General features: G+C 32.3%; 6 protein-coding genes and 1 long non-coding RNA gene across 9 annotated transcripts; 5 read left to right on the forward strand and 2 right to left on the reverse strand.

Moving 5' to 3' along the window:
- Positions 1-295: 295 nt before the first annotated feature.
- LOC126844550 (fatty acid synthase-like) lies at positions 296-11907 on the forward strand. 3 transcript variants are annotated; one of them, XR_007686594.1, is made up of 34 exons: positions 296-380; positions 469-636; positions 717-1037; positions 1598-1786; positions 1933-2171; positions 2237-2470; positions 2590-2784; positions 3127-3261; positions 3618-3848; positions 3895-4102; positions 4176-4405; positions 4995-5299; positions 5388-5535; positions 5685-5786; positions 5848-5956; positions 6022-6447; positions 6508-6668; positions 6766-6942; positions 7040-7270; positions 7444-7637; positions 7703-7906; positions 7971-8043; positions 8103-8279; positions 8341-8520; positions 8589-8787; positions 8862-9054; positions 9134-9255; positions 9320-9428; positions 9511-9649; positions 9710-9992; positions 10088-10368; positions 10446-10673; positions 10774-11093; positions 11280-11397. XR_007686594.1 is itself a non-coding variant. In XM_050582830.1 (34 exons), exons 2-34 carry the CDS (start codon positions 498-500, stop codon positions 11779-11781), a joined length of 6570 nt encoding a protein of 2189 aa, XP_050438787.1. In that variant the 5' UTR covers positions 296-380; positions 469-497; the 3' UTR covers positions 11782-11907. The 3 variants fall into 3 exon arrangements, 2 of the variants coding, with proteins under 2 accessions (XP_050438787.1, XP_050438788.1); XM_050582830.1 differs by lacking the exon at positions 10774-11093 and adding an exon at positions 11602-11907 and having other exon boundaries at positions 11280-11507; XM_050582831.1 differs by lacking the exon at positions 10774-11093 and adding an exon at positions 11602-11907 and having other exon boundaries at positions 3913-4102; positions 11280-11507.
- A 1078-nt stretch (positions 11908-12985) lies between these two features.
- LOC126844551 (Bardet-Biedl syndrome 1 protein homolog) lies at positions 12986-20100 on the reverse strand. The gene is made up of 12 exons (XM_050582833.1): positions 20046-20100; positions 19651-19801; positions 19457-19556; positions 18641-18918; positions 17544-17681; positions 16898-17116; positions 16538-16790; positions 16082-16237; positions 15868-15983; positions 14361-14492; positions 13774-13921; positions 12986-13338 (listed from the first exon to the last, which is right to left on the reverse strand). Coding segments are annotated over exons 1-12 (1743 nt in total). The 5' UTR covers positions 20048-20100; the 3' UTR covers positions 12986-13288.
- Positions 20101-25954: 5854 nt separating this feature from the next.
- Positions 25955-29054, forward strand: LOC126844813 (uncharacterized). The gene is made up of 4 exons (XM_050583232.1): positions 25955-26292; positions 27715-27859; positions 28442-28619; positions 28789-29054. The coding sequence occupies exons 1-4, from the start codon at positions 25955-25957 to the stop codon at positions 28983-28985; spliced, it is 858 nt and encodes a 285-aa protein (XP_050439189.1). The 3' UTR covers positions 28986-29054.
- A 1692-nt stretch (positions 29055-30746) lies between these two features.
- Positions 30747-32674, reverse strand: LOC126844492 (cathepsin B-like cysteine proteinase 3). The gene is made up of 6 exons (XM_050582735.1): positions 32412-32674; positions 32013-32168; positions 31547-31741; positions 31340-31481; positions 31138-31260; positions 30747-31049 (listed from the first exon to the last, which is right to left on the reverse strand). The coding sequence occupies exons 1-6, from the start codon at positions 32517-32519 to the stop codon at positions 30853-30855; spliced, it is 921 nt and encodes a 306-aa protein (XP_050438692.1). The 5' UTR covers positions 32520-32674; the 3' UTR covers positions 30747-30852.
- Positions 32675-35262: 2588 nt separating this feature from the next.
- LOC126844470 (uncharacterized) lies at positions 35263-38294 on the forward strand. Its single transcript, XR_007686575.1, has 3 exons — positions 35263-35408; positions 36051-36195; positions 38011-38294. It is a non-coding gene; the product is annotated as an uncharacterized LOC126844470 (long non-coding RNA).
- An 11080-nt stretch (positions 38295-49374) lies between these two features.
- On the forward strand, positions 49375-64215 carry LOC126844471 (protein FAM3C-like). Its single transcript, XM_050582691.1, has 8 exons — positions 49375-49565; positions 55869-56017; positions 56085-56240; positions 58538-58688; positions 59190-59425; positions 60758-60913; positions 60999-61121; positions 63292-64215. The coding sequence occupies exons 1-8, from the start codon at positions 49516-49518 to the stop codon at positions 63354-63356; spliced, it is 1086 nt and encodes a 361-aa protein (XP_050438648.1). The 5' UTR covers positions 49375-49515; the 3' UTR covers positions 63357-64215.
- A 14527-nt stretch (positions 64216-78742) lies between these two features.
- Positions 78743-93480, forward strand: LOC126844636 (protein Wnt-1). Its single transcript, XM_050582953.1, has 4 exons — positions 78743-79098; positions 84184-84455; positions 88271-88563; positions 91729-93480. The coding sequence occupies exons 1-4, from the start codon at positions 78989-78991 to the stop codon at positions 92362-92364; spliced, it is 1311 nt and encodes a 436-aa protein (XP_050438910.1). The 5' UTR covers positions 78743-78988; the 3' UTR covers positions 92365-93480.
- Positions 93481-144179: the final 50699 nt, after the last annotated feature.

Here is a 144179-nt window from a genome sequence, read left to right on the forward strand (position 1 = left end):
AAATGATTTCAAAAAGAAAAACTAAAATGTTTTAATTATTTTAAGAGTAAAATAGTGTAGGGCGTTAAAAGAATCAACCGGCAAAAATTCGTCGCTTTCCGTTCTCAAAAATATAAATTATTTGTAACCACTATGTATATACATCCACGGTCCAAACGACCCATACATATTTGCATTATGAATAAGATGTTAATTTTGAAAATTTAATAGTCAAATAAAAGATTTGATTGTTTTTTTATGGGTCATGAAAGTACATATAATTATGCGAGGTTTAAACTAATTCGTTCAGTTAGTAGGTGAACGCTGTCACAGTATAATATATTGGATTCATATACTTAATGTTCAAGTGCATGTCAAGCTCATCAACATCCGTATAAACGGTAGGTATTGTAGTTTAATTTTAATTATTTAAATTTATTATTTGAAATAAGAGAAAACTCTTTGATATCCTCTATGTTTTGATTTTAGTCATTTAGATCAGTTAAGCTAAACAAAATATGAATTCGTTCAAAGACGAAGTTGTGATATCGGGCATAAGCGGAAAGTTTCCTGAGTGTAATGATGCAGACGAACTCAAATCTTTATTATTCAATAAAGTTAATGGTGTGACTGACGATACAAGAAGATGGATTCAGAGTAAACAAACAACTTTTTATTCTGATATCATTGATGTCTAACGATGATTTTTTTTAAATTAACTTATCTTAAAATTACAGAAAATAATCATATACCTACAGCAACTGGTAAAATTAACAATATTGATGCGTTTGATTCAATATTTTTCAAAGTTCATTCAAAACTTGGAGCCGTTATGGACCCTGCGGCAAGACTCTTAAGTGAGCGAGCGGTAGAAGCAATCATCGATGCAGGCATTAGTCCCAATGATTTAAGTGGAACGAACACGGCCGTATTTACGGGTTCATTTTTTAGTGAATGTGAATCTTCAATAACAAGAGAATATAAATCAACATTTTATATATTGGGAACTGCTAGAACAATGCAAGCCAATCGCATTTCATATACACTTAATTTAATAGGTAAGTAAAACAAATTATATGAAATGAAATTGATATTTGTAAATGGCTTTTTTATTCAAAAGAACAGTACAACTCGATTATACTTCGGTATGGAAAATTATTAAAATATTTTAAAGAATATAAAATGTCCAATACGTTAGCGTTTTCTTGATAATCAAAAAGCGTTTTGTAATATTTCATGAACTAAACCCTAGTTTTTACAAATATTTTTAAATAGGTATAAAACTTAGGGGAAATGCAGTTTAATTCCTAGTCGCTTTTTTCAAATTTTTATGTATTTTATTACGATGAAAATGATGGTGAAGTCAGATTTTGGCGGCCAGACTTACTTTTGAAGTTATAAGCAAAAAATTAATTTACTTCATTTAATTGATTAAATTAATTTGTGAAAATGCACTTTTTAAAATTTTTTTTTCTACAAAATATAAATTGATGTGATGATTTTGTTTTAATCGTATAAATAAAAATGCCTTAAGGCAATTAAAGAAAACTACATACAACTTCTGTTTACACATTTTTTTAATAAAAAAAATATTTAAAATTTAATATATAAATTGTAGGTCCAAGTTTTGCAATGGTGAGTGGATCCCAAAGCTTGATGCTGGCCAAACAAATGATCGAATGTGAGTATATCGACTCAGCAATTATTGGAGTATCCAATTTTAATTCTGAGTTTGTGGCGCATCAACAATTCGATAAGCTGACCAGTTTGACGAAAACAACCCAAACAAAATCGTTTAGCGCCGACGGTAAGATAAGATAAATGGATAGATATTTAGTGGAATCATATAATTATAAAAATAATACAATATTTTATATATTCTCGTCATCAGAATATCGTATTAATTAAATAGACATGGTTAATGTTAATGGACATGATAAATTCAATTTTTAGCTGATGGATACAATAGATCAGAAGCGTGTATTGTACTTTTACTGCAAAGAGCATCACAGGCAAAACGTTCGTATGGTACGATATTGAGTGCAAAAGCGATGCAGTTTGGCGATCACCAAGGACATATCACCAAACATTCTAAAGACAATTTAAAATCAACCATACTGAAAGCATACAAAGAAGCTAAAGTGGATCCATCTACTGTACATTTCATAGAAGCAAACGGGTGTGGGATCAAAGTAAAATAATGAACTCAATAAAATACACATGTTACGGTATTTAAATTATAAATTTACTATTAAAGGCTGAAGACGAACTAGAGCTTAACGTGATGGAAGAAATATTTTGTACCAACCAACGAAAGACACCGTTAAAAATAGGGTCTGTAAAAAGTAACATTGGTCATACCGAAGAAGCTAGCTTATTTGCATCGATCATCAAAGCCATTCTAACGTTTGAAAATGGTTACATACCGCCAAATATCAATTATTCGACACCAAATTTAAATATTAAATCTATAAGGAACGGAAAGATGCAAGTGAGCACTAATTATTCACTTATGACCTTTTTAAATAAAAATATTATTTGCAATAAACGGCCAATTACTTAATCAATAATTGTCGTGTAGAAATTTACTTCATTTATTTACCCTCACAGGTGGTTACACAGAAGACACATTTCAACGATGATATAATCGGAATAACTTCTTTTGGTTTTTCTAACGAGTTTAATCACGTTATACTTAAAAGAAATAATAAGATAAACCCGAATAAATCATCTGAAACTTTAATACCGAAATTAATTTTGGCTTCTGGAAGAACGTATGAAAATGCTGTAGACACCATAAAAAGGGTAAATTCTATATACAATCGATTTACATTGAAAAAATAAATATAGAACATATTATAATGTTCGATGTAAGTGCTATTTCTATTCTATCATATTTCTGCAAAGAAACCTCAATTACACTTTTAAAAACTCTTTTTGAGAACATCCAATGAAGAAGCTTAAATTTTCTGACAAGACATCAAAGTTAACAGTCGATAAATCTTGACAGACTAATTTTGTATATAAATGCCGGGTTTTCCAAATCGTTTGTTTTTTAAATTTATTTTTTCAAAGTTCAATTTGTCTCTCAAAGGATGACTAAAAATAACTAGATTATATACCTATTAATAAATAACATTTTTTTAGATATTTAAACATGGAAAAAACAACGAATATATTTCTCTAACACAAAACATTTTTTCAAAAATGATACCAAACCACTATCATAGAAGCTATGCTATTTATCCAAATTTGAATTCAGAAGAAATTGGAGATGCTTGGGTGAGAATTATAAAAAATGTGACATACTCTGTAATTAATAAACAGAAACCAAATGTTAAATACTATTGTTCATAGACTTTAAATAACTATAAAATGTATAATATATTAATGTCATATTCCTACGTTTCTATTGTATAATCATGATTATGTTCAAAGCATCTAACTAGCTTCACAATGATTTTAATTTGAAAACTCTAGTATTAAATCGATAGAAAATGATTTGTTTTTAAACATATCATCTAAAAACAAAGAACAATTTTAATAAGTATACATAATTTATCTAGCTATAATTTAAGACCACTTCATCTGATGAAGTTAGGAACATACAATACATGCAATATTTTATAATATTATAGGACGTTACATTAAAAAAACGACCAATTTGGTTTGTATTCTCCGGAATGGGTTCGCAATGGCCCGGGATGGGAGCAGATTTGATGCGCTTGCCAATATTTGCCGAATCTATTAGAAAAAGTGACGTTGTGTTGCGGTCAAAAGGGATAGATATCATTGATATAATAACAACAGTACAACCAAGTCTATTCGAAAATATACTTAACTCGTTTGTGGGAATAGCAGCAATACAAGTGCGTAGTAGTAATACGTACTGTTCTTGATTATGTATTACATTAGTATTATTCATATTTTCAGATAGCTTTAGTGAATGTATTGAATGCGTTGGAAATAGTGCCAGACGGTATCGTTGGGCATTCGGTTGGTGAACTGGGTTGTGCTTATGCAGATGGTTGTCTAACTGCCGAAGAAATGCTGTTGGCTGCATACGCACGTGGCGTTGCGTCTATAGAAACAGATTTAATACCAGGAATGATGGCCGCCATTGGTAATATGGAAATTCTTGTTGTATAAGTTAAAGAAGTATAAGTGAATACGAGCAAAAACTCATTTCGTTCTAGGTGTTGGTTATCAAGGTATAAAAAATAGATTGCCGGAAGATATTGACGTCGCTTGTCACAACAGTAAATCTAGTTGTACTATATCAGGTCCAGTTGAAAGCGTTAAAAATTTTGTCTCACACTTAACGTCTCAAGGTATTTTCGCTAAAACAGTGAATGTAGCAGGAATAGCATATCACAGCAGATACATAAAACCAGCATCTCCCGCTCTTCTGAAATATCTCAAAGAAGTATAACAAACTATTATATGGTGGGGCGGCGCCAAACGGAGCCCTCTTGTTCCCCTATCGAACGGTAATTTATCGTTGCCTACTCCTCTGAAACTACTCGATCAGTCTCAGTGAAACCTAAAATATATATTCTTTGTTATCTGAAGGGTACATAGTTCGATTTTCATTGAAACCAGTTACTTAGTTACGCATTGTAACAAATATTATGCAGGGTAAGTTTCAAATAGTTCCGGGGAAGTTGCTCCGAATGTTCGTTCGTATATGGCGTTTCGTATATATATATATATATATATATATATATATATACGTATAATTATTATTATCGAGAAGAAGGCGAAACACCGTGCTTGACAGAATGTAAACTGTACTCAAATTATTCATAATAGGGTTTGTCGCATAGTGTAAGAACCCCGAGTCAACGCGTCATTGATCAAGGGTGTCTGGAGTCTATTTGTATAATATAGTCAGTTGAAACAGTATGACTTTTGCAAGCCCAAGAAAATACCACCGCTTCGCCCCACTATTGACCACGGACTTAGTCCTAGTTTTGGTTGATATTTTATTAAACATTTTTTTTTTTAATGATCAGGTAATTAAAGAACCAAAGGATAGGTCTACTAAATGGATATGTAGTTCAATTCCAGAGTCTGAATGGAATTCGAATTTAGCCAAACAGTCTTCAGCTGAATATCACACAAATAATCTTTTAAGCAGTGTGTTATTTGAGGAAGCTACGCGGCACATACCCAACGACGCTGTTGTAATAGAAATCGCTCCACACGGTCTACTACAGGCAATTTTAAAACGTTCTTTACCAGAGACAGTGACTAACATACCGTTAACGAAAAATGTTTTCGGTCAATCTGTTCAATTTCTGCTAAAATCTATTGGAAAGTAAATAAAATAAAAAATCAATAATATTCATAAAAATTTTATTTTATTTTGCATAAGTGTTAAAAAAAACTTCAAATTGATTATTTAGAATGTACGTCAACGATATTAATCCAAATATCCAGGCACTTTACCCATCAGTTTATTACCCTGTAAGCCGTGGGACTCCATTTCTTCATACGATTAATTTGTGGGATCATTCATTTCAGTGGCCTAATATTTATAAGAATAGCATTGAGGTATTGATTATAGTGATATTACATGGTAGCAAACTTTATCATTGTAATTAAATTATATGTGAAATATGTATATTTTGTTTATAAAGTTAATCGAATTCTATGATAAAATGTGTTTAAAAAATACATTATAAACTTTGTTATAATAATAGTTAAATCGAAAGGCAGTGATACTATTGTCTTTGAATGACAATGCAAAACTAATTCAACATAAAATTAATGGACATTATGTTGTACCCGTTTCATTCTTCTTGGTGAGTACTCAAAGTTAGTAAATAATTATAATATTTTAACTTTTATACGTATTATATTTAGTTAAAAGTATGGGTAAAGTTCAGTGAAATACATATGAAAAACCCGTTTAATGATGCTATTACTTTCCAAAACATCAAAATTAAACAAAATATTGAAATCACACCAAACAGTAAGAGTTATTGAATTCGAGAACAATAAATAACATTTTATTAAAAAAAAAAATGAAACAAATAGTTACAGATTCGTTGGAAATAATAAATTATATGATCCAAAGCTCTGGGTTCTTTGAACTTAACTTGAACGGCGCAATTATACTGACAGGTCAAATAGAATTCACGGATAAAGAATGCATATCTTCTCAAACAATCTACCAATCAAATGAAAACTCTGAATGGTCAATATCGAAAAATGAAGTGTACGCCATGTTTGAGGAAAAAGGTTACCAGTTAGGAGAACATTTCAAGACAATTAGCAATGTAGAAATATTTAGAAATGAAATCCGTGCAAACATAAAATGGAATAACGATTGGCTACATTTTTTGGACTCCTTATTGAAAATATCACTGTTAGAAAAGCTGAATGCTTCCAACATTGAGACTCCAAATTCAATTCTAGAAATTTGGATTAATCCTACAATACTTGAGAATTGCAATGATGAGAGTAAGTTGATTGTATTTAACATTTAAGCAAACGGTATTTACTACAATTATATTATTTAAGGTATACCAACGTGTTACAACAAATTAACAAAAGAAATCGTTTGTGATGGAGTTAAAATAAGTAATGTAAAAAATAAGAAATTAGATACCTATAATCGAGAATCGTTTACCTTGAGATTAGAAAACATTACGTTTCATTTGTATAATCAGTGCATTAAACAGGTAATTTAATTTAATAAGATATATTAAAACATAAACAGTTTATATTAAATAATTAATATTATAAATTGTATTAATAATTATAATGTAAATTGTTTAGGATATCAACAATTGTATTAAAGACTGTGTAGAATTTTTGACTGAAATTTATAAATTCGATCAAAGTAATACACGTCACAAGGTAATTTTATCAGCTCCATATGAGTACGATGATCCATTTGTTAAGCTATGTAATGATGCTTTGAAACACATCTTGAACACCACCACAAACATTGATGTAATTACATATTAGTTGCTATAATATACAGTTGTACTTACTGACGTGGTATTTATATATTCTATATCATATTATGAATTTGTATGTATTGTCTTAGAACGTATTCATGAATTGGGAGGACTTGACAAAACTTTCGAATAATAAGGAATTAAGATCATACATAACAGTATCTAGTATTAATTATTTACAAGATTGTATTAAGGTTTTAGCTAATAGACCTAACTGTTATATAATTATCATATCAGCAAAGCGTATAGATGATGTTAAGGGGTGGATAATGATCAAAGAACAGAAATTTGACAAAAATTACGTAACATTAATAAAAAAGGTAATACTAATAATAATAAGTACAATCAATTATAATTACTTGAATACCTAAAAGGGTAATTATCACTAATTACAAATTATCAAAATATAATAACTTTACACATATTTTTGTCCAAATATCCATTAAGTTTATTTTTTTATTGTTTAGTAACAATCGTAATTACATTGTTTAAGGTCAACAGTTTGAGCGATGACAGTATTTTTTTAAAGACAAACACTGGCAAATTGGATTCAAAAATATGGGAACATATAACCAAGTGTAAATCAGATAAAGGAAAAATATATTTATTATCCACCTCTGTACCACCAGAAGGAATCAATGAATACGTACTGAAAATGTTTCAAACATTTAAGACCCAGAAACTTAGGTAAAAGAGTTTTCTCAAAATTAGAGAGTAAAAAATAGAAACTTAAAATATTTTCCCTTTTTTAGATTCGTTTTTATTTTGGATTCGGGGGCTCCGGAATTACACACAAACATAACCTTTTATGTAGAACAATTATGCAAAGACTTGATAATAAATACTTATAAAAACGGAGGATGGGGATCATATAAAAATGTATTTATCAAAAACATAAAAACGGATGATCGTTGTTCTCGTCAACTATTTCCCATTAGTCAAATTCCAATAAAAAAGTATATAACATGTATAAACATGCTTTCAAACATCGATAAATTTTAATAACTTTATTTTTCTTAGCACCAATGGCCTGACTATAAAATATCTCGGAATAAATCATAAAAATGTAGTCTTTGAGGACAACAATACGGAAGTATGTATTATTTTTAATAGTTGTATTGCTATATATTTGAGAACAAATTATTGTTGTAGAAGGACATTGGCCCACTCGAATACTCGGGTATTTCTAAAAATGGCAAAGCTGTGATGGGAATTCTGTCTTATAATAAAACAGAAAATATTCTAACAAAAGACAATCACTTGTCTTGGCCCGTACCACCAACTTGGTCGTTACAAGATGCCGTTACAGTGCCATTATCGTACGCCGTGGCAAGTAACTGGAATTTCGTAGTACAATGTCTGTATTCACATAATTGAATTCATATTTTAGGCGTATTATGTGTTTAATGTATTAAGTAAGCTGGTCAGATCAAAATCAGTATTAATTACTTCTAGTACACATCCCATTGCAATAGCAGCTATTTCGATTTGTTTATCTGAAGGATGCAATGTTTTCGTTATTGTTGAAAATAAACAGCAAGTTGACTACCTCTCCAGTGTCTTCCCTTTGGTAAGTCAAAAAGTCAAGACATACAACGTATTCATCTGAGAATGATAATTACAAATTTTTAATAACAGTTACGACGTTCAAATATAATTATAAATGAAAGCAACAATTTTGATATATACATAAAGATGATTACTAAATCTATAGGAATATTTCGAGTTTTTAATTTCTTAGAAGGTGACGGTCTACAAGCTTCAATACGTTCCGTTGCTGAGGAAGGATATTTCTTTCAGTTTTCTAAATCTGATATGATAAAACAGGAAAAATTGGGTAACTATTGTTGTTAATATAAAATAGTATTTCCTATTTAAATCAAATGTTAATTTAATTGTTTTTAATATTAGGAACAAGAATATTTTTAAATGAACTAGCATTTTATTTTATTACTTATGACATGCTTATGACAGCTTGCGATGAAGAAAAACTTATTGTTCAAAATGCATTTGCGAAAGGTCTCGACCAGGGCGTAATTCTATCACTAAATGGAAGCGTTGTAAATATGCCTTTGAACAGTGAAAAATTATTTGATAACTTGAAGTAATTAAATTTGCTGTTACTATTAATAATTTTATTAAATGTGTCAATTATTAAAAATCATAATTAAAAACCGAAATAGTTCTACATATCCGAAAAAACTCATTCTACCTTTAAACGACAACGATATAAAATCAGGTTTTATTGAGTGTGCGACAGGTGGTTTGTATCAATGTCAACTCGATCGAGTATATGTTGTTATAGGTACAGTAATACAATATGAACCACATGTTGTCATTGCATTAAACATTGTGTTGTATCTCAATAGGTAATACAAATGAATGGTTGGACGTAGCTGAATGGTTGGTTAACAGGGGAGCACGAAAAATCACAATAATGTTAAACAAATATGTATTGCCTCCGTCGGGGTGTAGAAGGTATCATAATACATCGTATCATTAAATCTAAAGTTCCTCTAAAGTATTGGTTCATATTTAAGGGTAACATTTTTATTTTTAGATTTAACCAACTTTTATCAAAGCACGTAGCAATACACATAGAGTCCAATATTTCAATAACGTCAAAAGAAGACGCTTTGAATTGGTTTAATCGTTTGACATCATCAAATCAATTTGGAGGAATATTCTTAATCGACCAAGTAAAATAGCCAACTAGTATAGAATTACACTGAATATCAATTGAAAATTGTATGTTATAGAATGACGCTGAAAAATTAAGTCAGTTTGGTTATGCTTTTGAGAGGTTGATCAATAAATCTAAATCAGCTATATTTGTATGTATTTCTTGTAAAAGTGAGCACGTATGTTCAGCACTAAAATCGAAACGATTGAACGCTTTGAATATGCAATGGAGTGCAATGGCAAAAAAACATCAGTTTATTCCGTCATTGTTGTCAACGTTGGATTCACTACTCATAAAAGTTCAAGACATCAGTTCCGAAACTTTTACATTTGTTAAAGAAAATACTGATCAGTTGGAAGGTAATAGTCGTCAATATTTAATTTTCCTTCAATTGACATTTAACTTCATCTTGAATTTATATCGTTTTAAAATGTACGTTATCCGTATTTTATAGGTGACTTAAATAATAGTAATAGTTTATGCGAAATGCCCGATTCCGTTGATGAGTTACTTGAATTTGTCAATAAATTGAACTACGAAGCAGACTTTATAGAAAAGCAGACCAAGAGCCCAAGATACTCGCAGGTTAAAGGAGTGGTGCCAGTGTTCATGATACCGGGGTTTAAATCAAAAGCTATTGAATTTTTGTATACAAAACTGTATTATCCTACATTTGAAGCACGGATTCCAAAACAAATTAGTTCAATTAACGACCTTGCTCAATCTCTCGTTACAGTAAATATATAACTATATCTTTACCAATATCTAACTCGAGTTTACAAACATCATTTAATGAGTCATTCTTTATTTAGAAATTGAAAAGAATTTGTAATCACAGTATGGTTTCATTGATCGGAGAATCATGGGGCGGAATCATTGCTTTGAAAATGGCTCAGATTTTAGAAGCTCAAGGAATATTAGTCTCCGTGTGTTTACTAGAAGGAGATCCAGATACTGTTTATGGATGGGCAAATGAGATCATTTCTAATCCACTTAATAAAGATATTCTAGAAAAAAAATATTTATTGCATTTGATTAAGGTATTAATTACATGTTTTATTCAGTTTTTAAAAACAAATAAATGTTCATTTGGTGTATACCATGTAGAATACCTTAAAATAATTAAATTTATTATTTTAGGCAATAATTTGAAATAAGTTATAATGGAAATCAAACAACAGATTTATCAGAAAACTATTTCCTACGTTTGTCATAAATCTCCATATGGTTTACTGTGAAAAATACCTAATGCTAGTGTAATTTTTTACTTTAGGCAATGATTTTGATATATGTATTTTATTTAAAACCCATAAATCAAATCATATAAATTGTAGGCCTGTTTGATCAAATTTTTATTTTCTTGGTAACATCAAGTTATTGTAACTTATTTATTGGGTAACAGAAGAATACCTACATCAAAACTAAATCTGTTAGCCTGGTATTGGCTTAAGACAATATAGGTAACTTCTGGTTATTTGTTAAAACAAAATACTTTTAATAAGCTTACAAAAAATATATAAAATAATCAGTAATACTATTGCATTAAAAACTGTGACTAAAAAGTTGATAAATTAAATTGCTTTATACAAGTCTAATACAGTCGATTATATAAGTCTAATCTAAAATGTATAAATAATTGCTTACAGACTAATGCCACATCACCATTGAATATTAATGATTATAAATCATATTTTTTGAACGAGCCACCATATAACAATGTTAAAGAAAACACAATTATAAAAGCACTAAATACAACATTGTCACTACTAAAAACATTAGTAAATTCAGAACCACTACCTTATAAATTGGAAGCAAGAGTACAAATATTTAAGTTTAACAGGCTATACAACTATGAATCATCAATCATTTATGAAGTAAGTTAAAAATTATATTTATAACTATTAAACAAATCACATATTTTACATTACTATTTATAAATATCTTAAAATATTTTGCTGTATTTTTTAGTACTGTAATTCTCCACCTGTCATAAAAATCATCAAAGAATCAGATTCATCAGGACTTCTTAACAATAAAATATTTTGCAGAGATATAAACGACAAAATGGGATTCATCCCAAACGTTGACGAGAAATTACCAGTCCTCGAAAGATATAATAAATTAAGTTTAAAAAATGATGAAATCTAATTTTATTATGATTTTTTTTTAGAACTCATGTTTTTTATTTGATCAAGTATTAATTTCACATTCATTTTGCCTTTTAAGCACTCTTGTTAACGTATACCGATTTGTTAAATTTCGTATTCCTAAATAAACCGGATTGTTACAATTTTAATTTATTTTTCTTCTTCTTCAGCTTTCTTCTCCTGAGTTCCATCAGTTTTGGATGTTGCATACCATAATAAATATATTTTATTAGTCAAGTGATATGCGAAATTTGATTTTAAGTATTTTTTTTTATTGACAAGTTAAAATACAACATATTATGCTATAATTTAAACATTGAAATAAACCATTAATGGCAAAAATAATTCTCTATAGCATATACGTACTTCGGCAGTAATGTTACCATCATCAGAGCATACAACAGACCATGACCAATTACGGGCAAAAACCTCCCTTTCTTTTGTACAGATTTATTTCCAAAAGTTATTATATGCAGTAATCCACATAAATTATGATATTAACAGTTTTTTGAATAAAAAATAATTATCTAGATGTTATCAACACGACGGTTTTTATAGAAGTAAAAATATTAAAATTTTAAATGAAAGTTAGAAAACATTTTAAATTTTATATAAGAAAATACTAAATTGTATTTGTTTACTAAGTTGTTGTTGATAATTTGAATACAATTGTAATGATTTTTTTTAGAAATAACCAACATAAATTCAAAACTTATTATTTACACATTAAAGTGATAAACCTAATTATCACAAAACTGACCTCACTATGTTCTGACCAAACTATTTTAAAAAAATAACTCTATATATTTGAGGTGATATTTTGTTGCTCGCTGCGCTATTGGTAATTTTGTTAGTACTGTTTTGGTTTTAAACCAGAGTTTTTACTTGAAAATTACAATTTCAATTGATATAGGTAAATTATTTTTCAAAACTACAGACTGATGTGATGCCTTACATAATTTAATCGCTGAACCGTGTAAAACATATTGATGTTCACAATAATTGTGTGTGTAAGACTTCTGTACACTAGATACACTGTATTTCCCTTGGTTTCCATATACAATTCTTGTTCTTACGGCCGGACCAAAATTGATGAACCATAATTTATTCTTTAAGCATAAATAAAAGGATCAGGTTACGTCAATTCATTTGACAACATAATTAAAAAGGTATAACAAATTAATTTACAATATATTGTCGTTGATATTAAAAAAAATTGTAATGTAATATAATAAAAATAACCGCTAAAACAATATGCACTTGATGTTAAATAGGTTCCAAGAGAACGACGGGAATTCGCTATGTCCATGACTTCACTGGCCGATTGCATTGGTATTACTATGGCTGGATTTGTCGCTATTTCAATGCACAGTGCAATTTTTCAATTTCCCGTTCGACCTCTTTGACGTCATTCCAAGGCTCATACTTATGGAAAAAAATTTATAATATTTATTTTCAAATGTAATTGTATTCGACTTGACGTCCGCACAGTTCAACGCTGACGGCTTTCACTGCAAACTATTGTTTATAATATCTTCATTGACGCTAAGCTGATTATCTAGGAATCAATAATATTGTATATTAACACGAGAGAAGTCGCCGTTTAACTTGGGATACACATATTTTTTTTATTATATTCAAAAATATTCGGCAACATGTTTTTTTTCTGGCGCATTTATGCAAAATAAATAACATTTTGACCACAGTGACTAGGTTGAATAAATGTTTTACTTGATTATTATTATAAAAGTGTTGTTAAAACACTGAAGCTAGAGTATTGTAAAATGAATGAAAATATTATTTGTATATTTTAATTTGTTAACCGCTTCTAACAACAATAAGTTCCCCTGTACTGGCAAATAGATCATACAGATTTGATGTCTCGACTTGAGGAGCAGTACCACTCTCCAATACGAGTTGGCCACATATTGGAATACTTATCCTTAGAGTTTTATTTTTTTTTGTATTGTAATACATTTTTGTCTTTACTCACAAACTGGCATGTTGAGTTTGGCTCGGTACAGTATGGTCGTCGACCGGTTTACTACAATGTCGATAGCTCGTTCTTCCGTGCCACCGTACGCGCAGCAAGTGATGAAAGTCTCGCAAGACACTTCCTTGTCCGGAATAATTACCGGCAACTAAAATTCAAATAAGTTTTAAACGAATTGTCACAAAATCATTTTTCTCAAGGGACCTTTACTTCATTTCTACGTTCTTGCCAGCGCACGCGCAATACAGTAAAATCACTGACACCAACAGCGACTTACTGATTCAGTTTACATGATTTATTCGAGTCCTATACTTTGCAAGTACTTGCTATAATATTACAGTCTAAACAGTATTTAATGGAACTTAAATGACTTATTCCAAGAGGCTTTAGAGTGGTCCACCAAACGTTTGACTTTTCAAGTAAAATAATAAACCACGATGACGCACATAAAATGTTAAATGTGCTTTAATTCGTACATTTCCTATTGACTATTAGCAATAAATTTAGAGTTGTATTGCACGTGTACTGGGCAAATATATCAATAACAAAAAAAAATTATAGTTATTTGTATCTTCTTTAGCACTTACTTTGCAGCAAGCAGTTTCGACAATATAAAACTGCGGGTTATACAAAAATGCTACGTCCACACCGTCGAGATACTTATCACCTAGATTTTTCAAATTGAAACGAATTTTGAAACGTGGTCCTAAACCTAAAAGCTAATCAAAATTGAATTAATAAGTTTGACGTAATTTAAAAAGAAACGAGTTCATACATATTTCAAAATGTATAGTTTACAAAACATAAAATAATAATAATTACAATATTAATTGTTCTCTTTCTACTTTTCTAGTGAAGTATAGCAAATGAATTATTCTCGTGCATTAATCCTCCGATGGATGGACGCAAGAGATTTGATGTATGTTTAATATCTTTAAAGTTAAAATAATTTTACCCTCAATTAAATTTTAGACTAACTTTTTTTATATGAATTCCCATCCTACATAATACGGTCAAGCTGCACCAATTGGTTATCGACTACCAGATATTTGCAATGAACTTGAACAATATAATTTCTTTTTTATTTTAATCTGGACTTACAGTTATTTTTTAACCACTGGACCGATTTCTATTATAGATCAGAAATCGTACCCAAAAGGTTCTTAATAAGGCCACAAATTTACTATTATCTTCTCAAAATCGAGTTGAATACCCTACAAATGTAAATTTTTGTCATCGAGATGTTCAAATTTACAATATTATTTTAAGGGTTTGTTTTAGAGGATTACTTTTAAAAGTCAAACAGCAACCAATCCGTTTATTGTAATACAATTTATGACTGGTTGATAACTAGGTTTTAATAATTACTTCTCTAGTTAGTATCACTTAATCTTTTGTACTCCCATAAGACCGTTTTTAAAAGTTAATTTCTAAATATACATTTTGAAAATTTGTTTTCCATATGAACACTAAAATGAATTTTGATCATTAAATATAATAAATAGTTCTTAAGTAAATATATTTTCTACCCTCCTGGACATAAAAAAATGTTTAATTGTAAATCTAATGTGACCTTATAACACACAATTTTCTTAAACATTTCAAGTCAAACTTTTTTTAGTAAATTGCTAGATTTTCAAGTGTGAATGAGTCAACTGGCATTTGGAAATATTTTTTTTATACTGTTATAACAGTATATAGGTATGAAAATATTATTTTAAGATTTAAAACATAAGTAGATGATCACTCATCACTCTGTAAATTATTTTTAATGGTGTTTTATATTTAAAATTGTACAAATTACGATTAACATTACAGTAAATTTCTCTTTGAAAACAACGACAAATTATAGTTGTGCAATTAAATACTATTTGTATAAGTGCAACAATTTTAAATTTATGTGATCCATTTTCCCACTCAATGGAATAATTCTATCACTTACAGATATAATAGTTTTACCTTAAGAACTACGACCTACGCAATTAAACTTGCTCCGTAACTTCTACACTAGGTTTTTTGGTTATGTGCAAATGTACAGGAGATAATTTTTGAGCGTAAACATTATAAATAAATAAATTATAGGTTTTTTTTTACTTGAACAGATGTGTGTAAGAACTGATTGGTAATTTTTTGTTTGATGGAGTTTATTCGTTCGCTTAGCAACTTGATTTGGAATTTTCGCCACGATTGTTGGGTTCGAACGTGCATTTCTGTACGAACAAGTTATCAAAATATTCTTAGCCGATAGATAAAATTATGTGCCAAATTTAGAAGGTAGAGATTTTGATCGAAATGTTGTAGCACTTACCGTTAAAACATTCTCTTTCGCGTAAAGTTTGTTCGATAAACACATTACTTCTTTTGGGTATGTTTAGAGTGATCGAAGGTCGCGCAATGACAGTCGTCCGGGGGCATAAGTCGAAAGTAGCAGTGCGCTTCAACAGCTTAACGTCCAATTTGCCTTCTGTCAGCCCAGTTAAAAAACAACAAAGTAGGTATATAAATTATCCATATCAGAAATAACTCACCCTCCCCCCTCCTCATCCCACCTGATGATTCCGAATAAGTGTTACCGATAGATCATAACAATAATTACCATACAATAGACAAAATAATATTACATAAACTTTAGTTAAAGATAATTTACGTTTTTTTTTGTTTTTATCGTGACTTAAACAAATATAATCATAATTACTAATCGTTGCCTAATTATTACTTTATTGGCTTTGGTTTTTCGTTTGACACCGTTAGCTTATGTACTTACTAGAGGAAATCATTAGCAACGCATTTTCTTCTTGGCCAAACTTGCCAAACGTAACGCAGTAAATCGGATCGGGCATCGTTATTTTGTGCACCACCGTCGATCCCGAGTACACCAGTATCGATCCCTTGATGTGCCCATCTACATTTGTCACTGTGCATGCCACTACCGTTAGTTCTAGGGACATGCTCTGCACGTACATATTCACCATGGCTGTCGGATCTCCCGGCAGTTCGACGTTCCATAACGATGCACACTGTATGATGTAAAAAATGTTTGTCAATAGTTTTATATTTTTGTTTGACCATTTTCGATTCGATTAAAGTACACGTTGGTTTATTCACATAAAGAGAGTGGTCTTACTTTCAATGTGTAACACTGGAGCAGGCCGTCGACTGTACAACACACGAACTTGTCCACCCGGAGTACCACGGCCACGATTGCATGAGTCATTTCCACTTTGTATCCGCTGGTCGAGGATTTTGAGAAAATGTACAGCCTACCCGTCCTGGTAGCCACTAGTATTTTGTAGTCAACGTCGTATAGCCCCACGGTAGCCAAGTACACGGTTTCACCTTGCAGCTGTACAACAAATGTAATAATAATGTTTTACCAAACCATTATAAGTAAATTCTAATAGGAACCACGCTGGAGGATCGCATTATAACCCGAGACCCAATGTCTATTGTCGACTTACTGTATAAGTTATAACCAAAAAAGATACGCCTGCATGCTATTAGAATAAGTGGTGGCCACAGCCGACAAACATCAATCACCTGTTTTTAATATTTTACACTTTGTAAGTGCAGTTTATCACGTGACTTAAATTTGTTTATAGTTAACTGTTTTCTGGATAGAGGATAGAGTGCATTTGATAAACTTCTAAGTGGCGTTGGCCCATGTTAGATATGATAAGTTCTATAAGTTTGTCGGATTACCATCTCACTAATAGTTGCGTACAACGCAGTTTCGAAAACCCTGTGTTAACGCGATGGTCTTGTATATTTACCTCGTATTTATCCGACAAAATCTTAAAGGACTCCGTATCCATTATAGTGATCTTGTCAGTGGTAGCTATCACGAGACAGCTGACTCCGTTCGGCTCGTTCGTTTTTCTTTTCAATTCGGCAATGCACGTAATGTTAGGCTACACAACATTAAACAGATTATCAATGGAAATTGGTATAACGGGTAGAGGAGGGGAGTAGCAAAATTTGATATTTGACTAGACCGTAAAATTGGGTAAACCGGATCTATAGCAACCTAGAAATTTAAAATAGCTAAAGTGCAATTTCCTCCCTTTTTTTTGGGGGGGGGGATTTTTTTTATAAACAAAAATTTGACTACATATTTTTAGAAAATCCGTATAATTTGTTATAGCCCTACTTTAGATCTGCTTAAAGTCAATATGATTTTAGCTTTCAGGTAATTTTAAAAGTCAAATAGCAACCTAAATTTTATTTATAAAATAAAAATATTAGTGATGCGTTACAGTTTAGTGATCGATGTTATAGCCAGTTAAATATGCATGCATAAATATTATTAACTAAAGATGATAACACTAATTATAATAAAATTATTGAAACTTGAATTACACTATTTACATATTTTTCGGGTTCTCCCACTTGAACAGATTGCCACTTGTCTGTCAACGTTTCGGAATACATGCACGTTCCATCCTCAGGGCTGTGCTTGTAACGTGTGTGCCTGTACACCCTGTACAGACTAAATACAAATTTGGCACACAAGTCAATCTGTTCAAGTGGGAGTAACCGAAAAATATGTAAATAGTGTTAACTAATTAGTAGTTATTTATTATTGTGTTTTTAACATCACTGAACTAAATGTTAAGGCTTAGAAATTAACAATATTTCCTTATATATTAACAAATGTTATTATTGACTTAACGTTAAGATAATTATTGTATTTACACCGTTGATTGTTTTTTCATTAATTTTTTATACTTGATTTTGAGGACTTTAAGGATTCATAATGATTCAATAGGTAATAAATGTATTATGCAATATGCCGAATAAAGTAGCTACTTAATAAATGCTCAAACAATCGCGCTATCGGTCTACAACATTTTATTTTATGTCAACTTACTTGTTTGACTAGTTTTTGATTTTTATATTTTTCAAAAAACACGTCCACTTCATATTCATCACAACACAATGCATGTTGTGACGTGGTCGATAGACTTGCAAAACCCACGGTATTGGCCAATACCCGCAAATTCTTCAGCAAATCGGCCGATTCTTTGGCTTCCCGCCATATCCTCTTCTCTACGTCATCATTGACAACCGTCGGCTGGACTGTGTACTTGTGATATGGCTTGCAGTTTCGGTAAAAGTATATTTCGTTTTTTATCACTACAGCTATACCTATAAAATCAATGTATGAGTATTATTTGAAGATATATAGGTACGTACAACTTACAACCAGTTAGGCGGAAAGAAGGTGTAAAAATTAAATTTGAGTTATAAAAAAAATACCACCTCTTCGGTTGGGTTAGGTTAGATTACGTTAATCTATTCGCACGTGTACCGATGGTTTTGAAATAATAATTATATTTTTATGAACGATAGCAAAACAAATCATCATATCGCTTACTAATTCCATATTGTCTACAACACAATCGGATGGTAATCTGCTTGTGAGCATAATCATAAGCTAGGTGTATGGTTCTTAAATCTTAGCGGTTGGACTAGAATCGTGGTATGCCCGTTTGGCGTTTCTATTATATTTAACAAGAGACACCAACAGATTAAACAAAATTCTGTTAAACACTCATTCGAATCGCAATAATAGTATGAACGTACAAATGGCTTTTGTCAAGTAAAAATATAGTACTAAAATTACCTAGAGTTGCTGTGGCTTTTGAAAATCACTATATTGTTAATAACATAATAGTACACTCACATGGTACATGGTGTTCACTGTAGTCTGTGTATACGACGATGATGGCCGATGGTTTGTCGTTCAAGAAGATCACGTGAGATTGATTAAGTCCCTTGAACACCTAAACACATAGCACATTCATGGGATGGACTTTAAAAAAATTAAAAAACAAACGATATAAGCTGGATATTAATAATCATTGTTGATGTTTATACTCTTAGCTGAGGGTTGGACGTGCCTGATCCGAAATCAACGACGGCGAACTTGTTATCGCGATCACCGTGGACGTCTACCAAAGCCGTGCAACAATTGAAAGTCTGCAAATTGATCGAAGGATTTATGTCCACATCGATCCACGTGGAATTCCTGTGACAATTTTACATTTTACACCAATTGTCTTTATTATAGAATTAGCGTTGAGATGGTCAAAGGATTCTGTATAAAACGGTCGTTTTGAACATGTTTTGAAGAATAAACAAATTTTTAATGTGTCATAAATATTTTGAAACGTTAAACAAATCGTTCTCGAGTTGAAAATTTAAAAAAAATGTTCGCCAACCATTGTTTTAGTTCTTTTTTTTTTTAATTTACATAGGCATGTTGTACTTACATTGCGTTATCGGTGTGTATTTCAACCGTTGTAGCCAATATTACTGTTGTCGGCATTCGACTGACACACAAAGGGCTCACTTGTTTCACCGCGTGTCTGTTGTACCGTCGGTCGCCAAGCAACGCGTTACACTGTGGTGGACACCGCACTTATCGTGTATAGTACAGTTTTTCAGCAGGGTGCAATTTCAAATGTCTTCAAAATCATTGGACATTTTTTTAAAACAATTTGTCGATGTCATAACAGTTCTTCAAAAGGGGAGAACTTCAAAGTTTTCATTTTTGTTACTTACTCACTGACTGACTGACTCACTCACTCATTATCAAAATTATAAAACACTTTCCGTATAGGTAGAAACGGGGAATTTAGCATAAAGTTAGGTTTTATAGTGTAACTAAAGAGAAAAATCTGAAAGTTGAAATTTTTTCAAAATTAATATCGCTTTAGGGAGTGTAGTTCTAAATATATGAAGTGGTGCGCATTAGCACGGGTTTTTGTTAATTAATCACAGATTCCCGCGTCGTCGAAACAAATATTTTCTTTTAAACAGTGTTACAATACGTTAATAAGTATTTGTTTTTAATTAATTTATAAATACTTATCAAACATAATGTTTTCGTAATTTTGTCGTTTATCGGGAGGGGGTCTAGACCTTGGCCCTTTTTCACTATTAGGTTTTTGTTGGAGACTTTATTTACAATGGTGTGTTTTTATTTTTTGTTTTTGTGTCTGGACCCATGATATCTTTTAAACTGCTGCACCGATTTCTTTGTGTAACAAATCTATAGATTAGATATCGTACCTAAAAGACACTTTATTGGGCCAAAAATTAAAAAAGTTTACCCCTTCTTCTTTAAATTCTAGAAAAACCTCCAAAATATTTTTAACTTAAAATTAAAACTCGTTTGAAGTCGTTTAAAAAAATCCAAAATTGTATGACATATTCTTTAAACATAGTTAAAGAACCAATAAACGATAATAAATCAAACAAATTTCTGAAGTCCTTTTCCCTAGAAGAGATGAACATTTTTCTTTATTTCTTTTTTTTAAGTAAAGTTATAGGATTTAGGTTTGAAAATTAGACCATAGGTATATCTAAAACAATACTATAACACACAACTTTTTCAAAAATCTATAGTCAAGTTATTTTATTAATAACAAAAAACCCAAAAAAGGGAAAAATTACACTTTGACCATAGTCAATTTTCAGGTTGCTATGTATGAGTGAATCAGCAGTTACCAGATAATGAAAATATTTTCATTATATTTATAATTAAAATATATGGGTAACGATGACAACATATTTTTTAGACAAACAATCAACCCTATTCGTATCCACTCTTATATTAAAAACAAATTTTGAAGCAAATGATTGTCATTAGGTAATAGGTACAATTAGGTATGATTTCTGATTTATAGAGTCGTTCCAAGAAAGAAATCGATTGAGCGATTTGAACAGTGCATGCTAGTTGCCTAACTGGGGTAATCGTTAAAATGATGTACTAGTTGCTTCCCAAGAATAACTGAATGCCCTCTGATGACCTTTATTTCTTCTTCTTATTATTATTATTATTGGAACATTTTGGGTTAAAATGTATTAGTTGCATCTTGTCCCAGGTAGTCGATAGTTTTCATCCAAATTGCCTCTAAACCATCTTTTTTTTAAATATAACAAAAGTATAAAAAATTATTTAAAAAAATAAAACAGTTAAGAGTTATACAAATCATGGTGTTTATAGCGCAAATGAGTATAAGTTAATTTACAAAAAAAGTCTTTAAAATATTCACTAAAATAAAAGTTATTTAATTTATCAGGTCTATGTGGGATACCCTGTACATGTTGCCATTGACGTTTCAAAAGTTGATATAAAAATAATTAGTTTGGAAGGGGGCTAAAAATATAAAAATGAGATATCGAGTGGCTCACGATAAAATATCACCCTGAATATAAATATATATAATTTCAAGTAGTGGAAGAGCTCTGTACTAATTCCAGTATGCATTTAGTGGTTTACAGTAAAATTGTAGACTACTGCATTGATAATATTGCATGAAAACGTTGCTATGTGCTAGTTCCTATGTGCTAACTTTATTTTCTTTTTACAAAACTAAAGTTTCTGTCATCCGTACAAACAACCGAAAACTTAGAAGAAAATATTTTACATTGCAAATAGTAAATGTCAAACTATACTATTACAAACAAAAAAGTGAGCACAGCCGACATTATGTGTTGTCTAAATTTCAGGTTTTGATACGCGATTTCTGTTTAAATCTACCATACTTTGGTGAATAATTTTAAAAGTATTGTTATTTTTTGTGTTAGTAACACGAAAAAAAAAATTATTAGTACGGATAGACTAGCGGATGGCAATACGTGCGGCAATATATTGTAATCTGTATATATATATATATATATATATATATATATATATATATATATATATATATGTGTAATAATGATTTAAAGGTAAAGTAGTATTTTACAAAATTGTACGTGGCAAGAGTGTTAGTCGTTTTGAGTATTTCATAGTAACAGGAGCAATAATTCTTTAAACGAGTTTTATCCAAAACAATACTTGGTAGATTTTAATAACCGCAGTAATAAATTAAAAACATGCAAGCTGGTCATCTATATTTTTTACCGGTTTACACTCTCGTTATGTTATTAGATTTGATAACAACAAATCCGGTCGGTACGATGAACGAGCTACTAACCCATTCCGGATGGCTTGACTTAGATGAGGATAATCACTTGGAGATTAAAGAGCGAAGTTTGGAAACGGGACAACGTTTTAATGTAAAAGATATGCAATATATGTCCTAACGGAAAAGTCGTAACCCAAGAAAATGTGGAATTCAAAATTCGACTAGCTCATCAGTTATTGAGCTGCAAGTATGCTCATCATGTTCTAAAGGTAACGCCTTGTCGAGTTAGCCATATGTGTCTGTCTTTTGCTGCTTCCTTTAGTTGTTGGTAGGATGCGCAGCCCATCTTTTCCTTTATATCATGGAAATAACTTGTTGGGACACATCATTGGCTATTTAGGTTAGGGATCTCTAATGCAGTAGTTTCCCTCTTGCTTGCTGCATCGCAGTTGGTGAGCCAGTACTTGAAGTATTTCCAAGCTGCCTCTACCATGTCCTTCCATTACCGTTATTTCTGCTACAGAAATCGCCAATGGTTGATAGTAACGTAGCTGCTTCCCTCCGTTACCTCCTTTTAATCGCCTCTTACGATAAGCAGGAGTTACTGTGGACCTATTCTAACCCCGGAACCACACAGGCAAGTATGCTAAAGTGTTCAAAAAGTACTGCGAAACCTTAAGAGATATTGGGACCTATTGCAAAAGTAGAGATAATCCATCACATAAGAAGGTATGTTTGGGTGATTTCATAGAGAAAGTCGTAGAAACAGATGCAATACTACTTCGTATGGAGGGCGCACTTTCTTGTTTGTACCAATTGAATCCACAAATATTGTACAATAAGGACATACCGACAATCCTGGTAGACTTCAAGACTTACTACACAGTTAAAAAAAAAAAAAATTGCTAACGCCCGTATGAATGATATGATTCTGGATATAGAAGAAAACATTTTGAATATTGAGCACCGCTTAAGCATATTCTTTGATAATTTTTGTTGCTCCGATCCAATCAGTGAAACGGTTCACGGCACTTCTGACACTATAAATAGTATCGCACAACCCGGCACACCTTTTCCAGCTATAATGTTAGCGTTTAAAAGAAGAGTAGATGAAATAATGGATGTGTTTATAGTGTCATTCGACAATTCCTTCGGCTTTAAATACGATTATAAATCGTCTACTACTCAAATAATATACGATCCAGTCACGATAAGAAAGGTTAATCAAATGAACGTACTTCTAGAGTATCCCCCCGTGGTCAGCATTTTATCCTCCATTGCTGTACATTGTCCTACCAGACCGTGAGTATATAGGAGTTGAACAAATAACTGAGACTAGTGCAAATGGAATGATAGTAACCAAAGAAAATGTAAATGTTAAAATTCATCATGTTCATATAGCTTTAAGCTGTAAGTATGTTTTAGTATTGAAGAAGTGCTGTGAATTTATAAGTGATGTGTGGTCTCATTGCCGACGTATAAATAATGTTGATGCTTCAAATGAATGCTGGGACAAATTCTGCATTGACATCAAACACAGCGATCGGTTAATTCGACGTATGCAAAGTGCTCTGTCGTTTTTATACGATGTATCACTATACATGGTGTATCACCAAGATATTTACAACATTTTAGATGATTACAAGGCTTATTACGACGTAGAACTTTTTGAAGGACAGCATGAGATACTTCACTTTGTAAAATCTTTGAATTACTGGTCATCGGTATGTACATACTTGGATGAAATCATACAACGCTTGGATGTATTCTATACAAGAAGTTGCTTTCCAGGACGTTTTATTAAGGTTAAGGAATCAATAAACACTAATGGTCACACAATAAATCGTATAGAAGAAGATTTAAAAAAAATAATAAACGATTATGTAGAATCATGTTACACTGCTCATGGGTTCATATTAGATTTGACATCAAACACTACCCGTATAATTGGATATTCAGAATAAACTACATGTATAGACATTTAATACTCTTTGATTAGTGTGGATTATTTTATAAATTGAAAAATGTTTGTTTTAAAATTCAATAATTTAACTGTTAAGCAATATAACATTAGTTTGGAAAGCTAATACAACATAGAAATATATTATTTTTCATTTTCATAAGTGGATTATGCTCTAAAAAATTATCATAAATATTTAAAAATTGTATAGTATTGTAAAACTATACATTAAATAATAATGTTTTTAAAAATACAGTATAAAATCATTAACAGTAAAAATGTAATTATATCCTGAGAATATGAGTGTAGATTTTTGTAAATCAACTGTAAATGACCAAAAACTAAAAATGTCTTTATTTCATGATTTATTGAAAAAATTAGAAGTAAAAAAATAGCTGAAAGGTTACACTTTAAATTTGCATAACAAAATATTTTTGTTAATTTAATATAATAGAGATTAAATTTTAAACTTTTTATCCAAATTATTTATTTTGTTGAAAATGCCTTTTAAGTAACATGTTAACTACCTTTTTTATAGTTTGTTATACAATATAAATAAATAATACACGTAAACTTGCATGTATATTTTTTTAATTTTTCAAAAAATGCAATAAACCTTAAGTTGCATTCTGACTGTTGTATAATGTTACGAGACTATAACTTGTTTTAATCATGTTTTTAATCAAACTGCATCGAATTATTTTAGAAATATGTAATTTAATTTGAATTTAAATAAATATGCAATAATTTTATTTGCAATTATAAACGTTATTTATGTGTATATATTATAGCATTAAAGCAGAGCAAATTTTCATTGTAGCATTGATTTGTGATTTTAATTATTCTCAGTAATAATATTAACCTAAGATCCTGTGACTTTTCCGACCCCACTATTGAATCGCAAAATCAAAAATTAAACATTTTTGAGGTGATATTCTGTTGCTCGCTACCCTACTGGGAAATTCGTTAGTACTGGTTTGCTTTTAAACCGTAGTTTTACTTGAAGAGTACAATATCTATAAAAAAAAATTACTTTTCAACACTGTATACAGACGATTCTAGAGAGTAGAGAACTACAGATAATAAGATAAAATAACTGGTTTTCACGTCGTGACGTATTACAGTGTATTAATATTATGTAATAACTTTATCATTATTCAACCTTTTTTTCTTGTGTGCGTTTAATTATTTTGTAAACACCGGCAATAGTAATAATAATAACAATATTGTAAATATACTTAAAGATAACAAGACCCATATTATAGGTGCGCCTGTGTGTGACGATTAATGTTGAAGCATTACTATGAAAACCGTCGTGGCCGTCAAGTTGGGCTTGTGCGCTTCCGCTTTCGGTGCGGCTACTGTGGCCGCCGCCTGCTTTGTAGCCGTCTGGTCGTACTGGTTTTTTGAATTTGATGCTGACTGCTCGGTACACGACTGCAAGTGCATACTTTATGGTACCAGTTTCGCCGGTGGCACATTTGTAGGCGGCGAGCAGTACCGGTGCCGGTATGTCTGGTGGTCGTTGGTCGCTTCCACTATATGCGCGGCTATCGCTTGCGCCTGTTACGGTTTAGCGCTTCTGTGCTCGACCGGAACTCGGCCATATGTCACAGCCCGTACTTCAGAAGATACCAAGAGGTCAGTATATTATCTTAAAATTGCAATATATGCGGTCCTTATCACGGTAGCGTACATGCAATTGTCTTTTAAGGGTTTATATCCAACAAAAAAAATTTCCTTTGGCTTTCTTATGTAATTGTTGCTTTTATGGCTGGACCAAAATTGATGAACCATAATTTTTTCTTCAAGCATAACATTTCTTGAAACGACACAGAAAAGAGACAGTTTTGTACTCAACATTTGTATTAAATATGAGTCTGACAAATTTAGTTTTCACACAGAATACGTAACTAAGTATATAATTATCAAATTTGACAAAAAGACATTTTTGAAAAAACGGTGACCTAAGTCGTTTTTGAAATTACCTATTCAATTTAATATATTCTAACTTTGTTGACTATTACACTGTGCTTGTTTTGGATTATACTGGCTTGAAAATAGTAATTACCGATTTGCACTGTTTTCTATATTCGTAATACAAAGTAATAAATCAATTACTACTTTATGTGCTTAATCTGGCTAAGGATCCTAATAGAATGCCGACACAAATATTACAGGTAGCTATATAAACGTGTTATTTATATAATTATTAAGATGGTTATATCTCCTCGGTACATTGTGTTGTAAAATAGCAACGCTATACCTATTGCGCATTTATTATTTATAGTTATGTCAATTTGTGTATGACAAACTTCTGTTATCTAATGAGTTACTTCAAATCAATAAGATATGATAATAAAACAAAACATTTATATTTTTAAGTATAAAATAGTGTCGATATTCAGATAGTGGCCCCATTCACTGATAAATTGGATTTTATATTGAATGTAGAGATCTATATTCAGTGAAAAAAACGGTAAAAAAACTTAGCGCCTTTAAGCTGTTGTCACGTCGATTTGTACGTGCCAACCCATTTTGTTTTAGCTATCTTGAAGAAATTTCGTAAATGGGCTACTAAGTAAGTACCAACATTACATTAAAGGACCCTTTTTCCTTTATAGGACCTAGGTTATCCGCGAAACTCAGCATATCACACTTGTTTCCACTGTTGCTAACAGGTATCATATTATGCCCCTCCTATAAGTAATAAGACTAACCTAAGAGGTGAGAGTTTTCTAATTTAGATTACGCACCGCTCTTTTATTCTCGCTCAACATTTGTTTATTCCTCTTCCGCTTTTTATTGGTCTTCCAATTTTAGCACTGGTGTCTCTAGTAACTTCACGTAATTAGTAATATCTCGAAATGATGACTTACTATCTTGCCATTTGGGTAACTTCCCGTGTGGTTAATATAGTATTTTTTTATAATAATATTCTCTTATTTCCTCCGAAATGTAGGTAGCGATATAATATAAAAATAATATTTGAAATGTTATCATAGTTGTTAAACCTGAACATTAGAAATTATTCAAATTTAATTATTATGTAAATCATGTTAGTTCTCAGGTATCGTCCGCGAAGATTTGCTTTATTATTTTTTGTGGTTTGATGGCACTCAATATGACTATTGCGTCCATTGTACTGACAAACGGCTACGTTGCGACATGTCAACAATACGTCTACCGAGTAAAAAGCTTTCTAATGGTAATTATAAAATCTATTCTAACATATCCTATCATAGTGGTAAAATTAGTTATCTTTTCGGCATTTTTTAATTACAATAATTTATTATTACTTTAACTTTATTGTATACTATTATACACCGATATTGTATGCAATAAGAACAAATAGTGGTATTTTTGTATTCAGTTCGTCCCACGAAGATATACACAATGTGAAGTTCTAGGGATATTATAATTTTAAGTTGAGGGTTGGGAGGGAATTGGTGATTCAGCAGATCATGTAAGACTAGTGCCACTGTAAGACACCCGTACCATGACCCTTTGTCTTTTCTATATCTTTTTTTCAGTGTGGTGTAAGAAAAAATTGAGACCTAACGTTCACGACTCTAACTGATCTATGTGGTACTAAATTTTTTTGTCGAGTATGTCACTGACTTTGACTATAAAATCGTAATATCCCTTGAACACATGAGTGTGATCAGTGAAAATACAGGATTGTGATTGATATGACTTTTATTATTTGGAATTAAAATAGTATAACACCCGTTGTATTTACTAGAGAGTTTTAGTATAAGAATGAATAGAATATTATTTTTTGTTTTAGCCGACTGGAAACATGGTGGAATTGGTATCAAGTAGAATGTCATGTGAAACTATTTACGATTTCTTGGACTATGTGCAGCCACCTTCTCACGAAGCGACAATTGAGCTTATAAATCAACACAGACCGAATCCCCGAAACTATATCATCAACACGTGGGTTTTATTGATGACGTCCATCGGTATGTCTTGGCTGAACGCTATTATTTGGACGGCTATGCCTATTTGTGTTTACATTTAATAAAGATATACGGTTGTTGTTTAATATTATTGAGACGCTATTATCTTATGAAACACACTTAGGTCAACGAATTGGTATTTCTTAACGAGTATATTATTTTGTTATCACAGTGCAACAATACAAATTTGAATTTCCTGTTATTATTTTGAACATTTTCAATTTCCATATGAAAATTATTGCTTCCACCACTTTTTATTCAAAAATTAAAAAACCGGGTGTTACATTGATTCTAATGGAAGTTGTCTTCGCTATCATATTATATCTCCGAATTAATAAATTACAAAAAAAAAATGAATTGTTGAAATAAGTTTAAATGATAATTGCTTCCACCACTTGAATATCGCTTGTCTAATCTCTATTTTCATAACCTCCTTGCTTAGACAAAAATGTATATATTATTTTTCTTTGTGTAAAATGACTTATTTACTTATCTGATAGTATAAATATTATACCTCTTTTCTTTTATTTTAAATAAACATGATTGATTACTTGAATACTAACTTATTTAGTTGCTTAATTGATATTTGATTGTTTGATAACTTGCTTGATTCACCTGTGCAATTGTACGATTGGCCCAATTATTACTTATAAACTATCCCACGTCTCGGGTATGTTGTTTATTTAGTGTGTACATTTTAAATGTACATTTTTATGTGATATGGAGCCATTTTGAGAGAAAGACTTCCTACAATCCGCATAGAGCTTTAATTTTTTATTACAAATACCAAAATAAACAAAATCCGGTTAAATTTTTTTATTGAATTAATAATATTAAAATTTTTATTACGACATATATAATTTGTATTTTGATAACCAAAGTCCTGAAGAGACTGTAGAAAGTCTCTCTTTCGGACAAGAATAATTGGCAAAATCCGGTGGTAACTGTACAATGCGTCAACACTTTTCCTGTAAGGCATATTTGTAGGCAGAAAAACGCACCGGTACCGAACGCCTAAATTTATTTTAGAGATCAGAGTTCAGACATAGCGTAAAAGGTTGTGTGAAAAATTAAGCTTAGTTTCCATAATGGATTTCATATAAAATAAAGGTAAAATTGTATTTCTTAAAAAAGAACCCTCGACATTCTTAGATTAATATAAAACAATTAAATGACAACATCTTTCATCATTCTATAAAAAATATTTATTTATATATGTATAATATACAAAATAATATTAAACCAACAATAGTTTTGTCATGGTGTCATTTTATAAACCAAATACATTTTTTCACTTCTTTGTTATCTTCTTCATTCAATTTATCTTTTTCAATGGACATCATCATAAAAGCTTCTAAATTATCCTGTATTATGAGTTTCTATTAGTTTCAATTAGTGTTTAGATGAACTTATAAGCTAAGTATAAATATATATATATATATATACTATTTACATACGATTTGCGCACATAGATATTTTATTATTTTACAACTACTGACTTTAACAATCCGTAAAACAAACAGTACATTTTAATAATATAAAAAACCTTGTGCGTACGATTGCAGACAATGACTACGTGTATTTAGAGATATGGCTATCGAGAGAAAATACCAAAAAAGGTAAATAAATATTTACAATTTTTATAATATTGTAAAATATGAGAACCAAACATATTTTCAAAAAAAAAAAACTACAAAATTGCTATTATTTTAAGGAAAAATAAGCGTCTTATCATTAATAAATCACCCTGTATATATATGTATATATAACATGCTTCACCCCGTGGGTTTCTGATAATCAGTGGACGTGTTGGTTCGTCTTGGCCTAAAATAAGGAACCTTGATTTTTAAAATTATTCCACCAATTTTAAAGTCACCGCCATTTTAACTAGTTTTAATGGACATTTATAAAATTGATAAAACTTTTTTTTATAGAGTGGGATACTCAAAACAAAATAAATTTTCATCATATTTCGAAGATTAGATTGATTGCTGAGCAACATTTTGCTGAAACACGTTCATGTTATGGGTCGCTAATGTAGGCGATACTTTAGAATAATCGAATTATAGATATTGAGTATTTGGAAAACATTAAACATTTAACCTAAACACGAGATGTTAAATAAAAAAATTAAACAAAATCTATTACCTATAATTTCTAAAATTAAAATTTGTTTTACATTTATATAGATTATGTAAATTGTATAATTATAACATTTATAATACACCAAAATATATCAAGCATATCCTGCTGTGATGCTTCCGAATAAATTACTCAATGTGTCTCTCTCCATTTTGAACAGTCCCTGTTCGGCCCAACGTTCACCCCAAGAATTTACCATCAGCCAGTAAGATTGTCTTCCTGTAATACCCCAGCCAATTATTTTCACCGAATGCCGTCCGATAAACTCGTTAGACTTTCTAACATAGACCCCTGAAAACAAAAAAAAATAGCATTAATACACAATAAGTCATGGCCGTACTAAAAAGTATTTTTAATGTTGAGTTGAAATTTGACGTACCAGAAATGTGATCAAACAAGTCTTTGTAGCCATCAAATACAGCTGCTACCGAACCGTTGGAATAAATCTCATTCATAATGGCGTTTTCGTTTTTGGGCGAAATTGTCTTATAACGTCCACGAGCTAATAAAATACAATACCGGTCAATTCTGTACATTGGATAGAAAACGGTTTAATGTGGTGTTATAGGTGTTAAACTTACTCCTGTACAAATCGCCGTCATAGCTCCTTCTATAGTAGGTATTTGTACAGTACCTATAGCACCATGGCGTGTCTGCAATGGTTTTATTACATTTCGGATAACCGGAAGATCCACAAGGTGCTATTTCATACGGTTGACACCCCTAAACATAATATTATCATAAAAGAACATTTTTATATATATAACGGCATTGTAAAAGCGTGTTACCTCGTATGATCTGTAGTCACCTCCAGTTACGGCACCGTTGTACCCGAGGAAATCCCAAGCATTATTGGTCTCTCCTCCTCTGCATCCGTCTCTTATAGCGCAAGTGAGTATGTGTTCAACCGATATGTTGACTGTCGTTTTACCTTTACTGGTAATACACAGTCTATCGCTAAAAGCTCCAGCAGCCGCAATAGCCTACGAAGACATATTTTGCAGCTATCGTGTATAGATGATATAAGTACGCTTATGTTTTGCATACAAAGGTTTTCTTGAATTTTGAAAAAAATATCCTTATTAAATAAATAAATGTGTTCCTATACGCTTAATATTCACATTAATTTGTTACTAAAATTAACTATTGAAATTCATTTTTAGTTGTTTGAATATCTCTCTATACGGCATATAAAAACTAAATACAATTGAAACCGCCACACTGGCATTTGACATTTGTTAATTTCAAACTTACCCAATCAGAATTGCAATTGGACTGAAATCGAACAGCGCCTATTGAACGACATCTCGGCCATTTTTTGCGTGCATCAAAATTTTTGGGTAGAAAAAAGTTATATTGTGCGACGGAATTTCCTTCAAACGTATTAAGATCGCTGAATAAACCTTCATCCTGAAATTTATTTTTTTCTTATAAATTCTTATCATAAATTACTGAAATTAATACATTAAAATACTAAACAGTCGTTATCCTATGTAATAGAATAGTTAATTTTATAAATCTGAGGTTTTCATTTGGCACATCTATTAACATTCTGCATTCAGTGGTTTTATGTCGTTATTGAGTAAAATGATTATATACTGGGTATTATCTGTTTAAACAATTATTAAATTAAACGCAAAAAAAAAAACTCACCTTATAAGAATTATTTTCTTTTACATCAACTGGATTTTGAATAATTAACGATTCAGAAAAATTAAGAGACAGTAACAAATAAAATCCTATGGCTATTGTAGTACTCATCGTGGCGTATAACGTGCGTAAAAATTAATTCTTACTTAAGTACAAGCAATTATTCAGAGGAAAAATAATTTTGAATGCGACATGTTTTAACAATATAATGTTATATAAGTTGCACGTTTATAATATTTTATACCGTAATATTTAAAGTGCTATGTTGTAGATAAGCGATTGTCCTGTAAAGATGACTACTAATGTTTTATCGTTTTTATTAAAATACATGTTATTGTTTCTCTAGTATTGTACCTACAAGTACCTCTTGATATTGTAACAAAAAAGCATTACGTTGGCAATTCGACCAGGTGACGACAGATATGTGTCATCCAAACATTATACTTGAAAACTTTTTTTTCATACTTCCATCAGATAGTCATTAATTATTTATAATAACTAATGATATCTTTTAAGAAACCTTATCATTGTCACATGGGTGTGATTTTTTCAATAACACTGCGTCTGCCTTAACTTGAGTTTAGTTTAAATATAGCGCTTATAATCTTTAGACGCCATTTGGACTAGGGACAGAAGGAGTAATTGAGGACATACCTACTTATCAGATATTTAAAATGTAATTAAACAATTTCCTGTTGACTCAAAACTATTATATGAATTAATGCTATGACGTGGTGATGTTTTTTTGACCAAATTTGGGTTTTAATTGATAATGTATTTTTATTTTTTACTCTGAATTTTGAAATGCGCTAGTATTTTATAATAAATGTCAAAGTGTGTAAACAACACACAGTTGGTAATATTTTTTTTGCGACTTATTTACCTTAAATTAGTATCGATTTAAAATAACATAAAAGTAACAATTATACACATGAAATACCCACCTAATTATGGTCTATGTACTTATATTTGCATTAGTGTATAAAAGACCTTGAAATATTGTGTGTAGTATTTTTATAGTTTTGTATCGATGCGAAAAACATACATGTAATAGCTCACATAAAATACTTCTCAATATCAATACACAACCATTTAAACAATTTTACAAAATTGGAATTTAACGCACAAAAATGTGTTGAAAAATAATTTGAAATTAAAATGCTTTTCAATTTAAATTAAAAAAATGTACTACTACTAAACAATTCTTTGTTTTTAGTTAAATTTTTTCGAAATGAAACAGTAAAATTCGAAATTTAACTTGTGACCTCCCCATTTTCGGTTAATAGATACTTTATACGGTTAATAGGACCTTTGTAGTAAAGGCCTTATTAGTTTAATAAAAAAACCTATTATTATTATTATAAAGTCATTATTTGAAAGCGGTAATTTACTAAACAACTTGGTTTAATAAAAACATATTTTTATTAAATCTTTATATTCTTGCAAAAAAAAAGCACTTTCTTTGAGCAAGCGTAATTGCTTCAGTTTTAAAGACCTTTTATTTTGAAATGTATATACACATCTATTATTTGTCTCCATTAAGAATACACCTCTGTTATATGGGAAATATACAATATCACGTCATCGTGATCAAATTAAAAAGTTTCAAAATAGTATTCTGCGATTTTTTTGTTTTAAAAGTAACTTATAAACCCCCCCCCCCTCTAATCTGACCATGAAAATATTCTTAATTATTTAAATTTGAAAACATTTAAAGACAGACAAAATCAATATTATATGTTATTCTTACCAAAACTACTAAAAATCCTATTTTGAATTACTTAATATTTATAAAATATTTAAGTGGCTTAAATAGCATTTTTTTTTAATTTGGATTTTCGAATTCCCATCACCAATTTTAACATACTTTAAAGTAATAATTATTTAAATTATTTAAGTGTATTTACCAACATTTTAATTTCTGGAGATTTTTTTATAATAGGGGTTATTTTAATTTAATTTAAATTTTTGTTTTATAAAACAACGTAAAAGTACAACCTCATATGGTTTTAAATCGAATTTAAATATCATAGTGAAGCAACTAACTTTTCTATACATTTCAAGAGACGCAATAAAGTAAAAAGCATTTTGACAAAGTGTAGTTCTGTGGTATTAAGTTTATCTAAGAATACAAAAATAAGCAGATATCTGCGAGTCAGAGACATCTGCGTATTTTTGGCCGAACAAAATGCATTCTAATTTTGATCATAATCTGAAACGAGCAAAACCTCAATAGCTTTCAACACAAATAAAGATCTTTCATGTATATGTTTTTTTAACTGGATACACAACCAAAATTTGCGACACGCTTTTGTGTTCGCTGTATGAATTTAGTTATTTAACAAATACCAAACCTCCAAGTTTCGTTTGAATAGATTTAATTATGAATATATTGTGTGTGAATAAATTTAAGGCTAGGTTAGATTATACAGTAGTTACAAAATTAATAATGTAAAATAAATTATGATAATATTTCTAAAGTGTCAAATGTTTTTGTTGATGAGTAGTGCATACAATGTACAATGCGCATAGGTATTGCTGATAGGCCAGTACATATATAGTTGTATTATCTTATCAATAATTTTAAAAAGCTTTTTTTAATATTATATGATTATGCCTTTTGTCTAAAATTATACAATTTCAACTTCAAGTTAACATGAAAATATGGCGGATCTGTATAATATATTATGCTGTTACAAGACGGTAAACGTATGTTAAATTTAAATATTTAATTAATATTTTGCAAAGTAGACAAAACAAATGTCAAGTTGTATACAAATAACAGATGTTGTTTTAATGCTAAAAAATAAATTGAATTGCGCGTTTACTATAAAAGCGACTACTAAAATGAATAACAGTTTTATTTGTCTACTATAATTACTTTGATAATAATAAGAACGTACGGGATACAAAATGACTTTAAAATATATTATTTTGTTATTTTTAATTTACTTTTTTCCAATGGCCTTAGCAGACGATTTGACTGGAAAGGAAATACTGGTAAGTACTACTAATTTTGAAATTGAATATAGTAAATAAATCTATATTAGTTGTATATCCAAAAGAGCTAACCTAAAATATATTTATTATTTTACTAAAATTTTCCTTATTATAAAGCAACGAAACCTTAGAACCATGTTGGTAAGTTGTTATAGGGCAATAAATAATAGATGGAACAAAAAAAATGTATTAAAAAATTTATATTTGCATTGTCGGACATTGTATTTCAACGAATTCTCGTTTAATATTATTTACGAATTGTCTATTTTGTCGGGAAATATGCGTAATGTTTTATCACATATGTTTTACTGAGATCCTAATGAGTCGTGGTATTCAGTAATGTATGTTAGAGGCAAAGTTTTCTTTGAAGTTAGGACACTTCCAGTAATTAAAAAAAAAAAAATTAGAAACTACCTTTTCGGGCAGTTACTGTTTGTTAAACGTTCATCCAGTTTCAAGAAGTAGAAGATTTAACATTATAATCAGGCTCCTTGTAATTAAACCTTAGACATCTTACGAACATTGTTCCAAAAAACCATCAGATGATAATAATAATAATGTATTCTATTTTGTACCAAAATTAATTTTATATAAATGTAAGTATAACTGATTATGAAAATTAAAAGTGTAAAAACGTTTCAGGCAACGCAACGATTTTTCAATTACATTACAGATCAAGTAAATGCTACGTCCTTTACCATTGATCAGTTAAAACAATTTATACCACAGCATTGGTGGGATATCTTAGATGAATATATGATCCCCAAAAACCCTTCTAAAGGAAAAAGTACATAACCATAATATTTTATTTTGTTATTAAATAGTATTAAGGGAATTACGTACGGCTTGTTTTTTTTACTATTTAGACCAAAAACCAAGACAAAATTTGGACTACTTAAGAGTTAAGATGGTCCGATTTCAATTCTGTAAAGATATACGAGTACTTGGGCAACTTTACTAGTTTATGTAGGAAATAAAACAATCCCATTTTAAATGGCACGTTCATCCTGTTTTTTTTTATTCGAATGATTTTTATTTTCTATTAAACTTTTAAAATTAACGGAAATTGAAAGCAAGGTGCAAATATTCAAACTGAAATAATGTTTTATGTATATATTAATATATTCTTTATTGAAATGTTCAACTACATACGAATTGAGTAATATTAAATATTAGTATTTAATAGTATGCATGCTTCATAAATCATAACATTAGCAATTTAATAATTTTAATATTTTTTCATACATTTTTCATAAAGGAAATTGCATGCGGTCTGTTTTTTTTTTACGTTCAAGCCAGACAAAATGTAGACTACTTAAAATATTCTGATTTCAATTTTGTAAATATATTCGAGTTCTTTGATAACTTAACTAGGTTTTGTAGAACACAGATTTTTTATATCATACTTAAGTAGCCAAAGAACTCGAATCTTTTTACAGAATTGAAATTGGACCATTTTATGCAGCTGAAATGTTGTCTGGATTTTTGGTCTAAAATAAACTAAAATGACTATTACTCATAGAACAAATTATTTTAATTAAATATAATACCTTTAAGCTTATACAAATTAACCAGTAAATAAATTGATATGGTCGAAATTTATGAAAACCAATTTTTTCTTAAATATACTAAACTCCTTAAAGACAGACCGCATACAATTCCCTTAAAAAAACATTTTGAACTGTATTACAAAATTAAGGAAATATTTTTTTCTGTGACATCGTTCGTTTAGCTGATAAAGTTTTACTAAAAATCTTTATTGTGTTGATAAAGATATATAAACATTAAAAAATTGTTTGAATGGAACCGTAAAAAGTGATTTCTTTAGGATCATAATGTAAGTTAGGTAAATATAAAATAAGAAGATACTTTTTGTTATTTATAGTAAAAAATATTTACACTTATTTATTTACCGAAAATATTATAAAACCTTCCCTTCTTAAGAGGAGGTGTTTATAATGTATTTTTGGTATTTAACTTCCCCCTAACTTTTTAAAATAAAACTGTGCTCTGTTCTCGACTGTTTATTTAATTAAATTTATAATTTAATATCATTAACCACATATTAACTGGGTCTTACTGAAAGAACTTGTGTAGAGGACTATTGTTATCTTAATTTTAGACAACTTTTGTAGTATCTAAAATACGTAGAATAAAAATAGTTATAGTAACAGCAACAACAAAAATAGTAACAATAATAACAACTTAAATATCATTAAGTAATTAGTATTGGAAATTTATAAATATAACGTTATTTTACGTTGACCGATTTACAATGACGTAGTCTTTTGCCTTCTAATTATTACCGTTATGTATTTTAATATCATTTACTGTACTCTATGCCTTTAAATGTTAAAATCTCAAGAACTATTTATTCAAAACAAATATGTAAATCACAGTATACACGTTAAAAGAAGCCATTCAAATAATATATTTAACTTAAGTCTATAAAATATTAGTATTAATTTAGTATAATACAATTTATACTTTGACGTATAAAGTCTATAAGTTTTAAATATTTCCTAATGTTTTAAAGTCTCCTACTAAGAACTAATTTATTATTTTTGATTTGTACTTTAATAACAATTGTTATCTACTCTAGAAGTTGGTATAGCCACAGTACATGGTCTGATGAAAAAATTGAAAAGTGCAGGAGTTGATTTTATGCCAGAAATTATTCGCCGTTCATCAACACACGCAGAAAGTAGTCAGAATCAGAATAAGTCCAAGGAAAAAAAAAAGTAAACGAGAAAGCCTTCCATACAAAACATTTTTAAATGTTAAATGTATACTCCAAATATTCAGAAAATATATTTAAAATATTCAAACAAAATGTAATAATATGAGATTGTAATTAAATAAATAAAACTAACAGTCATAGGATAACTAATTTTTTATTTTTTGTGAGTTGACAGAAATGTTATATTTTATTGATGGTTACCAAGGATATTTTTTTACTAATACGAAATAGACTTAATATTTAATGATCTAGCCGTATAATGTAGATGATTTCAGCCATAATATTTTTTAAATAAAGGCTATTAAAAAAATGTAGATGTCGACAGGCATTGTGTATCGCATGTTTGTAGATAATGGCTATGACATTGTAGCTCTTCAGTTATCATAATATGATTTAGTATTTTTAGTATAGAGTTAGTGAATAGAGCAACACTTAATGTTTTAACGCACTAAGCTGAGTCTATTTGAATATTAATTTATTTGTTTCTAATGTATCCTTATTACTTTCCAATGTAAAATAAAATTTTTTTTTTTTTTAAAACAACGTTAAGTAAAAGCGTTTTTTTTTTGTTGTGTAGTAGAGTAAGTAATTTCAGTAAAAGTAATTTTTTATTAAACTTAAAAAATAAGAAAAAAAATTAAAAACATTGATTTAATCCTAAGTTATAAGGCATAGGTACTCAACATTTTTCCTATCAATTTATATTAAATATTGCCTCTCTTTTGTCTCTTTGTAAACAGCGCTTTCTGTTTCGTTCAAAGCCTATACAACTGTAACTATTACTTTAAAGTAAGTCATATACTTTTTAAAAAATATATCCGCGTGTCTTTACCAGTATAGTATATACTATGCAAATCCCTATTGATGATCATTAAACGCTTTTATTTTCTTTAGTAGGGATCTTTATTCTTCATAAGAAATTAAAACAAATAAATTGATATTGTTTCATACTTGAAAGGCCACTATATATACGAGGTGGTAATATCGAATAGACTGAGTCGGCAGATATTTGATTCGGGGCAACAAGTTTTTTACCATATTATTTTGAAAATATATGAAAAAAGTAGTTAACAATTTATTTCACATTACATGTTAAATAAGTTTTACAATACAACTACTATTATAATAATTATCAAGTGAATGGTTTTTTTTTGTTTTATTTTTGGTTACTCGTAACGACCAACTCGTTACAATACACAAGTTTGTGTGGAAAATACATATATATACATATACATATACATGCACGTCCATACACAATACAATAAAATATAAAATATAAATAATAACTAAAAATTGTTAAGTGTTATAAATAAAATTTTAAATTGCTACCAAATACACGGTACACGTAAAACATGGCAGCCAGAAATATTGCGAAAAAAGAAAAACCAAACCCGTCTAAAGTAGACGACAGCCGTCTACTTAGCAGCATTGTTGCTGACGATTTCGACTTTTATCACCAACTAGCCAAGCTGATGATTCTAAGAAAGGGCAATACCGAAGGTGTGTACAATTTACCATAGCTCTTAAACCTTTTTTGGGGCGTACTTTTACGCTTTAGGAGTGCCTTTACATTTTTACATGCTTTTCTTTAGCTCACTAACACGTAAGTACTTGCGTTTGTACGGGTATTTTTCAAATATTGCAAAATTAATTTAACCCACTTCCCGATGTCGTATAGGGCTGAAACTTGGCACAAACACTCATCTTAGATGACAATACAATATTCTGTAATCATATTGGGACTCGGATATCCAAGTCGCCCTACACAGGGTCAAATGTGGGGGTCATTTCACTAAAATTTCATTTTTTTCCAAATCTTCCAAAATTAATTTAGTAATCTATTCAGCAATTATTTAATACCTTTAATAGGACTAAAAAGTAAAAAAATAAATAAATAAAAAAAACTTTTTTGAAAACATGCTTTTCTAAAAAAAAAAAAAAATAGTAAAAAGTGAACTAAAAAGTAAAAAAATAATTTTATTAACAATTTACCAATCAATTGTAGCATATTTTATTTAAAATGTCAATTACTTTGAAAACAACTGAAAATTAACTACAATTTTAAATAGTGTTAAACATCTTTAATTTTTGACTAAAAAGAAAAGAGTGGGCCCTATTCAACAAAGTCCAAATTCATTGAAATGTATGAGTCACACGCAAATATTAAACTAAATTTAAATTACAAAAGAACTTACAATATAAAACATTATTTGAAAAATTTATTAGGGACTTTGTTGAATAGGGCACACGCTTTTCTTTTTAGTCAAATATTAAGATGTTTAACATTATTTAAAATTATAGTTAATTTTCGGTTGTTTTCAAAGTATTTGTCATTTTAAATAAAATATGCTACAATTGATTGGTAAATTGTTCTTGTAATAAAATTATTTTTTTTTTTTAGTTCACTTTTACTATTTTTTTTTAAAATTATATGACTTAAACGTGTTAATTACAATTACAATTACAAATATACCATTTTGTTGTGATAACTGGTCACCGTAGACGTGCACAGGCATTTTATCAAGGCCGTGCTCTTAAAAAAAGGGCCTCAATAATAGGTTGACCAATAAAAAAAAAAAATGGTTAATCGCATACATTTTTCCCAAAACTCAGGGATTGAAAAAAAACAATTATTCGAATGATTTTTATTTTTCATTAAGGGAATTGCATGCGGTTTTTTTTTTTACGTTTTAGATCAATAAGCTAGACAAAATGTCGACTACTTAAAATAGACTGATTTCAATTTTGTAAAGATATTCGAGTTCTTTGCTAGGTAGGTTTTGTAGGAAACAGATTTTTGATTTTTTGCTTTTTATGTAAAAAAATTGGATTTTAGTATTGAAAAAATTGCAAATTAAATTTATTTAATAACAAGAAACTGACATTTATAAATAAAAATCGGCTTCCTATATAACATATTAAAGTAGCCAAAAAATTCGAATCTCTTCACAGAATTGATGTTAGACCGTCGTATGTAGTCGACATTTTGTCTGGTTTTTTGGTCTGAAATAAATCAAAATGGCTTTTACTCGTAGAAAAAAATTATTTAAATAAAAAATAATACCTTGAAGCTTATAAACATTAACCGGTAAATTAATTTCTAGTCTTATAGCTTAGTACTCCTGGCCACAATAAAAACAGTTATCCACATCCTAAGTATATATAAGAAATGTTGCTTGGTAAACTGTTAAGTATTATTAAGAAAAATATGATAGAACAATTTATACGTATTACATGTTGGGGTATAAAACTTTTATATATAAATGTATAATGTATATATATAATTTATAAGCGATTTTTAGCCAAATCCTAATTTAAAGTATAAATTATTAATAAGTACATATAAATTATATATAAATACAGTGATGAGTATTAGAATATAAAAAAAAAAAATAAATAAATGCGTTTTCCTTTGTTATGGTTTCTTTAACAATAGCTATAACTAGCAGTTTTTCCACGGTCCACCTATTGCCACAACATAATTTGTATCACACCATACAATTTAGAACAAGGAAAGGCTAGTCGATAGACGAAATGTCTTAACATTTACAGTTAAATAACATTCTTATCTATACGTTGAGAAAATGTTGGTGGATTTTCACAAGTGTTATTCTTGATCGGGTTTGCAGTGACGTCAAAGTACTCGACGTGGTTGAAAGCTCTAAAGGATCACAAACACATTGACACCAGACAAGCCTATGTGAAGCTGCTCGTAATGGGGCTGCAACACCCGGATTCGGTGTGCCCTTTCAACGAGTACCCGCCCGACGTGATCGATCCTCTGGACTGCGACTTGATGGATAAAGCCAAATCTATCATTCGATCCACTGATCCCGTCTGTAAGGGTGTCATCTTGAATCCGCCTGTCATGACGGTCGTTTCCGAGGACAGGTGCCAGTACGCGGCGTCTCAGGTCGTTCCTAAAGTAGGCATCCAATGTTACTTCGCCAGAGCCGACTATCCTCTAAGTGATTGGAATTTCTATTTGTCGTCGTCGAAACCGTCAAACCCAATGCACGCGGCCCCTTTGGACTGGGAACGGTCGTTGGCCGGTATATTCAAACAACCCGTTTCGTCCACGCCAGGGTAAACGTGTTTTTCGACAATACACATAAAAATACTAACATGTATTTATAATTTTATACACAAGTCCACTAGTCACAAATGGTCAGTTACTAAATGTTACTACTTAGTCTAATACAACTTTAAATTGTTTAAATACAAATTTAAATAGGACACACTATGTTTTGAAACTTGAGATTTATATACGACAATGAATGACCAGTGAACAACAATAAAATGTCAAAATATCCATTTCATACGACCTTTTGCAACTGGTGGACACAACTATATATAATATATGAAACGATAATCCGTATTACATAATTGTATATTAAATAACCTGAAAATGGTTGCAGGACCGCATTCAACAGCGATACGGCATCAAATATGTCGGCCGATACGAGACAAACCAAGTTGTTAGTAGCCGCGGTTTATCAATTATTTCTGATGTTTTAGCAACAAAAAAACAAACTATGCATTTATTTTTTTAGTACTCTAAAAGGGGCGACCGATGCGTGCAAAATACTCAACTTGCTTCAGGAGGGCATCGACGTGGGCGCAAACGCGTTCAAATGGTACGAGAAAAGCCTGTTGACGGGCGACACCATCGCCGGGTCGGAATTGTGTATCGATTGGTAAACGTTTTCATCTTAACACACACACACACATCTGAACATTCACATGTAACTATTATATAACTCTAATGGCACATGTCTTCCGAGATGAAGCAATATGTTAAAAGCGTGTGCGAAATTTATTCGGTTCGGCTTAACGTCGCATCAGACCGACAACCGACCATAAAACCCTAATGTAGAGGTTTTTTTTTTGGCCACTATCGTATACAGATGCATATCCTGAATACCTTGTGCTGGATCTGAATAGTTTTCTATAACATTCTTGATTTTCAAGTCACTTGTTGAGAAAGACTTAAATGCATTTTAAATTTACTGCAGGATGGTTCACGAACACGAGAAAACGCAATTGGAGATAGACGAAGAAATCGTAAACTCGTTTGACAAACTGTATCCGGGAAATTTCCGCTTAATAGCCAACCCGGATCTGTTGGAGGGAATATACCGGAAATTGCAGTGCGGCCGACAAAACTGTGGGTTCTATTTTTCTGTATTGTCGTGACCTAAAAAAAATTAATTCGCGTTTATTTGTTCCCTATTAAGTGAACTGGATGGACAACCAATGCAAGAAAAATGAACCGCTGCCTCCCAGACAGTGCGGAGGCAACGACCAAGGTCCAGTCAAGGTGAAATACTTTAATCAAGCCAGCGGAAATCATTCGGATACTGACCTGACGGAGGCTAATCAACACGGTAAATCGAGAGTGGATTTTTCAAAAATCAACGGCATGACAGAGTTTAAAGATTGTAACATATCTCCTGTAGATCCATTAGTACCACCGAGTGTCACGCTGACAGAAATGGACGAAGTCAATATGTTCGTTGATTCTATTTGCTCGTGACTTTCTAGTCACGTTCTAATTAACGTATTGTGGGATAACAATTATTATCATTGTTATTATTTTTTTAAAGTGGATTTATCAGCTCGGACCTACCACCGACGTTACCATCGTACGTGGAAGCAGCAAAGTGTTTCAGCGATGTGGCAAACAAGGCAGAAAGTACCATAAGAGAAGTAAATAACTGGTTAAAAGACAAAGAGGAACAGCGGCGGAAAAAATATAATCTATATTGAACAAAACTCGTGGTCAATATAAGTTTTTATATTGAAATTCGGTCGTTTTCATTTTCCATTGACAATGGCAGAATTATACAAGACATAGGCCCTAGTGTGACATATACTGCCCTAGTTCACTCTTAATTAACTATGCTTAAGATCCAGTGGCGAGGCATTGGTCTTTAGATCGGGGAGACATTGAAAAAAAATGGTGTTACGTGACTTGACAAGGGGACTGCGCCCCCTTGGACCCCTGTATATTTTATTTTATCTATACTGTAAAAGATAAATCTTCAAAAACTAATAAGCTAAATGGCGTAGGCATATTTGAAAACGGTACAACACGACAATCGATACGACGTAAATCGATAACGGATAACTGATACCGTCTACCAAAACAATAATTATATGAACGGCGGTCGGTGAGACATGTCTCATAGCGCAACGATAAACCCCCGCCGTTTTCCATTTCCCCCTGCATACCGCGCCCAGCAAAAGAGACAATTTTGAAATTGTCTCATTTATTTATTTTTATACTAAATTTGGATAGACCCGGCGGCCGGCAGCGCGACCGCCCGCTGATCCGCGTCCACAACTACTCTATTCTAAGAATACTATTACAAAAAAAATATACTTTTACATTAAAATTGGTTAAAACATTTGTATACACATAAAATAAAACCAAATTTTTTGTCCGTATTATAAGTGGGTAGACATTGTCTCTTTGTCTCCTATGACGCTTCGCCACTGTTAAGATCCACCAGAAACAATATGTGGCCGCCAATGCCCTCCACTCTCCTCACTGACGATCTTCATTATAATACAGATGAACATCAAACACCATACCGATGCACGTTTGGTTTGATAATTGCCAAAAATCAACAATGGTGCTGTTTGAGGCAATGTTAAATGAAAATATAGGTTATTTTTTTTAAGAACGCCATAAACATATATTATTCTCCTACACAGCTGTTGTTTTTGTATTTCAATATTTGTTGTTTTAACATTGGCATTTTTGCCAAAGTAAAACATGTGAAAATGGTACAAATTTAAAAACGAAAAATAGTATCTCTAGAATCGAGAACAATTTAACTGTGTACAACTTTTGATAAGTATTATAATATTATTAACACCAATTTACTATTGACATAGTGTTGAAAAAAATTACAGTAATGAAAACTACAGCAATGAAATCGATTAGTTTAAGTATTGTGTTTGTTTTAGTCAATTCGAATGTTATGCCATTAATTATGGAAAATAACGAACTAGATAAATATATTCAGGTAAATGACACATACGTACTTCTGATAGTTTGTATATACTACTATTTAATACACTCGTGTTAATTTATTTAAAAAATTATACAATTACATAACGTTAATTTTTTAAGATTTTTTACAGTAATAGAAAAAAGTTAGCATTAAGAGTAAATGTAGAGATAGTAACCTATTTTTATTAATGGGTTGATCGTTAAGTACGGAGTTAAATTTAAATAGGTCAGTGTTTCTATGTTTCTGAAATTAGTATAATTCAATACTATACTTCTTCTTATACATTATTTAACTCATGTAATAATATAATCAATTTTAAAATAATCAAATCATTTAAATTCGATGTTGATTTTAAATAATTACATTATAGAGAATTATATAATAGATTTACCAATAAAAAAATTGTAAAACATTGTAGATAAGCAATCGATGCTTAAAACTATATTTGACGTAGGTAAGCATTAAATTACATTTAAATCACTTCATAGCAATAAAATCATTCGGTTGAATACTTTTATTATTAACTGTAAATAATACAAATTTAAAGAATGTTGTACTTTAACAAATCCAAAACATTTGTTTTTTTTATTTAAGGGTGTCGACAATGTCGATAACTTATGGTATTCAAAACCCGCCCACGATGCGGTATTTGACAAGTCATTTGTATGTTCATTAAATAATTTTATAACGTTGGAAAAAGATAAAGTGGTGTTTTCCAATGAAGACGAAGATCTACTAACTAAAGAGTGTAATATAGAAGATGAATCTTGTTCGGTAAACAAAGCAAAATCTATAAAGAAAATCAATACTAAACTACAGGCGATTAAATGTGTCAACAGTGTGATTGTGGAAAGCCTATTTGTTATTTTTAATTTTATTTTGCTCATGAAGTTAGAAACCAAGGATCTTAATAAGGCCTTTTTAAAATATCAGAAGCTTGTGGCTCGTATGTTGTCTGTGATGTATGCCGGCAAAAGTTACGTTCCTCAATGGAATTTAACTATTTACATTAGGCTATTGGGATATATTGATATTATCAAAAATAATGGTGCAATTTTTCCCGACAACTCAAATCTCAAAGAGGACGTTAAAAATTATAGATGTAAGTGCCAACAATTTGATTACGTACCGTCCGACAAAAACGAACCTAATGCCCTCATCGAGTCGTTGTACAACAATAATGAACTGACAGAGTTGTACCAGCACGCTGAACGATTTAAATTGATAAATTTGACCCTGAGTCCACTATATTTGTACGACCATTGCTTGTTTATGAAATCCAATTGGAATAAAATAAACTGGAGGGAAACTCGTGAACTCTTAAAGGACGCTAAAACCAGTATATATAAACTGTATTTTGGGGGCAAATTGCCAAGACAATGGATGCTGATACCGCTAAGTCGTTTGGCCTACCACGAGGCTATCCTTAAAATCGTCTATGTCAGAATTTTACACTGCACTTGGTTGCATTTGATCACGTACCAGTACAACGTACTTTGCGGTGCAATGGAAGACAGCCTAACGAATTATTGGAATCTTCTTTTGGATCCATTGCACGAAGCCGTGTGGTTTGCAGCCATTGACGACAGTTTTTTTTCGTCATTGTTGCACACACTAAAGAGCACTGTCAAAACCAAAATCAGTGACAAACGTTTGTCCGAGTTGGTGAGGTCTAGCAGGAAACTACTCAAAGAATACTTGACATTACTTAAGGTAGACGACGTCGAAAATCGATTAAACAATGTGACTCTATTAGGTCTAGACCGAGAAGATGTAAAGCCGAATGATATAAGGGGCAACACTGAAGACCTGTCGTATTTCATTGATGCCCTGAAGGAAGTATTCCGTGGAATTGATACTGATAGTATCTTTTTAATTAAATTCTTGGTCCGAGCCAAAACCGATATTTCATTTTTCACTCCAAATTTTGTGTATCCGTGTTTTTCTGTGTGCCGTAATTAATGTTAAATATTAGCTTGTTAAATACACCTGGACGCATGATTTATACATTATTAAATATGAAATTAAAAATTGATGATCAGACTGAATCAACCAGTTCCGTTTTAAGTCAATTATTTAACTATTGAAAATAGATTACATGTAATACGATCACAATTATCATTGTTAATATAATGTCTTTATATTAAACTTCTAAACTTTAATTTTAAACAATATCATTTTAATTAAATAGTTTGAGTTTTGTATGTTATTTCATCATTGTGTGTGACATCATTATATTACCTATAATATTAAATATAAAGTAACTTATGGAAATCTAATTTTCATTTATCAAATACTAAAACTTGATCGTTAACGTTTACCTTTTATATTTTATTTGCAAATGCATTTATCATTATGTAACTTAACAGGCTATGAAGGTCTAACGCTGTCATCATGAAATGGTTTCTTGATGAATTCGCTATCCGACATAAATATGAGATAAGTAATTATTTAAGCAGTATATTTTTTACACATTATGTTATTTCATAGCATAATAATAAGTGGATGTCATGTGGGGGAGGTACGGTCTTATATAAATCAGCACAGCAAGAGAGTATTAAAGTGAGCTGCAGTGTCTATAGACTCGCATCGAAGCGTTTATTTTAAAGTAATATTATTACATTCAGTTATGGTAATTCTTGAAGACCTGTGAAATCACCGTCTCCACTATGCCCTAAACCCGCAGTACTGGATTTTTTATATTCTATGTGTGAACCATAAAAACACATTTTGTTTTATTTTCATATTAGCTTATCGCCTAGTTAAAAAGGTGTATACGTTTAAAAGTAAAATAAATACACAATTGTTTTTTGTTGGTTATTTTTTTTTTATGACATGTACGCCAAAGGTGTTCAACATATTGTTTACGAATTCTGAAGAACTTATTATTGTAATTGGGTCACAGCAGATATTCTTTTAGTATTTATTTTCAGACTTTAGCCATGTAGGTACTACACATAAAAAAGCGAAATATATGAAATAAATAACTATTTCTAGGAGTTTTAACAAATAATAGTAACAGTAATCCCCAATAAAAACCTAGCATTAAAAAAACCATTTACACTAGATTTACTAGAAAAAGTTTGATTATTAGGAGTAGTTAATATTGGTGTAGATCATAAACTCTGGAAAAACAACAATTCTTTTTTTCAACCATAATAGAACGCATAATACAACTATACTGGGTTTTGAACTTTAGCTTAAGTACAAATTGTTTGCAAATAACATATAAACATTTATAAATAATAAAACCGATGACTGAACACGTGACGATTATCAGACATAGTATGTCTAGAAGGTAGTATTCGTACCACGTGAGATTAAACGCTTTTGTCTTGAGATGTTGTGCACCATTATATCGTACAGTGTACACTGACCAGTAAGCGGCTGTTTTAGCAGGTGACATTGGGCGGTCTTTGAAACGCTTGGAAGTTAGTTTAGCGTTAGATGAGTACCTCATTGTAAGTTACAAAAGAACAAATTAAAAAAAAGAGTAATCATTTTCAATATGGCTAAAAACAAATTTCTTATTCGAAAAATATTTAAAGAGTAGGACGGGAGGTGAAGTGCGGTTGTGTAACGCGCGCAGGATGAAATAATTATACACTTCTTCCTCCCATCCTAAATTTTAAACTTAATTAACTAATTAAGTAATTATCCAAAACTGGTTATCGACCAGTCAGTTTGCTCAGTAATTTATTCATCATTTTACTAGCTAATTGAACATTATATACATTGCCATTTAAGTTTTATAAGTCGATAGAGCTCTAGCAAATACTAAAAAATTTAAATATTGTCTCATATTATAGTAATATAGTATAATCAAAAATATTTTCAAAAAGAAACACTAACAATTTGCAATGATTGTAAATACTTGATTACCTAAATTACCGAAATCGATGCGAAATTATTTTCTACTGCGTTTTAGTATTATATTTGTTTCACGAGTTTCGCTTGGCAATCGTTGACGGTTGCATTAAAAATCATAATTTTAATCAGTTTAAAGTTGTGCGGGCAAAGCAAACAAACAAATATTTAACGAGGGATTATTCGGGAAATGTGTTAATCCTGTGGCGAGCTCTGTTTGAAGTTCAAGGCGGGAAAATGCGAGCGCTCGTGGGCGACAAGTCGGGTGGTGGCCGTTCGGTAGGCCAAAATCAATACCACCGTTACCTACTTCGCAGAGCCTAGTACGCATACCGCATTCACATTGCACCGCCGTTCAAAGCTTTTATACCATTACTACTACTACTACTATCACTGCCAATTTCGGTTTTTGCTGATAACGTTTGCGCTTATCACGCTTTTGACTGTTCCGAACACATTCAACAGAGACACATGTACAATGCCGATGAAATTCTATTCCGCTTACAATGTCCGGTCGTCGATTAACAGGTAAGTTTTCTTGAACAACTGTATTGTAGATAGAAATTATTTACACGTCTTGCCGGCACTAGCAGTTGAAATCGTTCAGACGTACAATTGCAGTCTTGCAGTTGTGAGACGTAGTTCTAGAGGTGTGAGTGTACGAAAATGAAGACTCGGTAATTTTCAATAATTATAACATAATGGTGTTATAGATAACGACACAGTGGGATAATTGTTAATAAATGGGAAAAAATTGTATTACAATTTTGGTCTTACAATAATGGCGAAAATTAAATAATAGTTAACTATTTTCTTTATTTTAATTAAAATTTTATTTCTACATGTCAATGTATCACACAGTAAATTTAATCGCAATAATTTGTGAAAATAAAGCTACAAATTACCTACAATTCACCTAGCAATAATTAACCCATTTAACCTTATTATTGTAATTTGAAGGAAAAAAACTTGAGGCATATTTTGTTATGAAAAGAGTTTATTTAAAGCTATAAATATAACCAAAATTATTGTTTCTAACTAATAGTTATTAGTTTTGAAATTTAAATTATTTACTTAAATATTTAAGTTAAGTGTATAGAATTTTTTTTATATTACTGTTTAATATCAATTTGCGTGTAATACTTCACTCATTGCAGTTTTGCAGTGAAGTAAAATTTAAGAATCATACAAAATAAGTGAGAAAAAAATGTTAATTGTTTGGGAAAATATTAGAAAATAGTAATATGAATAAAACAATTCCAATTTTTTTTTATAAAAATAAAGTATGACCACAGTTTAAATAAACATAACTTCCTAGATAATCCAAAAACATACCATGTACCAAATGTTCTCAATTTTCAGTCAAATCAAATTTAATTTAAACATTTGTTTTATAGTCAAAAAGCAAATAATTACCTATTTTAGTTTTACTAAAATTGGTATAGTTCAAACACGTTGTAGATCTAAGTGTCAGTTGGGGTAATCATAAATTAATAGTGTAAGTGCAAATTCAATTTTTTAAAACAATAATTTTCAAATTAACCTGTATAATTAAAATTAAAAATTGTCAATTATTTTATTTTAAAAATCGAGTCAGTTATTGACAATTCTGAAATCAATAATCATACGGCACGTATCATAAAACATTTTGCTAATATACATTTTTTTTACTCCCTTGTTAAAATTAAAAAAATCACAATATAAATTATTTATTTTAGATTTTTATCATTCAATTATAATAAATTCCAAAGAGTATTAGTGTCCACTAAAAATATCCGTTGAAATAATATTCAGGTAAAAATATCAAAGAAAAATATCCCAAAAATATAGAATGAATGCCTTATGTAAAATAATTACTTTAGACATTATTATCATAAATGATATAATTTCCCTGGGCAGTTTTTTCTATTAGGGTTTTGATTCATATATATATATATATATATATATATACATATATATACAGAGTGTCACGTAAAGTTCTACCGAGCTTCAAATGAGACATTCAGGATGCTTTATGGGTACAATAAATGGTATTCATTTTTTTTTTAATTTTAAAATTATTTAAAATAGAACTCTCATCTCATGAAAAAATTGTCTTACGAAAAAAATAATGTCAAATTTGAAATCGGGAGAAAAAATCTTGTTGAATTGATATGTAACACGATTTTTTGGTATTTGGCCACATTTGCGTCCACCAAGTGGCCACTAAGTGGCCGGCATCTGATCGAAACCAACATACTATGGTAAGGGACACATCATTGTCAGTTAGATTTTTATTCTTAATTCAGAGTCGTTAGAATTATTTTATATTAAATTATGTGTCGCATGCCATATGTTGGTTTTAGTCAGATTCTGGCCACTGTGACCACTTGGCGGACGCAAATGTGGCCAGATACCAAAAAAAAAAAAAAAATATATATATATATATATTTAAAACCGCATTTCTGTAACTATATGTATAATAAAACATTTACGGGACTTCAGAGATTTAAGCTTTTTCGTACACTAATAATTATGGATATAATATTTTTACAAAGCATATTTTCGGACCTGGACTATAAGTTATATAGTAAATCAATAATATAAAAATTACTAATAACAATACTTATAGTTTTTTTTTGTTAGAAATCAAAATACGTATTATCAAACTTAATTGACAACCGAAAATGTAATACATTAATGTACTGAAATTGCATAACTAATGTGCCGTCTATTCGAAATTTAGCATTGCAATTTACAATAAAAAATTTGTTTTCTAAGTCTCTATTACCACGCTGTATTTTTACAGTATTAAAGAAATACAATATTTTATAAATACATATTTTATTATTGGTCAATTACAACTACTCGGGTTATATGTAAAGTTACATTCTGACTGGTCGATAACGTGTTACGAAAAATTATATTTTTAAATTAAATGTTATGTTTAAAATTAAAGACGAAAGGAAGGGTAAAGTGTAGTATTATGTTTACCTGCACTCTACAGCACTCACATTCTAAAGTTTAAACTTTGATAACATACAAAAATATTATATAAAATGTATCATCGATCAGCAAAAATATTGTAAAAATTATACATCTATAACAGGATGTAGATTGTATTTTTCAATTGTACATCTCATACGAAGAAAATAATTCAACTACAAATGTTTTAACATTTTTTTACTATTTTAAAATAAGAGAAAATTATATGTGGTTGGTTAAGCATAACAACTAAGACTAATGTATGCAATAACAACAATTTTATTACCTATTGATAACTACCACCCACCGTTAAATATTAGTTATAATTTTGATCCTAAACTTAAGGCTATGAATTTAACTGTATGTAAATATAATTTCAAACGCGCTGACTTTCCAGCTCTTTGTTCTCATTTGGCAATGGTGAATTGGCTTTACATTTTTAATGGTAAGGACGTAAATACAGCCACAACTATTTTTAATGACACTGTCTTAAGTGCCATGGATTTGTTCATTCCCAAATTTACTTCCTATCAAGGAGTAAATGCTTTCCCCCCTTGGTTCACTTCTGAATTAAGAAATATGATTCGCTATAAGAAAAAGTTACATTAACACTTTAAACAATCAGGTAATCCTTTAATCCTAGATCAATTTGTAAATGTCCGTCGTAGGTGCAAAATACTCTCCAAGCAATGTTATGATAATTATTTACTAAAAATCCAAAATAATCTAATTACCAATCCTCGTTCCTTCTGGAAATTTGTTAATAATAGGAAAAATCTAAATGTGTTGCCTGACACAGTGCGTTATGGAAACACTATTGCTGATAACACCCAAGATGCTTCTATCTTATTTGCCAATTACTTTTCTACGGTTTACTCAAACGATACAATGCCTGTCACTAGTGTTGACTTACGTAATTTACCAAACCAAGATTTACTAGACATATCTAATTTCGATATATCTTTAACTGAAGTTTTTGAGGGCATTATGTCTTTAAAAAATGACTTTGTCCCTGGCCCTGATAAGATTCCAACAATAGTTTTAAAAAATTGCGTTTATGTGTTAACAATACCAGTACACTACATATTTAATTTATCACTGAAGTCTGGTATTTTTCATTCATGTTGTAAAGTTAGCTACCTTACACCCATTTTTAAATCGGGCGACAAGGCCAATATTGTTAATTACAGGCCCATTTCTAAATTGAGTGCATTACCTAAACTTTTTGAAAAAATATTATACTCTAAGCTTTCTGTTAGGGTTAATCATATTATTTCTAGTCAGCAACATGGGTTTATGCCTGGTAAATCTACCTTAACTAATTTACTAGAATATTATTCTGATTTAAGTTCAATTGTTGAGAAAGGTGGCTAAGTTGACAGTATATACACTGATTTGAGTGATTAATAACTAAATTGAGTGTTTTAGGTATCAGGGACCCTTATTTATCCTGGTTAAAATCATATTTAACAGATCGAACTCAGCAAGTAAAATTAGCTTCAAAGGTATCCCACGTAATTAATGTTAGCTCAGGCGTACCTCAAGGGGGTCATTTATCACCCATTTTATTCTTATTGTTTGTTAATGAAATCCCGAATATTTTTAATCATTGTAAATGTCTAATGTTTGCGGATGACCTAAAAATGTACATGGAAATTACATCTGAGGCTGACTGTTCTAAACTCCAAGACGACTTAAATAAATTTGAAAACTGGTGTTTGAACAATGGTCTTTCAATGCAAAAAAATGTATGAAAATATCATTTTCCCGTTGCCGTAACCCTACTTCAGCCCAATACTTAATTAATAATCGAGTTTTACAAAATGTTAAACAGCTGAAAGACCTTGGTGTTTATTTTTCCTATGATTTATCATTTCATCAGCATATCCAAAATATAAAACTAAAAGCATTAAAAACATTAGGTTTCATTAGGAGAAATTGTTATAATTTTTCAAATTTAATGTGCATTAGAACCCTGTATATTTGTTTAGTTCGTATAATTTTAGAATATGCCTCCATATTGTGGAATCCAGTCCAAAGCGGACTTACTAATGACTTAGAACGTGTCCAAGACTGTTTTTTGCGAACAGTAAGCTTTAAATTTAATATGTAAACTGAACATAGAAATTCATCAATAAATCTGCATTTATTAAATCTCGATATGCTCGCATATAGACGTAAGTTAAATGATTTAATTTTTATACACAAGTTGCTTAATAATGTTATCGATAGTCCTGAACTCCTAAGTAAATTGTTATTCCATATTCCTTCCTACAACTCTCGCCTACCGTCCAACTTTTCATGTTAGTTTCCACCGCCAAAATTATAGTTTTTTCACTCCTATTAACCGCATTTGTATTACCTTTAATAACTTACCTCCCTCTTTTGATGTCTTTCATGACTCCCTTCTTGAATTAAAATTGGGTCTTACCCACAACTGATTTAGGCTCATTTATACTTAATCGTCTAATTTTTGTCATATTTATGTATTTTGTTTGTTATCGTTGTTATAAATATGTTTTTCTTTATTGATACTGTTTATAATTTATAATTATTAATCTGTGATCTACTTACTTGAATGTTACACTCTTGCCTTCGGGGCGTTAAATATATATTATTATTATTATTATTTATATTGTATTATCTATCTGGTACTTTTTATATTATTTAAAATCCAAAATGTTTGAATATAATATATTTTATGGGAAACCTGTATAAAAAAAACTTTGCTTTCACTAAAAAAGAAGGGAGCTTTGTTTCTTTGCATTAGTGTTTGTTTATTATATTTTGTGATAATTAAAAAGCTCTGTAGCTTTTGGGATCAAATACAATTATTCAAAAACCCGAAATTGTTTAAATTCGTCGAAAATAAATCATGGGTAATTGTGAAGTTGTGGTCAGGGTTAAATGTATTTATTCACCTTTAATGGATATAAAATGTTGAAATATATTGTTTATTTTGTAAAAATCTATAGTTTCTAAAGCATTTTAAAAATTCGGGTAAAAAATAATTTTATAAAGAAAACAATATTAAAACCATGAGTGCCTCGGCTAAGTAAGTTAGACCGCAAAACATACAGCTATGTAAGCTATTTTGTCTATGCCTTAACCACAATTATTGTTATATGTTTACATGTAAACTCGTTTATTAATGAATAAATAATATTTTGTATTTATTACGATAGTATTTTTTCTTACATAAACAATGTTAATTAAGAAAACCGCAATCGCTTGTATTTTTTGTTCAAATAATAGTGAATATATCTTAAATCGTCTTGAGTATTAGTTTTAAAATTTAATATTTTAATTAATAGGTGGTGTTCACCTAATTTGATAGATAATAAATTATAATATATTATGAATGTTATAAAAAAGTAATACTATGGGATGGAGGACACACCTATTTTGTACACACAACCATTGACAACCTATACGAGAATGGAATTCTTGCCGTTTAGGGAGAGATGAAGAAAATATATATGTTATGAAAAACCACTGTGGTTACTTGGTAATTTCTGACCATGGAAACACATATACACTTACCAAACTATTACTTACCATACTTACTACCAAGGGCGCACGCGGATGAAAATTCAGGGGAGGAGGACTGCCTATGATTTTGTTATAGATTTTACAAATTTGAGTTATTGGACATACATTTTTTAACTTGCGGAGAAGCTAGGGAGGTAATTGGCCCCCCTGTCCTTGCCTGTGGTCACCCTTGCTTACTACACTAACTATTATACTTTACAGTAGAACACCCCTAATTAATTTTTGTAAGATTTTGAATTTAAGACAATTTCGTGCGTTTCTCGTGTGCCAGATGAATTCACCTACTTAGAATTGTTTAATTTCTATACTTGCCAGGAGCTTGATCAAGGAGCACACGACAAATGATTCGATGGACGTGGACAAACGCGAAACGGCGAACGACGGTGTCGGCAGAGGTGAAGGCAAAATAAATGGCGGCGGCAGCGGTTGGAAGGCTGGCGATTCGGTCTGCTACATAATGTCGAGTAAGCCTATGCGACGGTTCGGTTTTTCATACTGGTTTCATGTTGCTGTATTGTTATTATCCGGTAGGTACGTCGTTCCGATACGTCATCTGCGTGATCATCGTGTTGGTCTTGGTCCTGTACAAAACCGTTTATATGAATTATTTATACTTGAAAAACGGTGTAAAATCGTCCACGCCGATTACAGACGTGAATTCGTGGAACGCAATCTACACGACGCAAGGTGAGTGCGAACGGAATCGATTTACCGGATAAACGCCTCTTACTTTTTCACACACTGTATCTAAAGTGTATCCGCACTAAGAGAGACTCCACTCTCTTACTCCGTTCGTTTTTTAACAAATCAATAACGTTTATACATATTGTGTACTTGTTGGATTAACCGAGTTTCCACGAGTCTTAAGAATTCATTTATCTTTTTTACCTAAACTAAAGAAAAAAACTTTGGAAAACTGACAACATTTTTTTTTTAACGACCAAAAATTTGTGTTGAAATACTTTAAACTCACGAGGACATTACTATTCGTACATATAATTGAATTTTTAAAGGTGTTAAATATATTGATATTTCCACCGAGAAGTCAATTATACGGAAAGTTACTGACTATTAGTAGTTAATGAAATTTTGAATATATTGCATTATGGTGGCGTATTTACAGGAAGTGATTGGGGTGATATATTATACCCAGATTTTTCTCGCGAAAAATGTATTTAATTAATATTATTGTAATAGTAGAAATATTACTGTTAACCTAGAAGTTTTGGACGAAATGTCACAAAAAATGTAACATTTTATTATATTTTATTTGACAATTAATAAATGTAAAGCAATCTATACTTTAATAAACTTTATTAATTACCAATATGTTTTGATAAAAAGTAAACTAACTTTAAATGTATTTCATCACATTGCATTTGAAAACAACAAAATATATAGGTAATTAAACAGACGATTTCTAGCGTTGCGTATTAAACAAAGATTTTAGAGTATACATTTTTTAATTCGGCTATAAGGACAAGACTAGGGGTAACATATTTTTTTTTATATCACCATCTAGAAGAACATTGTAAATACGCCACTGTAATATACCTATATTATTATTTGCTTAATTTGTGTATTTACATTTACGGGATAAATCCAAAATTGGCAATATATATAGTACAGTATTGTTAAAATTAATAACATAGTATAACTACAACTAAACAATAACTATATTAATTGAATTTAAAGTTGAAAAAGTTTATTTACACAAAAATAAAAACAAGAAAAGAGAATAACGATTAACAAGAAGAGATGGCGTCGGTGTTTGCAGTATTCATTATACAGTAAAGTGGGGAGTTTAGGAAATAGTTTGTAGAGGAATGGGGGTTAAGGAACTGAAAGGAAGAGCGAATAGAACGTATAGGGATTTTATAGTTTATTTGAGAAAAGAGGGTGGGGGAAACAAATTTTCCGCAAAAACACATAAAAGGAATGAAAAATTAAGTGCATGCCTACGATCGACCAAGGAAGGAAGGTTAAAAAAATATTAGACAGGAGAGTAATCGTGAGGAGACCAAGCGGGATGCAAAGACGAAATACTGAATTTCGTAAAAAGTTCATCTAGACTCGTTCAAGCATAGCTCTGGCCCCAGATGAAGCAGGATCTCAGAGGACAAAACTATATTCCAGAATGGGACGTACGAGAGCACAGTATAAGGTTTTGAGAGGGGAAGCAAGGCGAATCTCGAGAGACGTACGGCTTAACAACCTGGGGAGTTTAATTGCCTTGCAGCATATTTCCTCGATGTGCTTTAGGGGGCAAAGTATTCAGATGAGAGAATGCCCAAACCTCGAACCTAGTCACCAGCGGATGCAAGAGGAATGTCATAAATAGAGTAGGAGAAGACAATATGAGAACGACGACGGGAAAAGGTTATAGAAGAACACTATTGGAGATGTTAATAGAAAAGTCCAAGGGATAATAAACGGGTTGTAAGTTTTTGAGTTATTTCCGTTATATTTCTAAGTACGTTTTATGTGGGCAACAACAGCGGCTATATTATAAAATTACTTGACAAAACAATACACCTGGGAATAAAAAAAAAAAGAAAATCTACTGTTTGATTTTTGCATTCTGATAATTTTCGACGAGCAACAGTTGTCCGGCGCACGATATTTAATTATTTCATTATACAAAGTCGTACGAAATGCGTTTGAATAAAACAATAATTATTAGTCATCGTGTATGATATTATTTGACTATAGTGTTGTACCTCAACTGTTATAATTAAAACATCATAATACATATAATAATATTGTACTCGGTGTGCGTTGTAAAAAAAAGAGTTCACGTCCACGACGACGCGGACCACCTCTGACACCGGACACAATAGTGTTAACGAATAAAAACATGATGGATGACTGCAGGAGATTTACAAATTGTATTTAATAACAGCTCTATTGGCCGTCGACAGTTGCTGTCGGTTTTAATGATACTATCGTTGTGATTGTACGGGAAAATATTATTATTTACACAGGCAACGGCGGGGATAGGCCGCCGATCGAAGTCGTCGAAATCCTGCCCAACTGTGGACTGCAGACCATTTGCTCGGACAACGCTTTTCCGGTGCACATATATACCGGCAAGAACATGACGGATTTCCCGAAGCTGTGCATTATGGGCAAATAGTAAGTGCTAAGTTCGTATCATAATAAAGATTATGCTATAAATACCGTAGGCGGCCGTATAACTACGGATGGTATGATAATGAAATTAGCCAAGATATATTTTACTTAGATATACTTATGGCTTTACATTTTTATTGGTTTTGTTAGACTATTCTGTATACAACCCCCTCAGTTTCAGTATACTTCAGTTATCGTTAATTCACCTGTCTACTTAGTAAATACGAATTAGGGCGGGGGAGAGGCAATGGTCCTACTCTTGAATTAAAGTTTTATCTCCATTGGGCATTGTTAACTCTTCTTCTTTATGTTATCAACCCTGAGGCTGCTTTTGCAGTCTTCCATACTCTTATCACTCTTTGCTGTAAATGTTTAGTCACTTCATTCCTGTATAGCTTGTTAGTCCAGCGGTGGAAATCATTTGTAATACCTTATTGGAAAATCTTAATTTATTTCGAACGATATAGATTTAGATCGGATAATCCTTTTTTTTTAAATTTTTAGCGTTGTGTCGTTTAATCGAACCGTCGGCGGTCGAGGCATCAACATAGCGCTCGTCGAACCGACAACTTACACCATTGTGGTGGTGAAGAACTTTGACACATACGAGTACAGCAGCTCCAACATGGACGAATGGTTGTCAACAACGATGAAGGACGGATATGTGGCAATCTTTTTCACGTTCGACGAGGCGTCTAAGAAGTTGACGAAAAGCACCAGAAATGTGTTGTACGAAATAGGTAAGTTAATAGTAATATGTGTGCTAAACATGTCCGGAGTATGTATATGTCATGTATGTGGGTCGAGGAAAGCAGAATAGTTTAGAGAAATTATTGACAAAATAGTGTCTATTTTATACCTTTTAGAAAAAAAACATTATAACTATTAACTATTATAATGGTTGTTATCTCTGTGGCTAGTATGTTTAGATTTCATCAGCAATTACACATATTATATGATACAATAGAATCCTTTGATCGATTTTTTACACATATGTATTTATCTTGATCTATAAAAAAAGAAATATTTTATTTTACAAATTAAGTTCAACCATTAGTTCTCATGTAGGGTTGCATTGAATGAAGACCTAGGGGGGTGGCACCAACGAATCCTTAGTTGATTTACTATTTTATGTCAGTATATTATTGCTTAAGTGTTATTAAAATGTATAGATTTGCTTGAAAATATAAAAAAAATACATGGTACGTCAAATTGTTTTTCAGATAAATATATATTGGAATTTATGTAAGTATTACAGTTTGCTAGGACAGTCTCTTTGCAAGTTCCAACAACATTACTTCTAGTGTTAAATGTCAACTTTATTTCTAATAAAGTGACTTAAATCCGGAATATCAAAATACACATTTGCATTTGATTTTTTTATTTATTGATTTAGATAACCATTACTTTTTAACACAATTAAATAATATTTTTTAAAAATTAAAAATTTGGATTTACAAATAACTATATATTTGAATTTCAAATTCTAAAAGTCCAGATTTTCCTAATTATTTAGTTTGACAAAAATGTACATAATAATTATTTAATGAATTATATCAAGTGATCACCTTCAAAACTATAGTTAATTATAACAAATTATAATGTTATTTTTATTATATATTAGTTATATTTATTTATAAATATTGGCCAAGTTAGTGAAATATGAAGACAATTATTTTTAAGGTAATACCATTTTTATTTACCCGTGCTTTGATTAATTTTTTTCCGTTGTCGTATTTTGCTTTCACCTAACTAAAGTACTAACAAGTATTTAAATACAACAAGGTAATACACTGTATTCTCATATAAAATAATATTGTATTTAGTGTCATCCGACTTTGTTGTGATCTCATACCTAGTTAGATTATTGATAAGAATTTGTATGTCGATTCATGATTGAAATTAATTTTGTTTATTTTACTGTACAAGACACTGGTAAAACATTGACATCTTTCTAGTCTTTTTGCCTGCATGTTGTGAGACAACGAACGCCACGAAAGAATTGAGAGCTGTTATCTATAAAAATAGTTGATTGGTTTTGAAATTGTGTACTGATAGGTATGCGATTTTAGGGAGCGGTAAAATTCAAGATTTGACGTACAGATGTCAGTGGTACATGGTCACTCAAAAAGGTATTCGAGGTATAACACCGTACGAAAAAATCACTTATTCGCACAGAAACATGTGGGCGGAACCGCTGGACGACAAGCTTTGTGTTCCGTTTCAAAGTGAATACCATTTAAATAACAATATTAACGAAATACGAGCTCATAGTTAATAATAATATTATGCTTGTCAAATCGATTTCGTCAGTTACAGGAAATGCAGTAGTAGTCGATGACCTGACCAATGACCGTGAATCGTTGTTTCAGTTGTGCAACATGACTTCGCGATGGGCGACTACTGACGACCAGAGTATTTACTGCAACGAATCGAGTAAGTACAATATTATGTACAAGTGTGTGTATATGCAGCAAGCAATCGTACATGTTTAACTTGAGTCAGCATTTATACAGCGCTTTTACACGCTGCATAAAGAAGATAGGTTACGCTGGCACCCGCATGTTGGAAAATTTACTTCAATACCGGTACCAAAATTTGTAATTTAAATTGTGTATTATATTTGCAATCAAATTCTAACAATTTGTAACCCCCCCCCCCTTGGCTGATTTAATCTATTATCCGCGAGGCGGCTGTAATAGTGATTATTTTGTTTTTATCATCAGTGCACAAGTTTAATTTATTTATTTCATTAATTAACTTCGTGTCTACCGTAGGTCCCGTGACTCACTCGGTTTTGGGGTAATCAACCTAAAGATAGATTTTACTATTTTTATATAATACACATCACTAGTAACTGATTGATAGTTTTTCACTTTTGACAATATTTGTTATGATATTTAAATAATTTGGAGAAGTGGCCGATGGACCACTCGGTCACGGGCGGTCCGTTTGCTGGGTGAGCGATTGACCTATGAAAGGAGCCATCATTCCATCGTCTAGTAACCATCTCATCATGGAAGCGTTGGATCTTCATGGAATGTTAAACTCGCATGATGATTTAAATAATTTATAAAAAGGTGTCCTTTGAGAATACTGAAATATGGAAAATCACAAATGCTAGACTATAACTCATGAAATGAAGTGAATATACATTTTATAACAAACTGAAACAAAAATGTAAATACATAGGTAAAACAAAGTATCTATAAAAAGACAGAACTTACTAAATAAAATTTCTGTTCAACTAATACAGTAAATAATAACAGAGCCGGTGAGAACGAAAGTGGCGTAACTCAAAAATAGAAAAAAATCCGCAATACCGCTATGGCATATTAGTATACTCTAAAAGAGTCATTTAGTCAGTGGAGTAAGTCAAGTTGAACCTTTGTCCTCGAGAGAGCACCACCTAAAATATCGCTAGTTACCGTGTTTGAGTGAAATACAAAACGCAAACCCTTCTATATCTTAAAACAACTTAAATGTGACTTACGCCACTTTCATTTTCACCGACTCAACTAATAATCGTACATACCATGCAATTTTAGTATTTTCTTGAGTTAGACCAGATTTTAATATTTATAACTCAAAGAAGAACAACATAAAACCTGGTGCGGTACGATATTATGATAATATACAGTTATTTGATTATTGACAAGGACCATTCAGACTTAAAAATATGCAAATGATATCTGACTGTGATGGCCGAATAATAATACTTGATACTCAATATTTACTAACCCTATATAATATAAATATAATATTTCCCCATATTGCTAGGAGTAATATAATTTCTGTCTCGGCTTCTTTAAGTTTTTTCTCGAGTAGCTTAATTTTTTCCGCTTGTTGTTTTATTTGGCATTCCTTGGTACATCTTGTTGCTTCGACATTGAACTCCGTCCATGGTTCGTTGTCGGTCCTGTATTGTCTCATCGGTGCCTAACCGGCAACAGAAGTCGGACTCTTGAATATAGTCCAATCGATTTTCGCCGCCACGGTTGGCACTGATGATATCACCAAACCTTATAACTTATAAGTAAAAAAATAGGCCTTTTTGATTTTTTTTAAATGGCAACATATGTTTTTAATTACATACAATTATAGACAAAAATTAAAAAATATGTTAGCGGTTGAAATTTTTATTTTTATTTATCCGTTTATTAGCTATGACTTTGTGAAGATACTACATTTCCTCTTGTTAATTATCATACTTCTTCGATTTTCCAAAACCGGTAGAACATAACATTCATATTTATGTCCGCATTGTCCAATGTGCGATAACATTCTTACAACTAGGAAGTCACTATAAAATATTATCTATTCGTTATTAGGTATCGATCTTAAGTACATTTTCTAACCTACGGATGCCAGCGTAACCTATATTCGAGTATGAGACGTTCACACTCAACCACAACCATAACTTTAAACCTAACCTCAGTTGGCGTTTAGACATATTTTGTAAATATAGCTTTAACTTAAAATATAGCCAAGCGTTTTTATTTTTGGTGTTTATAGAAATTTAGAGCTTAAACGGTCTCGGATTTTAAATAAAATTTTGCTAGATTAAAATTTAAAATTACTTCTTTGAACTGTTGTGTGTTTGCAGATGACGGTGGACTTGCAAACGGCGTCTATCCAAGTGTTTCCAATTACGATTACCCTACTGTTTGATAAGCGACATTGGTGGACGCAAGATAATATGTAATACCGTCAACGATAGCAACATCACTTTAGACAATTGATGTCTTCTCCTAACGGACTATGTTTACTAAAAATCCAACCCTCTAGTTGTGGCACATAACCAAATAAAAAAAAAACTAGCGTGAACTGTGTGGTTTAGGCTCAAGACACAAGAGGTCTGTGCGTTATAGGACAAAAATGGTAAAGAATCAATGAAATACTTAAATAAAGTACTCGCTGTAGAATTATCATGAGTACTATGGATGGAACAATACCCGGATTTCTGAAGTATCCGGATATACAAATCCAAATTTGACATTTAGCCAATTATTATCCGGACTTTCGTGTTATATTTTCTTTTTAAATACAAATTGCATATTAAGAATACTGTTACAAAACGTGTATCTTACGTGTATTACTTGGTAATTACGTTTATTTTAAACAGTAATTTTAGCTTCGACACATAAGCTGAGGTGGTATTGTTTTTATTTTTTTATGTTGACCCACGATATCTTGAAAATCGCTTAACCGACATATTTATGTGACAACTCTATAAATAAAAAATCGTACCCGAAAGGTACTTTATTGGACCATAAATGTAAAAAGTTCACATACTCCCCTTTAAAATCGAGGATAGCGCAGAAACAATTTACATATTTTTCAACTTAAATAAGTTAAAACTTAATTACATTTTACAGTTAGCAATATAACCTAATAAAACATTTTAATTTGCAAAAAAATTACTAACGCCGACATTGTAGAAAATCATTTTTTAATTAAAATCAATATGTAGTGATTTTTGTAATATATTGGATGATATCAAATTTCAATTTCATTTTTTTTTGTTGAAACAACCAACAATTTTTACATTTATTTTCATTTAGGTAATTCCGTATAATTAAAAACTTCTATATCCAAAATTACAATTGTCAAATTTGTACATAAAAAACACAAAACAAATATTTAATTTACTATAAAATAATATAATATTGTTTTGTTCGTTCATGCAAATTTATTTATTACATACATTATCCAATATTGTCGATCGTTTTGAGAAAAATCACTTTTGTTCACCAATCCATAACAAGAAAGGAATGATTCCATTAATCCGTTCTGACTATATATGCTGTATAGGTGTATTACGATGATCTGGCAGTTTTACATATTATATATATATATCTGTACCTATGTATTTTCGTCGTCTTACGATTAACGACCAAACGGGAACGTCGCCTTCGTTTCGACCCTCTCGCGTTTTTATTATCATTATACAACTATACAAGTGTCCGGTATTGTTAGACTATGATATTACGGATTACCTATGTATAATAATATAATATACAGAGTAAGTCAGAAATGTAGATTTCCTGCGGGAACTCGTCCAGTCCGATTTCGCACGCACCGAATATAATGTATTTCACTATATCCAATATTATTCTGTATAATATCACAAAAACAGGATGTACACCGCGAATCCGGAGATAATCGGGGAAAAATGTGGCCGACGTACCCAGCAGTCTCAGTTGTATACAACACATTATGATTATTATGTTATATTAGATGATATCCACCGCGGCGGGCCACGACTGCCCGAAGCGACATTGTGCTCGACACTATAGAACCCCCTGCTACGGTCTTTTGCACCTTAAATTGCGGTCGCGAGTCTTTATTGCATTGCCAAGGATGTATAATATGCGTATTCCCATGTTAAAAAGCCTTAACCGCAGAGTCTTGGACATAGGAAGTAAAAAAAAATTTTTTTTAAAAATACATTTACATTTTTTTAAGTATAAAAAAACTCGCATAAACCTATCGTGTATTATTTGTTCGACCACCACGACCGTCAAAATGTGTCTCGAAACTGAATAAAAAATAATGCGTGCAGACACGGTAAAAAAAAATAAATAAAAAAATAGACAACAATGAAATAACACGTTTTGGCTACCTAAAAACGATACACTCAATAGGCGAAATAAAAATTTACTAATATCCTGTAATGCACCCGCACATAATACACTTTGTATATTGTTATAATATTATTATTATAAGGAGATATTATATAAGAGGATGCGCCTTGGAATTGTAAAACAGCTCGATTCATGTACACTGTATGTTATTATACAACGTATAATAATAATATCATATTATGATATAACATTCAGTACAAATACGTATTGATATCCTGTAAAAACATTGTAATTATCCATTATAATAATGGATAATTATCATGTTTTATTAACATAAGATTGCATATATTCAATAATGGCATTATTAAATATGCAATCTTATGTTATTAAAATTGTTCTATAAGTATAAATATATTATATATTTAATTATTTTTGTCGGTCGGTTTAGTGTCATTTACTAAAATGTATAGTATACATGATATAATAACAATTGATGATATTATATAATATGTATATACTATATAGGCACTAATTATAATATGTATGTAAGTTCTTAAGCTCTTGTATACCCTATATTTTGTTGATTAAACGAGTTTCATTTAAACGCGGTGTGTTTTATTTTACGCACAGACGTTTTAAGAAAAATACTTGTATCACAAACGCAAGTGGGGTTGAAGATTTAAAAAACTTTGTTTAATATTGTACTTGATACAGTCTTAAGTTACTGGATTGAGTGTAAAATAAATGAGCAATCAATATGCAGAGTTGAGTAATATGTGACCGCAAGAACAGTTGGATAATGAACGGAAATTAGGATAATAGCGAGATTAAAACATTGTTTGCAAAACTATTTGTTGATGTTGTTATTACATTTTTGAATAATTATTTTGTAGTTAGTTTTAAGCAGTTATTACAAGTTATTAATTGTGTTGTGCGAGTTGTAGACCCTGGATAATACAAATTTAAAGTTGAATTACGGGTGTACGATTTTTCTATGACACTTCCAGTTTTAAATTATACATTTATGGGAGATTAGAATCGTACATTGTTTTTTTTTAAAAGGCGTTTACAGGATACAAGAAGCAATGCAGTAATGTAGCTGTACGCCAATAATTTCTGACGGTAAACCAGCGTTATCCGTTTGGCGCTTAAAAGGTTTTCTACGGCACAACAATACAGGCTACTCATACGGTTTAATGGACATTAATAAAAAAATAAAAATGTATTTCTATTATGCTATTATTATCTTGCTTGCTTTTTTTCACTAAAAAGGGTTCGTATAATATTACCTGAAAGAATTCAAATGCGACTCATTTGCCCATTTACTAGTTACACAAGAGAGTTATAAAAACATACAATGTACACTTTTTAACACCCCTATGGCCATAGGTACTGCATTGTACATACGTGGGACGTTACACCTCGACCAGGTCATAATAATTAGTTGGCGGGATTGTGTACATAATACCTACTCACTTTAACTCCTTAGTGTTCACTTTGTATGTGCGTAAAGTCTCAAGACCTTTTAGTTTGCCCTATATTCTCCCTGGGAATTACTTCCTTCTCAACAGAAACATCTTTGTTCGACTACTGATGAGCGTATACCTATAAAAAGCAACACTCAAATGTAATGTTTCATATTCTATATAATGTATTAATAATTACACAGAAAAAATACTAGCTGGATCCACTCTAATTAGTGACACGATACATTTATAGTTTGAATAACTTAATACATAGTTAGGCCAACTAAATGTTTAGTTATTTCAACTTTAAATTAATCATGTCCTTATTTTAACCATTTTTATAGTAGATCCAGCAGTATACAATTATTATTTCCGTGTATATACAGGGTTATTTTAGCTCTATTTTCTCTATTTTACACACCTTTTAGCTGTTTATATGTCCAAATCGCGTACCTAACCCATGACCTAAATTATGTGTTAAAACTGTCATAAATAATTTTTAACATGATAATTTGTGGGATGCATTAACAAAGCCATGAGTACACTCTAAATAATTATTGTCCTTTCTAAATGGCGGTTTTTTTTTTGGTGATTATTTATTTTATTGTTATAGTTTTTTATTAAAGAACATTTAGGTTAACCATTTTAACGCGTCGACGACAAATTCTTGGACAAACCCGAAGCATTTGCCTTTTGTATTTTTATCAATGCACGTTACCGACTGCAGTTGACGGCCGGCGGTCGCCCGCAAAGCGATCGTCGGTACGATTTATATATTATTATTAAGTATATCGCTATGTAATTACTATTACGGTTACCGTTTTAAATTCAATTTTTCCCCATAAGCATTCCGGGCGCTTTTAATGAACACCTTTCGGCGGTGGCGACCACACCCTCGCACCGCAGACCGTCAGGGGTCTATAATATTATCAGCTATCCAATGTTTGTATGTGTGTGTGACCCACCGCCGTCGTGCTCAACGCGGCTAATAACTTAATATAATAATAATATTATATATATATATATATATATATATATATACAACAATACAGAACCTATAATAACAACAAGCGTGTAGGTATACTCGTGTAACATAGATGTCGGTCTTAGTGTACAGCTCTTATAATATGTGTGGAAACAAACGGCGTCGGGTCCGCGGCGCTTCCCCTTTACACGTCGAAAAAGGGAAAAACGGATAATTTTTATCAAAAAAAAAATCCCATTCGAGGACATCGGATAGATTTGTTCAAATTTTTTTTATTTTAGGAAAAGGTGGGAAAATATATAATAATAATAATAATAACGGCTAATAGCGCATCAGACACCTGCGCGCGCGCGCCTGTAAAATATAATATTGGGTGGCGCTGAATGCGTGTGGTCCGGCCCGATGGCGGCGGCGGCGGCGACCGACACTCGGTTGTGTTGTATACATGTATAATAATAATGATAATAATAATAGTAATAATATGTGAGCAAGAGGATCCCGCCGCTGTTGGCCCTCGAGCGCGTAACTAACACCCACACTTTATTACCGGGTCTTCAGGAAAAATAAGAGAAAAATAAGTATACAATATAATAATAATGCCGCCGCACGCGTTTGTACATGTGTGCTGTATACTGCATATTATATATATATATATATATATATATATATATATTAAACATACATAATTTACCTACCTATATATACCATATAATATGTACGGCTCGTGTGATGTGTACCGTATGCTAGAGACTATGATGATGATGATGATGATGACGTTCTAGCCTAAACGTTATAATATGTTTGTGTATTAATCTATTGTGTATAATATACAACGATTTTCTATTATAGATATCATTATAAAATTATTATAATATGTGGGTGCACCGTGTGATCCGTTTAACGCCAATTTTTCGGAAAAATAATAACTACAATTTTATAGTTTTTTTCAAAAACTTTTTTTTTATAGTATTGAACAATACTATAAATTTAGTACTTGCCAGAACGCTATAGACTTTCGAAATTATTAGTATATTTTAAATTAAGAATAATTTGCGAAATTTTTGACTAGTCGGTAACCACTGTTTGAATAATATAAAAATATAACTTCAGTCTGCCCTTTTTTTTGTCCTAAAATTTTAACTTTGAAAATAATTATTTAAAGTTGGTTATCGACTAGTGGACATTTTCAGAAAATTATTGTTCTTATAAAAACATAATTAATGTGAGTATCTGTTCTTATTTATATTTGAAAAAAGGACGTCGTGGCGCTCTGAGAAATACTAAAAAAGGTAAATATTTTGTAATTTTATAATATTGTCCAATGAAATACTAGATACAAATGATGCCAAAAATAAAGACTACCTACAATATTGTAATTATTTTTCGAAAAATTAGTATTTCACGTTAAAGGGATCACCCAGTATACAAACGCATACACATTACAATGTGTATTTAATAATGTGTACGCGACTAATGACACTGTGAAATCTAGAGGGTGAGTTGAAAGATAGGGAGCCAAGTTTAAATAAATAAAAAAAAATAACAATAACATTATTATTGTTGTTGGGTATGTGTTTTTGTTATCATTATTGTTATATATATATGTACCCGTAATGGCCAAGTGTGACGACGTTATTATTCTCACCAACTCTGGAGTTAAAAGATAAATTCTATACTAACAAATTATCTCCAGACTCCAGCCCAGCGATTAACTAAAAAAATTTATTTTATGACTACTATTTAGTATATTTTTTGTTAGTGAGTGTAATGTAATATCAAACAACAACCTGATCGTTATGCAAAGCTGAGCGGTCGTTTCTGGTCATTATTAGAACAAAATAAGAACAATATACTTCACACCATTAAATTATTTTCTTGTTAATTTCCTGGGTTTCCCTATACAATGGAACTAATTAACATGGATATTTTATTGTTAGAAAATATAAAAAAAAGGCTCTAAGTACACAGGACTGTCTCAAGGAAGACTTTGATGCGCACACTCCGTTTTATATCTTACACAAAATGTATTTACTTTGGTGGGTCAAAAGTCGAAAAAGTCAACTTTTCTCCACCAAAACCCGGAAACCCCAAAAAAAATTTGACCAAATTTTTTACTTTCAACTTTGAAGTGTTATATACTATGGCAAAAAAACAGTCGGGTCGAGTTAACATTTGTATACAATATTTATTAGGCATGCCCTTATTTACAAATAGCTTCAAATCTAAATTTTTCACTTTTTTTAAACTTTAAACGCAATTTTAAGACTTAAGAACTAAAAATTAGATTTAAGAAACGTCTGCTGTATACAAATAATTTATAAAAAAAAAATCTGTTCTCAACATTTGTTTTATGAAGAAAATCATATTCCGTACCATATGAAATATTTGTATCCTCTGAGGGAATCATTTAACAGTGATATTGATTGGCCAAATTAATTAGGAAAACTCGAGAATACACTGAAAAGTTACCACGTGTCTTATTGACAATCGGGTTATATAAGAGACCATTTTGTCATTTTGTATGACTCAATATAATTTTTATATTCTGTTTGAATTTCATATAAAATCGGGTATGGCTAAGACGGATATCGCGTCATCAAGTAACGCCAACCGGAATGTGAAAACACCGATGAAAAGTGGTGGTAGTATCTGTCACAGATCACCGCTGAAGCTACGACCACCGTTGTTACCAAGGTTCTCCGGCGGTGGACGTTACAACTTAAGGCCCAATTTTTACTATCGTTCGATTTTCGGTCACAAGTCTTGCTCGGAAAACTCCAAGTATAACTCAGATGCCGTTAGCGGACGTCCGGGGGATAGTAAGTTAGAAGAGAAGCGAAATAAGAGGGCAAAATTACAACTGCCGTCGAAACAATCAACGGTACGTCGACAGGATGCCGCTTGTTGTAGCAGTCAGTGCTGAACTACGGCAAGACGTTATCGAAACCGTAAAACATGTTTATGTTCAGTGCCTCTAATATACCATTCTGTAACGCGATTAAATAATAATAAAAAATATAAAGATAATCATTACTATTAATTATTACCGTTTCTGTACTCCGGTTACTGCAATAACCGTTGAAAAAGTCAACATCGCAAAAACGCTTTGGTGCGAACCTGTGAAAACTGGACCCCACTTTGGTCATTTCTTACTGTGCTTTGTTATTTACAGTTTACTATATACAGGTTACTGTATACAGATTTGAATCGAAGCTTTGAAAAGTGAACAACCCTTGAACGACTATGCTAATTTATAATTGAACTTGATTTATACTGCACAAGTTAAGACTGCACTAGTTTACACTATTCTTTCTTTGTACTGTACTGGTTAAGGCGGAAATTTGTTTACACTTTACAAGTATAAACTGTATTAGTTTGGAATGTACTGGATATGGCTGTACTTGGTTTGAACTGTAATAGTTTCGTCTGTACTGTGTTCTTACTATGTCTTACTATGCTGCTGATTCATACTGTTGATGTTTAGACTTTACTTAGGCAATTGCTTTAAATTATACTGTTTAAATAACCGTAAATAAATAGTAAAAAAAAACTTAATTGGTTCCAAGATGATATGGGTCATAAGAACATAGCTTAAATTTTATAAAATAAAAACAGTTTTTAAATTTTTTTTTATTTTTTAACCTCAAAAAAAGTTTTTGAAAAATTCAAAACAAAAAAATTGAAACCTTATTTTTCTGGTGTCAAAATAATTTCTCTATCACCAAACTTTTACCAGATGTTCTACTCACTTATAAGTAAGTGTTGCGTTCGGTCACATTTGTGTTGTGGGTCATTAAAGTAGGTACCCAGTTTTCAGCAATATACCCATGTTTGAAGCCATAAATTAATAGCAAAAAAAACCTTAATTGGTTCAAAGATGATATAAATCATAAGAACATAACTTAAATTTCATATAAACAAAATATTTGTTTTTAATTTTTTGACTTAAAAAAAAAATAAAAAATTTTCTAGGGTTAAAAAAAAATATAATTTTCTTAAAATATGGTTAAAGTACACTTAATTAGATTTTTAACTGTGCAGGTTTCATGTCTATATCACTATTGGCGGCTAAATTACAGAATCGGGAACATGAGGTGTATTTGGATAATTTTTTTTAAAAATTGACCTACCTAGGTCCAAAAAAAAAATTAAAAAATTTTTTTAAAAACATTTTTTATTATTAAGGACCTATAAAGAATGTATGATAAAATTTCAAACATTTTTGAAGTATAGTCGCACATCCATTAGGCGATTTCACGTGGAATGACCCGTATGTAAAGCATATGAGAAATAATGAAATATTTGTTTAAAAAAACTGTTGTTTCTAGTTTGTACAAAACAAAACTAATACTAATTAATAGAATCGTTCGTTTAAAATCAAATCACTACTTTGTACCCTTGCTTATGGGAAGTCTCTTGTGCATACAAATAGTGTATCATTCGTTTAGCTTGGACGCGATTTCAAGGTAAACGCGCCAATACTTCGCAATAGAATAGGTATCATACCAAAATGAGTAGCTAACTATAAAAACAATGTTTTAATGGTTTTCCGTCTGTATGAATGATAAATAGAGAAAAATGTCTTTAAACTATAGGCATAATTATTGAAAATTCCAAAACCGTCATAAAAATATATTTAAAATCACTCACTCCATACATATTTTATGTATAATCTTCATGGCAATTTGTCTTTTTGCCTTCATCTTCTCCCATAAAAATGGGGTGGGTTAATCAAATACCCTTTATCTAAATATTTGATTTATCATCATTCTTGTATGCACTCTACACAACATCTTCATGTCTGTATCTAACTAATCTTCGTTCATCTTCTTTGATTTATTTTTAGACAAATCACTTTGTCCGTTTTACTACACTTTATTTTCCTCCCTTCTTTTAAGATGTTAAATCCGCCAAAATGTGATTTATTTTATATTGGCGTAGATACAAGATACAGTTCACCGTGGAAATTTTTGGGCGATTATCTGATTTTATCGTTTTAAACAAAAAAATAAAAAGTCAAAAAACATAATTTTATTTTTACTTTTTATTTATTTTTGGTATGATGTATTCTAGACAAAATCGTTTGTCCAAAACTACTATATCGGTAGTTTCTTCAAATCACGTATTTTGATTATCTAAATTCTAGGAGTAGTGAATATAATTTAACAAAAAAAAAAAATAATAACATATAATATAACAGGAACAAAACTATAGCGTCTGTATCATAGTGCTACAATGTCCATTATTGTAATAGTGTATATTATATTTATACATATATTTTAGGCAGATACTCGTGGCGTGGATAATAAAATATACAAACGTGGTTACAACATATATATATATATACTTTTGTATATTTTATTATCCACGCCGCGAGTATCTGCCTAATATATTTATGAATACTTTTACTCGCAGGAATTCATCAATGGCGTCACGCATACCTACATCTCTTATATGATCTGTATCGCAGTGTCGACGGCGTCGCACATTGTCTCTCTATGAGACACATCGTCCGAGGCCATTTCTTACCGTAGACAAATAAATAATATTATATGATGTAATAAAATAATAATAAAAAAATCGCCTAGAAACCGGTGACGGCAACAGGTTTTAAAAAAAAAATTGTTTATGACGTCTCATTAGCATAATATTTTCCCACGAAAAACTACACGAATATCGGTCACCACGTTCATTGTGTAAATTTTTAATATATTAGTTATATATATATATATATATATATACATATTTTTTTGTTTGGATTTTGTACCGTCCGTTATACACTCAATGAACACCACCGCATCATTGTAGCTCGTCGACCGGCTAAGCACGTCGCAGCATAACATAATATATTGATAGTGTTTGTCGAGTATTTGGTGTTGAAAAAACACATAAACGTTTTTAAGTCGCATCGAAATTGATTCCGTTTAATGGGTGTTGATATTGAATAAATACTAAAACGACACCTCTTCTCTCCTTTCCCCTCGTTACGACCATTTTTTTTTTTATTTGAACAATATAAACCTGTACACAATCCGGGCTGTGTATACAGTATAATACCTACACTCGTATAACTCAACGATATACATATTATACATAAGTGTATAATTTATATATTATAAGTTATAATGTTAAAATATATTGCATTTCGATAATATAAAAAAAAAATCTTTATACTTATACATATACATAAATAATAAATATATTATAACTACATTTCAATTTTTACATAGGTAAACTAACCTAGATTTTCAAGTAATTTAGAGTGTTAAGTATTGAAAAGTATAGTAAAATATGTACCTATACGAATATATTATAAAAAAAAAGTATTTACAAAATATTCATATCTTCTGAGAAAAAGAGTGTGTTAAATAAGATGGATCACCCTGTATATTAAAAAGTGTATTTTTTTTTAATTAAAAATATATGTACAATCTGTAATATTAAAACAATAAGTAAATTTGTTAAACATTTTTTAGTGGCAGGACGACGTGAGAGAAGTATATACATAAACACGTTAACTTTCTTTATATTTAATATTATAATCAAAAACATAAATAAACATATTTTAGATTGTAAATTTTCAAATAAACGCTATACTTAATAAACGCTATACTTTATATATAATAGTTAAATATAATTATGTTTCAGTATCAAATCACTGGTTGGAAACCAATAACTTGTTAAAATAAACCGCAATCGACAACAGCAATTGGTTTTGAGTTATTGTTTTGTTCTTACTATTTTTCATGTAACTATAAAATGTATTTTTTTTGGCTTCTTGCTTTGGTCTTAACGGTGATCGTCTTCGATGTTTATTTTGTATTTCTTTTTGTGTTAAGTATGCCTAAACTATATAGGTAGACTTAAATCAAACAGTTTTATCATGTTTCCAATTGTTAATTCTGAGGCTTCAACTCGGAAATGAGTTACGTTGAACGTACTTTTAAACAACTTTCAAGAAATAAACTATGTAGCTACTATAACAACAAATAATTGCTTGGGTTGCATAATATGTTATATTTTACAGAATACACAACGCCATAGTGACAAGATATTATAATAGAAAAAAATGCTGTATTAAATTGAAGCTAGATCTTCGCCCGTCGCAGGTAAGTCCCAAAACAGTGTGGGTCACAGATTGCGGAAATATTACATTCAAATCACTTTAACTTTAATCTAGAGATAATCATTTTTCGTTAACACTCATTTAGATGAGTGATTTATTAATATTGTGTGTTTATAAAGATGGCCGTATATTTTAATGTAAGTTACGGCTAACTTTGCATATTGTTAATCAATAATCATTGTTTTGTAAGCTTATTGTACCTGAATTATTCATTCTATATATTATATACATATACCTATGTGTGTAGGTATGCACACTAATTTTAAATATTTCTACACACTGTGTTTGAATGTAAATCATTCCGAGAATCATAATACCATTGATTATTTTTTATGCATTGTTACAACATTCGATCTCCAACGCAGCACCTATATGTACTAGACAATTAGTTATTGAAAATATCTGAAAACTCCTTCATGACTCTATCATAGACAAGGTTACCAAGATATTTGTGAGAGAGAGAGCTAAGTTGGGCATATGTTTCAGTATTGTAATTTTATGCAAACTAGCTCTTTCTTTCCTGTATCTTCATCATAATATATAAAGCTTGATTAATCGTTATAAATTGTCTGTCGCCCATAATATGCACGGCCCTTTCATTACATAATATCAAGTCTGTCTATGGATGATATTCACAATATTTTTTTTCTTTTCATACAATTCCTAATGATTTTCCTGAAACTCTCAAATAATAAGTGATAACTACCATCTTGAGTTTATCAGCCAACTGCATCGAATGAACGTTTTAAGATTAACAATAATTTACGATGGAAGGCTTAGCCATGTACTCGCATGTAACAGCTGTGGAGAAATAAACTTTTTCAAAAATAAAGCTAAACCAAGTTATTGGTATTATGTTTGGCAAAATGAGACCTAGACAGATCCAGTTATCGTTTAACATCAAGAAGTAACACTCTTTTTACGCTTATATAATAGTATAAAGGATGATTTATTTAAGTGATCCACTCAGTATGTATATATTAGGGTTTAACAGCTATAGTAATTGAATTTTTATACAACGTGATTTCAATATTTCACAAAATGTTTACGTTTTTAAGCGTTATTCAAATTATTTAATCAAGCAATTAAATATCTTGGAGTTTACCTTGATGAAAAATTAACATGGAAAATGCACATAAATAAAAAGTTAAACGAAGCATACACACGATTGAAAATCGTATACCCCCTAATTAATTACAGCTCTACACTTCAGATCAAATGCTCACTTATAATATACACTTCAATAATAAGACCTTTAATAACATATGCATGCCCTATATGGGCAGCCGCATCCCAAACAAAAATTACAAAATTACAAACGATACAAAACAAATTTCTCAGAATAGCTCTTAAAGCTCCATGGTATATGCGAAACACACAACTCCACAACGACACTGGAATACCATACCTAACCACATGGATAAATGAACAATTTAAAAAATTTCATTCGAAACTAAACACAATAGAAGGAGCCCTTCACTTCAAAATTGGGAAAAGAACCAAAAACCGCCGACTAAAGCCACGTCTCCGACAAGATATCTTACTACCTCCAGAATCATCATCGTCATCTTCATCATCGGTATCATCAGATTAATGACCTAATTAAAACAACTCATAATTTATGTACAATTTGCTAAATTAAAATAATTTATAAATTATTTTATTACTCTATTATGCCTACCTAATTATGTAACTTATTAATTAATATATTGTAAAAACAAGATTATGTTGAAACAATTAAAATATAATAAATTAAAAAAAAATTATTTAATGTTATATCAAATTTTGACACCTAATGGATGTAAACATGTTTTTTTTAGCTATATGGGTATTGGGCTGCCAAAATATTTGCCACCCCCTTTCGAAAACTGAAATGACGCCATTAACAACAGCAGACAAATTAAATTTTGCCACAAACTCTATTCTCGAGAAAACTATAAAATAACGTATTCCATGATACGATATGCGTTCTTACTCGACCCGGGTCGCGGTCATAAAAGAAAATGAATAACTGAGATACACACGTACATATAAATATAGTAACACTATAAGTGTAGACCGTCGTCAAGCACGCGTGACCGGAACACACAATAATTAATAGAAGATGTGTGTAATATCAGCGCATATATCTGTCCGAGTGCGGCTGTGATAAAAAAAATATAAAAAGAATGTATGTATGTATGTATGTGTGTATGTATAATGTATATATTGTATATTATGCAACAATATAGTTATTGTATTCACACCGTTTATTGCTCGCACGGCGATGGAGGTAGGTAATATTATAGTTATTAGTATTTTATTTCTTCTTCTTCTTCTTAACACATTGTTGCATACACACTGTATGAGCATTGTCGCAAGGCGTTTTAATGTGTTTTTCGTGGTCAGCGGCGGCAAGAGTGTGCATACAATGAAAGAGTAAAAAAAAAAAAAAGGTGATGGAAAAAACCCTAATGAAATTACACTTCTACTCCGGAGGCGGCCGGACAGATAGGGCGAACAACCAAGTATCTTGTGATAGGTATACATACATAATAATAATATATTATACGCGTGAAGCCTCAAGTCTGATATATTATGTAGTTGCAAAATGTACGGCGTATTTTTTAATAGCACGCATGCATTGTACATTATTCGAAGTTGTACATATTTATTATGTATACATAATATATAATATGTATATTATAACAAACACAGTATTGTAAATTGGAAAATATTGGAAGAAATTGTAATTCTCCCATTCTGTTTGAATACCTATGCAAAGTTAATTATTTTTATAATAATTATTATGTATAAATAATCATTCTTATTTCGTTTAAATTGTATGGTTATTATTTGATTAAGATTTAGTTCCGAATGGTAGGTATTACAATATAGTTTATAGGCAACCTAGCGCCTGATTGTTGATAATAATTGGCCTTAATTTTCTATGTTTATTTCTCTAACAAGTAACATATTGTATGTTTCTCCGAATGTTTAGTGATAAAAACTCATAATAAAAAAAAAAGGATAAAGACAAAATATTTAATCTATCTATTTAATCAAAAACAAACACTTCGGTGCGAACATGTGGATAGTAAAAAAACTAGTTGAGGAAAATAGTGAAGTGGAAAACTAAACCAGTGAAACCGTATACAGCAAAAGTCCCGAGTATAGAGTTTTTATCATTTACCTATTTATTTCTATTAAGTGGCGTGTCTAGACGTGGAGTACATTCTTTCCAATATGCGCCATTTTATATTTATTATTCGTATACTACTAGTAATTAGTATGTGATATAATACGCATCGACGATAGATTTTCAAAACTATTTGTAAAAAATAACGAATTCTTTTTACATAATATAATATAGAAACAAGGAATAGAATGTTTTTTGTTATTTACATAAAAGAAACGTTAACAATACCGAGTTATCATATCATATTATAATATTATTATTGTTGTAAGTAGTTTTTGTACATACGCGTATTATAATATAACAAAGTGGCAATATATTATAATATTATATAGCCGTGTGCACATGCGGTATACTTACGCGTGTTGTCCGCCAAAAAGCGGCCGTATATATCTATATAGAGGATTTTAAGTATCGGTATTGGTGATAGGATTTTATATGTACATGTGTGTATTAATGTATGTGTGTGTGTATGTTCGTTGTGAGTTGTGAAGAAGGAAAAGAGGTACATGGGCGGTCGCTGCGGTTCAGCCGGGCCGGGAGATCCGCCCACCGAGATCGAGACGTGCGGGTGGATCCAACGTGGTCCACAACGGGGCGGACGCGCCGAAAGAGGTAGGAGGACGATGCGGTCCAAGGTTTTCCTGGTCGCCGTTGATCTCATTCACGATCAGTTGTCCTGCTCCGCCAGACCGGGGTGCGTTAACCAGAATAGAAATAGAATATAATAGATTTTTTTTTTTTTAAAAAAGACAAAATAATATTATCTACCGCATAAGATAGACCACGTAGCGTTGAAAATATTGCAAAACGTTTGACTTCGGTCGTGGTGTTCGCGTGTGATATCAAATTTGCGTTGAATTCGGTTCGTCGCATTGTCGTCGTCCGGGTGTTGTTTTTTTTTTTTTTTCCTGAAAATCGTGGGTTTTTAACAAAATTACAGTGGAGTTAGACATGTGATGACATGAAGGCGTCACTAGTGATTAATACGATTATCTTGGGCCTTGTGTTGGACGAGATTTCCCGGGCTTACGCCAAACACAGAGAAGGCAAATACAAAGGCACGCACTGGTGGTGAGTAAACGTTTTATTTCATTTTAAATGGCAACGATACGTTTATTATAAAATTTATTAAACACTATAACATCGTCTGATCAGTTAAATATCGTCGGTTTGTCGAATTCTCTACCATTCGGTACAGAATAATATTATTATTGTAATAGCAGATATAGGCTGATTAACTTAATTGAAATCAACCTAATGCTTACAAAGGCCACGTGGAATAAGCACAAAAAACCTAACATTAGCGTATGTTAACATCCGAATCGTACGAAAAATAAATAAATTAAATTTAAAAAAAACAACTTTACTTGTAAAATATCTAAATATTTATGACAAACTATATAGTTAATTATTAAATTTAAAAAAAGTATTAAATAAGCGTTTTCTTATCACATTCAATACTAATAATACAATTTGTTTGTTTAAATGTGTATAAATAGATAATTTCATCAAGATAGTATCTTCATTTACGAATTTGTTATTTGTTACGTTGGCATTTCTAATTAAATTTTGTATTGTACTCGTATTTATAACATTAAAACTTCAATAATATGTATAGGTATTTTGTTGCAAAAAAAAAAAGACGAAATTTTTTTAAAATTAAATTATTTCATTTATTTGTATTTATGGTTTTATGTTTACAAGGTATTTTTAATTGACATTTCAAATACAATTTTAAAATATAATTTATTGTGTAAGTTCAAATGAATGCGAAGAACATAATATAAATGTTTGTTTTTTTAAAACTAAAACTCAAGATTTAATAAATAAAATATTAATTAATGTGTCTCTTTTATTTAAAATATCCACACTTTATCTACCAAAATAAACATGAAAACGTTAGGGCCAACTTGATAGTTATGTGGGTTAAAAAATGTTCAAATTAATTATTAAATTTTAAGAATCATCATAAATCATAATACAATATTACAAAATTATCGAAGCACTAAATGCTATCTCTATTTAGTACAATATTATATCGGCGATAAGAATCTTGTTGGGCTTCTTTATATTTATGGAAATTCGATTGTATGCGATTTTTATGATTGTAATAAATTCATGTCACATTAGGATGATGGTTTTACGATAATCATACACTTATAATAGCAATGTACGACAAGACGATCTAGGGTGACTCAACCCGGGATATACTTAGAAACCGGAAGGAACAATACTAATAATGTGAATCATCTCGATAGGGTTTATTTGTCTACTGCGATAGTACAATACAGAGTGATTCATTTAACGGAAGACACTCATTTTCTTGGAAACAATTATTATTATACCTACTTCTATAGTTTTTCTTTTAGAAAACATTTTTATTTATGTTATTGTACACTCTTATAAAAATTACCAAATATTTATCTTTTTTAGTATTTTCCAGAGCACTATCGACTTATAAAATTTAAACGGAATCGTATTGTATTTAATAAACTTTTTAAAAAAAGAATAATATTTTGTTGACATATTTGACTAGTTGATAACCAGTTTTGAATAATTACTTTTAAAGTATTTGGAGCTTAAGTTTTAGAACGGGGGAAGAGTGGAATGTATTATTATTTTATCTGCACTCTCAACCGCACATAAACATTAAACATTTATAGTTTTTAAAGTAATTATACAAAACTGGTTATCGACCACTCAAAATATTGACAAGTTATTCTTTTTATATATTTTTATATTTTCTTTTTATAAGTTAATTAAATTCATACGTTCTCATTAAAATTTCAAAACTTGATAAGGGCTTTGGAAAATAATAAAATACTTCTTTACCGAAAAAAAAGAACGCCCTACGTTAAATGGATCACTCGGTATATGACGTACATAGATTATAAGGGTGAAAACACGTATACAATTTAAATAGGAGGAGGACATAAACGAGAATAATACCTGGGGCAAGGGTAAGACTGTTTTGTAATATCTGTATATATAAATACCGTCTAGATAGATTCGCGAAAGGCCCATTGTATGTTATATTTTAACAATACAGGAACGAGCCTGTTGAATGGCACCGGGGTACCCTATTGATATCAATTTGCGCACCGATAAGAAGCCCAAGTAAACGGTACAGTACGTTGTACAAAAAAAAGAAACCCAATCACTTGGTGCGTTCACATTATCCAGAACACTCCGCTTAGGTATTATTATTACTATATCTTAAACATAGTACAAAAAAATGTCGTATTTAAACAAATACAAAATTCTACAACAATACTATTGTTTATGCAATCTTTGCAGACTTAACAATATTTTGCATTCCGGCGGCGAGTAAAAATAATTATAAAATATAACCGCGTCTCCTATGCGTGTGTCGTTGAAGTCGCTTAGAAAAATCACTATTCACACTCGACATGATAATATATTATTATACAGGCGATAATAATAATAATAATGGTAGTAACGATGATATTAATATATAATGTAATAATTTCTCACGGCCCAGCGACACACACACACTAAAAAACGCAACCCCGGTCGTAAGTCGAAACGTTTATATGGATTTCTATATACATTATTATTACAGCTATCCTCTTCTCCCCCCCCCCTCGTATACTCGGTCGGGCTATCCTTCTTTTCCGGGTTAATCGACGACGATCATAATATATATTAGGTATATACGACCCGAACACTCGAAAAAAAAAACTAAGAATAATTATTATTATTACTACTATATGATTGAACTGCCGTATATGCACGTGTCCGCGGTAATAATCATTTAGCCGGCCACCAATACACTATACTATACTAATTACGGTACACTCTATAAGACGCTCGGTCGCCGCCGAAAAAAACTGCTCTGTACTGTTTTGTTAATTAATAATAACCGGCAGGACAACGGGTAAGCAGTAAGCTACTCAAGACCTAATAAACGTATAGGCAGTATATACCCATACTTGCTACACAGGTCCGGGCGGTTATTTTTTGGGTTTTTTTTTTTTTAATTTGAGAGCAAACGACGCCGAACTTAGACCGACCCTAATGACACCACCGACCCGGCCGCCGGTTACCATTTTAAGAATTCGTTCATTACGAATGAACGACGTTAAATATCAAGACAATCATTTTACTGTTAATTACGACCGTTGTGTATATATTTATTATTACATTACAATCTACCTTAATATTATACGTCAAACGTTTTCCTTGAATATCCTTCCCATTTGATCCCATGAAATGTAATAAAGTGCTAGAAAAGGCATGTGTATACGTCCAAATTGTATATTATGTTTAAATTATTTGCACTAAATAGATATGGAAGAACGAGCGAGAGAGACAGAGAGAGATCTAGTGAGAAAGGAGTGATAAACGACATTAGGAGGTCTAGTAAGAAAAAAAAATGTATAAAAAACAACGACAAAATATTATTATGTGGAAAAATGTCGACCGGAATAGGGTCGAAGGAGAGTGTACGGCGATTATTCCCACGGCGACAACTGTGGCCGATGATCGAGAAGAGCTGATAGCATAGCAACGACAGGCTAGATAGAACACCGAGCTAGCCTCGTATAAAGTGTCCGGTGGTGATACCATAAATTATACCTGAACGGACAAAAACAAAACAAATTTATAAAAAAATAAATACACCCGTACAGATGTAGCAACCAGAGAGAGAGCGAGAGAGAAGAAGAAAACGAGTTATGAATATAATATCACTTTGCCCGCCTTTATTATATATGTACATATGTATATTATGTGTGTGTATGGTACATTTTTTTTTCGTTTATACACGAGTAAACGTCTACCGCGGACACATTCCTACGACGCCGCCACCGCCGTTGCCGATTTATCTTTTATCTCTTGAACGCGTCAACAGTTATAATATCGTCGTGCCTAGGTATAGGTAGTACAATAATCGCCTTCTTTAAGAAACGAAAAAAAAAATATTATATATATTTATTAAAAATAAAAATTTACTAAATTACGCCGTTGTCACGTCCGCGCGTACAGTGTTTGCATGCTCTGGACGCGTAAAAAAAACTCTCACTAAATAATTGCTTTTATCTAGTATTACGACACTTATGTATTCGGTCCTGTCTCGAAAATTGCACAAAAACACAGAACCGTTCAACTGTACACGAGTATTGGCCACGCTATTTAACAGCGTGAGGACAACTTTCTCATCGGCGGCGGCCATTGCAATTGCGTCTGACGCGAAAGGTCTTTTTACCTTTGTTTAAAAAAATCCTTCTTGTAACTTCTTTGAAACTCCGAAAAACAAAAAAATCGATTGATAAACATTAGTACGGTTACATACAGTAATACTTGACTGCGGTGTCGTCAGCAGCACTCGAGGTGGCGCCCCGTTTGGCAATCGCATTTTTCACAAAGCTTCGGTAACAGATTTATATTAACGCGAGTACACGCACCACAACGTTTAATTTTGTTTACAACTTAATCCGACCAAATGCTAAAAGTAAATGTGGACAATAATTATAATAATATAATACTATTTACGGAGTGTCGCCGTGTTTGTCCATTATAAAACGCGACATCTCGATCGTCGCCAGACATGATGTACACAATATACAAATATACATCTCGAGTACTCTCTACTAAATACTTAAACACACACACACACATGCATAGGTATATATTGTTCGTACAAGTATTTATACTCGGCCAGTCACATCACATTGTCCGCAGCCGGCACGTCAATAATCCGTCGTCCTATTCACTCTCGAGGAGTTGCACATCACTCCGTCGTCAAAGTGTTGTTGACATAATATACTGTTGTCATCCAAGACGGTGACGGCTATCGGTTATATTAATATTATGATGTACCCTGTGCACATATTATATGCACTTATATACACTGACACAGACTTACACACACACACACAGGCTGTAGCACGCGAGAGGTCGTTGGGATCGTAAAGGAGCCACTTGAAAAGTGACGTCGCTTGGTTCTGTGTGAAGTAATATTTATAATAATATGTACTACACGTGATAATAGCGTCTCCGACGACTATAACCGTAAGCTATGTTTTACAAAAAAAAGACACATTTACCCACAATGTGTGTTACGATTATGTTATTGTTGTATTACTCTATCTGTTTTTTTAATAATTAACTAATTGGGTTTTCTCCATTCCACAGGGGCATCGCTAAAGCTGGCGAACCGAATAATCTGGCGCCAGTCACTTCCGTCACTCCGGGTCTTATGTTCATGGACGCTTCCTCGATGACACTTTTGAGGAACAAGCAAAGGCGGATGATACGCGAAAACCCGGGCGTTCAGCTGGCTATCAGCCGGGGCGTCAACATGGCGCTACAAGAATGCCAACACCAGTTCCGGAATAGACGGTGGAACTGTTCCACCAAAAACTTCTTGACCGGCAAGAATTTGTTCGGCAAAATCGTCGACCGCGGTAAGGACGGGCTTTAAATAGCAGCATTTGTACTTATTTCCATATATAAATTACACCGCAAGTTATAGATAAAACATCAAAAGCTTTTACCCAGGAAAAATGTTCGCTGATGACCTGGGACTAGTTTTGTTGTTTAATTTTTTTTTTTTTGAAGGGGGTGGGCACTAGAGGTTGTCCGAATAAAAACACTATCTATACTCAAACCGTTTGACTTACTCGCAATAGTAGGGTTCCGTATTGAGCACTAACATTTTTTTTTTTTTATCTAGGCTCTTCTTATTTACCGATAAATCATTTTGAGCGCGTCAACCCTTTGCATCTACAATTATTTCCGTCTTAAGTTTAATTCACACTACGACAGTGTTTTATTAGGATTTACGAAGTACGAAACACTTAAGAGCGTGGAAACACAGTTTTTAGTAAATAAGTAAACGGTAGTGTAAGATGTTCTAGATATCTACGGTTACTTATCTATTTTTCATTTCGTTTCCATTAAATAGATAGTGATTTGTTGTTCTGACAGTCAACTTGTCTTGTCTAACTAAATTAGGTACATTACTAAACTATTCTCGGCTGAAATGGTCTGTTCGCTCTACGATTAGCTATACAGTAAAACATAAAATGTTTTAGTCACTCGACTAAAACACAGGCGTAGTGTTAACATAAGCCGCATCAACCTCTGCAGTTAATTTAGTGTAACTATATTTAAAGCATATTATTTTGTCGTACACACATTGACCTCCTCGTCACTGACACTCCTCTTTGGGGCGCCTGCAGTGGTGTCGTCGGTGTGTATATTTACTATGTTTTTTATTAACCCGTTCTCGCGGCTACCACATGCATGTATTGTACGCATACACCGCTATGGCGCTATCATGTACAATTTATTTTTTTTACAAAAACACAGCTGAGAGAGTTAATAACGATTGCAATCACCGTGTAATACACATACACGCACGTGTTGGACACTCGGTAGTCGGTGCGGTTTTTTTAATTTTATATTTTACATAATTATTCGACAATAATGCGCGGTAGAATGTGACACGCGTGTGTCTGTAAGTTTGTAAAATAAACGCCACTTATTCAAGTGAGATGGATCAGCATAAACGCCGGTAATGTCAACAGTCAACGGCCTGGACGAGTCGGCAATGCTAGACCACTGTGGTCGCCATAATATTTCCGTACGGATGTCGGAAGACTAAAAATAATAACAATAATTTAACGTCCGTTTTACATGTTTTTTAAGCCAACGACGAGTAAAAAAAAATACTATCATATTATAATAATTTATATTAATAATTTCTCTAGCACGGGCGGTGATAAATTTCAATGCCCAAACCCGTCACGACAGTCCATGCGCTAATTTCCATAACATCATCATATTATCATCATATACATACAGCGTTTATCACATTAACTTTATTACCGTCAAACTCTAGAGCCTCTGTATGTATTTACATAATAATATAATATTCAAAATATTTTTTGGCATAGTATCATATTAGATGCGTATCTCGTGTAATAATTATTAACAACATAAAACATATAACATCCTCTATCCAGTAAAATAATATGTTCGTCATAATTATCACGGGTACGTTATATAACTTTGTATAGTTATAATAATATATATATTTTAGGTATGCAACGTTGAAAGAATGGGTGGGGGGGGTAATCATTTGGTTCATCTATATCAGCTGTATGCAGTGATCGTTTGGTTTGATTTAAATGTATAATTTTAAATAATTTCCAACACTCCAAGCAAAAAACATGTATATATATAATTTTTGAAAAACAGTCGTGAGTGTCATCGTGATTCTCAGCGTCGTATAGTGCTTAACCGGTGGTACTTTGTTTTTAATGATTTAAGAATTTTCTCATGTTGTTATCTTTTAACTTAAAAAAAAAACAGAAATATTTTTTAATAGCATTTTAGCTTCGATGCAAAGCGGAGAAGGTATTGGTTTTACTCTGATGTGTGTTTTTTTTGCTGAGAACGTTTTTATTACTAGCAGAGAATACGTGTGCCACTACAGTTTTCTTGTGTGTGTGTGTTTGTGTGTGTATACAACTGTTTGGATAGGCCTGGGGTTGCTGTGGATAGAATTATTACCTATCACATATTTATGGGAATAAGTGTCGCGTGGGGGCGAGCTCGACGGCCAGGAGTTTAAGCGCATGGTGTTGACACTAAACGGACCACACGGTCGCCGGTATAATGATAATAATAATATAATATATTATATTATTATAATATGTGGATTATTAGTAGACTAATAACGTCGTCGTCGTCGTCGTGGGGTTTCCTGTGGAGTAACGAATTCGTCGGCTGCCGCCGACAGTGTGTATTATTTATTACACGAGACTTAAGATTGTAGTTATACCTAATAATAATATTATATAGAAAGACTTTCCGCCAGAGCCTCGCAGTAGAAACCGGTCGAATAATAATTATTATTGTTTGTCGGCCGCAAGGGAAAAAAACAAATTGACTTTGCTGGATCAAAATGAATTCCGAGGTAAAGTCTCTTTTGCATTTTTTCCAATATTGTGCATTCCTTGCTGCGATCACTACCACCGGACCACAGTGTACGGTTATCCGGTCCACTGTAATAATTGTCGGGCAAGGCAAGGGTGTGTGTGTGTGTGTGTGAGAGCTACTTACTTATTTTACCACGATGATTTCATACGTCTCCCGGCAGCTAACTATTGTTACCGTTTTCCCGTAAATCGCACGGCTACTTTAGTGTTTCCATTGAGAGGGCCTGCCAAGATATTTGACACTGTAATATATTATACATTTTTTTTTTGCCCTTTTCCACGGGTAATTATGTCCGATTATCGTCCGTCAGAGCGAAACGTCCCCAGAGAACAATGTATATGTATATATATATATTATATCCGTACACCCCGCTGGTAGACGGAAACTTTTGACAGGGCGATGATCGCGGGTCGAAGGATGCAAGGAGGCGGACGCGAAAAATACTAGTAGCGCCTGTATGTGGTTTGTCCGGCCCGCGGTGGTGACGGTGACACAATGGACAGCCGGAGATTATGTTGTTGTTATATTATTATTGTATACGTATAATGTACACGTTTTATACGTATATATATACATAAGTATCGTCAGCCCGGCGTCCGCGGGGGGGTGTCATCGTTTGTCCGGAATGGAGGAGAGAGAGAGAGAGATATATATGATTTTCTCTGCTGTATAATATATTATATTCTTTAAAACTCATAACGCACAGTTAGTGCCGTAGTGCGCGCGAAGACTACCTGCGGGCGAGGGATGATTTCTTTATTATTATTTCTTTTACTTTTTTTTTTCCCCATTCCTCTTCACCTCTTTCTTGGGCGATTCGCAACGCAGCGTTGGTGGCTCGGCCGTCCGACCGACCGTATCGACCGTGACGGTCCTCGTACACTGTAAAATAATAATATATACATACATACATATTATATATCACAAAATAGACCATATATTATACATATAGTCTATAGGTAGGGCTGTTCACGCGCTCCCACGGTGCGTTACGGATGCTCCCGTCTCGTATACGTGAAACGCCCGTCCGTTATCGTTATAATGTCTATTATACGCGCTTAATCTTGCGATTAGATTTCTTTTTTTTTCGCCCCGTTCGAACGGGGGTGGTCGTCGACGGTTTTCGGCCCCCCGTCCATTCACGTGCAGAATTTGTCGCTAAAATGTCTATTATCACGTCGTGTAACATATTATTATTACTGTATAGGAAAATTATTATTATCGTTATAAAATACATCATGTTTCATATTATTATTATTATTGTCTTTTGCAGGTTTCAGAGAGACTGCGTTCATCTACGCCATCACCAGCGCCGGTGTAACGCACGCCGTGTCCAGGGCTTGTGCCGAGGGTGTGATCGAGACGTGCACGTGCGACACTACCCACCAAAGACGAGGCCCTTACATACAGAACTCGGTGCCCGGCGTCAAGGACTGGGAATGGGGAGGCTGCTCGGACAACATAGACTTTGGGTACAAGTTCGCCAGAATGTTCGTGGACACGGGCGAACGGGGTCGGAGTCTCCGTGAGAAAATGAATCTACACAACAACGAAGCCGGTCGAATGGTGAGTGCACGTTGATGTTATAAAACTGGCTTGGAACTAAAAATATATAGAATATCCTAATTGGTACGAACCCCAGAAAATCATAAATATCACTATCGTGTCAGGTCTTTGACTTATTTTCCGTTTGCAAATACGTTCCAATATCTCTGGGTAACTTCCACAACGGCCTGTACGGGCATTTATTCACTAAGTCGACGGGGGTTATAAGGAATTATAAAAAGAATCCCTGTAGTAAATAAATAGATTTTCGACACACGGCTACGGCAACTTGAACAATTTTTCTCGTACAATGTTTTCTTTTTATACAATAATAATATGTTGTGGCGGCTATTGCACTGTACAAACAATATAATATTAATATTATACAGCGTTGCAGTACCGGTCCAGACCAAGCCGGTGTGGCGGGGAACACAAAAGCGTCGGGAAATTTTCCCAAAAAACGTTTTAACAGATATTTGTCGCATGAACGGCCCCGCCGCATAGTAGTTTGATTAGTCGTTTGGTATGCGGTTTTTATTATTCATTTTTGTATAACGCGTCTAATCCTCTACCGCGGTGCCGGCGTGTTGCTGCCGTTAACTACCGGTTCGCGGCATAATAACCACGACAATAATGCGTTGCTGTTGGTCAAACACCGCGTAGCCGAAAATATCAAAAAATTTCAAATTTTTGGCGACCATGTAGGTACACCACCGGCCGTAAATTAAACGGATAATTAAAAACAAAAAACAAATCAAAACGCGACTCAATGGAGGTCGTTTATACGTTTTAGATTTAGTTATATTATGCAAGTAGAAAGCGGCGCGGTGGAGCAGCGGGGGCGCACGATACAATATAACGCGCGTTTACATTGTTTTGGTTTTTCGACTAACGTACGTAATATATTACGTTTGATATTCTCCACCGACACCGTGTGGTCCTGGCGCGTGAGAGAACCGGGAACTGTATCTAAATAGATTTGTGTGCGCGTACACGAGAACCGCGTTCGGGCCGCGGTATATAATTCATGTTTATTAAACGCCGTCGTGAGAGGTGGGTAACCGAACGTTGGAGGGGAAACGCGGGCAGGGCATCGCCGTACGACGTGACCGGCATCCATCACGATGACCGCGTGTGCCGTACCCGCCGCCGCCGCGTAAGCGGCTCGCACGATAACCGTATAATAGTAATAAGCGGCCGGTTTCGCTACGCTCGCAGTACCGTGACCAAAACGACGGGCCACCCACACGCGTTGTGCTCGCCGACCACTGCCGCAATGGCTGCCGCTGCGCGAGCTTTGGCCGGCCAAACAAATATAATAATGATAATATAGCCCTGTAATATTATGAAGGCATACGCCTATATATTTTATATATTGTACTTTATATGTCAAAATTCAACTTTGGGATTTTACTGTAAGTCGGTATTTTGAAAAACACTAATTTTAAGTTTCAAGGGATTTAGTATTCAAAGCCCCCCCTTCCCCCGATTCCAGCCAATGGCCCAAACAAAACTTTTATACTCCAACACATAATACAATATAGGTATAGTCCAACTCGGATAATAATTATTCGTAGACCTCGGGACGTGTACACAAAGCGAGTTCTATGATAAAACCGAATTCGCGTTGTAGAATGCCTTTTACTGAGGAAGCCAAATGGAATGTAACACATTTTATTCCCTCTTATCGGCCGCGTTGTCTGATCGAATTGCTTACCGCGCAGTCGAGCAGACTGTAAGGTATTTGTCTCTCTAAACACTCAACTAATATAAAAGCGATTGCGATGGCTCCTACACGTACACACTTTTAGCTGATTCGATACCGTTGTTTTGACATCATATGCTAATTGGCACTCAGACGCGCTGTTGCTTTTAATTAATAACCGTTTTGTTATCTATCACGGTCGGCCGTTGGAATTCCCGGGCAGCGACCGGTCACTTGGCGGACATGATACAGCGGTATAGAAGAGACACACGGTGACAGTGCTTTGCGGCTATTGTGTATACACTAAGCGTAGGCGCGCGGGTATGAAATAATATAAGATAATAATGCGAGCGAGCGGTATAAATTCAAATGCAACGGACGGGGTACAAGTAGAAGAAAAAACAACCGACATAGTACCTATAATAATATAGCGGAGAAGAACAGCTCCGGTGTGCGCGGTCGGAAGGAAGGAGTGATGATGTCGCGAAAACGGTCACCAACGAAGAGGCATAATATAATAGATAATCGGGCCCATTGAAAACGGCGTGTTCAATAAATTTATATTAAGACAGTCCGGCGCAGCTTTGATCGATGATCGTCAGTCTGCAATTGTCTTTGCACGAACGAGATTCGAGTCCGCAACGGGGGTGGAGAGAACGAGGCGACGGGCAACCGCACTGTATATGTTATATTATTATAATGTGTATTTGCTAGGTATAATAATATTATGCTGCTGCTGCTTTGGCATGCCACTGGTCGGCATCACGTTACAACACCGACCGGTATACGTGTAGAATAATTGACATTACAATACGCCGGCAATAATTTTTTTAGCTTTCACCCCGCGTTTGACACTGTCAATTATATGATCCGCAACGGAAACATGACGTTTCTATAGGCTTTTATATCTTATCGCACGTTGTCCCTCAGGTCCTCGTTTGACGTTCCGTATGATCGCACAGTCCATGACAACTTGTTATGCCACGTCCGGTCTAATTGCACTGATATTATGACGGCATCCGATTAGAGTTGGCTATAGTTATCATAATATTCGCAGTGGTCGGTAAAATATATCGGTATAGGTATACGCAATAGGATCACCCATGTGTGTTGTGATTTTCTAAAAGGCTATTGAATATTCTCAAGAATATGCTAGATTAAAATTAAAAAATGCGAACGTGTCGTTAGAAGAGTTATTTGCTGTTACGCAACATCAATCCCAATATCGAATAATTCCTTAAGCGTTTCAACGTAGGCAGGAGTAAAGAAAATTTACATGTATACATTAGTGTCAATACGAATAAGGCTTGACAAACAATTGACGAGTGTACTTATTTATTATTATTAATGACCACCTTCCATGTTTATTGACATTGATATTATATACCTATTATTATTATTATCATCATCATTTTGTGGCTTTCGGTAACGTTTAATTCATATTTTAACTAATCTTGAATGTTTTTCTTTTGTGTTCACAGCACGTTCAGTCCGAGATGAAACAAGAGTGCAAGTGTCACGGTATGTCCGGTTCGTGCACGGTCAAGACGTGCTGGATGAGACTACCCAACTTCCGGTTGATCGGCGACAACCTCAAAGACAGGTTCGACGGTGCGTCCCGCGTGATGGTCGGCAACGCGGGCGGACTGCGGCGTCTCCGTCGCAAGGACAACGCGCAAAACAAGCACTACGAACACCGTGCGCTGTCGGACGACCTGAACGGCGGCCGAGACGACCATGGTCAGCTGGACGCCGGCGCGGACGGAGTCGGAAACGGTGGCGATAACGGCGGTGGCGGTGGCAGGAGTCGGTACAGCTTCCAGCTGAAACCGTACAACCCGGAACTGAAGGCGCCCGGAACCAAGGACCTGGTGTACCTGGAACCGTCGCCGGGCTTTTGCGAACCAAACTCTCGGCTGGGCATACTCGGCACGCACGGACGCGTTTGCAACGAATCGTCCATCGGTGTGGACGGCTGCGACCTGATGTGCTGCGGCCGCGGTTACAAAACCCACCAGGCTCTGGTGTCGGAACGGTGTAACTGCACCTTCCTGTGGTGCTGCGAGGTCAAATGCAACATTTGCCAGTACCGGAAAACCATTAACACGTGCCTGTGAGAAAAGCGGACAAGCGTACCCCAAACCGGCCAACCCCACCGTTCGTCCATTCCTAATTGTACGCGCATAAACGTAAGTCTCTTCGTTAAACTCTCTCTCTCTGTCTCTCTGTTTTTCTACCTTTTGCCCAATCTATGTTATATTCGTGTCTGTTTCTGTTTGTTTCTCGCTTTAATGATATTTATGATAATATAATACAATTCCTTTGCACCAGCACTCGCATACAAAGTTTTACAATATTCACTAAAGTATCATAAAATAAATAGTAATATTCTTATTAATGTATAATTGTATAATATAGAATAAATATTTCATAGGCTTTACTCTTAATATTACATAGCCCGAGTGTTATCTATTTATAGATAGCACAAGTTTTAACTAATAATTATAACTTATGTATTCTTTAAAAAAAAAATGTATAATAGCTATAATTTACAAATTAAATAGTAATTGTCTAATTTATATAATACACAGTTGAATAAGTGTTCCCAAAGTATGGAATGCTGTTTTTTTTTATAAATTATTTACTCTCGCTGGCAAAGCGATACAACGTTGTATTTGTTTATTCGATAGACAAGCGGTATGTTTCATTTGGAAAACGTTATGTATTATTTTTTTTTTAAGTAAAATGATTTAAAAATGAAAAAAAAAATAACATTTGTGATTAGTTATACGATTATAAACTCTAATAACTATTTAGTTATTACATTATATAATATATAACATAATATTATATATATTATTTATAAACAAATTTAGTTCCTTTAGCTATGTATTTTTTTCTATTTTTGAAATTGAAAATAAATTTCACTTGTATAAAAAGTCATCCTATAGTGTGTGTACATATTTTATAAATATTTATAGTCGATAAAATATATTGTATACTGACAAGTACATTATTTGTACATATTATACCTTTTTTTTTTAAATTAATTTTTATTTTTAAGTAATTATTTATTGTATCGTTTAAGTTATTTAATTACTCGGTTGCGGCCGACAACGGGAAACGAACGAATCGTCAAACGAGATTTTCCTATTGTACCTATTACGATAATACATTTATTATTATTTTTATTATGTTTTTGTGTAAATATATGTTTTTGTATTATTCTTGTACGAGCCTAGTTTTCATTTTTGACTCCGTCAATAATCCTTTCGTTACGAACGAGAAGGCTGTCCTTGGAGACGGTCCCGGTTTAATGAAATAAAGTATACAAATAAAAAATAATATACCAAACGCGACTTTTTTCTCCGTTCCATCTCACGGGACATATTACAATATACAAACGGTTAATAATTACACCACCGACGTTGTCAAGGTTCTCCTCGCAAGAACGGACGGTATCTTTTATTTTATGTTATTCTCTGCTCTAACGAAATGCATACGCGGCCTCCGCGGACGACAATCGCATCGACAATAATAATATGTGGTGTATAATATAATACATGTATACATGTATTTGTAATCGCAGTAGACGAGCAGCGGATAATATGTAGAAAAACGCATATGTAGATTTATAATGCGCCTATTCTGCTGTATGTGTGTGTGTGTGTACATGAGTATATAATCATATGCATATTATACACACAAAACAGCAGCAACAGCAGCCGACAGGTTCGACAACCGTCGCGGTCGTCGTTCATTGTGTTAACTCGTCGTGATAACGTTTCACGTTGAAGGCTAATCGCCTTATGTGTCTGAGATCCAGTCCTGCAGTGGTACATGCACTTGCACATAATAATAATAATAATAATATGTATAAGCTCGAGAACACACGGGGACAACTACGATTCGGTCGATGCCAATAACAACCAAGTAATGGGTACAGCCAGAGAAACCGTCGGATCGCATAAATAAGTCGATCAATATTACCACTGGCAAGGTCGAGCAAGTTAATTGATGGTTAATATAGTATACTCACTTCGTGTAGTCGAATAAAACATATCATTTATATCATCTGACAAAGTTAAAGTTTTATACAACTTTCTTAAAGTTACCTCAACAATGCGCGTTAACACCCTGTCTCGATTTTCTAACGGTTTCCTGTATGATATTATAATCCACAATGTGGGTCACTTAAATCGCGTGTAATGCAAAACGAATTAAACCGTTAAAAAGAGTGAAGAAAATAAAAGCCAAATCATATTACTATAACAATCTACTTAAACGCTTATGTTTCAAGCGGAAATCGCATTACCAGCAAATTCCATTGATAAATCATCTTTGGTAGTTCTGACGGGCAGCCATATCTAATTTGACGTTCATATTCTTGGTACATATAATTGTGGAGTCTTAGTTAAATTAACAGTAAACTGGGTAATCTATACAGCTATTATAGGTGGCACTTCCGTGACGCTAGTAGGTATCACAACAACAAGCTGAAGAAACACACATAGTGTGCAGCCCCCTAACTCGATTTGTTCATCTTGGACCTAGGATTCAAAAGCACATTTAAGCAACAGACTATTTCTGATTTATTGATTCAATTATAAAGGGTCACCAAAAATCGTAACACCGAGAGTGAAGATGTAATATAATATGTCCATAGTACATTGCAAGTATAACGGGATACGGTTTGTTTAGTAACGTGGTAGTTTTAGAAGAGGTTACAGAACCTGCTAGAATTCGAGTACAAGTGGTGTATAGAATAAAGATATGTATATATTTGGGTACACTGAGGCAAGAGAATGGAGTAGGTCATTGAAGAAGATATGGTTAGTAGAATTAAACGTGGTTGGATGAGGCGAAAGGGCACAGCAAGCGCGCGGTTTGATAAGACGAGTTAAGGGAAAACTTTATAACATTATAAAGAGCAATGGTGTATGAGCTGAACTCGTTGAAATGAGAACGTTGAGAATTTAGATAATTCAATATGGTAGTATGTTAAGACGTGGTCAAGTGTAATAAAGACTCAAGATACTTTAATTATCATTTTAAATGTGAGTAGTGTACGAAATAATTGAACATTTAAAGCTAAAATCCTATTCCAACATAACTTATACGTACCGAGTAAGAACAGATATATTTACAGGTATGATGGCTGGAATGGTAGCTGCGATTTGTGTAGAAGTGGGTGGCACATTGTAAGTATATAGATAGAAGTAGTGGGTAAAGTAAGTGCTATGTCTTTAACGAAAACAAATTCCAGTCATTAGATAGGATGATAAGTTGGGTAACGGTTTTTTGACATTTGTATTTGCCATTTGGTTTCACAGCCAGAGACTATGCAGATCAACGTTGTATGCTTCTCTCCCTCCCCCCCCCCCCCAACAACTATGTATTATGTCTCCGAAAACACTTATACTACTATATATTATTTATTATGTAGAGTAGTGTATTTGTACAATGTTTATACATCGAGATAAATGTGGGATATCTAAAAGCACCGCGCAGGAGTCTCGGTGGCGTATTCGTGTCAGATTTCTCTGGGACAGCAGTGGTGGCGGCGGCCGAGGCAGTTACTCATATACAATATAATAAGACATATCGGCTTTCACTGGACATTCTACTTGTGTTATTTTATTATTATTATTATTATTATTATTATTGTATACTATGTATTTTATCATACGCGTTTTCTCGTTTTGTGTGCGCACAATCGGTTCACATATTATTATTATCGTTATATCGGTTCCGCGAGACAGCAGCTACATCCGTGCGTCCGGACGAGTCGTTTACCCATATAGATATCATATTATACTTATATATTGTATTCATATATTGTGACCTACAGGTTTCGGGAGGAACGTTAACTCACAATCGCTCAAAGTGCTTTAATCGATTCCGACGGCCGATTATTTATCATATATTATTATAATATTATGCATGTATATTATTGTTTTTTTTTGCGTTAGTCCATCGAAGAGCATGATTTTTGGATTTTTTTTTTTGGTTTAGTCTGTAAAACAATCATTTACAGTGCGAGCCCAATGTTATATACAGCGTCGTGCAACGTTCAATGAGACAATACAAAACGGTTAATACCGTACAAGCCCATAATCGGTGCGTTACGGGAAATTATTGCTTAAATGCGGGATCTCATGTTGGGCGATTGTAAATTGCGCCTAAATAATTAGATTAAAGAATTAAAAAATGAGTTTAAAGTATACTCACAGTAAATTGCACAGGTTATTTTTTATTTTGTCAAAAATAGTCCAAGGTGAATTGCGATGGATTCAACTCTTTACTTAGATGTGAAATCAACTTTATGGCTTAGTGCACACTTGTTATAAGTCTACTTTTTTCCAAAATACACTATCAAAAACCAATAGATAGAAAATTGTATGCGTTTTTTTTTTGTAAAAGTTCTTTAAATCTCAAATTTATATTTGTTGTGGTATTTACATTTACAATGAAAACTTTGTAGTACAATCATATTAAAGTAAAAAAATGTAATTTTCTCTCTTGAACAATATCAGTTTTAATGAGTTACAACAAGTGTGCACTATATCATCGATATTATGATATAGAGTTAAAAAAAAACCGTTAAAATAGATATAGTTATATTATTTTATGAACACACAAAACAAAAATCAAGCTACGCCGTAAAGCTGGTCACACACGGAGCGGTTTAGCCGCGCGCGGTCGCGGATAAAAACCGCGGCGGTTTGCCGCCGTTAATTGAACAGCCGTGTTTCAATGGGTTTATTCACACAGTTAAAACCGCACCGCTGATAGCAGCGGTCAACCGCTAAAATTGTCCCTTGCGCGATTTTCGGCTCGACGACCGCGTCCGCTCATCATAATTAAACTGCATATTTTCAATAGACGTATTCATACAGAGCGGTTTGACCGCAGCGATTTGTGAGCGGATCCTAGATTATCATATTATTATTGATATTATATTTATTATTTATACGCCTATGCCTCAAAAACCGCAGGGGCAGTAGGTGCAATGCCCCGGTAAAGGGGCCTCTTGGAGTTGGGATAGGGGCCCCGCCTCCATCTGGGTCATTGCATTATATTCTCACATTTAAATCAAATAAATATTGTATTAAAATTATTGAATACATTTATTTTTATAATGTTATCCTATTATATAATACATATAATATTATATTAATAATAATAATTTCGAGTGGACTTATTGACCGGGATTATAGTTAACTTAGCCAAGTTAGCTATATTATATTAAGCAATAATATTTGTAATATATAATATTATTATAGTGTTCCTACTCCTATAGCTATCTCCTACTATAAAAGATTCCACATTAAACTACTCTCCCACTCTAATCCCCTTATAAAAAACCTCTCAACCTTGTCCATACCTGGAGACCCACCCAGACGTTTAAAACGTAAGTGGTGCCGTGATCTTCTATCTAATAATACCAATTAATATTAATACATAATTAGATCAATGTAAATATAAGTTTAAAATAAAAAAATTAAAAAAAACATTGGAAGTGTCACTAATGAGTGGTTTCTTCCATCAAAATGTATTCAATTTATCTCTACTTTTATCATATATACTTATCCATGTAAATATTTTTGACGGTCGCCTGTGACCACCAAAATTAATTAACTAGATTTCCACTTGACTGGTAAATGGATTTTTTAATGTGTTTACTAGTGAAAGAAACAAGGTAATTTGTTACTGAATGTAAATTCACTAGATACTTTATTTCATATCGGTTTTTTTTCAAATACTAGTGTTTTCCAACAGACTCAGTTCCGGATTACGATCAGTCGGAGTTTATGGTCCCGAAAAAATGTAACGTTAACAAATTTACCATGCCCCCTTTCTAATAAGTACATTTCATTATGCTTTGCGTGTGACAGAAATATACAGAACACTAGGTAAAGCGATCTCTTAATAATATATTGTATAGTTTCTCTATGGCTGATGAAGTAGGTAAGGCAAATACATTTTTACAAACAATAATTTGACAAAAATCCAAGATTATTAGTACACCTATGGTTAGTTAATGTAACCAACCCAAGAAGCTGGAGGACTGATGTATTATGGACAAGAGAAAAACACTCTTTAAGGACTGACAAATTTGTGCTCACTAAGGGATGAGGGTCCTAAACCATATTCTAATATTGACCTAACAAGTGAACAGTAAAGAGCCTTTAAAGGAGATATTTAATTCAGGGGACAATCACTTAATAAAACCTGAAGTTTTGAGAGCTTTACAGTAGACCAAGTTGGGGCCAGGTATCGGACTGAAATCAAAAGCTAGATCAGTGACAAACTTGTTAAGAGGCAATAAAATTGATCCATTTATAGCATAGATAACTTAAAAAGGGATCTACGGCGTGCAAAAGTAAAATAATGCAATTTAGCAATATTGAACTGTAATCCCAGCTTATCTGAGCAAGAAACTATAACTCACTTTAAAGAACATGGAAATGACTTTAAGTATCTATCCGATAAAACGGTTTTATATCATCCGCAAATGCTAGTAGGCACACTCGGTTAGCATTGTTTATAAACAAAGAGAAGAGCAAAAAAGAAAAGTGACCCCATGCATTTTTACCATGAAACTATTTTTGATTCTGTTTGCACTTTTTGATCGTTTCAGCTTTAACTCATAGGTAAATGACTTTTAATCACAAAAGTTAGTTCATTTCGAATGCGCCTTTAACATAATTTACAGTTCAGTGTGTATAGCATTATGGGTATATGATATGGTATACTATTATGTTGTTGTTACTATTTAACGCGACCGATTAAAGTGTTGATTTATCATATTTATGGTGCCGCAGCAGATATCATTGAATGGATGAGGTTAACGGCTCGAAATAATTTTAGGTATGTATTTTTTTTTCTGGCTTAGGTCCGCACTCTTTATGGTGGCGTCAATAATAACACCTGTACCTGTTCACCGTTTTTATTTCGTTTTTCAATGTGTCAACTGCACATCCGTCTTGGTTGAAACGAAACCGATTCATTTATTTAATAGCATTATTATTTATTTATAATTTTTTTTTTTTTTTTTACAAATCGCCAAACTGCGTAGGCGCCGTCCGCGTCCAACAACTGAAGCGGATAAATTCCTAGGTCGGCTGTTTAGGATGGCCATAATATTATAATATAATTATTATTGTAAAAAAAAACGGCATTCTTCGAAACCGTAATGTGGTTAACAAACACAACGGCCGGCGCTCGAGATGTGTTCGAAACAAATTGTTGCATTCCACATTTATGGGAACCATTTGGTGGCTTTGTATTTGATAGCGAAAAATGGAAATTTTTAACAATAAATCAATTTACTTTCTAAGCTACTACGCGGTAAAAATATATAGTTAAAACAGCGACAACACAATTATCTATAGTCGGAGTAACTAAATAGTAACAATAGTTACTCCAACATTAAATTCAACGTGTTTCCCTATGTTAACCATAATTATTAGTCTGTGGTTGGTTGAGAGTCAAAAGCTGATATTATGTGCAATAACCAATAAGTGAACTTTTCAGGTGAGTAATATGAAATTTTAAGAAACTACAAAAATCGTTTAAATACATTTTCGAATATCTCATTTGATGTTAGAGCTGCGCAGTTACACTTTATCTGGACACAAGAAGTAAACTTTCTTTACCTTTAACTACCCATAACATGTAAACTCTCAAAAATTGCATATTCTGTACTAATCACCTTTTGGCTCTCAACCACAGAATTATAGCAGATTGGGTTTTCCGCGATAACTTATATCTTTGTACTAACATATTATGAAGAAATTAACAACCATATGATATTATAAATAGTACCTAGCTAGTAGGTGTATCATTTATACATATTACTGTAAAGACATGAAAACAACGTTGGTGGAAGCGCTGCAGAACTCCTGGACAGACCGTTAAGCAGCGTATTCTTGAGATATATAGTATTATCAATATACGTTGATAAACAATAAACGAATATCAAAATCCATTTATCCCAAAAGGGGTGGACATTTTTTTTGTTACTTTTCAGGTATAGTTTTAAAGTCTGAAAATTATATTGGAGGTAGATCTAGAGTGAGGCATATAACAAAGATCTGTAGTCAAACTTTGGTTTATTAAAGAAAAACAAAAAAAAAAAAAAAAGAGGAAGATTGCACTTGGACCGTAGTAAATTTCCAGGTCGAGAATGTGACAATGAATCAACAGTCGATCGAAAAATATTTTCTTTATATTGTTAAATACGATTTTGTATGGTTAAAAACGGTAACTAACCCAACAGCGATGATCAACCCTAATCGTATTCACCCTAGCACTAAAATTACAATTTTATAAACACTTTCGTTATAAATTTTCAATATTCCTACCATCTACAGTTTTGAATCAAAGCGTGTATTCGGAAGTGATTTTATCACATTAGCTGAATTTACTAATTTAGCTGAAATTACTAATTCCTGAAAACACATTATGGCCTATCTCGACCACGACAAAGTCCGACTTTACTGTGCTGGCTTTTTGATAACAGCTTCTTACTTTACTTTAAATCAAACTATATTTCGGTGTATAACTTATTCAAAAAACTCTACACGGTGATTGCACCTAACTATGACCAAGCTATAGAATTTCTTTAAAAAAATGAATTAAATGTTTTATAGGATCAATTGGGGTAAATGGGACTTGATGTAATTGAAAACAAGACTAGAAAGTCTTAATATTGTATTAACTATGTAGTATATTTTCTTTTATTGAATATATTGATAGCAGTTTGGGATGCGTTTCACCTGCGCTATCTTATCGTGTTTAGTACGAGACTTTAGTATGCAACCATGGGAATAGGGACGACACTTGGTAGAATGATCGGATTTTAATCATTTTAATTTGAATGGGCAATACTTTCAGGGTGCAATTACTTCCGATTTTAGATTTGATGAACAATGACGTCGAGAGTTATAGGTTAAGGAAACAAAACAAAAATTGAAACTTCAAACTCAACAAAAAAAAAAACACAAATTGTAACGCATGTTAGTTAATAAGTTAATAGTGACTTAATAGTTACACATCCTTGACGACAAGTACTGAATATTTATCGTATTATAAAAAATACTTAATACAAAGTGTCTGACGCGTAAGCACACTTACAGGACGGTCGACTTATTTGGAATATTATATTTTAAACATACACGTTATTTTCCATGATTTATAATCCAATTTCGGCTGCGGCTTCTTCGAGTGTGTTTTATTTGCACGCGGTCTTGAACCGTTGGAATTTGTGTACATTGTATACTCGTAGTCCCGAGAAGTTGACTTATTGGTGTTAAACCACTCAATGTTCTTCTGTGCGCGTGTCACACCTTTTCTGACTAACTCGTTGGACGTTATTGTGCGCCTTATGGTAATCGTGGCCTGTAACCTTTTCAACAATCGTCGGCACATAATATGACAGTATGTAATAATAATAATACACAGTTATATTTTATAATAATGTGATTTTTGTGCCTTGTCGTGTGGTTTTTTCGTCCGCTGTGTTTTAAGACCCTGACAGAGGAAGTCTGCTGCAATAACCGTGTAAATATGGTTGTTAATATAAAGTAACAAGAAAAAATGTGTTTAATGATCGCTCATCGTCCAACGCAATGCTCTCTATCTCGTTTCAATGTGTGTAAGGAAGTAGGAACATAGATTAGAGTACGTACCATAATATATGCACAATTTATAAGTATGCATTTTCGATACTAGAAACGCGTTTCAATGGAACTAGCCGCAAGTTGCGCATCGGTAATATATTTTATGAGTATAATAGTGGAATAATATTGTGTGGAAGCGGTCGCATGTTAAACGTACCTATCTATACACGGTTTTGTGCGGTGCCGACCATTTGTCGACGGTCCACGTCGATCTATACACATATTCAATAATAATAATATATTATATTATAATATATATATTATAATATAATATATACATATATATATGTATAAAGTGAAGCTGATGAGATTCGTAACATCGTCGGTCCATTAGACACTCGGAGGCCGCGATGCGTTTACCCGATAACCAGTGCACTTGCTGTCATATTATTACCTTATATATAATAGCACTCGGCCCGTGCATATGTTTGTAAAGGAAGAATTCCGGGCACAATGAAACTGATATACAAATAATATTGATCTATCTATCTCTCTCTCTCTCTCTCTCTCTCTCACTCAATCTTTCTCCCTGTATAGTTTTCGGGCTAAACGAAGTCTGTCATACCCATGGCTATTCGACAATATTATGTACTTATATATATTATATGAGTTGATATAATAATACGGTTATATTGTGTTTGGACACAAGCACACACACACACAGACAAGCCGCCGGCGTTTTTTCGCTCTCTTTGAGGACAGCGCTCGTGCGACAGTGCATCTTGTATATTATTATGATTATTATTATTATTATTATTATACGTTCTTTGATACCTGTATGTACACACACACACACACATGCGAAAACAAACGCGGACCGACAATAACCCGTAATCCACTCTGTACATAATATATACATTATATGATTATATTGTACGGTATAAGGTATATTAGTGTTTATCAATACTACCTATATGGCACAATGTGTGTTAACAGCTATACCGACCCCCGATATTGCACGTCTTGGTTCGACATGACCCGACAAGGCCGCCGGACCGAAATGAATGGACGGCATATCAGTGTCCTATTAATGTACAATCATCAATCGGCGATTGGTAAAAATCGATTTACTCCAGTTTGGCTCAATGGGCGACCATTAGAGATTTAAAAGAAGGAAGACATGCCGTGTAGTATATATATATATATATATATATATATAATATATATGTACCATCCTGGAGCATACGAGACGAAGAAGTAAATTGTAATCAAAGTTCTGCAAAGAAACTTGGATAATATGATTTGATGTTAACACTAGGCAAAGCTTAACCTTTAACAATGATTAGCAGGTTTATTTGGAACAATTGACATGATATTATATTTGTTTTGTCGAAAATAAGAAAGTAGTTATCTTCTTACTCTATAGATATTATAACTAGTAATTTCACACGTCGTAGGAATGGTGCGTGAGGAATACTTACCCAAGACCGCGCTGGCCGGATTCTTTTTATACTCAATACTACTCTATTAACATTCTTCGTTGAATTGTTATAACATTTGCCGACGGATTGCCGTATAACGCACAGAAAAATATGTGTTTATGGCATATATCATTATACCTGTATGTATAATACATAAATACATATTGTCATGTGTAGAATACGTTATTGCACATATTATACCACAGTAATTCGATTCGAACCGACTACTGTGTGCGTTGCTTTCTCGAGTATTTCTAGTAAAAGACTTACACGACTTTACTTCTAGATATAGTCAAAGTCTACAACTCGGAGGGTTAACTGGTAGCCTGTGATAGCTATATCATCCTAGATTTTAAAACATTGTTGTTTCTTACTTTTCCTCGAAATTATGACGTTAAAGCTTTTGGAGATAAGACGTAGAAATCGATAATTTTATTATAAGTAAAAACGTGCTTTTAATTGAACCTTTACCTTGTATACAAAAATTGACACCTCTCCCAATGTGTTAGCTACGGATTTAACAAACTCCCAATCAGACAATAAATATTAGTAGTTACCTACTAAGTTTAATGGAGTTTAGATATAAGTTAAATTATTTACATTTTTAAAATTCTAACACCGTCTACCTGGACCACCTTAACTAGACGGTTTAGCTGCACAATGATACCGCACTGATTTAGATGCGGTAACTTCTACATTATAAGTAATACGGAAACTCCTGAAGTTCGACGAGAATTTCCATCAGCTGTATTCGCTTAATATTGTCGACGAATACCGTAGTGTCCTGTTATATGACAGAATTTAAAATATATTTTATAAAATATAATATAATATGTATATATATATATATACATACATTTTTTTTGTGCTCTAGTATTATTACGCAGTTGAAGGCCGCAGACGGATAAAATAAATGCGCGAAGGGTAAAAATAAAAAATTGAAAATAAAAAATCTAAAAATCGAGTATTTTATCCCACGCTTTAACAATTTATACGTACTGTTGTAATGGGCAAACGAAATAGAAAGGAGGCGGCGGCGGAAGGGCAGTCTCAGGAGCCGAGCGGCTTCCCACAGTTAAAAGATTATCGAGTTCAGTATTTGTATGTATGTATGTGTGCGCGCGTTTTTTAATACCTCTCCTCTGGCCGTTCGAACGTCTTCTAATAGAATTAAAAAAAATACAAATAATAATGTATATATATATATATATATGTATACATGTACAATAAACAATGTGACATTTTCAAAACCGTTCCAAGAATTTCAAAACGTCGCCGCCGCCGACTGATTAGCAAATATGCGTGTCCCCGCGGGGTTGGAAACCGCGGCAGCACATATTTCGGCTCGCTATTGACTGGCAGAGAAACACGGCAGAGAGAGAGTCCACTGTAATGCGCAAGCGAGCCGACGACCACCATTGTAAAGTTATTTTCACACGATTCGTTTCGAACGACCCCGGGCCGCCCTCCCCGCCCGGACGCGGCGGTCTCCCCTGTGCGCGCATTCCCCTAAGGCCGAAGCACAAGTCCAACCACCTCTTGTTTCCGAATCCCCCGCCTCTATAATGTTTTTTTATACCGGTCATAATTATCGCGGTGTTCCATTTTTTATTCATACCCGAGTGAGAATCTTGCGGATATCTTTAGCGGATTCGGGAGACTTAAACGCTTTTCCTCTGGTCGCCGCACACGTCTGTCTGTCCGTGTGTACACTTGGCGGGTCGCGTGAGAAAAATCTGAAAAAGGGAATTATTTAATTTTGTACATCAACAGTCGTTTGATTGGTACACTCATATTTTTTTTTCTGATTCAGTCGCACAAACCGCTCTTGGCTATTACAAATTTTTAGTACTCAACACTTTGCACTATGTCATTTTTTATACTACTCCGGTTATTGACTGATAAAAATTCCGGAGGTAATTACATTTTTTTTTTTAGATTATATTGTTAAGGTTGGAGACTGATAAATTTGAATGTTTTTTTTCGCGATAACAATTATGTTTTTTGGTAAGTTTGCTTCTGTTTTTTTGTGTTTAAATTGGCGACATTTTAAAATTAAATTTTGACTGTAACATCAGTCTCACTGATGCTATGATAAATTATTCAAGTTTGTTATATTGGAAAGAGGTTAAAAACATACAAGTTTGAGAAAAATAAAAATCCCATTTTATGGAAACACTATCGAAAAAAATTAAATTATTAATCAAACCCTATGATATATTGAGTGGATCACATAAAAAAAATCACCTGTATGTATATAAGTGTAATAGGAGTATTGCCTCTTGATGTTAAGCGACAATTGGATATCTCTTAGATCTCATGTTGCCAAACATGTCAATAGTTGAGGTTTACTTTTGAAGCATTATCTTTCTTGTTCCACTTGTGGTAAGGTTTGGCTCTTAGCTCTAGCTTTCAAATTTACCTCGACTGCAACATACTTCTCTTTATCTATTTGGTCTTATACAACTCCATAAGTTCATGTTTAAAGAGGTGAACATTGATCAATTGTTTGTGTGACCTATTCATATTATAGTCAATTTTCAAATACACTGGCGGAATTGTTTTGTTTTATTCATTAAAAATGCAAAACTTCGACAGTATATAATAATAAATTACCAAGTTAGGTAGGAACGGATTGTTAAAATAATTTTTTTAATAAGAATGGAGGTTGACTTATTTTTTTTTTAAAAAAGAAACAAAGGTTTGGAAAGAGTTCTTTTTTTCAAAAAAACCTCAAAAATAACTATAGTTCCTATTAAACATTTTTTTTCAACTTATTTTGTTTAAATTCTTACAAAGAAACAATAGTAGATCTACATATTTATTTAAATTTACATAGATTCGTTTATATTTGCCATTAATTTAAATTAAACAAATAGCTGTTCTAACGTTAACTTTTACATCACAAACACGCAAATTTGTTTGAAATTGCATGTTTAACGAATGATAAAAAAAATAATCATTGACCATTATCAACTATATTCATATTTTGTGAACAACTTTTATATTTTATTCTTAAATATAGGTACTTGTAAATGCTATACTACAGTGAAGTTATTCTACATGTTTATTTATTAATTTTTACTATATTTAAAAAACTGCAATTTCCTAATATCACTTAAAGGAACGAAAGGAGGAATAAGTTCGTCTATTTAAAAATAAGTAGCGAATACTTGGAACTAGTTCCTACTATGTAAATTAATAAACAACTTAACAAGTTGCTTTTAAAAAGGAACTTATTCAAAACTGGTTATAACCGATACCAATAATCGGTATTGAAATAATAATTATAATTTTATTTACTGCTTGTTCTGATTGGTCTCACTGGTACCAGTCATTCGGGGTCCTTCGTATATTATTGTGTAATAAAAATTATGATATTTTTTCGGATCAAACAAGTAGAAGATAATATTATAAAAAGAAGCTATTTCCGTCCATTTAAATAACCTTCTACGCTATGTCGCGCCGCCCGTATTCCCTTGTGCATGTCGTCTGACACGATACGCTTAAATATCTTATACATACAATACTCCGGGCTATTATAATTATTATTATAAGTGTCTTTTTTTTATCTTTATTATTTTATTTTCGAATCAATGAAATATAATCCGATGCGCGGCATTCCGTGTCAGTATACATAAAGGTTATACTATGCTGGGCAGGAAGAGAAGCTGTGCGCGACGGATCTGTCATATTAATATAATAAGTAATCATATAAACGGGAGTAGCGATTTTCGACTTAAATATTTTTGCCGCAAATAAACGTTATGCCATCGCCGGATCCGGTTTCTTTTTTTTTTTTACCCGTTTTTTATTCCTATTATATTTTTTGACATAGCGTCATCGTTGACGGGCCGCAATTTCCATTTGGATATCGCATTAACGACCGGCGGCGGCCAGGCCAACAAATTATTTTACATCTTTTCCAGCTCATACCACGGTATATGTAATATGTCAATTGTTCGATGTGACTATATTGTTTTTCATTGTATGCGTAAACTTGTTTTTTGAAATCGAAACCGGTTGATTGTTTCCATGCCGTCGACATGGAAAATAATATGAAGTATCGAAATTAGTAAAGACATGAAAAATTTTAGTGACAAGTATTAAGTAAAAAAAAAAAAAGTTGTTGCACAAAAGAGGCAAAATGGACATCATTTTCAAGTTTTCGGCAGATTTTCAATGTACATAAAAACAGTGGCGCCCGAATTTGTTTTTAACTATTGTAATGCATACAAAAACTCAAGGACAAAACAACCAACCATCCGGGAAATCAAAACCCTGTAAATTTTAGTATTAATAAAATAAAGTATATAATATATTTATACAACTTTAGTAACAAGTTTTTTTGTTTTTTTTTTATAAAAAAAACATTTATAATCTGTTTACAAAAAAAACAATAAGTAAACGAATTGCTCTAGCGCTCAAAACCGCAGAAAGGAGACAAGTCCACTTTTTCTAATTGCTCGTGAGAGACATTGAACTATTCATTAAATGATAAAGACATGCTATTGAAAATTTTGCATTTTGCAGTACACTTTTCACATGGACACATGACTGTACTGTAATAACGATTTAATTTTTTATTTATAATATTACTACATTTTTTTTTTTAATAGTTGTAGATCTAGTAAATTAAATTTTTAATCTTAGACCTAACATATTGTTTTTCTTTTCATTCTTTTTCCACTTTCTGTTGTAAACGGTAATTTCCGAACGCTATATTTGATTTAAACAGTGGGATATGGATTCTTACTTTACAGTAAATTATGTACTTGCTAATGAACTTGTCCCTTTCTGCACTTAGCGATTAAAATAAGCTATTTCGATAATTAGATATTACGACGTGTAGGAAAGAGACGTCCATTGATACTAGTTCCAAGTAACAAGTTGACACTTTAATCTCAACTAAGGTCACTCACACAATTCAATATCTAAGTATAGCTATTGCATTACCTTAATTTGTATTTGAAATGACATGACATGATATTTAATAGATTTTTTTAAGTGTAAACTTTAAACTAAGCAGTAAGCTTAGTAGTTGTAAGCTTAACTTTTTTAAACTAAGTAGTAAAGTTTGCTTTGTAACAATTTCGTAAGGTTATTGTGAATACTTTCTGCGTAAGTTTGTCTCGCGCAAAACAATTTTCACCGATAGATTACATGTGATCCTCTTAAAAATAATTTACAAAACATTTTTACTTGTCGATATGCTGTTTTTAATAAGTATTTTTAAAGATTAGAGTTTAAAAGTTAGAACGGAAGGAGAAATGCGGTTGAGAAATGCGTGCAGATAAAAATAATATATAACAACTATATAGCTTATAAGTTGTATAGTATTTTTGTACACAGAGTGATTCTTTTTTTAATGAGCCACTCAATATCTCATAGGGTTTAATAAGAAATTACTTTTTTTTTAATATATTGTTTTTGTACATTGTGATCTAAATTTTTCTCAACTTTTTTTCGTTTTTACCGTTCTTCAAACTTAGTTTTTTTTGACAGCAACTTTTGAATTTTAAATGGTAGCGTATACATTTTATTAACTTTTTAAATTGAGAATAATGTGCTAAAAATGTAGACTGGTCGATATCTGATTTACAGACACAAAAAACCCACATCATTTTTCAAACAATACCTTCTTAGCTTCGCATCGAAGCCAAAACATTGCTGTTTAGTTGTTTTACTCTATTTATAAGGTCTCATTAACTAAAGGCTTTTACTAGCCGCAGATAGTTTTTGAGTCACAAACAAAAGTCAAATTCATAGAATTATCTGATAAAAACACATTGATTATTGAGCCCATTGGCCAATAAATAGGAGAGGAGACATGGAATGCATTTTCCCACTAGCACACACTGGAATTTATCTTGCTTCCGCTTAACTTCAACAGAATAAGTGTTACCATAGTCTTTAGGAATACCATTCACACGCGTTAATTATATGTAACACAAGTCTAACATGTCGACTTTTGAATACAGTGTAGGATTTTCAGATGAAATAAAAACTAAAATGGCAGATACTTGACATGCTGTACGCAAGCGAAAACAGTGTAGTACTTATTATGTGTTAATTATCATATTCCCTATAAAGGCATGGGTCATGAATACATCTGAAAATTATACACATAATATTGTAATCCACGAATGTGTAACGGTTTTGGTGACTAAAACTTTAACAACACTATGCAATAAGTATTCAGTTAGATTTGTCCCAAATTGGAAAATGCGAATATTATTTATTATAAACTCAGAAATCACTGTATACCGTCGTGGCCATAGGCAAGATAGGAGCAGTACTGTCACGACGTTATGGGTCGGTGGCTGAGGAGAGGGACGAGGCTTGTTTGTGGCTTTATCGAGTAGTACAGCTGTGATGATTTGCTAAGAATAAGAAAAAAATTCTGTGAAGTTATTGGCGCTTTTTCTAAATCCCACCGGGCCAATGAAACCGAAAGCAATATTAGCCATGTAAACTCATTAATAAGTCATGTATAAATATGTATGTCGCATTGTTCCATCACCGGTTGTTTCCCTTCACACTGATTGCCATCGAGGCCAGCCGGTAGGTATACTAATTGATATTGTATTTTAATAACAGTCGACGAGGCGAGCAAGACGTTAATATAATTTTTCTGATTGCTATAATTCGGGGTTGTATCGCAAGTTCGGATATAGAAAAATCAAACACCGTCATAGCCGCGTATGACTCAGTATATAATGACGTATCGTTACGTATTATTTTTAAGTATAAATATGTATTTATTTTATTATTATAAGCCCAAATGACTGTGCGCAAAACTGCGTTGCAAAGAGTTAGGTATATGTGAGACAGCGAGATTCCGTTTGAGATAATGTGTGTGTGGTCCAGAGGTATATATAATATATTAACAAATTAGCGCAGGGGAGAAAAGGAGTCGGATGGGTTATTGAGTCAACCGATATTTTATAATAATAATAATGTAATGAAAAATAGCCAGTGTTCAATATAGTATAATAATAATATAATTGAAACGCATTCCGCAAGCCGTAAATATATAATAATAGTAATTTGGCACTCGTATACGGCGTGTGCTGTCGGTTTTTTTAAATATATCTATTTTTTTTTATTGTTGTTAGATATCCTCGGTCATACACTATTATACCTCTCAAAGGTGTATCTGACGTTACTATATAGTACAGTGTAATACGGTATCGAGTCACGCGAAGCGATCATAAACAACAGTTGACCGTGGAATTCGACGGGATGTTAATATCGTTAATAGATTATTATAATTTATAATGATCGCAATGAGGTGGTATATATGAGATATATCGATGTCGGTCCGTGCAAGTTTAATAAAAGTCGCCATAACTTTGGCGTAGGTACTATACATATAATAGGTTCGAGGCTCGAGCAAGGGTGACCGGCATCACATAAAATGCAAGATTTGTTTTACGATGGCTGCAGCAGTCCAGTCGGTACAACCGTGTGGCTGTGCTGAGGGACCTGTACAACATTGGAATACTGCAAAATCTTAAATGTTTTAAGTGACTACGCCAAGTCGACCAATAGGGAAATACACATTATACCGTGTAGATCGTAGATCAATTTTTAGAACGCTCAAGAAGAATTTCACTAATTTATGTTAGGTGTCCCACTATAAATAGATTATACCTAACAATATTTTGTCATTAATTATGTGCAAAACTTTTAAAGAGAAACTTAGATACTTAGTTTTTGATTTTTAAGATCCTTGACATTAATCGTAAAAATATAGATAAAACAATTGAAACAATTATTTTCTTTGTGTTATTAGCACTATGTACAATTTAAATGTGATGTCCAACTGGTGTTAGAGGTTTTTTTTTATTAAAATATATTTATTAGGAAATAATTACAAACACTAAAAAAATGGATTAGTTCTAAAGCTAAGAAGTATATTTTATTTGTTTTGGTTTAAAATACATTTCACAGAGTAAACTTTCTCATCCTTGAAATGCATGACGGGAAGTGGAGTGAGGTCAAGTAATGCGTGCAGATAAAAATAATATTTCACTCCACTACGTCCTAAACTTTAAATCTTAATAACTTTAAAATTAATTGTTTAAAACTGTTCAAAGCAGAAAAAAATACAGTATACACTTTACTAGTCATACAAATACTTAGATATGTATATATTTGGAGTCTCAAATTGACTTGTTGAATAAGTAACTATGTAATTGAGTAATATTTTATTGAAACTATGGTAAAATAATTGTAAATCTAAAGACATCTTTGAAGGATGTAAAACCTAGTAAACTAATACTAATGTGTTTCTAAATAAACTTGAGTTAATAGACATAAGACATAGGGTTAATAATAACATTGCACTTGAAAAATTAACTGTACACCTAATTTAACCTTAACTGCGTTGTAACTTGATCATAATAGTATTTCAAAACAATATAAAACTCTAACTTGGATAGTGTTAATATATATTGTGTAGCTATGAGTACTTGTTGTTTCTCGACGAGTATCGACTGGTCATGCCTATACCTACGGTTGATTGACAACCACCAATACCTTTTACAGCGTCTCGTCCAAGCCGCGACGTACGACGTTTAAGATTGTTTTGACTGCGGAGTAGTGTACAATTTATCAATTAACCGCACGAGGGTTATTCTAATGCGGCGTTTAAAAAATTATCATTCACATCAATCGCATCTATAACCGAGCACTTCTAAGTGGGCGCGTATAGAACAGGTTAGGCGACCAAATAGGCGTGTCCACGTACTTTGTCTTGGAATATTTTTCAAACAATCGGAGCGACTTGTGTAATAATAATTACATAATTGCCGTTTATTGCCGCGTGTGGATCACACCGAAAAAAAATACTCGTGCGCCCGGCCTAAGTACGGTAGATAACTGCAATCGATTGAAAACGACCGGTTGTCCGGTATACAATAAATACTATTATTATTATTATTATTATTATTATTATGTAGAGCGGTCGAGAGGCGCACTGTATAAACGGTAGCGACTCCAGTACTAATCATAATAGGTAATGGGTATTATATTATAGTTTTATTCGTTGTGTTATTGATGTCGCCTCCGAGACCATATAATAATGTATATCCGCATGCTTGTATTGTGTTGTAGGTATATTATATGTATTGTACATAGGTACTTTATTATATTGTTATTTATAAGATTTTGGTTGGACGTCGGCGATGACGATGATAGTAACGATAATTCGGTAAAGTTGTCGACAGTTACACTGATCGATACAGATTAGTCGGGTCATGTCTTAGTGTGTGTGAACATAAGGGCTGCTCGACGTTGAGTATCATAATAATAATAAACGGAACGCGGAAAAGAGTGAAAGAGAGACAATATAATATAATATGGGTAATAAGTATAATACAAATAAGAATATAATAATAATGTTCCCGGTGCTGTTCGCCGAGTATCGCGGGCAACCGTTTGCCAACAAAAGGATAGTAGGAGGTCCGGGCGCATCAAGGCGTTTTTGAATAGCTCACTATATAATATTATCATCGTCGTGTTCGTCTTCGTCGTCGTCTTCGGTCACCGGTCGCCGTGCGGCAGCTGCCGGCCTGCCGAGTAAACGATCGGGTTCTTTATTATATGCTCGGAGCAGTTTACAAATTTCCACAATGCGCCCGACAATGCGATGCTGTTGTTAATAACGTAAATGTATTTTCATCAATACTAATCCTTCGACTGTGTTAAAAGGACTATCTAATTTTCGGCCCTCCTCTGTACCACCCCACCGGTATATCCTTTTCTTTACGGCCGCCGCCGCCGCCCCGTGTATTGTGCGCTGTTTTCATACACACACACGGTACGGTACGGTACGCGCTCGCCCTGCGACCGGTACATTTTATTATTATTATTTTTTTTCCAGCGCGAAACGCCGCCTTGTGGCACACAATAAAAAAAAAACCCGTCTATATTTTGGCCGCGTGCGTTGCTGTATTATTATTATTATGTTTTTGTGTGTGTATGTATAACATGTAGCTCGCTAATATATGTCACCGAGCCTGGGGGACCGGAATACACGGTTGGCCGGATACACCGGTACCGCGGGGATGCGCGATCATCGTCGATGATCGAGATCGTTATCGATCATCGTGTAAAACGACCGCGGCCACGGCTACCTACACACATTATAATATCGTACACACGTGTATACGTTTACGGATCCATTACCGGGAAACATGTGGGAGGTATATATTATTCATATACCGAGCGCGCGGTCGGCGAACCGTGAAAATATCAGTCACTTTTCAATTTTTCATAATACGCCAACAATATATGCGAAATAATATTATAACATATGAGATCGCGGTAATTTGTCGATCACCGGAATTCCGCGGTATAACTACTACCTACCCGGTTAAGACGTTCACATTTCAATTATCATTAATCATTATATTAGGTATTATCATATTATTATCAAGATATCCGGCAGCGTCCTAAGCTGAAGCGCCATTATTATCGCCGTGCACTGTCCACTGCCACAACAGCTCTGGTGGACGGTATTGATAAGTAATAATAACAAATTGTTATACGTCCTAGTCAGAATTGTCCGTTTTTTATACGAATAACAAATAACAAATAATTTACTCGAATATCTAATCTCTATTTATTCGACCAAATCCAAGATGATTTATTTGAATGGTTATTTAGAAATAAAGTAATCTAAATAATGTCCAACTATGGTCCTAGTAATGAACCTTGCAGGAATTTGTGGCATGTTATTTTCGGAAATGTCCTCGCCATATACTATTGGTATTGCAGCGCTTTTTATAATATCACAACTGGCAATGGGTACCAATACGGGGTTGCAGACCTTGAGACTAACTTGCTGGGCCCGACAGTCTTGGGAACCCGTAGTCTTTGATATAAACGCGTATGGAAGTATATGGGTTTTTGTTGCATACTATTATTATAATATTGTAATAGTGTCGGTCGAAAAAAAAACAGCTATGTTTTCTCAAAGTGTAAGACTATACTATTACAATACTGCAGCTATAGCAAACCCTATAAACTTTTTGTGGGCGATCATCGCGGAGATACGGTTTTTGCTCTAATTGAGTTAATGATATATTACACTATTGTAATAATACCCGAGGCAAAACGTGCGACTGATTTCCGTTTAAATAAACGTCGAATTTAACGGACCACCGCTGTGCCAGCGTGGCGGCACCGACATTGTGTTTTTGATTTCACTTTTCTTCACTGAAATGAGTGTTGTTTATAATCAATGTTCTTTCTCGTGTTTGTTCCACCCTTTGAGTTTCTCTAAAAATTATCAATTACCTCCGTTGTCAAACACTGCCGTTTACAAGTTTCATACTGCGCTGAGCCTTATTACCTATTTATGTTCGCCTGTATAGCCTATCGCTTATAGGTTGGGGGTGGAACTGGGGGTAGGTACACTGTAAACACTACAATCGACGTTAAGTTTGTAGATAAAGTTATAAATACTATAAAATATGTAACGACTAGTGGTGGGGCTATTCGAATAAAACAAATTCAAATATTCGAATATTCGATGGGTTATTCGAATATTCGATCTGATTTTTCGAATATTCGAATATTTTATCATTTTCTTTGGAGGATTAATTAGATTAAAAAAGAATAATAATTAAGAGACAACTAAGGTGTTCTTGATCTATTTTTAATAATCTATTTTTACTATTCGAATTATTCTATAACTATTCGAATATTCGATTTATTTTCATACGAATAGTATTATTCGATTATTCGAATGATTCGAGTAATAGAAAAATTCGATTCGAGGTCTCAGCTCTAGTAACGACCAGTAAGTTTTGCGATGTAACAGAGATCTTATTGGATCTGTAAACTTATGGTATTTTCCTAGTCGCCAAAATCTATATTGTATTAAAATAATAAATATTACATGTATAATGCGATGTTGTTACAAATATCAATATAAACAACTTGAGATCTTAAATTTGGGGTTTTTTTTTATTGTCCACTTGTCAGGATTTCAAGTGTGGACACTAAAATCTTATACTGGGAATCTATGATTGATGGAAATTATTTTGCTAGATCATAATATAGTTGGTTATTGGTTATATTCCCATACACTGTAGATATAATAATGTCACAAACACATTACTATAATTATTGACACTAGTAAACGTAAAATCTTTAAAACGACTATAAAATTTGTTTTATAAACAATATAAATATTCGTGTTTTATGTTTTTTTTATACAAAAGGTCGCACGATCAGAGCTCACCATGATATTTAAGTCGCTTATACAGGCACGTGTGGTGAATGCAATATCGTTATGACCACAAGATAAACTGCGTATGATACAATTTCCACGGCGAACAAAGCGCAAGCTGAACTAAGATGACTAGTACCATATAGTACATAAGACATGTGCGAAAGCGACGGTATATTAGTGTAATAATGAAGACGTGAACAGATAATATTTTGTTTATCTTAGTTTTTCATTTCATCATTAATTTGTATGATTCTATGTACTACCGAGTTAAAGCCATCCATTACCACAGTGACGTAGATTTATGGGACGGGGGCTCACAGTTCTACCTACCTTTTAGTATACCATGTATTTATACATAGTACATCCATACATTCATCCGTATAGGGACGTAACGTTAAATATCTTACATTAAAATAATTTATAGTAGATTCCGTATAAATGTTAACAAAAAACAGTGTCACGTTAAAAATTACTTAAGTTCCGTTTTTAGTTCACATAATACAATATTTCTAAGTACAAAATGTAATCGATTATAAAATATTCGACGTAGAATTGGAAATAATATATTGGTTTGACAGCATAAACGTGCACAGCTTCAAATTTCTGATTATGCACTAAAATAACAGTTGACTATAGTTGGGCCCTTGTTAGTAAATTGTGGGATAAATCACATTTAGTTTAATACCTATATCTAAATTAAAAAAAAAAAACAGTGGGGTGGGAACATACTGAGAACGGATCATATTATTGGGTTCGGGGAGTTTACAAGAATTAGTATAGCTGAAAATGATATAAACACATTTATGTAAACACTTCGATGCGAATCTGTAGATTTTTATTGGTTATTCCTCAAAAAAAGGTCCGATTACGGATGTTTAAAAAATTATAAATGTTATAACCCCACTTTAATTCTGTCTAATTGTCTAATATATAAACGTTAAGCCTTGAAATGCGAAATAAAAAGTTTCCACTTCACCTGAAACTGTTATTGATATTAAATCATGTTTAAAAAATATTCCATACCAATTTGCATTAGTTTAAAGTTATTGGGCTTACTTTTAAAGTTCAAACGCGCGGTCATTTAAAGTTGAAACAATTGTATATTTTTTTAGTGTTTTTCTAGATTTTGAAGGAAGCGATGATCTTTTTGACACCTGCGCCACATGTTTGATCAGAAACCTTATTGCAAAATTTCATAGATTTGCAAAAACTTAATTAATCCTACTTAAACTTAATCGATTTCTTTAAAAGTATAGAAAAATCTCAATACGATGGAATATCTTATGAATTAAGTATTAAAAATACTGACATGATATTAATGGAAAAAAAATTGAATATAAATGCATATTTGTTTATGTATTTCAAAAATGTTTAGAGCATATTTTATGTTTTTTTTTTTAGAATTTAGCCTCCACTCGAATCCATTAATAGCAAGTCAGCACACAGCTACTATCCCGGACAACCCCCCTCGTCGTCTTAAAAGAAGTTGGTATCGAGACCTCCTAAATTGTAATGCTACCGTTTAATTTCTAGCCGAAACATGTCATAGAGTCCTATCACTGGATAGCTTCCCTACCCAAAGTCTCCAAGTCACATATTTATATTGTTAACATATTTGCTTATTGTATATTTTGTACGTACAGATTGTAAACGTTATTTAAAATAAAATAAAAATAAAAAAGAATTTAGCCTATGAATATTTATTATTTTAGAGTTTTTTAGTACATACAAATCCGGGTTCTTACCATGACCAAAAAGCCGAAAGTGTCACAAAAACTCGACTTAATGAAATTGCGTTCATCAAACTTTTAAATGGGAGGCCCAAGGGCTAAGTTTTTTTAGTGACTTATTTCTAGGTAAAAAGTAATAATTACCTTTTTAATTAATTAGTATCAGCTTAGTTACCAACTAGTGTGTGCCATTTTATACTTAGAACTTATATACATATTTTTTACAACTAACTTAACTTGAAAAAGTTTATTAATTTATTACAATCGTGAACATTTTATGAATACAGTATGTACTTCAATCCTCACACGAGTATGCCACAGTGGAGCGAAAACACCATTTGGTTGCGGGTCGGCGGCGGCGGATATACAATATTATTTAAACTTATTATAAGTTATAAGGATAGGGAAGATATAAAAATTAATAATTGTACGTTACACGCGGCATTAAAGTGCATTTCGTTCGGCCACCGATAAATAACTATCATCAAATGGCATACACACACACACTGCACTCGGTTATACGGTGGTGTACCTACTAAGGCGGTATAGGTCGTTTTTATTAATGAAAATAATGCGAGGTGTATATATAGGTACCAGCGTAAGTCGTCGTCGTCGTCGTCGGCGGCGGCAGCGACTTGTGTGGAACGATTCTCACGAGTCGTGGGTTCGTGTTTTCCATTACTTTATTAACTCATATTATAGCCCCAGCCAGGTATCTAACGTGTACTATATAATGCTGCCGGTCGTCGTGTGTGTAATATACGATTTATTCTTTATTTATAATGAAGATATCATCGGAACAAGAAACCGGAGAGAGAGAGAGAGACGAACAGAAAAAATACATATTGAGCGAGCAACAGAAGAAAGAACACCGGCGAGCGCGTGTGTGTGTGTGCGCGCGTACCCGGTTGTGGTACATTACCGCAAGTCATCTTGTAGACACTGTCGTATCTCAGCGCGTACATACACATAAGAACACGGGAGAACCACAAAAATTAAAAAAAAAAAACCTCTCCCGCTCTGTCTCTCTTTCTCGGACGACTTGTACGCGCGGGCTCCGTGTCCACCCTTGTAGTCATCACACGTATATACAATAATAATACATAGGTAAGACGATGATAAAATATTGTAGTAATACACATTATTACAGTAAGGTCGATGCACAAATAGTGGTAATATAGTGTGATGAACACACACACACACACACTCGTACATATCTATCCTCCCACAATATGGTTTGACATATTACTCCATCGGGTCCGGTAATAATCGTGTATTACTTATTAATTTATTAACCATTAACAATTTTTTGTAATATCATCATTGTCAGAATCACACACACACACGTATAATATGCTCGTACAATGTAATAGCGTTTTTTCTAGTCTACTGTGAGAACTCGGACTCACCGCCGACACTGTTGCAGCCACTGTCGAATCATTAACACTGTATATATATATATTCTACATGGGTGTACCTGATGGAGGATATACTGCATATCATGTGCACAGGACAAACGTCGGACAGCCCTTCTTTAACGGAGATTTTGTATGTCAGTAGTCTAGACCTAATAAATTATTTTAATGTTTATTAACGGTGAGGCCAAAGGGATCCGTGGACCGTTGTGTTGAGCTGAAAATTGCATGAAAATTAAATGGGGAGGGTCCAACGTTATGAAACAAAACATTATGGGTTTCTCCTTAGTTTACACGTAAAAGTGTTGCTATATTTTTATCGTCGTGGGATTTTTTTATTATCTCTTTTTGTCCCCTCGATCCGAATCGACCATTTTGCGACATATAATGGCTATCGGCGGTGCTGATCGTTTTTTGTTGCACGCTAAAGACTAAGACGAGCAGCGACCGATTTAAACGAGGGGACTCCACTGGAGTGAAGCTATCGCGGAGATTTAATCAACGGTTTGCTCGTATTGATATAATAATATAGACTGCTTAATGTAGAACCATTGAGTTCCGAGTACAACACAAACGTATCTGGTAACTTTTTAAGTGGGTCTTTTTTTTATGAATAGATTTTTATAATACAAATAGAATTATTAATACAAGATTATACTATTATATTTATGTTTTCGGTGCGTCTTTACTACCTATGTGTGTACGGCCAGATCCGGCGTTAGCGTTTCCCCAAAACGACCCTCCAGACCGACGGTCGTCTTGAATGAACGCCATGTATACACCCTTTATGAGGAGTATTGTAACGGGAACAAAACCAGTTTGTGAGTGTGTGTGTATGTACATATTGTGTAGTTGGAAACTGGAGTGTTTTTGCACCATTAACCGAACAATAGACGCGTACACAGATATACCGATGTCAATCCTGTACTTGTATTAGAATAGAGACAGACGAGGGTGGACGCGAACCATGTCCAGCGTAGAATAAACGGCCATAAAAACGACAATATATGCGAAAAACACTATTGAGAAATACTTTTTTTGTGTTCGTTATGGAAAAAGAACAAGCCTCCTCGTACAAATCACCATTGGTCAATAGATAATAATATAATTTTGTCGAGTTTATAATACGTGACGATCTGGCTTGGTTGATTATTGTGCTTGTTTTATTTACTACTTAAACAACCAAAGTGCATTTAAGTACTAGTAAAAAATGGCGCGTCCTTTAAATGCACAACGAAAACATTTGCCTGGCGTTACAAGTGATAGCAGATAAAAAAATGACTTTTCTATAGATTCAAATGCATTAAACAACTTTCAAAAGCTAATCCTGAACACTTTGGAAATATAATCCAATTCTTTGTGGCACTAAAGAGTCGTCCTCGGATAAACATTGAATAACAATTACAACACACCGAGTAACCACTTTTATTGCAAAAAGATGATCGTTCATTGTTTCTCATTTTGACCCTGGGTCTAGGGCGAATATGTTCATCAATACTTAAGTACAAACAAATAACCTGTGTACCAAGTGCTATAAGCGCATAGGAATACTATAGGTATATGAAAAACGTATCACTTGGATATCAATTCCTAATTTTTTTAGGACCAAAACATTTTTTATCACTTGGCCATGATAAGAATTGGTCTTCGTTTGTCTATTAGTTTTCGTATACGATCTGCCGGTGCAATCAATTTTTAGAATATTTGTTTTTGGATTTCAGTGCTAATTTCCCAAAAACTGTTAGTTATCACCACTATTAGATTAGGTAAGGTCAGTAAAAATAGAACAGCTTGAACCCGCCTTCGTTAACGTGTTTCAAGTTTTCTTAGTTATCTAATAAAAATACCAGATTTGGTTACAATTATGGTAAGTAACTACAAATGTCAAATTGCAATGTAGGATAAAATTTAAGAAGGTTAGGTCCCATATATTAGCCGCTATTTCGCCCAGAGAATACACCGATAATAATCAATGTTAGTTAATTACCAATAATTTGTTCCTAATGATAATTATTTAAACAGTATCTGTATAGGTTCTGTCAACATTCCAGCAAAGTAATACAAGTATGATGTAACAGTGTGTGACGTTCAGAACTCTTTGGAGTAGGTATACATGATATACTGTTGTAGTTTTTTTATTTGTCTTTTTTTAATGTTTATCTTCCTTTCTTCGGCATATTTTTAAAGAAAGCGGCGAGTATGGAGTATCACGTGTATATTGTAACTTTCAAAAAATATTAAATACAAATACACCGTTTCCGGTCAGCTCATAATATTTATGTTTACAATTATTTTTTATCTATTGCTCAGCCGAAATTCACAGGAAATCATCGGGGGCTACATATTAATAACAAGTAATAATTATTCGTGTGTAATTCATCAAGCAAGTTATAGAGGTAAGTAGCTCGTTTGTCTTGACGAGATTGATTACTGTTAAATATTTACACAGTAGGCGCGTCGTTGCTGTATACAATAAGGCGAACCGCACGGTCTACCTCAATAAAGTTACGTTGTGCGCTTCAAGTAGATACAATATGTTATACAAAGCATAATATAATATGTAAATACAATAGGCGTATCCTAAGTATAGATGAGAGTAATTACTAAAAATAAAATTGATTGAAAACTAGAAACAAATTAAGCAACAATTTGTGGTTATAAACATTTATAAACGAAATAAAATAATGAAATATTTAAATAAAACCTTGGTTTTAAATGGTTTTCGATTTCATAACAATACAGAGATTATATTTTTTTATTAGTAGCGGTAAAATACAATCTAATAAAAATATTGTACAGAGCTATTTTCCTATACGCGGTAGTTGACGCGAGCATATTATGTACTTTGCGAGGAGCAGGAAGGCCATGCTGCGAAGGGGTAAAAAATTAGTTAGAATAACTCGGATATGATTGATAAGTGTTTACATTAATAGAAGAGAAAAAAAAAAGAATACACGCATTCTTTTACAAACGCATATTATAAGTAATGCGTGCCGCTGCTTGATAGGTGGCATATTATATCGTGATAGGTCTTTGTCGTATATACGCACGGTATAATAAAATACACACACACATATGTATGTATATATAGATAATAAAAGGATTTATTTGTTTTATCGAGAAATGGAAAGAGTAAGAGAGCGAGATAGACATAGAAGATTGGTGTGTGGGGACGGGGGGGGGGGGCGAATAACCATAAGTTTCTTTGAGTACGTGACGAGCATAATATTATTTTTTTGTAATGCAGTTTAAGTATACGTTTAAGTACACGGGTGGAAACTCGGTGAAAAATGTATTAAAACAAAAACTCCATAAACGCAGGACCTACGCGATAGTTGGCCGTTTTTTCTCTCTCTCCGTGCCTCCGTGTCTTTCTTTGGCTGTTAATATTTTCTTCTGTGCGGCCCATTCGTGAAAAGACATTATTATTATTATTATTATTGTGTATTGCGTGTGTAAGTGTCGCGGCCCCCGACAAAAGATTATTTAAATGAGATCAACGCCGGGGTCCGCGGCGTGGCCGGCGGTGGCAATGAATGAAACTGATGAGCCGACCTGAGAGTCGTGGCGCACAGCACAAACCGGAGAGATATGGCCTAATATGTATAATAATAATAATAATAATAATAATAATAATTGTATAATAATAATAATAATAATAAGTAAAAATTAGATGCCCTCGGTGCAGGTATTCCGTGCGAGCCGCATAAACAGCTCTCCGGAGAACGAATACCCGCTGTGCCCTCCCTCCCCATACCAATGGCTTTCGACCACCCTCTCCCCGTCGTCGCAGGTCCGTTGGTTATAATGTGTGTGTATTATGTTTCCTTTTTTCAACGGACCGGGCCCACACACAAGTTAACGCAACTAATTATTGATCGTACCTATATAACCCGTACGCGTTAGATACGAATATTAATATAATATCTTCATTCTTTATAACAATAAAATATTGATATACGTATTATTATGATATAATACACATACATACATACGTACGTGGTGTACTGTATATCTTATTATTATTTTATTTTAGCTTCGATGCAAAGCGAGAAGGTATTGGTTTTACTCTGATGTGGGCTTTTTTTTAGCTGTACGCACTGTAACTTTTTTAATACTAGACCAATTCCTTTGAATAGCAACTCTATAAATCGCAAATTTCATCTAGTTGGTACTTTGGGGGGGGGGGGGGGGGGGGGGGTAAAAGTTGAAAAAGTTTAATTCTTCACAGACGAAAGTTGAAAAAACAAAAAAAAACCGTACGAGTTTTTAAGTTAGAATTTTTACTGGCTATAATTTCGAGAAAAAGAGTCGGATCGAGTTGAAATGTATAAGAAATAATTATTTGGTATGCCCGCACACGTCAGTTGTGTCAAATTCAAACTATACCCATTTCCCACCCCCCTAGGGGGAGTACAAGTTTTTTTGCTTTTCGGGGTTTTTAGCCGTAATTTTAAGACCTTTGGGTTGAAAATTTGCCAGTAGTTGGAACTCATATGTACCCATAACATATTAAACGGAAAAGAAATTCGGCACTACAGTTTTTTTTAATTGCCGGGAAACTGTGTTTTCGCAGATTTCGTATATTTCAACAAAAACACCTAAAATCTTTAAAAAAAATTGATCAAATCATTAAAACAATTTTATGTATATCTATGCAGAATGATACTATAAGTTTTGTGCTCAATTACCACTTTTGACTTTAAGTTAACACAAATTCAATTTTTTTTTTAAACTAAAAACCCGGTGTATCAGATGGGAGGAACGAACAGACACTAAAAACTATCAGTTGGTAATGTCTATCCGTGTTAGATTAGGTTAGGGCCCAATGATCGGTATCATGATATTGTGTTTATTACATGATCACAAACGACTAAATCGTGTAACTGATTATATTAGACACTCGATTTTTTGGGAAAAAAACCTATCCGTGTACTTATTAAGACACTTAATGATTCTGATACGACAAAACCACTGCCGTTATCTCGTTATTTTATAGCCTGCGTTATATAACCTTACCGAAAGTTAACTAAGAGTATATAAGGTCCAACTACCTGCAAATTATGAAGAGGATTGTTGTTTTTTGGATTCAGATTAAGTGTTGGTTTTTATGCAGTATACCGCCTCAAAATGTATTTTTTATTACACAATTTTTTTAAAGGAAAACTAATGTTTTGCATATTGTTATACTGTTATTCATTTAAAGAGGTTCACGTTTGATTGTTTAAATTGTCTAATATTAGATAATCTGCTTCGTGCTATTTTTAATTTTTTAGTTTATCAACTTTAGCTCTAATTTTATATAAAATATTTCATTATTTTATTACTATGTACAAATTAAGATAAATTTTAATAATAATTAAGTCATAAATGATAATACTTTATTTTATGACTAGATCAAATCTCGTGAACATTTAACATCATGATACTGCTCCTATGCTATTATTAAAAAAACACAATTTTTAAAATCTCCATTAAAGGTTATTGTTAAATAACAGGCAACAGCCGACCGCTAGTGGCTATACACGTTAGTAATATTTAACTAATAAGTAATATATGTAGGTAAAATTTATTGTTTTCTCCATCACAGTACCAGTATACGATTTATTTTAATTTAAATGTAAGAAAATCGATTTTTCTTTAGAAAATAACAAGAAATTAATATACAGGATGAGGCAGCAAAACGGCGATTTTTTAATGTATTTAAATGGGAAAACCCGTTTCACTATCCCACCCTTTACATTTTAAGGATCTATGAAAAGGTTTTTTTAGTTGCATTTTATTTTGTACATTATCAATCTAGTAAAATAGAAGTATAATATAGCTTTGAAATAATATAATCTAGGAAGTATAAATAATTTGTGTGAGATTGCTCTAATGGAAGTATATAATACATAAATATTAATTTTATTGAGAATAAGCGATTATAATTTAAACTATGGACTACAAACGATTGAAACATGAATCGTCGACCATTCCAACAAAATATAACAAGACATGGTATTTGTGTTATTTGGTCCACTACGTTTTTGCAAAAAAAAAAAACCAGTACAGTGGGGTCGGGGCATAGTGGGGACGGGGAGGACTTTCGAAAAACGCTTCGATGCAAATCGGTAGTTAGTATTTTCAAGCCAGTACAGTCCAAACCAAGCACAGTATAAACCAGCAAAGTTAGAAAGTTTTAAATGAAGGTTCTGTATTTACAAATGAGCATCAAAGCGTTTATTTGAAAGCGATTTTATCACTTTTATTTATAATAATTTTTGTAGACCTGTGACCTCTCCGTTTCCACATTGCTTTGATTACATTATGCCAATACTCTACTGTACTAGTCCTCTCGGATAAAATCGCTTTCAAATAAACGCTTTGATGCTCATTTGTAATTACAGAACCTTCATTTAAAACTTTCTAACTTTGCTGGTTTATACTGTGCTTGGTTTGGACTGTACTGGCTTGAAAATACTAACTACCGATTTGCATCGAAGCGTTTTTTCGAAAGTGATTTTATCACTTTCAGATTTAAAAATTCCTGTAAACCTGTGACCTCCCCGTCTCCACTATGCCCCGACCCAACTATGCTCCGTCCCCACTATGCCCCGACCCCACTGTACTGGTTTTTTACCATGGACGCACCCGGATAATATTTTATAATGCAAAACAATCTATGAGTCTATGTATCATGCATGTCAATGTTAAGATGGTTTGAGGAAAGTTGACGTTTCCTAAAATGTCCTTATAATGTGTCATTAATTATACATTACTATCATTAATTATATATTACATTAATTATAATATCATATTAAGCCAATGAAATATTTTCGGGTATTAATACAACAGCTGTTATTTTAATACAAGTACTAATAAAACGTGAAACTAAAAAATATTTGATTTTCTTATAAAAGTAGTTGTTTTTAGTCTTCTGATTTAATTACATCCATTGAATTCAAGTCCACGAAACTTTATCAAACCAACATTTGTTATATTATATTCGGCAGGTCCCATATATTAAGACTACCACGCTATTTGTAAGGCTTAGCGTATGTTCATGGAATCAGTGTAAACCTGGCACAGTAAAGGTCGATCGAAGATTTGGTCTTAAGATAACACAAAGCAAAAGGAAATTATTTTTTAAAAAAGTTTGTACTTATATTTCAAATTTTACCGACATTTTACGTTATTAATATGAACGTTAAACACATTTTAGAGTCATGTCTATTCAAATAGTTACTTGTGTATTATTTTTTAAGTCTTATTTGCTTGTCTTAAACTTTAAAAAAACTTCATAAGGATCTTGAAAACTGTCTAACAACTAGTAAATCCGTAAGACTAATATGCCATTTTTTAGTTGTCACTAAACATTTGATGATAGTTATCTTCTTTTTTTGTTGTATAAGAATTCCATTGAGAATTTAGCATATCTTAATTAGTATTCAGACGATTTGTTTTTTTTTTTAAATCATAATTTACCTTTGAGGCAGCACCAAATATGGAATATCCTAGCAAAACCTATTAATTTTCTGTCATAATATTTTTTTGTATAACTTTAATAGTCCTAGTATAATAGTATAATATGCGCGTATGAACTTGATTCGCGAATTACAGCTATAATAACTACATAGTACAGCCATTTGATTCGAGCTAGGTATTTTATTGTTCGAAAATTATCGTAGACATTGTATATTATTGTACTATTGAAAATGATCCGGAAAACCCAAGCCGGATAGTCAAGTAGTCAATCCGTTTCATTCAAAAGTATTGGCTGTCTTTCTGTTTATTAATTTACATTATAACTTACGTGGACTCCTACCATACTGATTAGAAGCAATTTTTTTTCTAGTAGAATTTTATAAATGTTTTTGATTTATTTTGTCATGGTACAAATGTGATTAATTTTGAGCAGTGGACTCAAACTTTGCATGTACAATTCTCAATAAATATTTTTTGAATAATAAATAATATTAATTTATACTTTTTGTGTAGTAAAATATACTCTAAAAGGCAACAGACGTCAAATAAAACTAGCCTTGAGTTAATAGTGTGCAACCCCTACGACACGCTGACTTTGGGCCTACAAATCTATTGAAACAACGTACTTATCAAATATTCATATTTTAAGTACGTTTTTTTTCGGAAAAATCAAACGATTTCCTTTAGCCGAGTGGAACCATTATAGGTTATCTCCGGCGTCGCTAACCACGCGTCTCCCGCTCACTATATTAATTATCATAATATGTTAGCTCGTATGTAAAAGGTGCGTATAGTTAATGGTGGTTTGAGCGTGAATGCGCTTATGTATAATATATAGGTACCTAAGTAACCGTAAGACGTATGGATGATGATTAGAAGTCACCGAACGGCGCCGGGGCCGGTAGTGGGTGCAACGGAGAGGCGACAAATAGGTCTCCGCATAAGAACACTAATTGACTGGTAATATAACGGTTTATTTTTCTCTCAGATTAGATGCAGTATCCTAGTGCTCTGTTAATTATTGTCTCTCGGTAGCGCGTGTCAACACAAATCATTCGCGTTAATAGAATCCACCCACCGTACCTAACCTATTGGTACTACCGCTCTCACAATAGCAATATAATGTAACCCTTATATATAAACATAAAATATAAATGCACGCACGCCCGTCGTAGCACATCTGGTGCAATTAACAACAGACACATATAAGTACAAAATCTTTTATTTTCGTCTCCGACGCGGCCCGCTCTTCCCCCGTCTTACTGTTATTATGATTATCATTATTATTCGCCTTTTAAGATGTCAACGGTATCGCAGCGGTGTGCTTCGTCCGCTACACATCATTCACCGCCCGAGTGGCCATTTGTTATTCAAAAAACAAGACACAATATAACTCTTCCGGTTCACTTACGGTGTGCTATATCGGTGTGCTTTTTTTGGGCGACAAACCAAACTAGTTTTATCGAAAAATCGACATTTTTAAAAGAAATATTCTCACGTAGCACATACACACACTCTACTCACCGCTAATACTTGTGTATATTGTATGTACATATAAAGAATGCTATCAAAGCGATGCTATCAAACCGTCGTCGCTCTCAACAGACTAAATATTGTAATACACCTACATACAAATAACATATTATGTTTATTGTTATTATTACATATTTCACCTAATAACCTAGTACCAATAGTGAGTAGACGGCGACGTTAAAAAACGAGTATACAATAAAATATATATTATATATATATATATATATATATATATATACCTATAGTGTACCAAATATAAATATTATTGTTATTTATAAATAATTCACTGTTTCGCCATTGTAAGATATTATGTTATATTATATTTATAAGCGTGTAAAAAAAAAAGCAAATTGGTTAGGGAGGGGGGAGGGGGTTAAAGGATAGGAATAAAAAAACGATTTATACCGGTCGAGCACATGCACACACACAAAGCCACACATGTAATTATTGCACTTTATAATGTTATATATACATATATGAAAATCAAAATGTTAAATATTATATTATAAATGACCTACGACCAATATCTGGTTTTCGTAAATATCCTGGGAGATTATTTTCAATAATAAATCCAGTTTATTCAGCCCGTTTATGTTGGTACATTAATCCGATAATGTTAATTACACGGAATTTAATACACGTGAAAATAGTTGATGTTTAAATCGTTGGAATAAAGTTTATTAATTACACTTCAATGATTGTGGAACACTGCAGGAACTGGTACCCACACACACACACACAGGCGCGCACGTAAAACGTTAATATAATATAATAATATTATAAAGAAAACAGGTTTATGTAAACGTAGTCTCATTTTTGGAATATAAATGCATTCATACCCGTTATATATGTATTTTTTCTCGTCAACCTTAAGAACGGAATATTATATTATTCTAAACGTGTTTTCGTGTGTGTATAAACTTATTAGTATTTTATTAATTATTAGGTATTAATTTGTTTTTTGCTGTTACAATTAAGGTGAAATAAATTGTAAACAAACGGGACGTAATTTATATAACTTGAATTGAATATGCTAATGTCTTTCACAGTTAAATATACTTTTGTATTTTCTGTAAGAACCATAATAGTTCAACCACTGCTGTCCATGGCGCATTTCCATTTGCTCTATATATTTGTTTGTCTTACTTCACCCTAGATATTTTTCGGTGTGAGCCGAGCAGACAGAATTCCGACAGAATTGTATTCATTAAATCTTACAAAAATAAAATAATCAGACCTTATGACAAAATATGATTGGAATACGCATTATAGAAGGCAGAATAATTGACAAACATCCTGCGGTTCTTTTTTTGTTTAGCCAAATTTATCCTTGTTTCAATAATTATTTCAAGTGTGTCCAAAAAGTTAAGTCAGTAGAATTTTGCCGCCCTCGGTCTCATACATTCTACATAATAGGTATTTGACAGTCGGTGTGTATGTGTGTACGATTATGTCCTTGTAAGGCCGTCGACGATTTTTAAGTAAAAACGAAATCACCTAGTGAAGCATATTTAGGGTCAAGAACGGTTCAAGTGACGTTAAAAACCGGCACACTCGTCCGTTCGTAGTATATTAAAGACATATATTCAATACATATAACATCATATTATAGTTGTTTCGGATTTTCCCATACTATATTGTAACTTGGAGCCGTTGACGATGATTGAAGTTTGACCACTTGATAGGAAGGACCGAGGGCGTGGTGCCAGAGACCGTATTATGAAAGTAATTGCCACTTGTTGACGTATCTAGGCTTCCCAGGCAACCGAAATATACCTGAGAGACGATAAAAGGTGTTTCTTGTATTTTGTACTCTGTAGTGTACAGGGTGTCTCATTTAATGTTGATGGGTTTCGAAAAAAATCTTTTGAAAAGTTTTCAAAACAGCGTAACAAATCCTATATTATGGTGGCACTTAATTAATATTTAGTTTTTATATTATATTTTTCATTAATAGGCTTATTTACTACATATTGAAATAATTACTTAATACTAGTATACTTGTACTATATACTTGTATACTTGTATTACTATGTACTTTATGGTCTATGAATACTAATTAAATGCGCATTATACTTGACAATCGAACCTAACCTAACCTAATAAGTAGCTAAGTAGCTTGGTGACAGATATTGGGGATTCGGAAAAATCTCTAATATACTTTGGGCTTTCTTGGCGATTTCAAGTTTTTAAAGTCATGATATTATTTATAGATCAAATTTAAATAGATAAAATGTCCAATAACATTAGGGACCAGTATTTTTTTGTCATTGGGTTGAAAAATATCAATTTATTTAAGATGTAAAAAGTTACAAACCATTTTGACCAGTTTGATTAATATTAGTTTATTAACCTACCAAATTTAGACTTTAAAATATTAATATTATGTTTATGATAGAAAAGTTTTAGAAACGATAATGCCTAAGAGTAATTATTAGTAATCACTAAAACTAAAGCCTTTAAGCTACATTTGTACATTTTTCAGAGAACGCTTATTTTCCCTATTTAAATTACTTATAAGGAAAATACTTTTAGAATATTATTATAATACAAATTAGTAATAAATAATAATAATTTATGTTAATAGTAACATTTTTATCTTATTAATAAATTTGGAAGGTTCAACTTTAGTTAGTATTGCGAAAACCCTATAATTAATATAGAATTATATTATGTTATAAATTCAAAGGTAAAAACTAATAAAACATGTCATGTGACACTACCCAGCCCAAGCCAACCATAGAACTAAGTGCGAAAAAAAAATTCATCTCAATAAAAAATAATAGTTTACGATCCTATGATGAATTTTTAATCAAATGTTTTTAGCTATTGCCTAGGCAATTCCTCAAGCCAGCCTTTGTCAAGTCAGTCGCCGTTCTCAGTTACATAAGTATCATATATTATACATAAAAGTGTGTTATATAAATAAATTAAATCAAAATCAGCGACTAGATAGTAGAATAAATTATACACAAACAGCTATGTTTCGCATAGCTAAATAGATAGCGCATATTATCATAATAAATTATATTATATAAACAAATTATAATATGATGATGATGATGTTAATATTCCGTAAATTTGAAATATTTAAAAATAATATGTGCGTTATTATGCAGTAATTAAGAAACTATCATAGAATTTCCAACCCTATTTGACTTTAGATATCGTGGGAAACACCAGAATCTATTACAATCGTAGCCGTATTAGCATATTATAAAGATACATTAGAAGAAAAAAAATGTACGATGACACTCGGGTAGCTGGAATTTTGCAAGGGCACTGGCAATATTTTGGATATAATTTGTTCATTTTGTTTTTCACCTGTAACAAATTGAATAATATTTACTCATGTAAATTTCTGATGTTTTATTGTGTGACTTTTTGAATGATTTTAATCGAGTCATTAATAATCGATTGTGCATTTCATTCATATGAAATATGTGTATTTTTTTAAGAGGTCTTTACAGCAGAACATACATATTGTAATATTATTAAAAAAAAAATCTACTCGGTAATCAAAAATTTGAAAAAAATCGTTGTCTCGAATGAAATATATAAAAAAAAAAAATTACAAACATAAATAATGATAAAATGTGCTATCGCATATCGTCAGGTATTTGCGTTGTTAAAATAACAGACTCCGTCGGTATGTTAACAACTCAAGAAAAAAAAATAGTTGATAAAATTTAGAATTACATACCTACTTAGATAAGTGTATAATGTATTATATATATTTTATGGTATCAAGAGGACCGGCGTTGTCGGTGATAAACAATTTTTACCGCTTGTCGAGCAAAATAATAAGTAGTTTTTAATTAATTTTTTTTTTTTAACAGTTTCATTAAATGTTTTTTTTTCTCATCAAATACAAACTATGTGATGACACATATACGCGATGGCATTGTACAATCAGCTGCGGAATCCCTGGGAAAACGTTGCCCTTGCTGGCGTAGTGCGATGACTATGTCCAAGACAATGCAGCGGTTAATTTATAACATAATAATATCAATAATCTGTAGATCTGTATATCTTATATTATAAGCGCGTCTCAAAATCAGTAAAAAATAATATTACTTATACCGTTCGATAAATATGGCCAAACGAGTATGATAATGATAGTATAAAATGATTTGCGTTAAGTTAGGAATGCAACAGTACAGAAAATGAATATCTTTAAGCACAGTGGCAGCTGTGTCACACAGTGGTCTGAACCGATTTTTAGGTGGCCAAAAGTGCTATTTCTCAAAACTAAAAAAATGCTAAATATTGTATTGTTACTTATTATTTATTAGAATATATTAAGGGTTTAATAAAAAATATGAAGTCGATAAGTTGTTTATTAAATGTTATAGAGACGTTTGAGTTAGAACTTTATATATTTTAAACGAATATTAATTTTAATATTCATGGACAAAATTTTAATTAAATTTTTTTACTCGAAACAATTTATTAAATATTTTTATTTTCGTCATTCGCACTTATTATATTGTTCTAAAAAATAATTATGAAAGAATGTGTTTTTTTCATCTACATCTGTTATGCAACATTTGACATGTAAAACCCATGTTTTCCCTTGTTTTTTAGATTGTAAATAGCATAATTAAAAATTACGTAGTTGTACTTAATAATTTTTGCATACACGTGATCGACTAAACATTCAAAAAAAAAATTACACACATGATATTTCTCTAAATAAAAAATGTTTACTTTAATCATAACAAAAAAAAAACAACATCAATGATTTTGATTTACTTACTTGATAAAAATTACTAGCTATAAATTCGCTGACAACTGCAAATTTAATAAGTATTATAAAAAAAATATTATTTTTCGGAATCTTCATTTAAAAATCGTACAACTGTAATCATTATTCATGTTTAATTAATACTTATAATATAGTGAGAATAATTTTCTGAAAATGTTTATACGTCGATAACCAGTTTTGGATAAATACTTTTGAAGGTATTAAATCAAAAATTAGTCATTAATCCCGTCCTAATTTTAAATGTTAATAACTTTAAAAGTAAATTATTAAAATAAAAACCTATCCAAAACTGGTTATTGACTAGAGAACATTTTCAGAAAATTATTCTCAATTCAAAAAGTTAATTAAATATATACAATCGCAGTTGTATGTAAACTGCGCCAAAACAAATTTTAACATTATACAAACTGCGACAAAAATGATAAGATACATTCTACAAACTGCGACATTTTATTTTCTACCTCAAACGTCTGTATAAAATGTAATAGCCAACTTATCTCCTTCTTATGTTTTATTAAACCGTCAACATACTCTAATAAATAATAATTAACAACATTTTAATTTTTAATTTTTGAGAAATTACACTTTTGGCCTCTTAAAAATCGGCTTCAGACCACTGTGTGTCATTTTCACTCGCGATCCATTGAAATCGCTATTAATTAAAAGCCTATTAGCTGTGTATCAGACAAGCATATCAGTATGGTTCATGACTATTTTTTTAGGACATTGTGTTATGCATAATCTTTAGTTTATTTTCAAACTCGGTACCTAGAGTAGAAAAAAGTGTTTTGTGTGTACACAGATCGTACGATGTCACGCAGTGTATTGAAGAGAAGTGGTAACTACAAATTTGAATATCCCAGCACTGGTGGGAATTAGGCGAGATTTGTTTGCACGGTTTAACCATTACAGAAATATATTGCAATAACAATTATTGTCTACTGTGTCAAAGTAAACTCATCGTATTTCCAAGTCGCTTTCAATGATATATTGTAAACGCATAACATGTAAATTAGAAATACGTATCAACGGAACCATTCACATTAAATAACAAATTAAATAATTAAAATCGTTCATATTAGTAAGCTCACAATAAACATTGTTTATTTTTACATGACTTTTTTATTACATACAATGGCTAACATAGACTGAATGTAAGAAGATGTTCTTCCAACTGCATGCGTACGGTATTATGTTTTCTACCGTTTTTGACAACGGACTTGCTTATCAAGTGCTTACTCATAATCGGTTAATGGCGCCACTAGTGGTGGGTGGGCTGGAGAAGTCCGGAATTTTACATGATCTTGAAGGAGTTTGGAGAGATTTAAACTTCCCTAGCCCGTATTATTTTTAGACTTTTAAAGACCCGCGAAGAATATTTGGTTAATTGAAATTTCAAAAACTATATACCTTTTGAAAAAATGTATTTTGCGGTTTTAGCAAAAATAAATAAAAACAAGTCCATACTGCGGAGCTGCGCTGGCGTTCAAGTGGGAGATATAATATCATTAGACGATATTATCATAATTATTATCTTATAATATACTCGGTCGGTGCCTGTTGCACACTCGACAAACCGATGTAAATTCAATAGTAAATCATAGCGGTCGTCTGGGTGTATAATGATATATTATTTCTTACATATTATTATTATTATTATGTCGCCGTGGATTGGTAATGTCGCGTCGTCGCGGCCGGTGGCTCTATCCGTCCGGTACATAATGCGGTTTACATCATTTAAGCCGGTAATCATAATCTAATTGCCGGTTTGTCACTACATTAAAGCGGGTCGGCCTGAAAGACCGTTTCATAATTGCATTAAACCCATAGAACAGGTTGACTTTAGAACGGGCGGCCATTAGTTTCGCTTCTTTGTGACCGTGTCATACACTCATACCACACATATATATATTATTATACATTTAATATATTTATAGTAGTATTATTAACGTGATTACTGTATACACACACACATACACATAATTGTATGTGTATATTATCGACTGTAACTACTGAGACTGGAAAAGAGAGAGAATTATTATTATATAATTTTTCGAGTACACGCACCGCAATATATTATAATAAAATATCACAAATGCAAACAAGTAGGTAGGTACCTAATTTAGTGTGAACATAATGCGTGTCGTCGATACGCGCGGTACACTATCGCTGTGCACATAACATTATTATTTATTCATGTTTTCCACACGGTATCAGCTGTCTGCCCTAAGTCTGTTGGGATTTCGTTCCGCGATATCAGCGTGCTCCGTCAATATAAGATTTGCAATAAGAGAGCAAAATAATTATCATTTTTCGGCACGTCGTTATAACACTAATAGTTATAGGTATAAATCGATGATGCTGTTTTTTATATATTATTGTAACTATTCACGGTACATATATGGGCTATTCGTTTTGAGTAAGTCATTAAGACCACCTCACCGACACGGTCGGTATTCAACGTGTAGCGGTCATTAGCTTAGGTATAGCCGTTATAGCTGAGCAACCCGTTTTTTGGAAACACGACCGATGATGATTATTATTATTATATTTAAATATATTATAATATAATAGTTGACCAAAACGGTGTTGTAGTTTTAAAAGGATAGCTTTAATGCGTATAATCTTGCCAATCCAGCCTATAGACTTTTGGCCATCCACACGTTTTCAGAATAATTTATTACACAAAAAAAAATTTATGAATATAGAAGTCAATTTAGTCGTTTGATTCAGGTTTGAAGTTCAAGCCGTACAAATATGCAGCCGGGCTATACAGCTACAGTGGCTTAAACGTATGATGGCCATTTTCACCAGTTAACTTAAACTAAGTAATTTTAGTTAAATATTATTATTATAACAGGCTAAACTTTGCTTAAATATTCAGCCAAACTAATTCGTTTAAAAATCAACTTTTAAACGCATCATCATTGCTTCCATGATTTTATTTTCACTTTTTAACAGACAAAATATGAATCTGTTCTCAAAACTTCAAAATAAACGTAGAAATACAAGTGTTATACACAATACTTTTCTTTAACGGAATTCTACTCAAATACAAATGCATTCCCAGAAATACATTTATCCATTTCATTCATTGAATTAGTCTACTTAAATCTGGCTTAGCTTTGATTCAGAGCTGATAATATTTTCTTTTCTCTCTAATCTACGGGCCATTAAGGTCCTACGCTAGCTCCCCTGGAGGAGAGGTTTCTTAACCATTTATAAACCGGAATTTATGTGGTGGCTCGTCACCGAATAATATTTATTGCTTAACAGAAAAAAGTTTCCGGGAAGGACACACAAAAAAAATATCACGTTGTAAAGTAATATTTTCTCAGCTCGTCATCGAAGCTAAAAATAACAAGAATTTATTCAGTTAGAAAGGGTGGGGAATTTTTCTTTATTTCACATTTTCTAGTGTAAATTCGGAACTTAAGGTCTGAAAATCATACTTAAAGTAAATATACCTTATATAATTTTCTCAAAAAAAAACTTTTTTTATTATTATTAAGAACAACCCAAAAAAAAGAGGAAAATTATACATCGAGATCTTTGGCCAATGCGTTGGGTCGTTGGTCGTTATATTCTTTGTATTTTTTTCTATAAATTACTCATCTTCAGCTCGGGTTCAATACTCTACACCCGCGCTTGTACGGTATTCGATTTTACATTATATTACAATTTGATCGTCGATTAAGGCGTTTTCGGGCGAGAACGACGCACTTTGGGTGGTTACAAGGATAATAACAAACCGAACAACGTTGGATTCGATTGAACAATATATATATTCGTATCCGAACCGGACAAAATATGTGTAAAGAATAACGTCGCCGCGGAGGTGGCGAGTCACGGTGTATTATCGCCAGCGGTTTAGTTTTTATTATTTTGCCACGGACGATGATTTAGTATAATCGCCCTTGGGCTCGGTACGGCCACCGGTGGACTTCACCGACTTCACCGACTTCACCGACTTCACAGTCCACAGAACTCGTTCATAATGTATACATGGGTGGCGTGCGTGTGTCGTGTGCACAATGTGTATAGTAGGTACAACATAAAGATACAACATCATGATATATGTATTGTACCGTTTGTGTTGATTGTATACAACATATTTTTATAACATACTTACATACGCGGTATACGCAGAGTTCACGATAGACGAAAGTCGTACTTGTATTCATCCGACTTGGCTTTAGTATGATTCAATAGAATCCAAAATTTGACCTACTACCAATATAGTGGCGTAGTCAACGTTTATGCAGATAACAGTATAAGTCGCATTGGGTTCCTTCCTCCGGTTGTCGATTATTTTTACAAAATTTACATAATAGCATATAAAATATATTGAAAAAATATGTTGGTTAATATTAATACGATAAGCATTGCGGCGAGTGTTCGCAATTAGTTTAATGATTTGTCATTCGAAATATTGTAATATCATATTAATAAAATATGTATAAAACCTGCTTTTACAAAGAATGCTCTAAAAAGGAGAAAATAACGTCCACAGTATTACAGTATACGTGTACGTCACTAAAAATAAAAGCGTGGGATGCTTTCTTTACACAGTCCTCTTTCAAAAACCCTGAAAGTTTACAAATGGTGTAAGCCTTTAGCGTAATATATAATACTCTTCCCACACAGCAATAAGATATTTAAAAATTATAATTCACAATATATTTAATATTATTAAATATATTATTATAGCTTTTACATTTTGTGTTTGGTAGGAAAACACAGAATATTATGAAATATGTTTTGATAGTATATTTTCCTAAATAGTGTAAGTATACATAAATAGTTATATTTTTTTATAACATCAAACAAAATATGTTCTACTTAAAAATTCAACAGAATATTAACAATATCCCAATAATAAATAGTTGTGCATCAATATTATAATAATTGAAGCTTTGAACATGACAATGATGATACTGATAAACAGTTTAGCGTGCAAATGTTCAAAATCTAAGTTTGTTAGCAGTAATGGTATCTAAATGGTCGTAAGCTGTGCTAAAAAAAGTTCAAACATCTGGTATGTCCTGAAATGATTGTCTGACTGTCAAAATGATTTGTCAATGTCTGTTAATTCAAACATTTAACAAGGTCTATTGATGATATTAATAATGTTTTGTGGATTTATCCGTGAAGTCATCGTACCAGGCTCGGTATGACGGCAGAGATGGGCATGTGTGTGGGAACGGGGCTACGTTTCAGATGAATGGCATGTCCTTATGTACCGGTTCATTTTTGAATCTTTGCAAAAATTTCCTCGACGCTATTCGCCTGCTCGGTAATTTGTCCTCTTCGCCACCACTGTGCTGTTCACCGTCGATACCTGCCGGAATACCTACGCGTTTTAATACACATATGCACGGCGCTTATATATTGCAACTCAAGCATTCCTTCGAGTAGTACAAAAAAATGCAATTAAACCGTTTGGGTCTTGATACTGTACAATTTTAGCTTAGCTGTGAAGCGAATAAGGTATTCATTTTATTTCCGATATAGATATTCCTGGGGCACGGTTTCTGTGTCGGTATTTTCAATAACATCGAAATAGGATCATAAAAAAAAATTAATAGTAAAGTAGAAACCCTAAAGAACAGGAAAAGAAAACACGGAAACTCGGAAAATTCGACGTAACGACAAAAAATATTGGTACAATACAATACCAAAACTGAATAGTAAGGTCGCCTTAGTCATAGAAATTATTACATGACTAAGAGTGATAAAATATCGCTCTCAATTAAAACGCTTCGAGGCGAATCTGTAAACGGTGTAAATATATATAAAACAAATCATTGATATGACAATAATATGCTTAAAATTATGTTTTAGCTTTAGGTGTTGGTTTTACGATTATGTTTTTTTGTATCTCGACCGATTTCTTTGGGTAGCATATCTATCGATAACAAAATTATTCTATAATACTTTGAGGGGATCAAGAGTTAAAAAGTTAACTCCTTAATGCCAGAAAAAACAAAACAAATTAGACAATTTTTCGACTTAACAAATTTTACTTGTAATAACTTCTTAAAAACGACCGGATCGAGTTGAAAAAAAAATTATCTATTTGGCATGACCTGATTGACTATTGTTTGAACATTACATATTCACCACCCCCACCCCACATTGTTTTTAATAATAAAAAAAATGTATTGACATTTTCGTAGTTGTTTTAAAATGTATTATAGGTTAAAGGTTAGATCTATATATTCAGTCTAATTTTTAGTTCTTATACGTCCTAAAATTGTGTTAAAAACTAAAAAAAAAATTAAAAACTTCTAACCCTCACAGAAGGATTAACAAAATTTGGGTTTAGGATGATTTGTGAATGAAGCCATGCTTAGTACACGTTCTACTAAAATTTTGACTCAATTTTACCGTTTTTGAAGAAGTTATCGGAAATAGAAGATGAAAGTTAAGAGCCGGTTAAATTTATTTTCGGCTTAAATCTGTCCACAAGAAACAATTTACTGTGTTTTTAGGCACAAAAAACACATCATTTTAATACCAATACTTTCTCAGCTCGGCATTGAAGTTACGATTCAATGCTAGAACAAGATAAATAAATTACCTTATATAAGGTACACATGAGTTATTTAACAGCTGAATTTCTGCATATTATCTTACTGGTAATAGTGTCAACAAAAACGATAAGTAAAAATAAACATTGTTACAAATGATGTAAGCTCTACACAAAATTGTGGGTTGGTAAAATATTTTAGTTTTTTTAAAATAGTCAAACAAATTATCACGCTAGTTGTTTGAAACGTTTGAATTGCGATTTTATTAGCAAAACAATTATTACATAATACGATGTATGTAATTTACATACTTAATGTTATATACGGGATAGATAATTTGTACAATATTATTGCGCACGGTATGATTTTCTTCTATAAAGCATAAGTTCATAGTTCAGTTTAACGGTCAATTTAGACGGACAGTTTTGTTTTAATGAGGTTTCAAAATGGGCGGCCAATCTTTACATAGATATTCTAATAAAATAACTATTAATAGCGCGAATATTTTAATCACTATTGGCATACTTGGTTTGTTTGCAATACACGTTGTGTACTGACATTTTAGCTAATATTTTTCAAGCACCGACTGAATGCTAATGACGTTATTACGCCGATGTGGTCCTCAAAACGTTTTTATGGTTTCAATTTTTAAACCGAGGAATTAAAGTCTCTGTCCGTCAACGCGGCGACGGCGGTGGTTGCGGCTATTAGGTAATATACCTATGTATATAGTGTAGGTATGTTGGTATGGTGTTTTTTTTCTTCTTTTCTTTTGTGTGCACATTGTATCCGGGTTGTCGAATAACGTGCCATGGGAGCCGTCCGAAGAAGAGGAAAACGTGGAAAAAAAACAAACAACCACACCAAATCCCGTCGACTATTTGATATTCATTTGGCGCTTTGAATAAATATTTTCAAACCACTTGTTTCACATAAACCCAGTAAAATGCACTCGTCAAACGCCGCAGGTCGATCACAAGAAGGGATCGCGTTTGACTGTTAACTGTCTATAAGCACACACCAGGCACGGTCCGATGACAGACAGAGTGCCCTCGTCGCTCGGTGTTTGTTTTTCAAACAACAATATTATACTTGAACGTTCAACGTTTTACTTTCGGACAATCTGTACAGACCGTCGACGACAGTTACATTAACTTTATGTATAGGTAAAACGGACAACCGCAATACACACACACAACGGCCGTCTATTGTTTGGCCCTCTTCGTGCGTTATAGCTATAATATTATGTATATGCAGTGCACAGACACCGCAAGTGTTTACATATAGAGTTCTTAATATTATGCTACAGTTAACTTAATTCCTATGTTATAAGTGATAGCCAAACAGCTCAGAAATTGCGCGATTGTTTTGTTTTTAGTGCTGTGATACAGTCAAGAGGCGTTACTCTACACTGAAGTTATATTAGAACAAGATTGGACGCTGCAATAATTCAGTGAATTTTATTACATTACAGCTGTTATAGGTTAAATAAGCAAGGTGAAGTCAAAAAGACTAGCCGTTCTATATTACATTGTTAGTGATATTTAATGTGGTCAATAAGTTTATTGTAAAAATTTAATTTTGACTGACAAGAGAAAAACAATACCTATCTGTTGTTTCCCCGCTGGGCAAAGATTTGTTTTTCTTAAATTAGTTTTAGCAAAAAATACTAAAACACTAATTGTTTGATAATTCAGATTTGTATAAAGTTAATCCAGAAAATTATAAACAGGTTAGTAGCTCGTGATCCAGTCAAAAACACGTATCACTTAATTAAGATAAATTCTAAAGATCAATAATTTTAACTGCTTAGGTATTTTTTTTATCGAACACATATTTATTGTCGTGATCATATATTATTTAATATTATTGATTATTTTTTTAAACACTTTTTTATTATATTCTACAACATCTATTATAAGTACATCTAATATAAAATGTGATTGATTAGATCAATGTCTTAAAAAATATAGGAATTACTTTTACTAATCTTAGATAATATAATATACATTTTCTCAAACATATTTTATAGTTGTATAGTATGATGCATTTTTTTGAAAATAAAACCCTATCCCTTATGTGTAGAACGCTATCAACTTAAGATTTGTAAATGATAACTCTTTTTTGGTGATGGTGTTTATATTTTTTTAAGCCTAGTTTAAGGCGTAAGTCAGCCAAGTGTTTTTAAAGTTACAGTTATTACAATATTAGCCTATACGTGATAATTTTATAAGTTTTGCAAATAAAAAACACATTTTCACCAGATCTATTCACTATTCGCTAAATAAGATTAATTTACCAAGCGGACCATAGCTGTAGATAAATGTTAATTGGTTGCCCATTGCAACGATGGACGAAACTAACAATAATTAAATAAAATAAGGTGATATCTGAGTCTTCTTATTTGTTTCTATAAACCATCTTGAGTATTCCTAGCGGAGTATCCATACCGAGTATTCATACTTTTATCAGCTGTTATGCGTCAACAAACATGAACACTCCCATAACTTTTATCATTTGTTTTTTTTTAATTTTAAACCACCGAATATTGTTTGTAGTTATCAATAAGATAGTTTAGGTTAATTTATTTACTAATAGATAATATTCAATAAGTACACACATATGACTACGTAAAAAATCAAAACTGTTCATTACTCTCATTTATTTATAATTATTATAAAGTAATACCTATTTGGTCTTAACAAGTATTAGAGAAATTATTATTAATTATTATATTTAACGTATGTGTACACAATATAACTTTAGGTCAGTTAATGACAATATTTTCAAAAAACATACTATAATAATATTATTAATAATATGAAATTGTTTTTAGCTTCGATCCGGAGCTGTGAAGGTACTATTTTCACAGTGATATGTTTTTATTTTATTTTTTTCTTGTTTAGATCAACGGTATTTTTTAAACCGTTTCCCTCGTACACTTTTTCTTTTTTAGTTGTTAGGTGTAGTTCTAGGGCTCGAGGTCTAAAATTCAGATTGAAAGTAGATCTAGAACGGATCATAAATTATATTTTCGGTTTTATAAAAGATAAAACAGAAAATATCATCTTTAAAAGATTTGCCTAATTAATATATGGATGACATGGATTTAGGCTTTAAATTCTGGTATGTTGATTCCTTTAAGAACCGGTTGACATGAAAAAAAATGTTCTACTTTTAAAACACACATCTTATTTTACGTTATCAATGTTTTTGTGTCCAATAATCGTCACAACCATTTCAACATCTCCGTTATTGTCATTCATCCAAGAAAGTAGTAAAGAGTTAATACGTCGAGATAAAAGTAAAATTAATCAATTTCAACTTTACATGTTTAACTATATTTAACTGGTTATTTATCTTTTATGTGTAATTTACTTAATCGTAAGCTTTATTTCTTATAAAATCTTGTACTTCTTAATGGCTGATAATTGATTACTTTTTCTAATAAACATAAAATATATGCATATATATAATATGAGGCCGACGCGCAACCTGTTTGTATACATAAAAACATGCATTACGGGAAAAACACTCACCACTCGAAGGGTAGATAGATGAAAATAATTTTTTTTTTTGTAAATAAGAATACTTCCTACAAGGTGCATACTACTTTGATTTGAAAATTCTATTTCTATAATAAGAGTTTAAATATGACCAATTTTCACAAGTTTTTTACATAATTTGTCTCGTTTTTTAGTAATAAAAATATGCATCTATTTTTTTCGAACTACTTCTATTATTTTATATTAATATACTACTATTATTTTTCCTTAATAATCCCTTAATTGCACTAAATTATACTTATTTGAATTCAGTCAATTAGGTTATTATCTTTTCAACTTCCTTATCACATATTTGTACATAGTACTACACATTGCTATTATAGAGCACAATCCATCAAATTACTATTATTTTTATAATTTTCTCTACAAACCATTCATAGACATCACCATTGTTTTTGAGACTGAGTTAATCACTCATATTGTATGACAATAATATAATAAAACACCCTCCGCTCTTTATTTGTTTAAATTATATTGAATAAGAGGTGTCCAAGATGCAAAATTATTCAAAATTGTTTATTATCCAATGCTTGGATATTCGATGAAATTTTTCACGAGTGTCATTTTGGACCTACATAAATATACAGCCGCTGATGTCGATAAACAATTTTTTAATTTCTAAAATATAAATAAATGGTATGAAAAAAAATCGTATTAATTTATAGAAGTAAAAATCTTTATCAAAAAGTGTCAACAAAAAATTAATATACTAACTCGGCCTTAGGCAACAACTATTGTATGGTATATTATGCACATACATATATAAATATTATATTTTAATAATATATTAATATATCATAGGTTTGAAGTCCTACGCGTTTTTATGATTTATTAAACGTTTGCCATATTGTAAGGGTCAGAGCTCTTTCGTTGTGTTATAGTGCTTATTATGCGTATGATTGTGCGAGAATGTTATTTGTACATAAAATAGTATACTATCAACTATAATAATAGCAATAATGCAATATTGACTGTTCGCAGGTATCATCGTTATTATTATAATAATATATTATCGTGTTTATTTGCCCGGTGTGTCCTATAATATAGTATATATAATACAGGTATCCGAATGGTGCCGGTGACTATTTAATATATCTAGTACATTATTATAGTAACTCGGATGGTGCATCATTAACGATTAATTCCCACGCGACCACAGGCCAATTGTTGTGGGCAGAGCACGAAGGGAGGTCTTAAGAATACATAGGATATTATACCTACCGGTGACGGATGACGAAAAGGATTTCGGCATCGCGAATTTGTTTCCCATAAAAATATATAGGTAGGGTGATATTATCTTATCTGTGCGAAATCATCGCTATTTCGACAGCCATCTCATTTTTCTTCGAGGGCCCTGTTTTTTTCTTCCTTATATTATTTATTATTATAAACCCATTTGTACTCCAATGGATATCATCAAATGACCGCAACGATGAGAATATACGGAAATAAACGCACATAGTATTATGTCCGTAATGGATTCGTCGCGTCTAACAATGTAACATGACGTTGTGTAAATCCTTTATGGCAATAAAAAAAAAAAATAATAATAATAATAACCATTC

The sequence above is a fragment of the Adelges cooleyi genome, unplaced genomic scaffold, assembly GCF_023614345.1.
Source record: "Adelges cooleyi isolate 19-005CV unplaced genomic scaffold, UGA_ACOO_1.1 ACOO_flye_CR_arks_rails_tigmint_CR_PRNA_651, whole genome shotgun sequence".
Taxonomy (NCBI): domain Eukaryota; kingdom Metazoa; phylum Arthropoda; class Insecta; order Hemiptera; family Adelgidae; genus Adelges; species Adelges cooleyi.

Coding starts and splice junctions, on each gene's coding strand:
- LOC126844471 (XM_050582691.1), top strand. CDS start 49,516: ATGCCGATGAAATTCTATTCCGCTTACAATGTCCGGTCGTCGATTAAC. Junction 49,566..55,868: donor GTCCGGTCGTCGATTAACAG/GTAAGTTTTCTT, acceptor TATACTTGCCAG/GAGCTTGATCAAGGAGCACA. Junction 61,122..63,291: donor TATTTACTGCAACGAATCGA/GTAAGTACAATA, acceptor GTGTGTTTGCAG/ATGACGGTGGACTTGCAAAC.
- LOC126844551 (XM_050582833.1), bottom strand. Junction 15,984..16,081: donor CGAAAGAGAATGTTTTAACG/GTAAGTGCTACA, acceptor TTGTTCGTACAG/AAATGCACGTTCGAACCCAA. Junction 13,339..13,773: donor CAAACTCAACATGCCAGTTT/GTGAGTAAAGAC, acceptor ATTGATTCCTAG/ATAATCAGCTTAGCGTCAAT.
- LOC126844492 (XM_050582735.1), bottom strand. CDS start 32,519: ATGAGTACTACAATAGCCATAGGATTTTATTTGTTACTGTCTCTTAAT. Junction 31,482..31,546: donor GTGACTACAGATCATACGAG/GTAACACGCTTT, acceptor TATTATGTTTAG/GGGTGTCAACCGTATGAAAT. Junction 31,261..31,339: donor TGACGGCGATTTGTACAGGA/GTAAGTTTAACA, acceptor GTATTTTATTAG/CTCGTGGACGTTATAAGACA.
- LOC126844550 (XM_050582830.1), top strand. CDS start 498: ATGAATTCGTTCAAAGACGAAGTTGTGATATCGGGCATAAGCGGAAAG. Junction 1,038..1,597: donor ATATACACTTAATTTAATAG/GTAAGTAAAACA, acceptor TATAAATTGTAG/GTCCAAGTTTTGCAATGGTG. Junction 8,044..8,102: donor TTGAGGACAACAATACGGAA/GTATGTATTATT, acceptor TTATTGTTGTAG/AAGGACATTGGCCCACTCGA.
- LOC126844636 (XM_050582953.1), top strand. CDS start 78,989: ATGAAGGCGTCACTAGTGATTAATACGATTATCTTGGGCCTTGTGTTG. Junction 79,099..84,183: donor TACAAAGGCACGCACTGGTG/GTGAGTAAACGT, acceptor TCCATTCCACAG/GGGCATCGCTAAAGCTGGCG. Junction 84,456..88,270: donor CGGCAAAATCGTCGACCGCG/GTAAGGACGGGC, acceptor TGTCTTTTGCAG/GTTTCAGAGAGACTGCGTTC.
- LOC126844813 (XM_050583232.1), top strand. CDS start 25,955: ATGAAAACCGTCGTGGCCGTCAAGTTGGGCTTGTGCGCTTCCGCTTTC. Junction 27,860..28,441: donor GAGTAAAAAGCTTTCTAATG/GTAATTATAAAA, acceptor TTTTTGTTTTAG/CCGACTGGAAACATGGTGGA. Junction 28,620..28,788: donor TTTATTGATGACGTCCATCG/GTATGTCTTGGC, acceptor TTGTTATCACAG/TGCAACAATACAAATTTGAA.